The 144,179-nt window shown below is 40.4% G+C and overlaps 5 protein-coding genes across 5 annotated transcripts in view; 1 reads left to right on the top strand and 4 right to left on the bottom strand.

Annotated features, from left to right (window-relative positions):
* The window catches only part of LOC109092450 (monocarboxylate transporter 10-like), a 40,911-nt gene extending 39,901 nt beyond the window's left edge, over window positions 1–1,010 (bottom strand). Inside the window, exon 1 of the mRNA XM_019106250.2 lies at window positions 462–1,010. Within this exon, the coding sequence (XP_018961795.1) occupies window positions 462–759 (298 nt within the window). The 5' untranslated portion in view covers window positions 760–1,010. The remainder of the gene's footprint in view (window positions 1–461) is intronic.
* A 30,435-nt stretch (window positions 1,011–31,445) lies between these two features.
* On the bottom strand, window positions 31,446–33,607 carry smim8 (small integral membrane protein 8). The gene is made up of 2 exons (XM_042777313.1): window positions 33,353–33,607; window positions 31,446–32,028 (listed from the first exon to the last, which is right to left on the bottom strand). The coding sequence occupies exons 1-2, from the start codon at window positions 33,575–33,577 to the stop codon at window positions 31,870–31,872; spliced, it is 384 nt and encodes a 127-aa protein (XP_042633247.1). The 5' UTR covers window positions 33,578–33,607; the 3' UTR covers window positions 31,446–31,869.
* Window positions 33,608–38,487: 4,880 nt separating this feature from the next.
* On the top strand, window positions 38,488–41,216 carry LOC109073018 (gap junction beta-7 protein-like). The gene is made up of 2 exons (XM_042777312.1): window positions 38,488–38,927; window positions 39,425–41,216. Exon 2 carries the CDS (start codon window positions 39,439–39,441, stop codon window positions 40,210–40,212), a length of 774 nt encoding a protein of 257 aa, XP_042633246.1. The 5' UTR covers window positions 38,488–38,927; window positions 39,425–39,438; the 3' UTR covers window positions 40,213–41,216.
* Window positions 41,217–41,381: 165 nt separating this feature from the next.
* LOC109073023 (zinc finger protein 292b) lies at window positions 41,382–55,354 on the bottom strand. The gene is made up of 8 exons (XM_042777310.1): window positions 55,144–55,354; window positions 51,139–51,293; window positions 50,952–51,030; window positions 49,908–50,043; window positions 49,564–49,766; window positions 49,219–49,355; window positions 48,916–49,057; window positions 41,382–48,832 (listed from the first exon to the last, which is right to left on the bottom strand). The coding sequence occupies exons 1-8, from the start codon at window positions 55,303–55,305 to the stop codon at window positions 41,960–41,962; spliced, it is 7,887 nt and encodes a 2,628-aa protein (XP_042633244.1). The 5' UTR covers window positions 55,306–55,354; the 3' UTR covers window positions 41,382–41,959.
* Window positions 55,355–61,973: 6,619 nt separating this feature from the next.
* LOC109073019 (5-hydroxytryptamine receptor 1E) lies at window positions 61,974–96,290 on the bottom strand. The gene is made up of 2 exons (XM_019089205.2): window positions 95,893–96,290; window positions 61,974–64,404 (listed from the first exon to the last, which is right to left on the bottom strand). Exon 2 carries the CDS (start codon window positions 64,310–64,312, stop codon window positions 63,182–63,184), a length of 1,131 nt encoding a protein of 376 aa, XP_018944750.1. The 5' UTR covers window positions 64,313–64,404; window positions 95,893–96,290; the 3' UTR covers window positions 61,974–63,181.
* Between the last annotated feature and the right edge of the window lie 47,889 nt (window positions 96,291–144,179).

Raw genomic sequence — 144,179 nt, 5'->3', positions numbered from 1 at the left:
GAAAGGTTGAAGTGTTTTCTCACAGAGCAGGTGTTGTTCTGCGGGTTTTATTTCTGCTGGACAAAACAATGATTTAACATCTGGCTGAAAAGCCAGACGCGCGTCACAACACGCGTTTAATAAACGCTGTGTAATCCTGGCCTATGTTTTTTTTTTTTTTTTTTTTTTTTAAGGGTTGTGTCTATAAAAAAAAACTGAACTGAACTGAGTTTGGACAATAAGTCCACGCTGAGAAACATTCACTGGAGTGAAACGGCGCCGGCGAGCCCCGGGTCCCCGATCCGATTTCCCGACACTAAACCGCAGAACTTTCTCTATGACTTTGTTTCGAAAGCAGGCGAAGCGGTGTAGTGTTTCGCTTCGCTGTTGATCATACAGTCAGCCTGGGAACATACAGTGGACGCGAGCCCCTCACACACACCACACACACACACACACACACACACACACACACGAGTTACCTGTTTTGAAGCGCAGGTCTTCGTCCGACTCGGAGCCGAACTCTTTCAGCAGAGACACGAACAAGATGCCGAACGCGTTCTGGATACCGAACACCGAGCCGTTGCACCACATCGAGGCCAGCATCACCACCCACCCCCAGCCGCCCTCCGGGGGCTCGAACTCCCGCGGCGCCTTCTCCTCGCTCGCGGAGCCTTTACAGTCGCCGTTCTCCTGCTTCATCTCCGACTCGTTCGCGTCGTGCGGCGGCGCTGTCGCCTCCGCGGCGTCTGGAGTGGGTTCGGACTGCGCCTCGGTCATGCTGGTCCAGTCTGCGGTGTGGGAGCGCGTGCGTCAGTGAGCTGAGGATCTTACACTACCGACTGACTGCTGCTGCAATAACCATAAATACAGATCGGGCAGCAGGGGCGGGGCTACAGACCCACCGCCAGAGCCGGATCAGATGGAGAAGTTCTGCTGAACGCGACGCGTCTGCCCGCACTGACGCGCGCGCGGGAACGCTGCAGCTGGACGCACTCACTCATGCTGTCGATCACACTGCTGGATAAAATCGAGATCATCTGCAGACTCTCAGACTGAGTGTTGAGGACATCATTCAGCACGCGCCACTGTCCTCTGCTGTCCGCGCGCCGCACACGCACACTGACACGTGCTCTGACCGGTGAACACAACAAAACCACGGGGCTGCTGGCCCTCAGAGTGTGAGGAAATGAAACCACAGGTCACTGCTGCCTGACAGATCTCACTGGGTCTGCTGTGAAATGCTGTAGGCCTCCTCCCTCAGACAGATTAAAGCTCTTTCTATAGAAAACACATTTCTATCACTTTACTGGTCTGATCCCATACAGACTGTCAGTTTGTTTATTTACTAAAAAAAATAGTTCACCCATAAATGAAACACTCGGCCCATATGAGATCAGGATGAGTTTGTTTCTTCATCAGATTTGTAGAAATGTAGCACTGCATCAGTGTCTCAGCAATGGATGCTCTGCAGTGAATGGGTGCCGTCAGAATGAGAGTCCAAACAGCTGATAAAAACATCACAATAATCCACAAGTAATCATCACTTAACATCTGGAGAAGACAAAATATGAAACACATCCAGCATTAAGACGGTTTTAACTCAAATACATAGAGTCTATAATCTATAATAACACTTCCTCCAGTGAAAAAAGTGTTCTAGTGTGAATCAGCACAGAGAAATCTGCACAGATCAAGCAGTGTTTAAACAGCTCTAAACAAACATGTGTCTGGATTCTGATGTGAGAGACAACAGGAGACGCACTTTTTCACTGGAGGAAGTGTTATTAAATTATTTAAATTTAAAACATCTTGGTTTCACGTTACAAGACAGTAATTTAGTAGTGGGGGACTTAAAGAGACTCTTTCTGCACATGACATTGTTATGCCAGTGGCACAAATAAGTCTTTAAGAATCATTAAACAAATTATTTCAAAGCACTGATTCATTCAGGAACCAAAAAAGTACTTACTGTCTATATGAATTATTTTTATTTATTTATTTTGTTTTAATGACTGAAAAAAATAAAATAAAATCCTGTTCACCTGGGATACTAAGGTGCAGAAGGGCTGGCTTCTGGAAAAGCCTGATTCCTGCTGTTATAGTGGCCCTGAACAAAAGGCCTCTCTGAATAGGCCCGGATGCAGACAGTGATATAAAGCAGACTTTGTTCATGTAGTCTTGACATCTAGATGTGTAATACTTATGACATGATGTTGTGTCTTGGTGACACTGTCTGTGGAACAGAGGTGGACAGTAACGGAGTAGCTTTACTTACATTCTTCAACTATCTGTACTTTACTGGAGTATTTTTATTTTGAGTAACTTTTACTTCACTTCACTCCAAAGCATAAGATCATACTTTTTACTTCACTACATTTCATAAAACATATCGTTACTCATTATATATCATCACATGCTCCGACACGCAGAAGCGGTGTCTGATTCAAGAACGAACTGATTCTTTTCAATGAACCTTTTAAATCGGTTCACAAATCGCACCAAACGATTCATTCACGAATTAAAAGTATCCGACTGCAGCTAAACCACTTATTTAACATTCAATCTTCATGAAAATATGATCAAACTGATCTTGATTTTTACTCTTTTCAATCAGAGAACATGCAGGATTGCAATTAATATGGTTTTGCATCAAAATGTCACTCAAAGTAAACAACATCCTTCAGTTTACATGCAAATATTTATTTTTGCCCCCACATGATTTAAACAAACTATTTGAACTGGAAAATAGCATCACATTTGAGTAAAACAAGTGATTATTTTATTTAAAACAAAACAAAAACAAACAAACAAAAAAATTGTGGTGCCCTCAATAGATATAGGCCCTGATTCACAGACAGGGATGAACTATTAATAAAGGATTAGACCTAGTAAAATTAGGATATTTAAAGTTTTTTATAAAAAATGCCTGAGGAAAAACACAATACTGGTGTGCATCTTGAGACAAAACAATGACAGACACATTTTAAGATCTGTCAGAGCAAGTTATTTTCAGTTAAGACAGCTCAAACATGCATTTTAGTCTGGGACTAGGCTTAAGCCCTGTCTGTGAAACCACAAAACATAATAAAATGGATGACAAAATTACTTAATTCAAAGGACCCATGTGGACTCTGACTTACCTACATGGAATAATTCATTCCGAATTTAAGCAAATGCCAGAAGATCTGGTTAAACTGACAACAAACACAAACTGGATCTGTAAAGTGGAAGTAAATGCAAATAGACTCACCAACAAAGGCAGAAACACCAAAGTACAACAGACTGACACATTATCACAGTTTGCTGTTCAGCACTTGAAGCTACTTTCCTGATTCAAAAAGGACGTCCTTACTGCTTATTAAACAGATAGTCTGATGATCTCAGGGCTTTCCAGCACAAGGCAATGCCTCAAGCTGTTCAGGGGCACAACCATGCCGTTTTTGCACCGTCACAGCAAAGATGATCTCTGAGGACTCCTCTTTCTCAGCTTTCATGTTGTTATTGTTGTAAGGCATCTAAAATATAAAAACAAACAGGAAGTTGTTCAAGGAGTGATTCAATGTGAAGTGCAGACTTCGCTCACACAATCAGCTCATGAGTCGGTGTCTTCACATCTCAGCTCACAGTGAATGCAGAGAATTGCATCTCAGCATGTGCTGTTAGTTAACAATGCATCTGGGAACACAACAGTGCATTTTACAGTCTGTATTTTTCAATACTTACAGATTATTTTGAAACACTTAATATAAAGCATGTTTCAAGTTTGGGACAAATTGGATTATGCACTTACCACACAGCAGCTCACTCTGTCTCCTCTATTTTTCAGACGTGCTTGTAATATCAAACTACTGTATAATGATTTAAATGGCTCATTCTATATTATCTATAAGTTATGTATCAATATATCATACAAACTCAATATGGAGTATATACTCAATATACAAATGTTCCAAATCTGTATGAGTTTTTTCTTCTAAGAAGATATGTTAAAGAATGCTGGTAACCAGACAGCTAACGTAGCATTGACTTCCATAGTATTTTATTATTATTATCATTATTTTTTTTTTAGTCCTACTATGGATGTCAATGGTTACCGTCAGCTGCTGGGTCACTAACATTCTTTAACATATCTTCTTTTGTATTCAACAGAAGAAAGAAACTCATACAGATTTGAAACAAAATGCAGGTGAGTAAATTACCATTTTAATTTCTGGGTGAACTATCCCTTTAATAATCAAATTAAGCCATTCTGTATTTTATTTTTCCACCCCCAAAGTTAATTAAGGCTTTTCAGGCTTTTCTTTCTCATTCCATTTAAGATACAGGACCCATGTGGACTCTGACTTACCAAACATGCACACCTGGTGCCCAAAGGACCCATGTGGACTCTGACTTACCAAACATGCACACCTGGTGCCTCTAAATGGAGATTTTTGTTCAGGCTCATCTTTCAGTCTCCTGCTGCCCAACTCATCTGAGAGGCGGCTCATTGGTTAGACTACAGTCCATGCCTCAACTGATGCTCCTCCCACAACAGCAAAATGGCCAACCTAAAAGAGTTTCAGGGACATATTTGCACAAAACAAGGATAGGTTACAAATAAAGGGCATGGGAATGTAGTTTTCCTGCTAAAAACATTAAAAACAACAGTCACCTGGTAGATGTGTGTTAAATGGAAAACTTTATTTTCTCAAAATAAATAAATAAAAAACAACCCACCATCCTCTGACCTAGATTTAAACAAAGAAGTAAAAATAAAGAGTATGCAACACCTGTCGCAGGTAACAATTTACATTAATTCATTCTTACCTTATGCAAGCAAACCTGGGAAATATCCCTCTGATGGGCCTACGAAAAGGCAAAAATGAAGGGTGAAAAACAGCCATGGGTCAACCAAACATTGGTTGTAATTAGTTTTGTGACGTACTGACTTAAGGTGTGTCAAATGTGCAAAGTCAAACAAAAGTAATCTATAAAATATAGAACATAAAAATTACATAAAATCAAACAATACTAGGTTTTACTTTATTATCAAACTCAAAGTAGGAACACAAATAATAATTTTTCTACAAATATATATTACATATTAATATTTTCAATGTTTTTTCAGGAAAAAAGTCAAAATCGTGATCAGCATGCTCATGCTGTCACACGCAGTGTTCAAATACAAACATTACACTCTCACGATCATATCTGTTAGGGTTTGGTGGAAAAACACACCGAAATTAAATATATTTAAGGAAAGTCCTTACCTTGGCCGTTGGTCTGTACGGCACACGTTCACGTGACTCTTAGCATGGCCAATCACTTGGATTTGTCCAGAAAAACACAAAAGTTGTAAGGAAGATGAATAATGAAATACATGTGAAATGAAAAACAGTCAATGTGCTTCTTTTCTCTGAATCTGTGAAGAAAGTACACAGATTTTTATATTATTATTATTATTATTATTATTATTTCTAGGGGTTATATTTTATGGCGTTTTTTTTATAGTAATCTTTTATTACTTACCTCTAAAAACTACTTTGTCGCTGCCCTTATGTCTCGTCGCTGTCTGTTGCGCATTTGAAATCTTTTACGGCACGCTTTGATTTGATTGGCGGTTGACGGCCAGCTTGAAGTCACCTAATGGACTGGATTGAGGTGCATGAAGAAACATCTCCAGTTACTATCGTAACCTCGATTCCCTGAGAGCGGGAACGAGACATCACAGAGGTATTTTTCATTATGAAAACTCCTTTCCTTCCAACCTTTCCTGAAATCCTATTGGCTCACGCCAGTCAAATGACTGGCCAATTGACGTGAAGTATGCACTCGCATGCAAATACAGATGAGCTCGAGAGGCAGTGTAAAATGCAGTGCACGCAACAATTACATCAGAATCTGATACTGAACGCTGCTTAGCTGATAGAGCAGTGAAAACGGCAACCTCCGTGATGTCTCGTTCCCACTCTCAGGGAACGAACTCCCTCTCGAGCTTTCACGACACATCACAGAGATATTTCTCAGTTATGGGATTGATATTCAATCCCGCCGTGAGAGAGGCTATGAACAGCCAGTACAAGTTACACACTCTGTGAAGACAGAACACGCACAATTCCCAACCAATAGCAATACTTATTAGGCAGGTTTGCAGCTGATAGGTAGAGATAAGTCAATGACTGTCTAAAACCCAGGTATACGAAATTTGCATATCTGGCCAGTACTAACGTAGGCTGCACAGAGATAATGGTGTTGAGCAGCATAACACATAACATGATAAGGTAGCACGGAGTGAATCAGACTTGAATAACAGGAAGCTCCATGGAGTACAGAGAAGACAACAACAACAACAGGAATATAGGGCTGCACAGAGTAATTACTGTGCGAGGCAGCAAACACACATGAATAGAGGTAGCATAACGTGAATCAGTCACTCACCGACAGCACTCGGGAGGCTAAGGGCTGAACGTCCAGCTTGTAAAACCTGGCAAAGGTATTCTGAGAAAACCATCTGGCTGCAAAGCATATCTCGTGAATAGACATACCTCTCAACCACCTCCAGGAGGGGGCGATAGCTCTTGTTGAGTGGGCCCTAATGTCAAAGGGGCATTCCAAAACTTGGCTCGTATAAGCAGCCTTGATAGCGTCCACAATCCAGTGGGAAAGTCTCTGTTTTGACATGGCCTTCCCTTCGCACAACCACTGTAACACACAAAAAGCTGGTCAGATTGCCGAAAGCTGGCCGAACGGTCAATGTAAATCTTCAAAGAGTCAAACTCTCTAACCACTAGGCCACAACTTCCTCAAAACACACAAGAAGTGTACTTTTGAGAGATAACTCCTTCATATTAACGGATGCTGTGAAAGAGCCCTTAACACCACCTCTAAGTCCCAGGGTGGGACTGAAGACGGACGTGGGGGATGTAATCTCCTCGCCCCCTTAAGAAAACTCACCACCAGCGTGTGCCTACTGATCGATTGCCCGCCCAGTGGGGAAGGAAACGAGGCAATAGCGGCCACATAGACTTTCAGTGTTGATGGCAGAGATCCACTATCCAGTCTGTACTGTAGAAAATGCAGAACATCTGACACAGAGCAAGCAGCCAGGTCGATATGAACATCATTGCACCATTTCACAAACACTCCCCATTTTAGAGCATACAAACGCCTCGTGGAGGGCGCTTGAGACAGTAGATCCTTCCTGATGGGGATCGGCCAGGGCGGCACCACCAGCAGCTCTGTCAGTTTGGGGAACCAAGGCTGGTTCGGCCAATTCAGGGCGATGAGTATCACAGAAGCCCCCTCTTCCCTGATCTTGCATAAGATCATTGGCAAAATCTTGATTGGAGGAATAGCATGGCTGCTGGCCAGTGTGAGTTCAGAGTGTCCCTTCCGGCGGGGAGTGAGACAGGGAGAAGAACAGCGGGCGAACAAATCCACCTCCGCTCTCCCATTGCAGGTCCAAATCATCCGAACCGACTCGGGGTGCAATCTCCACTCTCCTTACAAATCAGTACATGTCGCAGTTCCAGCTGCGGCCGAAAATCCTTTAGAGCTAAGAACACTGCTTCCATCTCCAAACAGTTTATGTGCCACTGGCTCTAGGGTTCTGACCACAGCCCTGAAGCTGGCATGCTCTCGCATACTGCTCCCCGGCCACGAGTCGATGCATTCGTCATAACTACAACGCGCGATGTCAGCAAAGCCCAGGGGAACCCCCCGGCTGAAGAGATCTGGGTTGCCCCATGGCCTCAGATCTTTGATGCAGCCACAGGAGAGCGCGATGCGCAAAAGGCCTGGAGACCACGCCATCCAAGGGACTTGAGATTTCAACCATAACTGCAGCGGGCGCATGTGTAGTAAGCCCAGGTGATATACCGCTGAAGCAGATGCCATGGCAGTCCCAGCAGCCTCTGAAATTCCTTCAAGTGAACAGAGCTGCCCTGTCTGAAATGGTGTAGGGAAGACAAAATGGCTGCCGAGCGCTCGTGAGAGAGGCAGGCTCACATCTCCACTGAGTCGAAGCACACCCCCAGATATGTTATAGACTGACTCATGCCGAAAATGCCCTTCTGCATGTTGACACATAGCCCTAGGAACTCCAAGTGATGAAGCAGCATGTCTACATTGCTGACTAAAGTGTCCCGGGAACTGAGCTAAAATCAGCCAATCGTCCAGATAGTTGAGAACACGCATCCCGCTCGCTCTGAGGGGGGAAAGTGCTGCATCCATGGACTTTGAAAAAGTGTGTGGGGCCATAGCCAGCCCGAACGGGAGAACATAATATTGGTACGCTGAATGTGAAAGTACGCGTCCTTTTAGTCCATGGACGCAAACCAGTACCCAGGGCGAATTTGCGCCAGGATCTGTTTCAGTGTTATTATCCTGAATGGAGACTTAAAAAGTGCTCTGTTGATGAGCCTGGGATCTAGAATCGGGCAGAGTCCCCCGTCTCTTTTGGGTACCACGAAATAGCGGCTGTAAAACCCGCTCTCCAGCTCGCTGGGAGGGACTCGTTCTATCGCTCCTTTTTCGAGCAGATTGCATACCTCTTGTCTCAGAACCAGGGCATTTCGAGGCAGTGTTAGAGACTGCACCACACCATTGAAGCGGGGTGGTCTGCGTCTGAATTGAAGGGTATACCCACGCTCTATCACACCGAGTAGCCAGCGCGTGATTCCCGGAATAACTTTCCATGTGTTCGGGAACTGACATAGCAGCTTTAGTGGCTTGGTTGTTGGATGCGCCGGCTAGTGCTGCGCGACTATAACCTGTGTAGGCAGCTTGCACTGCTCTGAGGCGGGGCGAGTGGCACCACATTGACTGAGTGAGGAGGAATGAGCTCTTTTTGTGAGAATGTATGCATTTTTACTGAATGAACATCCAACACACAAACATTTGAAAACAAAACTTGTGGCACTTGGAAGCCGGGCTGCTCATGCACTGTCCTCCTCTCTTCAGACCATCCGGATGAAGGCTTAGCACCAGGTGGCAGGCGAGAGTCACGTCGCAGGCTCCTCTGCTGGATCTGGCATTTCCTTCGGGGACCCCATGCCCTCCTCCGAACATCCGGCTCCTGACGAGGAGCAGTAGCAGTCACAGCCGCGGTCGCTGGCCTGGGGTTATCCCTCTGCTGGGAAGAGCTAGGTGCCAACGAGGATCTGGATCTCACCGTCTGCTGCTGGAAAGCGCTCCTCGGCATTACGTGACTTATGGCTTTGGCGCGCTTTTGAGCCCCCGCGAAAGCAAGGCAAGGCAAGGCAAGTTTATTTATATAGCACATTTCATACACAATGGTTATTCAAAGTGCTTTACATAAAAGAAAGTAAAATAATCATGAAGAAAAATAATAACAAAAATAAAACAAGCAATTTTAAAACTTTGGAAATGATTTAAAAATTGACTTATTTAAAATGAATTTAAAACAGTTAAAAATAGAAAATGGTTTTACATAAAATACAGTGAATACGTAAATCAGTTAGGACATCGCACAGTGCTCATTCAATAAATGCACAGCTAAACAGATGAGTTTTGAGTCTAGATTTAAATGTGACTAATGTTTTAGCACATCTGATCTCTTCTGGAAGCTGATTCCAGCTGCCGGTGGCATAGTAACTAAAGGCGGACTCTCCTTGTTTTGTGTGAACCCTTGGTATTTCTAACTGACTCGATCCTAATGATGTGAGTGCTCTGTTAGGTTTATATTCAGTGAACATATCTGCAATATATTTTGGTCCTAGGTCATTGAGTGATTTAAAAACGAGTAAAAGTACTTTAAAATCAGTCTGAAATGTAACTGTCAGTTGTTTGTGAGCTAAATCTGCTGTAAAGAGTGATCTATTTAAGCCCACTGAAATGCTTGAATCACATCAATCACATAAATCTTTTTTAGTTCAAAAAAAGGAAACATTAAAATAACACAGATTAAATAAAATAACTCATGCACATTCAAATTCCCTGCTGCCGTAACGTTAACAGTTGTATTAAAATGCTACGCATTTAGCCCTGTGTGACATCTGTTTTTATATCAACAGTATACATTTTTATATTGTTTGGATTAACTAGCCGAGTAGACAGATATGAATGTTTATTCGTAACCATACTGAAAATAAGTAAATATTGTTAGCTGATGCTAACTGTCTAGCTAACAAGCTTGCTGGTGCTAAGTTGAGGTCATTTTTAGACATAAAGTCCAAATATATTTATGCAACCATCTAGATAGATTACATCTGAGGGGAAAAGAAAGGATGTAATGTTCAGAACATGTTAACTGCAGTAATTATCAAAGTGGGAAGTGATGCCCTCTGGGGGCATTTGGCCAGGAGTGTTTACACCACAGACAAGGTTTGAGAAGAACAAAATCATTATAAAAATATAATTATATTGTCCTTGAAATGTTCTTCCTAACTTCAGGCCTTATTCTCATGTCATTTATAACTGTGATGTTCTGCAAAACAACAAACTTTAAAACTCTTTTTTTTTACTGATGAAGATCAGATGTTCAGCTCTGTTTTCTCTCAGGTACATCACAGTGTAAGCTTCACAGTGAACATTACTACACCACTCTCTTCAGCGTAGTCCAAAAATATATCTTGACTCCATATAGTGGGTATTCTGGGAAAATCCATGGTATTTTGAGCAGTAAGATTATAAAAAATATGTGCTAATATAAAATTAAATTAAGTAGCATATATAAAATTGCAAAATAAATCTATCTATCAGTACTTTTTTACTGAAGTACATTTAAAAAAAACGAGCATTTTTGTACTTTCACTTGAGTAAAATTGAAAAATAGGTACTTTTTTAATTTTACTGGAGTAATATTTCATTATACATATCTGTACTTTTACTCAAGTACTGTACTTGATTATGTACTTCGTCCACCACTGCTGTGGAATGGAATGATGCTGTGAAGAATTTCCCTAAGGGGGACAATAAAGTCTAAAGTCTACACACACACACACACACACACGTAAATATTTCATAAATATATATATGTGTGTGTGTGTGTGTGTACAACTGTTCAAAAGTTTGGGATCAGAATGATTTTTTATGTTTTTACAGGAGTTTCTTCTGCTCATCAAGGCTGCATTTATTTGATCAAAAATACAGGAAAAAAATGTAATATAATTAAAATGTGATCCTGTGATGCGCAGCTGTATTTTCAGCATCATTACACCAGGCTTCAGTGTCATATGATCTTCAGAAATCATTCTAATATACTGATTTATTATCAGTGCTGAAACTGTTGTGCTGCTTCATATTTTTTTGGGGAACCTGTGATACCTTTTTTCAGGACTCTTTGATGAATATAAAGTTAAAAAGAGCATTTATTTAAAGTTCAAAAGTTAGGGGGCAGTACATTTTTATTCTTTATTCTAAAATCAGCACATTAAATATGTATGGAAGGCCAAAATGCCCATACAACGTGAATTTTAACACGTCAATACATTAAATACGTGTATTTCACACATTAAAGGGCAGCTATGGCCTAATGGTTAGAGATTTGGACTTGTAACCCGAAGGTCGCATGTTCGAGTCTCGGTGCTGGCAGGAGTTGTAGGTGGGAGGGAGTGAATGAACAGCGCTCTCTTCCACCCTCAATAGTGCCCTTGAGCAAGGCACTGAACCCCCAGTTGCTCCCCGGGTGCTGGATATAGCTGCCCACTGCTCCGGGTGTGTGTTCACTTCTCACTTATTTGTGTGTGTGCACTTGGATGGGTTAAATGCAGAGCACCAATTCCGAGTATGGGTTACCATACTTGGCAAATGTCATGACTTTCACTTTCACTTAAATGCATGAAAAAATCAGAGCATTAAATATGAAAAATAAATATATTATTTCTATAGGCTATACAAAAAAAAAGAGGATATTACATTTTTTCAAAATTTACTATATTTATTTTGTTAGCACACACTGGTATTTTTGTGGTGAACAATTAACCAGTGCAAGTGAATCCTCAAAAAACTAAATTGTTTGCCTTCGTAATCTTTAATCCAAATCTGAAAATACACCTCCTCTCTGAAATGACGGACCTTCTCTGATGATGTCAGTTTGATGGCTTGGGCTTGAGCATAACATCCTTAAACACACCCCTCCAACTGTCAGTGTGCCGTTAAGGCTGATTCATACTTCTGCGTCGAACCTACGCCGTAGCCTACGTATAGACGGCACAACCACCCCGTAGCCTACGCCGTAGCCTGACATGTACCTCTCCAAAAACTCTAATATCGCGTTAATTCTACACAGACAGCAAGCGCTGTGATTGGTCTGCTAGGACCACTCCCTCCGTATGTACTCGAGTTTTGTATGTGTTTATGTGCACTTTAATATATATTAATGTTATACCTTCTTATATAAAATAAAACAAAGCAAAGAACAAGTGTCTTATAGTTTATTATACTACATAGCATTATACATCAGTAGTTGTCCGCGACAAACAATGTTGATCTGCCGTGGTACAAGTCCTTGTGGAGATGGAAAGAATGCCATATCTTCTCCTGTTCCATATTTGTCTCCTTTTTGTAGTTTTAAATAATCATTTAATGATTTGATATCTATTTGCCACCGTGACGGCTATAATGCTTCTCTGACAAGCCACTTCTTCTTTGGCTTTTGCCGTGGTCTGCAGGTTACACTGGTTTACACAAGCAACATACCCGTGGAAATCAGCCTTTAACACGGACAACAACACACAAGCATAAAACAAATCCAACTCACACACAGAATAATAAATAAGCCTTAAGAAGAACAATAAAACACAACTCAAGTTCCCCCGGAGTAGGATGCATACGGTACACAAAATTGAAAAAACTTCTGGAGATTCGAGGTCGTCCATGGATTGGTTGAATTATACAATAAACACATAACACGATAAACTAAATTCTTGATTTTCAAAAAAAGATGCTGTGATGCCAAATCCCTTCACAAAAAAACAAAACCATTAAAAATAAAAATAAATAACACTAAACATAACAAAATAAAACCAAAATCTTCAAAATCAAAAGAAATATTTAAAGTTCGTAACAAATTAAAAATCCAAAAGTTTTACACACTGGTCTGTTATTGTGGGGACGTTCCACGCCCCTCAGCGCCAGGTGCGAGTCAAACGAGTGCAGTCATGAGGAGCTTCAGGCAGAACAACAGGCAGAGCTGGGAGATTACTTACAAATCATAATCTGTTACTGGTTCCAAATTGCATGATAATTGTAGTTAGTATCGTAAAGAAAACAAGAAAATCTATCTATTTAAACACACACAGTCAAAAAACAAACAAAAAGTCACAAATCAAAAAAAAGTAAAAAAAAACTAACAATTAATATCAAATTACATATAAAAAGACAACAAATGCGTGTGTTGAAAAAGTTATTAGTTCATAAAAACATTCATTTATACAGTTAACTTATAAAAATGTAACAAACAAATAGAAACACAATCCCATCTGAATAAATCTGCTCATCATGAGCTTTGCTGTAGGGAGAGTTTGTGCAGCTGTTTCAAACACAGTGATGCAAACATGAAATAATAACGAGAGTATGGAGATCAAAGTTTATAGTCTGGAATGAGCCACCATCAGAAAGAGGAACTGACTGTCTGTGTTTATATACAATAATGACTGTATTGTGGCGTGGGGAAGAATCACTCGACAAGTTTTGGCTTAGTGCACAACAAAAGGCCCCGGAGGGTGGATTTTATTTTACACAAGGTGCAGGTGCAGGATGGCAAGGAGTGCGTGGAGCTGGTGCTCACGGTGCTCTTCAGTGCTCCGTCCAAGTGAAAGTGGGTGTCCAAACGTGCTCCAAAGGGGGTGGGGAACGGTCACTCGCTGCTTTCTGGAGGAAAACGAGAGAAAGGGTTAGTCCTGCGGGCATTCGGGCTCGAGATCCGTCTCTCCCCTTCTGCTCCAGCATCTGCTGCTTAAGAGCAGTGATCTAATGAGCTGCAGCGGTGGCCGATCAGGGCGGTGAGGACGTGCAGGTGTATGTTGTTGGTTGCCAGGGCGACGCTGATTCCTCCTATGACGCTCGTCACATTCCCCCCCCCTAAGCGTCGTTCTGGTCCTGTGAACAAACGGAGAAAGTCCAAGTTAGGGGATGGGGAATGACCCCCGACAGACCTGCATAAGCTGTCCAGATTCGTGAGGAGGCCATCTGCATTTGCGTTGGCCGGCCCCGGCCCGATGGCGCACTTCAAAGTGGAAGTCCTGGAGCGCTAAGAACGACGAGTCACCCTGGCATTGGTTGTCCTTGGCGCGGGCCATCCACTGTAGGGGCGCATATGGTCGGTAACCAGGGTGAACTTGCGTCCCAGGAGGTAGTACCGCAGCTCCAGGACTGCCCACTTGATGGCCAGGGCCTCCTTCTCTACCACAGCGTAGTTCCTCTCAGCCGGGGACAGCTTCCTGCTGATGTAGATGACCGGATGCTCCTCGCCTTCCTGGATTTGGGAAAGGACTGCTCCCAGTCCTGTGTCGGAGGCATCCGTCTGCAACAGGAAGGGGCAGCTGAAGTCCGGGAGCGCGAAGGACAGGAGCGGACGTGAGCGCTGTCTTGACCTGGCCGAAGGCCTCTTCCGCGCCGATGGTGTCCAGGATACTTTCTCCGGCTGCCCCTTCCTGGTCAGGTCTGTCAGGGGGGCGGCTAGAGAAAGTGAGAAGTTGGGGATAAAAACATCGGTAATACCCCGCCAACCCCAAGAAGGCTCGTACCTGGGTCTTTGTTCGGGGCCTCGGGGCGGAGTGGATGGCTCTACCTTTTTCTCCTGTGGCCGGATGAGACCTCGACCGACTTGGAAGCCCAGGTACTTGGCCTCAGAGAGGGCTAGGTGGCATTTTCGGGGGTTGGCGGTGAGTCCAGCCCGCCGGAGTTCCGAGAGCACCCTCTGCAGACGATCCAGATGTTCTCCCCATGCCTCGGAGTGGACCACGACGTCATCCAGGTAGGCAGCCGCGTATGCCTGGTGGGGCCGCAGGAGGATGTCCATCATTCGCTGGAACGTCGCGGGGGCCCCGTGTAGGCCGAAGGGAAGGGTCCGGAACTGCCAATGGCCACTGGGGGTTGAGAAGGCAGTCTTCGGCTTGGCGGGCCTCGGAGAGCGGTACCTGCCAATAGCCCTTGGTCAGGTCCAGGGTACTGATGTACCAGGCCCTTCCTAGGCGGTCCAACAGTTCGTCGACCCGAGGCATGGGGTACCCGTCGAATTCGGAGACTTCGTTCAGGCGGCGGAAGTCGTTACAAAAGCGGAGGGTGCCATCCGGCTTTGGGACCATCACACAATGGGGCTGGACCACGGACTCCGGGATGGTTCTATTACCCCCAACTTCAGCATTTGTTGGACCTCTTCCTCAATAGCCTACCGATGAGCTTCCGGGACACGGTAGGGCTGTTGCCTGACGACGACTCCTGGGGGTGTCCTGATGTCGTGCTGTAGCACGTTGGTCTGCCCGGGCTGGGAGGAGAACACATCCTGGAACTTACTGACCAGGTGCTGCAGCTCCGTCTTCTGGGGCGCCGAGAGATGGGGATTGACATCCACAACCACGGGGTTCGGTGAGGCTCAGGGCAGCTACTTGGTCCCGGGTCCCCACCCACTTCTTCAGGAGGTTGATGTGATAGAGTTGCTCCGTCTGCCGCCGTCCCGGCTGTCTCAGCCGGTACGTGACTGGTCCCAGCCTCTCCACCACCGAGTAGCGCCCTTTCCAGGAGGCCAGGAACTTGCAGGCGGAGCTGGGGACCAGGACCATGACGCGATCTCCGGGTTGGAACTCCCGTGGTTGGGCTGCCCGGTTGTAGTGACGTTGCTGCGCTTGCTGGGCCCTGGTGAGGTGTTCCCGGACTAACGGCATCACTCGGTCGATCCGCTCCCTCATTTGTCGGACGTGCTCGATGATGGTGCGATGAGGGGCAGGCTGCTGCTCCCACGCTTCCCGGGCCACGTCCAAGAGCCCCCTGTGGTTGACGGCCGAACAGGAGCTCAAGGGGGTGAAGCCAGTTGAGGCCTGAGGAACTTCGCGGATCCCAAAGAGCACGTAGGGGATCATGAGGTCCCAATCCCGCTTGTCCTCCGCTGCCATGCATCTGAGCATTTGCTTAAGGGTTTGGTTAAATCTCTCCACGAGCCCATCCATCTGAGGGTGATAGACTGTGGTCCTCAACTGCTTCACCCACAGCAGCCTGCAGAGGTCCGCCATTAACCGGGACATGAACAGGGTCCCCCGGTCAGTCAGGATGTCCGAGGGGAGGCCGACTCGGCTGGCCAGCAGAAACAGCTCCTGGGCGATGGACTTCGCGGTGGCCTTCCGCAGGGGGACTGCTTCTGGGTACCGGGTGGCGTAGTCGACGATGACCAGGATGTGCTCATGCCCACGGGCAGACTTCGGCAATGGCCCTACTATGTCCATTCCAATCCGCTCGAAGGGCACCTCGATGATAGGCAGCGGGATGAGCGGGCTGGGGGGAGGGGTCCTGGGCGCCGTGGCCTGGCAGGTCGGGCAGGCTTGGCAGAACCACTTTACTTCGGCCTCCAGGCCCGGCCAGTGGAAGCGGTCGCGGATGCGTTGGGTGGTGTTGGCTGCCGCGAGGTGACCTGCCATGGGGTGGGAATGGCCCAGCTCCAGGATGGTCTCGGTCTTGGCTCGCGGCACAACTAGCAACTTTTTCTCCTCCCCCCTTCGCTGGGCGACACAGTACAGCAGGCCTTTTTTCCACGACAAAATGTGGGAGAGGGTGGGGCCGGGGAAGGACGTCCTTTCCATCCTCGACTCGCACCTGTGCCCAACAGTGCTTGAGTCGGTCATCCTCCCGCTGTTCCCTGGCGAACGAGCCCCCTCCAGCCGCCTGTTGGTACACATCATAAAATAAGTTAGTAGGCTGGGAGGGGGACTCACCTTCTCTCCCACTGTCGGAGGCGAGCAGCGCCGGATGGTGGCGGGGTGCCCGAGGCCGTCTCTGTCTTCGACGGTTCCCCTCGCGGTTGGCAGGCTGAGTAGCGGCAGTGAGCAATCTGTCGAAGCCGGGCCAATCCCTCCCCAGCAGTACGGCCACCGGCAGATCCTCCACCAGGCCAACCTCCTCCGGCCAGGCACCTTGGGGTGATGAAATGGTGATTCTTTGGGCCGGTACTTGGTGAGTGTCTCCATGTACACAGGTAATCGGGAGGAAGCTTTTCTGGCCGCTTCGGGGGGGGAGGCACAACCGCGACTGGATGAGGGTGAGCGCACTGCCTGAGCCCACCAAGGCCCGGAAACGTTTCCCTTCCACCATCACATCTGCTTCGGGGGCTCCCGACGGTACGTGCTGGTGGACAATGCAGCCTGCCAGCCACGCTCGCGGGGGTGATGGTGGTTCAGCGCTGGGCATGAGTTCATCCCGCGGTGGGGGAACCGTCGGCCTGCTGACCGGTCGGGGTGCACCTTCGAGCGGGCGTCGCGCCTGGACCACCCTCCGGGGAAACGGCGGCGCTCGGTCCCCGGCCTCGCGGTGATGGACGGCATCCGCCAGCTCGATCGCCTCCACGAGTTCCTGGATGTTGGCAGGGTTCCTCATTCCAACCGCTTGCCGATGGTTGTGGGGGTAAAGCGCGGAGGAGGCGATCGAACACCACTCGCTCCGCTACCTGTGCTGCAGTGAGGCTTCCTTCCAGCAGCCAGTGTTGAGCGATGCGACTGAGCTCGGCTGCCTGGGCACGGACTGGCACCTGGGCCTTGAATTCCCATTCCTGGAACTGTTGGGCCACGCAGACGGGTGACAGGCCGAGCCTCGCTAGGATCTCTCGCTTGACCTCGTTATAGTCTTCGGCGGCCGCAAAGGGAAGGGAGAAGTATGCCCGCTGGGCTTCTCCGGAGAGGAGGGGTGCCAGCGCACGTGCCCACTCGTCCTCGGGCCACGCCTCGCGCTGAGATATTTTCAAAGACCTGTAGGAAGGCTTCCACATCGTCATCCGCGGTCATCTTCGGTAATAGGCGGGTGGCTTGGGCGTGGGGATCAGGTAGCGGAACGCGCTGGGCGGCGGCGGTACGGACGGCGGCAAGTTCCTCCTCCGTCCGGCCCTGGCGAGTGGCGAGGTGTTCTACAATCTGCTGCTGGCGGATGCTCACTACGTGAGGCGCTGTAGAACCTCTTCCATCGTGGGGCCGAGCATGCCTCCTTCCACGGGGCAGGGGCGTGCAAACATGGAAGAGAAAAAAAAAAGAGGGAGGAAGAATCACTCGACAAGTTTTGGCTTAGTGCACAACAAAAGGCCCCGGAGGGTGGATTTTATTTACACAAGGTGACAGGTGCAGGATGGCAAGCCGGTGCGTGGAGGCTGGTGCTCACGGTGCTCTTCAGTGCTCCGTCCAAGTGAAAGTGGGTGTCCAAACGTGCTCCAAAGGGGGTGGGCTGTCGGTCACTCGCTGCTTTCTGGAGGAAAACGAGAGAAAGGGTTAGTCCTGCGTGCATTCGGCTCAAGATCCATCTCTCCCCTGCTGCTCAGCATCTGCTGCTTAAGAGCAGTGATCTAATGAGCTGCAGCGGTGGCCGATCAGCCGGCGGTGAGGACGTGCAGGTGTATGTCGTTGGTTGCCAGGGCGACGCTGATTCCTCCTATGACGCTCGTCACAGTATATACAGTACAGTACACACCTATAGCTGCTGATATCTGTTTGATGACTGAATCATTCCTTCAAAAACTCTGGAACAAGTCTCCATTCATTTATTTCAAACAATCTGATAATTAATTCATTGAAATTACTATCTGTAAACAGAATTATCAATAACATCAATACATTTGATCAGAATTTCAAGTAAATTAGTCTACAGTCATGGCCAAAAGTTTTGGCAGTGACATACATTTTGTGTTTTGCAAAGTTTGCTGCTTCAGCTGTTGTGGTGTTCATTCACATTGTTTCTAGATTATTATGTAGAGTGATCAGATGCATTTTAAATAATTGCTAAAAGCTTGATTGATAACATTATTGAAACACTTTAACTTTATAAATAAATAAATCAAAACCTTTTCACTTAATCACTATCATCCTGACACCAAACGACCAGCTAACATTAATTGACTAACCATAGCAGCAGCACATGTGAAAGTGTGAATAAGTACTAGTCAGGTTAATCACTATCATACTAATTAGATTGTAAGAGCAGACTGATTGTTATAAAAGGAGGGAAGAAGTGTTTCCAGTCATTGTTTTCTTGTTAGCAATGGTTACCTCCAAAGAAACACGTCCAGCCATCATCGCTTTGCAACAAAATGGTCTCACATGCAAGGAAATTGCTTTCAAGAATATTGCACCTAAAAGAACCATTTACCGGCTCATCAAGAACTTCAAGGAGAGAGGTTCAACTGCAGTGAAGAAGTCATCAGGAGTGTCCAACAAGCGCCAGGACCATCTCCTCCTGAGGAGTCCACTACGGAACAGGACCGTCTCCTCCCGAGGAGTCAGCTACGAAACAGGACCATCTCCTCCCGAGGAGTCTGGGACCATCTCCTCCCAAGGAGTCAGCTACGGAACAGGACCGTCTCCTCCCGAGGAGTCAGCTATGAAACAGGACCATCTCCTCCCGAGGAGTCGGCTACGGAACAGGACCGTCTCCTCCTGAGGAGTCGACTAAACAACACCACCTTCTCCTCCCGAGGAGTTGGCTACGGAACAGGACCGTTTCCTCCCGAGGAGTCTTCAAGGAACAGGACCGTCTCCTCCCGAGGAGTCGTCAAGGAACAGGACCGTCTCCCCCCGAGGAGTTGGCTACAGAACAGGACAATCTCCTCCTCAGGAATCAACTACAGAATCATGTCTCCAGCAGTGCAGAGCTTGCTCAGGAATGGCAGCAGTTTGGTGTGAGAGCATCTGCACACACAGTGAGGATAAGACTTTTGGATAACGGCCTGGTGTCAAGAAGGGCAGCAAAGAAGCCACTTCTCTCCAAGAAAAACATCAAGAACAGACTGAAATTCTGCAGGAAGTACAAGGATTGGACAGACTGGTGCAAACTTATTTTCTCTGAAGCTCCCTTCCAACTGTTTTGGACATCTGGAAAATCAATTGTTCAGAGAAGAAAAGGTGAACGCTACCATGAGTCCTGTGTTGTGCCAACAGTGAAGCATCCTGAGACCATTCATGTGTGCGCTTGCTTTTCAATTAAGGGAGTGGGCACTCTCATAATTGTGCCCAAAATCACTGCCATGAATAAAGAATGGTATCAAAACATCCTGCAAGAGCGACTTCCTCCAACGATCCATGAGCAATTTGGTGATGATCCATGCATTTTCCAGCATGATGAAGCACCATGTCACAAAGCAAAAGTGGTAAAGAAGTTGGTCGAAGATCATTACATTGAAATTTTGGATCCGTGGACAGGGAACTCCCCGGATCTCAATCCTATAGAGAACAGGTGGTCAGTCCTCAAAAGCCGAGTGGACAAGCAGAACAAAAAAAATAGTTATCAACTCTGAGAACAAATAATTCAAAAATTAAAATACATCAGTCAGGATTTGACCCAAAAGCTAATATCCAGCATACCAGAGTGAACTGCAGAGGTTAAGAACAACAAGGGTCAACACTGTAAATACTGTCTCATTATATATATTTTTTTTGCCAATAAAAGCCTTTAAAACGTATATGCTTATCATTGTTTTTCAGTATACCATCAAAATATGTGGAAATATTATCTACAAATACTGAAACAGCAAATTTTGCAAAACACAAAATTTGTCACTGCCAAAACTTTTGGCCATGACTGTATGATGTACGTGTATGACACTTACTGTACATCACACGTACACTTCACTTTGTTGTTTATGATGAGAGATGATGTTTCGAAGACAAAGCTCTGCACTCGTTGTTCAGGCTGGCATTATAGAACGCGCAGAGCGCATCGTCCGGGTAGCTGGTGAAGTTAACTACCAGTAGGAACTGTCTCGTATGGTCCTCGAGAGAACGTCCTTCCTGCTCCAGCAGGAGGAGGAGGAATTCGGGGCAAAGGAGGGAATCCATGGACACAACACTACGGAAAAAAAAGGACTGAGGAAAACCGGAAAACAAACAAAAGGGGAGACACGCAATTTAAACTTTTTTGGTCGGGTCTTCTGTCATGCTACGCTGCCGGAAGGAACACGGAGTCGAGAGTAATCTAGAGAATCTTTAATAATCCAACACAGGGGTAAATCCAACATGGAACACAGGAGGAAGACACACATACTGACTTGTTCACCCGACAAAACTGAACTGAAAGGACAATGCTTATAAAAGACAGGATAACGAGGAGCAGACAGGTGCACAGAATTACTAAATTAATGGGGACATGGAACACATTGGAAAGAATCTGGACACACCTGGAATTAAATTAACAAACCATGGGAGACAGAAACTGGGTCACGGGCAAAAACACACATAATAAGTCCAGGGGTGTGAAAGTTAGAGTTCATGTTGTTTTCAAAACTTAAAAGCACAACTCAGGAACCAGTAAAGACTTCAAAGTCTTTCAGATTCTTGCAGTGCAGTGTTTAAGACTTCATGCACTAGTGGGCAGCACTGGAGCTAATGAGAACCTGCCACAAGCCAATCTACTGCTTTAACCATCACAAGAACAGAGTACACAAACAAGAGTGTTTTGTTTAGAAGTAATTTTTATTGTAAAAAGGTCCAGACATTAGCCAGTTAACAGACACTGATGCTAAATGTGTGCTAGGATCACAGTGCATTCAAGGCAAATACATCAAGCATATTAAACCACTGAACACCAGTGGTGTAGTAGAGGTACCCACATACGCAGGTACCCACTTCTTTATCAGTCGGCTTTTGTATACCCACTTCTAAATCTGATGCGCATCATTCATTAGTGTCCTGCATTAGGCAAAATCATTCATGACAGTCCACCACATGAATAGCTAATCCAATCGCATGTAAATAAATAAATATTCCCTAAAAACACCCAGTAAAGACAGTGATGCGGTCAGGAACATGGCTCCGGCTTCCCTTGCAATAAGTTTGATGATTGCGTCTGTGCCCGCTCCCGCTCCGTCCCCGACCCCAGTCAGAAAGGATGCCAATTGCCGACAGTGACAGAGATGCTGCTTCTTCATGCGCGAGACCATGTCAGGGGATGCCCGCAGAGTGGTAAAATAATAGTTAATTATTGATTACTACTTTGAATCAGTACATTACAATGAAAAAAAAGCTTAAAAACTGGTAAAGTCCTGTAAACGTTTCAGTCCAAGGATCTCGTAAACGAATATGTTCAAACTAGGGTTGTCATCCGTCCCTTTAAATATAAAATCATCCCGTATTTAAAGGTAAAATGATGCGTCATGTATCAAATCAATACGGGACATGATTTCTGAATCAACAAATAAGTATTTTGCACCGTTTATAATGATAATAGAAATTATAATGAAATTAATTTCATAAGAAGTTAGAGAAGCTCATCTTGGCGTCTTTGTTTCCATGGCGATGATGGAGTCTCCAGAACGTGCATAGTTAAAGGCCTAAAACACTATTTTTTCTCCTGCTAAGACTTCTGGTCTGAACAGTACTCCAGAGACCTGTGCAGCATTCCTACATTATTTTATGGGAAAGGTGGACGCCAAACAGTCCACTGTTACTATGTGCACTACCACTCACTTGTCATGCTTTTTTTTGAACAGTTTGATCCAATATCCCTTTCTGAGCTTGGCAATATAGTTCACAAGATTAAGCCTACCACTTCTCCTGTGGATGTTATCCCCACCCGGCTCTTTAGAGAGGTCCTGGATACTATCAGCCCTAGTGTATTGGCTATTATAAACAGATCCTTAGATAGTGGCCATGTTCCTATATGCCTCAAACAAGCAGTGATCACACCTCTTCTTTTAAGAAGCCAAATTTAGACACAACCAATCTTAAAAATTTCTGCCCTATTTCTAAGTTGCCATTCTTGTCTAAAATTTTAGAGAAAATAGTTTTTAATCAGTTATCTTCATTTATCTCACAAAACAATATTTTAGATAAATTTCAGTCTGGCTTTAGAGCCCATCATAGCACCGAGTCAGAGGTGTCAAATGATCTACACCTTGCTTTGGACTCTGGTAAAGCTGCTATTTTATTGCTACTTGATCTTAGTTCTGCATTTGATTCAGTTGATCATGCTACCCTTCTTAATCGTCTAAGGGATGAAGTTGGCATTAGGGGCACGGCACTTGGTTCTCATCATACCTCTTCGATAGATTAGTAAGGTGATGATTGGACACTCGTCCTCCCCTTCTGCACCGCTCACTTATGGGGTACCTCAGGGGTCCCTTTTGGGGCCTATCTTATATTGTTTGTATATGCTCCTCTTGAGTTCAATCATGAGGAAATATAATATTTCATGTCTTTGTTATGCTGACGATACTCAGATCTACATTCCTATTAGCTCTGATCACACTAATTCTGATCTTTTTAATTGCATTGAAGATATTAAAGGCTGGACTGGCAGACACTTTCTACAACTAAATGAGAGCAAAACTGAGATTGTTGTCTTTGGACCCCCAGGTGCTGTCTCTGATATCACTATTAATCTAGATTCTATGTCATCAAACATTCATCCTTTTGCTAAAAACTTAGGTGTGATTTGTGACACTGATAAGAATTTTGAAAAACGGATAAGTGCTGTGGTGAAGAGCAGCTTTTTTCAACTAAGGCAAATAGCCAAATTAAAATCTATGCTCTTGTTTAAGGATTTGGAAATAGTTACTCATGCCTTCATCACTTCCAGACTTGATTACTGCTTTGCGCTTTATATGGGTCTCAAGCATTCAGCGCTGAATCGCTTGCAGTTGGTCCGGAGCGCAGCCGCGAGGTTGCTGACTGGTACTAAGAGGAGAGAAAGCGTTTCTCCTGTCCTAGCATCTCTGCATTGGTTACCAATGAACATAGGATCCATTTTAAGATTTCATCATTTATGTAAAAAGCATTAAATGATCTAGCCCCATCATACTTGTCCGAACTTCTCAGCTATCAGCAATCCTCTCGCTCTCTCAGAGCCTCTGATAAACTCTTCTCACTTGAAATTTAAGGGGGATCGGGCTTTTTCTGTAGCCAGTCCTAGACTTTGGAACAGCATACCTCTAGACATTAGATCTGCGCCTTCCCTTTCTGTTTTTAAATCCCGCCTGAAGACTTATCTGTATTTCTTGGCATTTGTTTGAAATGTATGTTTGTGTTTATTAATGTGTTTTTGTATTGATTGTGTTTTGAGTTACTTCTTTTTATTCTCTTACTCTCTATATTTACTTAATTTGTATATGTACAGCACTTTGCCATACACTAGCTGTTTTTAAATGTGCTATATAAATAAACTGGCCTTGACCTTGACCTTTCACGTGTTCACAGTCCCACAAGTTGTTCCAAACCTGTGATAATTTCTTTCTTCTGTTGAAGAACGTGGCTAACAGACAGTTTCTGGTCCCCATTGACTCTGATAGCATTTTTTCTCTACTATAGAACAGCAGCTGTTTAGTTACCCACATTCTACAAAGTATCTTCTTTTGTGTTCAACAAAAGAAACAGCTTGCAGGTTTAGAACAACCTGGGTAAATTATGACAGAATTTTTAGGTGAACCATACCTTTAAAGTGACAGACACATCTGTGCTTCTAAATATATAACCCTATTGTTTTATTTAAATTTGGATAGTCTGTTAGAGCTTGATAGACCTAATTATTATATATTTTTAGACATTATTAGACAGATGAATTAATAGATTATAATTAATGTTAGACCGTATTTATTAATTTATAATTTACATTAATCATAAATATATACATAATAAATACGCATATATGTCATATACAATTTTACATTGTACAAGGTTTAAAAAATGCTAAATTATTTAGGTTTAATTTAGTCCTAATTTAAGCAAATGAATAAAAAATAAAATTAAAATTAATCTCATCCAGGTAACAGCTGCAGAACGGTCAAAAAAAGACTAATAATAATTAGTAATTTACAAACATGAGCATGGGGGGAGGGGGATTGATAGTCACTTTTTTTTTTAATACAGATCAAGATTCTCCTATGAACAGACAACTAAAAATAGCATGTAGTGTACTAGAGGTTCTGACAAAATGTTAAAAATGTTTTTAAAATTTGAATTATTGCAAAATCTGCACCTCTTCTGTGGCTAAATTTAATTTCATAATGATTCTTACTCCCTGAAGTCAAGCAGCAGAAGTTAATCGACAATATGCAAATAGGCTACTACTGGCCCATTTTGAGGTGAATTAAATATACAAGACTAGTTTTACACGTCACTGTTTATAACACATGGTGTTCATCCTTTGCTGGGTCGCTTAAAAAAAAGGGGGCATAAATTAAGAGTATACCCACTTCTCCAGGCACCACTACACCACTGCTGAACACATAGCAGGATTTGGATCAGCTAATGAACATGTAAACAAGAGCAAACCTCACAGAGATCAACAGACGAGCTGCATGAGGCCAAAGACGGACAGATCCATATGCAGCTCACAACCGCCTCAGATAACACACCCATGCAAATCAACTCAATCAGTCCTGCTCAGCAAATCAAAACAGAGCAGAAACAGACACACACACACACACACCGGTGTCTGAGGAAGAGCTGAGAAATGCATAGCTGCAGGAAAGATCCGTCAGTGAAGCCTCATGTCAACAGATGGATGCAGTGATTACCAGTGGTGGACAGTGGAGTAACTTTACTTCGTTACTGTACTCAAGTACATTTTTCAAGTATCTGTAATTTACTGGAGTAGTTTTATTTTGAGTAACTTACCTCAGTACATTCAAAAGCATAAGATCGTACTTTTTACTTCACTACATTTCAGAAAACATATTGTTACTCATAATATATCACGTGCGCGCGACTGATGCTGCTAAAAGTAACTAATGTCGATTTTAGGATTAATTATTGTAACTGAAAACCATATTTAGGTCAAAACTGTCAGTTGTTTGTGAGCTAAATCTGCTGTAAAGGGTGATCTATTTAAGCCCACTGAAATGCTTGAATCAGTAAAAAAAAAAAAAAAAAAAACTATGAAAAAAAAGGGAAACATTAAAATGACACAGATTAAATAAAATAACTCATGCACGTTCAAATTTCCCGCTGCCTAACGTTAACAGTTGTATTAAAATGCTATGCATTTAGCCCTATGTGACATATGTTTTTATATTGTTTATCAACAGTATACATTTTTATATTGTTTGGATTAACTAGCCAAGTAGACAGATATGAATGTTTATTCGTAACCATACTGAAAATAAGTAAATATTGTTAGCTGATGCTAACTGTCTAACAAGCTTGCTGGTGCTAAGATGAGGTCATTTTTAGATATAAAGTCCAAATATATTTATGCAACCATCTAGATAGATTACATCTGAGGGGAAAAGAAAGGATGTAATGTTCAGAACATGTTAACTGCAGTAATTATCAAAGTGGGAAGTGATGCCCTCTAGGGGCATTTGGCCAGGAGTGTTTACACCACAGACAAGGTTTGAGAAGAACAAAATCATTATAAAAATATAATTATATTGTCCTTGAAATGTTCTTCCTAACTTCAGGCCTTATTCTCATGTCATTTATAACTGTGATGTTCTGCAAAACAACAAACTTTAAAACTCTTTTTTCTTACTGATGAAGATCCGATGGTCAGCTCTGTTTTCTCTCAGGTACATCACAGTGTAAGCTTCACAGTGAACATTACTACATCACTCTCTTCAGCGTACTTTTACTTGAGTACTTTTACTTCCACTGAGGTAATATTTTATTATACCTATCTGTACTTTTACTCAAGTACTTGATTTGTGTACTTCGTCCACCACTGGTGATTACAGACACCAGCAATAGCTGCAATGTGAGCCTCATGAAGAGCATCAGAACACTGAACAGGTCACATACATAAAGGGTCATTTTTCTCTTGGAAACTAAAAACACAGACAGGATCTAGAGGAGCCCTAAAAGACTCACTTCAACACTTGGCACCATCTTCTGCACTCTATAGCACCAACAAAATGAAAGAAAAAGAAAAACTGTCTAAAAGTGTTAAAAGTATGTTAAGATCAGTCATGGGTCAGAAGCGCTTCCTGCAGACGATCTGTGGGTCGAACTCCTGGGACTTGGCGGAGACATCCTGATGACCCGGTCTGCTGACACAGCAGTGTGTTCCCGTCTGCAGGACACACACACACACACACACACACACACACACAGTGGAGAGAGCAGCCTCTCAAACTCACCAGCAGGACTTTCCCCACAAAACTGAACCGCAGGTCGATGTCTGACTGCAGGAAGCATCTGAACACGCTCTCGTGCATCCCATAATTATCTCGTCCAATCAGTTCCGGCCTGAAGAGGATTTCAGGCGCCCTGTGTGTGACATTAAAAGTCTCATGCCACACAGGTCCTGATATAGTCAAGTTCATCTGCATTCTGCATTTATGGGTAAAAATAAGTTCACAAGCAGTGAACATCCTGACTCTGCTGAGATCTGCCTTTAGATGAATGAGTAAAAACTGCTGCACGCTTTTCCTCTCGATAACTAAATAAGTGCAAAAAACGAGTGGTTGGGAAGATTAAACCACTCAGCAGAAAATGAAACCCTCTGATCGGGGAATTTAAGCTCTTGACATCTGGCAACCACAAACCCTTGCATGTTACCAAAGCAAGACAGCGCAATCAAATTAAAATGAAGTATTTTCAGGATAAATAACCAACAGGCAAATAGTCACCGATGATTAGGAGTAATCGTGTCCATTATTGAAATATGATTCATCCATAACAGATTCTATTTTCCTGTGTGACACTGTAAAGACGTTAAGAAGAGAACCGAATCTCAGTCAAAAAGCATTTAAAATAAAGAGCTACAGTAATAAAGATGACTGCACCTCAGTGAGAAAGCATCTGATCACAGTGACATGGAGATGTGTGCACAAGCTCAGTTTACATTGCTTTAGAGCAAGCAGCATTACAGTATGTAATGTGAAGAACAGTGTCAGGGAGTACGCTTACATGGACATCAGTAAACTAGTTATTTACCTTAACCTTATAATAGTGTGAAATAGTTCCTAAAATAGGAATCCTCCACGTCTTAATTTGACTTGTTTAGCTGGATTAAAGTAATCAAAAATCTCAGATTATTGTTGTCCATGTTAGAAGCTGAGCTTCAGACACTGGTCTGCAGTGAACTCTTCACCAGAGCACAACTCTGATCTCAGACAGTCACCGGAAGCGTTCGGAGGCCAGCGAGACGAGCCGTCCATTAGGAGGTGTGTAGTGCACCTCTGAGGCGCTCTTCAGCTCGGCGTCACAATCCAGCGCCACACAGCAGCACCTCTGCTTCATCTCACACACGATCTCCAGCTCAGCAGACGTCTGTATGAACACGGCCCACTCCCACAGCAGCTGCAGCACAACAGACACTGACATCAGACATCAGGAAACTTCTTCACCTTTGTGGGGAAGTATAATTCAAATAATTAAAGTTAACCTCCCAGCCTTCCAACCCCCAGTTAATTGTGGTGATTGGCCTATTAGCAACATCACAGCCCTACTCTGACAAACTCAAAGCAGCTGCTGACCTGCTGGACCCACTTGGAACAGTAGTCAACAAGTACTAAGAGATGTTCATTTTGTTTGGCACGCTTTGGGAATGGACCCATCAGATCAACTCCAAGCATATAACCGGGTTCAACTACTAGCATGGACTGTAGATACCCAGGCAACTTGGTTAACACAGGCTTATACTTTTGACAAGCTTGACAATTTTTACAATACCTCCAAACATCAGCTCTCACATTTGGCCAATAAGCTATATCCATTACAAGAAGAACGCTTAATGGGTTGTTCCTGTGTTAGCAGCACAAAAGGTTGTTGGTTCAATTCCCAGGGAACAGATGTTAGGTAAAAAAATGTTAGTCTGAATCCACTGTAAGTTGCTTTGGATACAAACAGGTGCTTCACAACCACATGATGTTGTAGGAACAGGAAACCAGCTCTTCAGAAGCACATCATATCCTGTTACAGAGAACAAACGTGTCTGAGGTTCACACATCACCTGCTGCCTTTGTTTCAGTCATCTGAGATCCCGATGCATTGTCTGTCATTGACTCAGAGCTAGACTTGCTCTGTTTTATGATCTCTGTTTTTCTCCAAGCTTTTATTCCAAGGTTTGTCCACTTTAGATGCATATATGTGCACTTTAAAGGCACTTTCAAATCATACATTGTAAATTTTTCCCTAGTCTTAATGACTCCATCCTTCAAGAACAGTCTCTTTGTAAAGCTGAATGCATCTATTTCTGAAAACTGATAAATCAACCAGTGCTGAAGCGTGCCGCTCAAACTGTTCAGGACTTGAGTTTCTAATGCTGGGATTCTTCAGGAGGAGCATGTGCTCATCTGACGTCGACTCAGCTTACACAAATGCTCTTTTTGCACTGGAAAGGAAGTTCTTACATGTTTGAGTGTTGCGTGAGAAGCACGACGGCTGACGTTTACAGGCCACTGTTGAGGTGAAGAAGACACAGATGAGACGAGGCATTAATGAATGTGTTTTGGCTGATCATCAGACCCACACAAAACCTGTTCAGTTATTAACACTGTCATGTTAGATGAAATAATTTATTTATTTTTTTCAGCATGGAACAGTTTAATAAACCTTTATAAAAAATGCATATGTGTTTCATATATGTGATACATCAGGCTCATATAGTATATGAGATTATGGAGGAAAAACAAAAACACAAAAAGATGCAATTTGCTGCAGATGCTAATATTCAGTGTTGGGAAGGTTACTTTGGAAATGTAATAGGTTACAGATTACAAGCTACCCTATTTAAAATGTAATAGGACTAATAGGAATAAACTTTTTCAATTACTTTATTAAAGTAATGTAACTAATTATTTTTGACTACTTTCCTAAATTTCTAATGAATGTTTATTTTCAACTGTTAATCATATTCAAACATTTACACCACGCAGGGTTAACCTTACAGTAACACTGTCAGACTTTCACATTCCTTCATCACTTGAATTAAGATGTTCAAAACTGAACACATTCACCACAAAATCAGACTTTAGTACCGCCTTTTACTTTGAGATCGATCTGAAGCTCAATGCAGGTTTAAAATCATAAGAAATAGTTTACTGATACTGCTTTTGAAACCAAATCTTTGCATAACTACAGGATACTGCATCTAACAATGGTTTGGAAAAAAAATAATTAATTAAAAAATAATAATAAATATAAGCATATACATCAGCTCAAATACGGTTATCTAATAAGCATGTGTCCTATTCTGTGTACTGAACTCCTGAAACATTGGTAACATTGCTGTCTCAAACTATATGAACTGCGTGTCTGCGCCATTAATTTCCACGAATGTTCATGTACTCATATATTGAGGCGGCAGAGGCTGAAAACACTGCTAGCTTCAGTAGGCCTATGAAAGTGCGTGTCTGCGCCATTAATTTCCACGAGGGGCGGACTGGGGGAAAAGAAGGCCGGGAAATCTCACCCACAACACATTCTGAAACTCAGACAACCTATTTTTTGTATGGACCTGACATAAAAACGGTTTAAATCTTTAGGTTGGGGACATGCAAAATAATTAAAAGTTCTCTCCTGAACTGCACCTCCACTCTCACTTTTCTTTTCAGTCTATTTATTTTTCCCTGATATCTATCTCTCTCATGACTTTAATACTCAAGATTTAACAAAACTATACTTTCTAAATCGCCTACATATCAAAATTAGTACATCATTACAATATCTTTACAGAAAAATCCTAATACTGAACATGAGTTTTCCCTTACAAAAATTAACCATGCTTTTACCATGTTTTGTAACCAAGCACAGTAACCATGTTTGTTTGTTTTTTTGGCAAATGAATTACCATTTCTATACAAATAGAAATTTACCATTTTACCAAATTACCATTTCTTTACAAATTCCATGGTTAAACTATGGTTAGTGTAGCAAAAAACATGGCTAATTAGTGGTTATTACAGTGTCTAATCAATCTATTGCACTCCATTGCTTGCATTTTTGATCAGTTTACTACTTTTACTTCAACAGAGACTGTTGACTAAACACTTTTTTATGTAACTGAGTATTATGTATTTTTTAATGCAACTGAAATGTAACCAAAAAAAAAAAAAAAAAAACAGAATTCAGCATATTTCCTGTCATTATTAATGTTGTCAGGTGGCATGACTGATATTTATCAGGTGGTGCAACCATGTGAATTCTTCATTTAAACAAACAAATAACAGGCCTGAATATTTACTGTATTAAAGACATTTATTTGTTGTGTGATTATTTTTCTGTCTTTAAAAGTAAAATCAAATGCTGAAGATACTAAACACCCAGCCATTAAAAAGCAAAAAATCAAATTCAAACAAGTTTTGGGTCGTAAAGCTGAATCAAAAACATTAAAATGTCGTTTAACAAATGAAACTCAAAAACATGCATTACATTCATTTGAAAAGACTTTCAAAAAATACCTTTTAGAGATTTAGTTGTCATTGACCCTAATACATAAATATGGTTATTCTAGACTTTTACTCTAACAAGTGCATATTCACTGGATTACAAATACAGCCCATTTATCAGGTGAATGTAATTAACTTGGCCATAATAAGCCATACTGCTGCATATTAACCCAGCCGCATCATTCAGACCGGTATGTATCGGTAGCAACTAAGTGTTGGTTGGTAATCATGGATAATTGTGCAGTATAACGAGGATTATGAGATTAAATAAACGACCTGACGTGTGTAAAGCCATGCTGCATGAACCAGAGGACATGACCAGATCATGTTCATCAGTGAAAACAGACAGAAATGATTCCTGAGTCACTAAAACACAATCCGGTGAAGTGCAGCGCTGATGATGATGATGATGATGATCTCTGGTGTGGTGAGGTCAGTCAGTCCCATCTGGAGCTCTTCCTCCTCATGTGTCTCTCTCCCTGGCTGTCCACGGCCTCGTACAGCTGCTGCTGGTTGTCTCTGACCGCGTGCAGGTAGCCCAGGTACCCCACACACAGCGTGAGGCTCAGCAGACCCAGCGCCATCACCGGCTTGTTCTGAGAGGAGGACAGTGACGAGCGTCAGCTCCAGCGAGCACACATCATCATGAGCAGGCATGCACTATATATCCAAAACATTGCAAATTAACAAATCAAGATATGCATATCATGACGGCATGCCATATCTGAATTATTTTAATAATAGGCTACTTCAAAGCATTGTGAAAAGTCAAAGTTTTAGGGTCAGTGCATACAGTGCTGGGCAGTAATATTACTTTTTGCAGGAACTAGTAGTGTAACTACTGACTAAAGATTTCAGTAATACTACAGTTACCATCCATAAAACAGCTCGTTACTTTAGATTCCTCGGCCCCCATTGATCTGAAATCCAACAATCCAGTTATTCCTAGATTTTTATTTTCATAATTTTCATGAAGTCAGCAGTGCACAGGAAAGCTTGGCATATGGAGAAGCTTACATTCAGGGGATGGAAATACTGGCACCGCACTGATCTTATCTGGAGAACATCTGATCTGAACACAGATGTGGAAGTCCTGGCCTTACTTTACTCTGTATTACTCTGATCCCCATATCAATTATACTACTATAATTAAACATCGTATGAACTTTCTTTTGATAAAATACTTCATGAAATATAATTATATTTGGGTAACAGAGAAATTAAATCTACAATTACCTTCATGCTACACATGACAATTAATACAATACTTTTACTTAAAAGTCACAATCAATCATTGAGTGTTTGTTAAAACTTCTGACTGAAAAAAACAATTACAACTTCTGTGGGCATGAAGGAAAAGTAATGTAACTAATTACTGTTATATATAACTGTTGCCAGAAAGTAATAAGTAATACCATTACTTTTGAAAGGAATGGGGAAAAAAACAATTACAACTTCTGTGGGCATGAAGGAAAAGTATTGTAACTAATTACTGTTGCCAGAAAGTCTTAAATAATACCATTACTTTTGAAAGGAGTAACTAGTAACAAGTAATAAAAGACATTTTTGGAAAACGAGGCCACACTGGATGCATGTAACAGAATAGACTGCGCACGCGACTGTTACTTGACTTGCTCGCATGCATTTAGGATCAAAAGTTATCGATGCACTCTGAACTAACATGAAGAGTTTTTATTAACGACTGTTTTAACTTTACACGGCCTCTTTAAAAACGCAACGCTCATGTCGCTGGTAAACATTGTGACGCGACGCGATGCGCTTACGCATGCGTACAAAGACCAACATAAAAACACGCTTCCGAGATTAACGCTCGCGTGTAGCTGATCAGATCATTTGTGTCTTATATGAGTGTAAAGCAGTGACTTCCGTCATGAACAGCAGACTGTGAAGAGCACTTGCAGGTTTGATGAAGAGCTCCGGGTTAACAGCGCGGAACAGCGACGTGCTCCTGACGCCCCGGAGCCCGGGACTCCTGTAACCCGAGTCCGGCTGCCGCGCGCCTCCTCTGCCGCTGTCCTGCGCGGAACACATGCTGCTGCTGCTGCTGCTGGTGCGGTCACAGTAACACACGAGCTGCTGCTCACAGATATTATACAGCACAGAGTTCACGATCACACCACGCATGCGTTATTCTGACCTCCGCGAGCACGAAAGAACAACAGACAGAAATCACAGAGCCCCCTAGTGTCGAGAAAGAGAGAGAGAGAGAGAACCATCGCGTCCTCTGCTAGAGGAAACAGATCAGAAAACTCTGCCAGTTAAATGTGATCCAAATTCTGATTTTTTTCTCATATGTGACACAGATCGGATCTGTTCTATGACAGTGTAAACGGGAAAAAAACGCATGCATGTAAACAGGTAGATCGGATTTTCTGAGGCATTTGACGTATTCCCAGTGGTAAACGCAAAGAACAGAGATTGCTAATGTGTCGTCATCATGACGTATTCCCAGTGGTAAACGCAAAGCATTTTGGGAAACCGCGGCACAAACATAACGCGCCAGACTTCTATGCATGGAGGGAAGAACGCTATAAACTGGAATAGAAGTGCCGTAAAGCTTAAGAACGGAATATTCTTTTATCGTTTTCCAGCGTGGAAAAATAATAGTACAAGCCATGTTTCAGAGGTGACAAATAGTTGACGAATGGCATGGATAGCAGCAGTAAGGAGCCCAAGATTACCTTCGATAACACTCCACCACACACAATGGTGTGTTCAAAGCATTTTCACAAAGCTAAGTTACAATTACTCTCTGTAAATGTTATGTTGTGGGCAAAAACCAGCGTGTTTTGTTTGACTTAACCAGACCATTAGCTTAAGTTACGTTACCGTACTAAAGCGTAACGTTAATCAGTTTTAAATGTTGTACATCTAGGCTACATAGCAATTTATTTGGTGACTGTGTTTGCAGGCAAACCTGCCTATGAAATGTTGGAGTGTGATCCTGACTGGACCCCTTCTCTGTACCTCGGCCATACTGAGGTCAAAGCTACGAACACAGACCGGTTCAAGCCCTTTTGGAGAATTATATACCATGCTCACATCTAATATGTTAATGTTTATTGTTTTCCAAAATATTTTGTAATGTCTCTTCTCACATGTAATAATTTTTAGCCATGTCTGTAAATAAAATACACAAAGACCGAATGAAATTCTGCCTTCTTTATCTGTATTAAGTTAGAATTGTGCAAAATCAGTGTTCTTTGGTTGCAAACACAATTACATAACTTAAATAGTAGTAACAATCCAACGTAATTTCAGTTTCTTTACAAATTTAACATGTAAACACATTTAAATGAATACATTTACATAATAAAAAGTCCATAGAAAACTTCGTGTGTGTATGCACTAACACTTAGTATCATGTAGTTGTAAATATATGGGTGCTGGAAGTTGGGCAACAGTTTGACGTCCCCTGACCAGTCGCTCAGCTCGTAAGGATCCAGTCCTTTGATTCCCTTTTTTTCCTCGTCATATCTCGTCTTTGCATTAGGATTTAGTTTTAGGCGGTATGGTCCGACAATGTTTTCTTTAGTCCGCTCCATTTTGCTCGATTATATTCTGTTTTTCACGCTAATTTTTCATTGTTTTCATGCCAGAACACTAGCCTGTTGTGCCAACCCATGTAAACTGGCCAAACATACCCATAATTCTTTGCGTTCTGATGACGTTTACAAACTCTAAATGTATTGTTTTTTTTTTAGTACTTAGGTACTTCTCCACGGTTTAATGACGTCATATGTGACCTGTGCAGGCAAAATGAGTGTAAATGCGCACGGGCTCTTTTGAGCTACAGGCAAAAAAAAAAAAAAAATACCCCACTGACCTGTTGGGGACACCATCTGATGTGTAACATTATATTAGATCCATGCATTACAGTATAGGACGTCTGTATCATTATCATAATGTTAATCTAACAATAAAAGAAAAGAGGGAATCAGGAAAATTTAGCTGCTTTTGTAGTTTTAATAATCCATTTATTTGTAATGAACACACTAAAGTTATTTTTACATTGGATTGTTTTTCGTACATGAATGCTTTAGTTTAGATATAAAATGATAAAGGTAATGCATTATTTGTTTCTTTCTAGGCTATTTGTTCTACCGTTTTTTTTTTTTTTTTTTGTTGGATCTGTTCTTATTTATAATATCAAAGATAAAATAAAAAACAGCTTTACTGTGATTATTAATATAGTAATTAATAATAAGACAATACTTCACATATCGACTTCAAACAGGTGTAGTCATTTTTTGTCCGATTCCAACAAATCATAAATCATTTTGAAGGTCTTTTAATGGGGAATGACTTTTTTTTTATTTGCTCATTGTGACTCGTTTTGTCAGCACAGATCACATTATTCTCATGAGGAAGCACAAGTGGAGGCAGTAAATGACTACAACTCATGCGCAATGTTTCAGGTGGTATAGCGAGTGTAAACACATGAATCAGATATTAGTACAGGGCAGCTGTGGCCTAATGGTTAGAGAGTTGGACTTGTCACCCGAAGATTGGAGGTTCGAGTCTCGGTGCTGGCAGGAGTTGTAGGTGGGGGGGGGAGTGAATGAACAGTGCTCTCTTCCACCCTCAATACTCATGACTGAAGTGCCCTTGAGCAAGGCACTGAACCCCAGTTGCTCCCCGGGCGCTGGATATAGCTGCCCACCGCTCTGGGTGTGTGTTCACTTCTCACTGCTGTGTGTGTGCACTTGGATGGGTTAAATGCAGAGCACCAATTCTGAGTATGGGTTACCATACTTGACAAATGTAACAACTTTCATGGGTCACAATTGAAAGAACGTGTAAACGGACAGCCAAAAAAATCTGATATAGGCAACAAATCAGAATTGGGCATCAAGACCTGCAGTGTAAACAAGGCCAAAGAGCACAGAGCCGGACTGATGCGGCCTTCCTCTAATCAATGCCATGGCTTTATATAGCCTATATATCTAAATGAAGAACAACTAGTGCAACCCCAAAATTAAAATGTGCTCACCCTCAGAGCATCTGAGATTAGGATGAGTTTGTTTCTTCATCAGGTTTGTAGAAATGTAGCACTGCATCAGTGTCTCAGCAATGGATGCTCTGCAGTGAATGGGTGCCGTCAGAATGAGAGTCCAAACAGCTGATAAAAACATCACAATAATCCACAAGTAATCCACAGCACTCCAGTCTATCAGTTAATATCTGGAGAAGACAAAAGCTGAAACACATCCAGCATTAAGATGTTTTTAACTAAAATACATTGAGTCTATAATCCATAATAACACTTCCTCCAGAGAAAAAGTGTTCTGGTGTGAATCAGGAGAGAAATCTGCACCGAATCAAGCAGCGTCTAAACAGCTCTAAACTAATATGTGTCTGGATTTTGATGTGAGAGACAACAGGAGATGCACTTTTTCACTGGAGGAAGTGTTATTATGGATTATGGACTCATATACATATAGAGGAAGTCGTGGCCTAGTGGTTAGAGAGTTTGACTCCTAATCCTAAGGTTGTGGGTTTGAGCCTCGGGCCGGCAATACCACGACTGAGGCCTCCTTGAGCAAGGCACTGAACCCCCAACTGCTCCCCGGGTGCCGCAGCATAAATGATACCCACTGTTTTGGTGTGTGTGTGTGTGCACTTTGGATGGGTTAAATGCAGAGCACCAATTCTGAGTATGGGTCACCATACTAGGCTGTATGTCACGTCACTTTCACTTTTAAAAACATCTTAATGCTGGATTTGTTTCATCTTTTGTCTTCTCCAGATGTTCACTGATGGACTGGAGTGCTGTGGATTACTTGTGGATTATTGTGATGTTTTTATCAGCTGTTTGGACTCTCATTCTGACGGCACCCATTCACTGCAGAGCATCCATTGCTGAGACACTTATGCAGTGCTACATTTCTACAAACCTTAAAAATAAACAAACTCATCCTGATCTCAGATGAACTAAATTAAAACACATTTTCAAACTATTCCTAAAAATTCATCAAACAGCATATAGCAGATCTGTAGATGAGAGGTGATTTTCTCACTCATTACTGTATAATGCATGGTGCACTTAAGATGTCCATCTCTGCTTGTAATAAGACATATTCATTGGTTCAGTTTATATTTACATGCATTCATTTTATTGATCCTTCTTTTTTTTCACCAGTACTTTGTTCCTCACACATCAGATGATTGAGTTAAGCATCTTGCTCATCTCTAATTTAAAGAAAACGGACAAAAGAGCATCTTTGTTTAAAGCCCCAGTAAACTGGATTATTTTCCTGATAATATTAGATCTATTTCATCACCTGGTGTGTTTAGGCGTGTGCAGTCAGTGAAGCAGGCACTGTTTATTCCTCAGATATATACCTTGAGTCTATTGTTTATTTATCACCAGAAACTGGTCATTTTGTGCTGCAGTTTTCATTAATATCTATGGGTTGTTCTTTTTCTTATCGTTTGTTTGTCTGCCTGTAGATTGATGAATTGATCATTGCATTTCCTTTGTAATGAACCAGTACATCTCAAGAGGTTTGTCATAAATAAATCTGAACATAAATGAGCAATGTACATCAAAACAGTCTCTAAACAGGAACTGATTACATCTCTGAGGTGGAGCATGATGAAAGATTATAAAAACAACCATGATTCTCTCTAGAATAATGCACACTGATGAATCATTCACAATAAAAACAGGAACATGAATTAAGAGAGTAATCTGATTTTATTTTTTTACTTCTAACACCTGTAGCAATCCCAAATGAAGGCGTTTCACAGCAGACTGTGGTTTTCTCTGCTGGTAACACTATCAGTGCCGCTGAGCTCATCAGTAATTCATGCACAAACAGCCTGCGGTTTGTCATTAAAACTGCATACATAACCTGTTGGGTTACACACATCTAGAGGTTTACTTGCATTTGTCTGCAATAACCCTCATCAATCTGCATCAGTGCTACTGTCAAAGACAAACCCACAGCACAGGAAGTTCTAATGTACAGAAAGTTTTCATAAGTATATCAAAATTAGATTCTCCTGTCTTGAGGTTTTCCATGAAAACTGAACATGCAGACTGACAGCATCGTGTGAGGGTTTGTGTATGGAGTGTTTGCTGTTCATCCGAGCGCGGAGAGACAGCCGTGACCATGGAGACTGTACGCGTCTGTCAAGGGCACGAGTGGGTGCGTCAGAGCCGTTTCCACTGAACTCAACCCACATGACTGTTTATACTGCTAACACTAACAGGTTATGAGGCTCACAACATCTCACACATTCTGCAAACACTACAAAAACACCGTCCAGCAGTACAGCCATCAGCCGGTTCAGAGCAGAGCGTTTCCATTGACATAAGAGTCCTCCATAGTAACCAAACAGGTGTGGCACTTACACCAGGTGTGTTTGACTATCAAATAGCAGAGAGAAGCTGCTCTCGGTGCATTTCCAGTCTGTCAGCAGCAGCCGAAGACCACGCCGAGCAGAAGGGAATCAGACTGCATGAAAGGTACATAACATTTATTTGCCTTTGTTAAGAGAAGTATCTCACAAGAACAGATCTTCATGTGTTTGTGCACACTGGACGAATAAAGCTGATTCTGAAATATAGATTTGAGAATGCTATGAAAAAGTATCTTGATAGATTATTATGGATTATAAGTCACTGCTCTCACTCTCTTAAGTGTATGCGACATTAAACTTCCAGCATGTCAATGTTACACTCCTAAAAATAAACGCTCCAAACGGGGTTTTCACAGCGATGCCACAGAAGAACCATTTTGGAGAACCTTTCAGTCTTTAAAAGAACCATTTTTTTCTTACTGTGAACAACATTTGAATCATCTAAAGCCCAGAGCCTCAACACTGCATATTTGGCATGTAATAACCACTGATCGAAATAACCTCTCTGCACTAAAAAGAGCCTTTATAAAGGAAAAGTCCTTTATTTTTACGAGTGTACATGCTACAAGGCATTTAACTCTTAGTTTCCCTCTGACTCCGCAGCAGCCTGATGAAACATGAACTGGGGATTCCTGGAGAATGTGTTAAGCGGGGTGAACAAGTACTCGACTGTCGTCGGACGGGTCTGGCTCTCCATCCTCTTCGTGTTCCGCATCCTGGTGTACGTCGCCGCCGCCGAGCAGGTGTGGAAGGACGAGTTCAAAGACTTCGTCTGCAACACACAGCAGCCGGGCTGCGAGCAGGTTTGCTTCGACCGCTTCTTCCCCATCTCTCAAGTGCGGTTATGGGCCATTCAGCTGATCATGGTGTCCACCCCGTCGCTGCTGGTGGCTCTGCACGTGGCTTACAGGGAGCACAGAGAGAGCAAGTACAAGAGGAAGCTGTACCAGGACAAAGGCAGCATCGACGGAGGGCTGTTCTTCACCTACATCATGAGTCTCATCCTCAAGACGTCCTTCGAGGTGGCCACTCTGCTGGCTTTCTACTTCCTGTACAGCGGCTTCCACGTTCCCCGCTTGCTCCGGTGTGACGAGAGCCCCTGTCCCAACACGGTGGACTGCTACATCGCAAAAGCCACCGAGAAGAAAATCTTCCTTTATATCATGGGCTGTACGTCTATACTGTGCATTGTACTGAATGTGGTGGAGATGATGTACATCATATCGAAGCAGTGCTGGAAGTGCTTCAGTAAGAGGTACACTCCTGTGCACGAAAGACGGCCTCCATCCACACTCACTCTCAGCTCACCGCCGCCGCTAGCCGTGTCTAAAGAGGAAGGGCTTCATTCTGTTCTGGCTGGAAAGGAAAGCCCAAAGCTTGCTGCTGCGTGAACGCTGGGGCTTTTTCAATGCATGCTACACCAGTTCTTCTCTGCTGATGGCCTGCAGACAGCAAGGCATCACAAGAACAAGTGCAAATAACAAACTACAGTCACATAGAGCTATGTTAGCAGAGCACACAGATGTAGGAACTTTCTAAGAGGAAGAGCAAACGCTTTCCATATCTTTTGTCATACTGTAGTCAAGTTAGACGTCAACATGCCCTCATCCTCACAAACCATCAACAAAACTACACTATATAGCAAAATAATACCCAGATGACATTAAATACAGGTTCATTTGAAATGAGGGTAAGTTCGTCAACCACAGTATGTTTATGAAACTATTGACTATTACTATTAAAACCAAACCTGTCCATTTTATTATTCAGACAGTCATGTTGATCATTAAGCATATTTTTTGGCCTGTGAAGCTCATGATAATATTAATATATTTATTTTTGTTTGATAAATAATTGTGGCACTGTCCAATTACAAAACCAGATGAGAACCATTCGGTTAAATTGCACAGAGCCACTTCATATTATTAACTTTCTTTAATTACCATGTACTTTTAAATTAATCATTTGGTACAATGCACTTATTGTGCACATACAAGTTTTTACATTGTCCTTGAATTTAAAACACCTTTCTGTAGTTACACCTATAATTACACCGCTGACCCTAATCCTAACCATGCCCCTAACTTAAACCTTATTCCACCTCAATAGCAGCTAAAGTGTTTTGAAATTCAACAGGAACATAAGTACATTGTACCAAACCATTCATTATTTGTGATGCAAGTACACAATAGTTAGTCAAAAACACCTAATATAAAGTGGAACCACCTGTACTTATGAGGATTGTATCTTTTACATGTCTAAAATAAATAATAAATAACCTTGTCAGATAACCAAGGTGGATCAGTGTGTTATTAAAAAGTAAGTGGTTTGAGAACAGAAAGAAAAACGAAATGACTCCACAACTTTAAAAGCATTTGCCAGTATGGCCTGACATATACAGTCAATGTCAACAGATAATCAACTATTTGCTGTTTTTATACTGAGCTAATCATATGTTCGATCCCTCATAGCAGTTTTAGAATTTCAATAAAACATTTACCACGCTGAACCTTTATGTAAGCATGTAAACATTGCATGTAAGGATCAGACCAACACAGAGTAACAAAATGCAAGCTGTATTAAATTGGTTGCTATTGATTAACATACAGTCTGCTGGTGGCAGTAGTTGATCAAAGAGCCACACACATTATTGACAAATTTCAGATTTACAAGGTAAACAGGACCAAAACAGTTACGAATTATACACAGCACTACATAACATCAGAATTTCAGCTGGATAGAAAAAAGTCCAATGGAATATTAAAAATTACGAGTCTATCCAACACTCAAGAAGAAAACGAAAATTAACTCCAAAAGGCAACAGAAATGTGCTGAACGGCTTCATAAGGACATACATGCTTTAGAGGTATTTCATCATCTACTGCAACTATAAAGTGAGCTTAACATACACAGTTCTGTTAAGTAATAAACATCGCACTAGGGACCTTTAAGATAGTGGGTGTGTAGTGTTTTCCAGACCAAACATCCCACAGCTTCTTGACCAGGAACGATCGTTCAGCATTCACCTCCAGCTAGAGATCAACTACCAGGTACAACTCATGATTGGGCACTGGTTTGCAGCAAGTTAGCCATCGACCTCATCCTGAGCTCAGATAACATGACACAAGAGTCTGTACATTAATCCTCTTTTTGAAGGATCACCGTGGGTCGCATTTCATGAAGCTGCTTGAGAAGAATTTCAAAGACACCCGAAAAAATCTTTTGCACCTCAAAGGTGACGTTGCTGAGTGAGGTCAACTTTTGGGGATTTTTAAATTCAACAAGTTGCAGGACTTCTCTTGAATACAATTGGGCATCGGATCTTTTGCACACAACGGTCGCAGTCTTGAGGTGGAAAGCAGTGGCTTTTTTGCGTGCATTTCCGTTCAAGGGTACCGTAGCTTTTCTCTTCTGGGACGTCTTTGATTCTTGCAGAAACTGAAGAAAGGACACCTCAAATCCCATGGGCTTGAATGAACTCAGTGGTGTATTTTGACCAGAGGCATCTTCCTGTGCCATGGTAGTGCTGGAGGACGTGGAGTCAGAGTTTAAGTCCACGTAACTGACTGCAGAACTACTTGCGGTTCTTAGTCTTGTCATCCTTTTAGGTCCTAAGGACTTGTTCGATTCCCTCTCCCCCTTGCGTGGACGTCCTCTCCGTCTCTTAACTACCACAGATATTTCCGAGCAAGTGTCTGTAGAAGGCTTTCCATCGGACAGATCGGCGTCCTCTGTGCTTTCTTTCTCAGAAGTAGGCTTGGAGAACTCGGACTCACTCTGGCCAGGCTCAGCGACTTCCTCATTCTCAGTCGTCTCGATGGAGCTCTCCTCTGAATTATCCGTGTCGTCGCTTCTGGAAGCGATGCGCTTGTATCTGGATCGGGGTATCCTTTTACAGTATATAAAGTTGCTCCTCTGTTCTTCCAGATACTGTTTTGGGAGTCCATGCTGAAGATAATGTTTCATTATATTTCGCTCAGAACTGGTCACCGTTTCGCAACCCTTTATCATACAAGCGTACTGCAGTTGCAAGCGTTTGGTGCACATTGCAGAAGCTTCTTCTTGCGTTTTCAAAATGGGTTTCCCATATTTGGTCCAGTTATTTTTATTGACTTTTCTCTTTTTAACAGCTCCCTTCTTAATGGGTTTCTTGTTAGTTTCTCTGTTCTCTTTCTCAACAACGTCAATTTCATACTTCCTGGGACGACCGAGTTTAACCCCACTCTTGCCTTCCCGTGGGTTCATGAGCAGCCGTTTGTACACGTCTTGATGTTTCTTCATGGTGTGACGCAGTAGATTTGACCGTGTGCTGTATGCGCATTCACACCCTTCCATCGGGCATCTGAACATCCCCTCCACGGGGTCGACTTTTGAGAGCTCGGTTTCTTTATGCTCTTGATCCACATGGCTGATATATTTCCAGAAAGCAGTGAAGGTCTCTGAGCAGTTCGGTTGATCGCACTGAAACCTGCCCAGGTTGATACTGCACATCATGGCACCTGCTTTCTCAAGGGTTAATTTGTGGAGCTGAAGGTAGTGCTGGAGCAAGTCTGGAACTGACTGAAAAATGCAAGAACAGTCTTTGACTTGACACCTGAACTCATCCACCTCCTTGATGTCCATGTCCAGCTTTTCATCGCTCTCTTCACTTCTATCCTTGTCCTCTGCCTCATCTTCATTCTGTTCATCTTGACTGTTGACCTCAAATTTAGGCAAAGCAGACTGGTGCACAGCTTTATAATGTAGGATCAAATTGTGTTGAATTGTAAAAGCTGCCACACAGCCCTGGTGAACACAACGGTAAGGTCTGTACGGGCTAAAAATGTCATCAGACTCAGATTTTTTCTCTTTCGTTTTTTTGGGAGATTCTTTCGGTTTTGCCACTCGAGGCTTGCTAGGAGGTTTGGGCTTTTTGTCCAAGGACTGATTTTGTGTTTGTACTGGTGCTGAAGGATTCTGGGTAAAAGGGGCTATGGGCAGAATCTCTTTTAATGGAGACACATGGGTCGGAGCAGAATCTGGGGACTTTGTGGAAAACCATCCTTTTGCATTCTGATCAATTTTTGGAGTCACTGAAGAACAGCCAGACACAATCACTGATGGCTGAAATGGCATCTGATTTTGCGGAGTAACTGTCAGAGTTCCCATTGCAAGACTTTTGCCTTGAGACACAAATGACGATTGCTGGACAAGCGATGGAGTGATGCACCGCGATATTTTGACATTCTCTTTTTTAATGGAGCCCGAAGCACATTTAACATGTTTCTGCTGTTGACGTGCATCCACAAGTTTAGTGTTTTTAACTGAACTGGGGATCTCTGGCACTGGACAAGGGCTTCCTCTGTCACGCTCTGGGAGCCTGTGATTGGACTGAGACTTAATTTTCATCTTCTTTATGTCTTCCTGTGAAAAGTTGTGCACTGTCAAATAATGTGCTTTAAGGTTGGAGTTGCGTGTGAAGGACTTGGAACATTTTTGACAGCTGAAAGGGGCAACATTAAACTGGTCTTTCATTTGAGTAAGCATGTCATCTGTGTAATTGTGCAGCTTGACGAGGTGTTTAAAAAGAGCATCTTTTGTCATGGCACTGTAATTACAACCATTTGTGTCACATGCAAATGGTTTCACATAACTTGGTAACTCAACGGGTAAATCTTTGGACTCTGGCTTATTAAGCTGCTCATCATTCACCACAGGACTATCCACAGTTCTAGTGACTTCACTGATTTCTCTGTCTAGGTCAAGCTTCTCAAGAGCTTTTTGGATTTCCAACACTTCATCCTCTCTGGTTATGGGTGTATGGTTGGGCTGATCATTGCCAGCACTTCCTGAAAACACTGGGCTATCATCTGGGCTCACGTCATCCAATTGTGAAACCGTCTCGACAGGGACTTCGGCTTTGTTTCCCGCAGGTTGCTGCTCACTTTGAGATGCATTCTGAATAAAGTTTGAGATACGCTGTGGATCCCCACTGATGGGACTTGCAACAGATATTTGTGAGCAGGAACTGTCAACACTCGATCCACGAGGCAAGCTGCTGTTTTTGTGAAGGTCTCCAGCTAATATCTGTTCACGTAGTCTTTCTTTGACACTCTTTTCAGGCACCAGGTTTTGAGCAAGACTTGCCATGGCTGACAGAAGTCCATCATTTGACAAGTCACTTGCACTGCTGTTGAGTGTTTTTTCCTTGATCTCTTTCATTTTGTTTGAAGTTTCAGCTTGAAGAATTTGACTGACATGATCTGAAAAACCACTGTTCAGGCTGGACGTAGATTGGTCATCACCCAACAACTGAGAGAGAAGAGGATCACTGACACTCTCATTAAACAGCGGGTCAGACATCTCAGAATAACTTGCTTGTAGTTGATGTTTGACACTAGCAGTGTGCTGTATGACACTAGTTTCTGACATACGACTGCTCAGAGTATATGGATCACATGGGTTTGAAACCGTCTGCTGTTCTTGTCCAGAGCTTGCACACAGATTTGCCGGGCTTTGCTTCAACACTCCTCCCATCTGTTTGTCATTGCTAGTGTAGGAGCCATTGGCTTGGGGAAAAGTGACATTCGGGAATAATTTTGGATCAAGAGGTCCCTTAGGCTGCGGCAGGTTCACATACGAAGACGATGTTGGATGAGGTGAGTTAAGAAGATCAAGAAATGAGCTGGGGAGGTCTGCCGTCAGGTCAGCTTCATCAAATGGCTTGCAATGAACCCGCTTAGATAAATGTCCTCCCAGAGATTTGGGACTCTGGAATTCTCTATAACACCTGCGGCAAATGAACTTGCCATCTTTAATGATGGCAGGCCATTTTGTTCTTCTGCTTCGCTTAACTCTTTTTTTGTCCCCATCATTTGACACATTTCCAGTGTTACTCTGAGAACTTGGAGAACTCCCGTTTGATGGAGGAATTTCATTGTTAGGAAGCGGTAAACCTAAAGCTGTCTCTCCAGATCTCTCCAACGTCACCACTGCAGAGAACGATTCGTTGTTTGTTTGCTGCAGGTAATCGGCTGGAGAATTCCTGGGAACTGAACTGTTCAAATTGTCAGCGTAAGAGGGCAACACAGACATTTGAGCAGATCCCGGATTTGTCTCTGCTATAGAATTAACGGCCACATTAGGGCTCATGACTTGTTGAGGAGGAATGAGATTGCCGAGTGAATGCAGACTGTCACCTGAGGTGCCATTGAGTGTTTGAACACTGTCTGCTTGAACTGGTGCTGGGTTAACATTAGGATTATTGTTCGGTTGTAGAGTAGTATAGTTCATTACTCTCTGCTGTGCATTGTCACTAGAAGCTGCATTCCGGTGAGTAAAATGACTGCTAGGAAGCGTGTTCATGTTTTGGGTCACTGACTGAGAATGACCTGTCTGTTGTTGGAGTACTGAATTGTTCCTGGGGTCCCACAAATGGTCTGCTGCCATTTTAGGCTGATTTGTGCCATTTCCAAGCTGAGAGAGAACAATGGGATCTAATATATTGTCCATTTCATTGGTACGGATATGCCCTGGGGAAGCGGTGACGTGAGAGGAGACAGAAGGATAGTTGGGGTTCGTACAGTTGCTTGGGTAGGGAGAAGGCTGGACGATGGGATTCTGTGTCTGAACACAGGGCCCAGGGACTCTCTGGCCCAGCTGCTGTTGTGGTTTGACAACTTTATTACGGCTTCCATTTACAGAAACAGATCGGAGTGTGGATTTGACCCCCACATTGTTCTTCTTTGCTAGTTTCCACTGCGTGTAAAAATCGGGATGAACAGCCCTCATGTGCTTAGTAACACTTCTGTAAGAGCTATAGTCTCGCGTACATGATTCATGTGGGCATTTGTGTCTCTCCTTGTCTTTTACCACTTGGAGAATATTCGTGTCAACCGGTTTCACTGATTTGTTCTCCAGTACTTGGCCATTATTAGGTATGGAAGCTACTTGTAGAGGAAGCGTCTGAGAAACAGGAGGAAGCATCTGACCCAACGAGACAAGTGGTGTTGCATTGTGGGAGGCCTGTGTTGGAGTCGTCATGTTACTGCTATACAGGCTCTGATATGATGCCTGAACTGGAGGCAAAGGATTGGGGTTATACTGCCTAAATAGTTCATTGTTATTGTTGTATAATTGAGTAGCACCAGAATCAACTGTCAGCTGACCATCAGCTGGTGGGACAGGCAGAAAATCTTCCAATACACTCTGGAATGAAGATGTAGATGGCATGGGTTCTGGATCACTCATCAAGGCCTCCAGAAGAGATTCTTCTGGTCTTTGCTGATTTAGGTGAGGCACGTGAGTGCCCACGGCTGACTGGCCCAGGTGGTCACTGATCTGGGGTATATGCTGATGGATGTGTTGTTGTTGTTCAGGTTTACTTGTCCCAGGATTGGCACACTCTTGATCAGAAACCGTAAAAGCACTTTTCAACATATTTTCAACAGAATGCTTTACTATCGCTATGCCAGATGGATCATCCACCTGAGAGCCTGTGCCATTGTCATTCAAGTGGGTTAAAGAGACAGAGCCAGCCTGAGCACAGCCCTGATCATTTAGATTGGAGTGGTCTGGATGAGGTTCTGCTGGTTGAATACTTTGACTGTCAGTGCACTGGCCTTCCACTTTTGTGACGTGGCCCTCTGCATGGAGGTCTAACTCAGACTGTGAATGAAACACTTTACCACAGTCTGGTGCTTTGCAGGTAAATGTTTTATAATGCTGTGCCTCATGGTCATACAGTTTGTAGGTTTCATGAAAAATCTTGCCGCAACCCGGAAACATACACTTAGCCTTGAAGACCGGGTGGTCTTTCTTATGTACAATAAGTTCGGTATTGGAGTCAAAGCTGGCTTTGCAATTCAGCTGTATGCAAATGTATGGTTTGGTGCCACAGTGCATCTGGAGGTGATCGTTTAGGTGATCGACACTGACAAACTGACGACGGCAATACTGGCACACCACTTTTGTGCTCTGCATTTCAAGGAATCGCTTTGCTTCTTCGTTGTCGCCATGATCCTTCACATGGGCAACGAGATTGCGGAAATATTTAAATCCCCTCCTGCAGCTATGGACCGGACAAATATTCCCTTCACAAGAGTCATTGGCATCTCCATTGCTAAGTTTGTTGTACTGCCCACCACAGTTATTTTTTGTCTTTTTCACTTTTTGATTTTCACTGCTTTTAGCTTTCAGGGCAGCTATGACAGGAGCCGCTGTTTTGGGGTTGGCTAACTGCTTGCTAGTCTTCATTGCAGCGAGACGCTCTTTGCATGAAATTTTCACATGTGATGCAACGTGTGGTTCAAGAGTCTCTCTCGTTTCGAATGTCTCTGTACATATCGGGCAGGTGTAGCGTCCATCTTTGAAGTGAGTCTGCGCATGACGCACTATTCGGTGACCAAGAAACTCCTTATCGCATAAAACACAGTACTGCATGTAAGCTTGCCAATTTCTAAACCTAGCTGAGACAAACCCTTTTTCTCTCAACTTTTTCAACTCTTTGTTCTTCTGCCTCTGATCTGCTATTTCATTTAGTTCATTTGTTGCATCCACAAAACGCTGTGAGACTTCCTTGAACTCCTCACTAAATATGCTTGTCTCTCCGCCCAAGCCCTCAGGGTCACCGTCGTTCAGTTCATCAATGGAGGACACAATCGAGGCCTCCTCGCCCATAAGACCAAAAAACATGCTTATAAATTTATTCCAGTTCCAGAACTCAGGATCAAAAGGCCACTGGGTTTTGAGGACTAAAAGGAGCTCACAGCGCAGAGAGTTCGGTACTGGCAGATCTTCCTCGTCTAGCTTCTGGTCTGGCTCATTGTAAAGAGTTTCCACCGCATAGTAGGAGTCCACGGTTGGCTCCAGGAGAAACTCTGTCAGCTGGCAGGCCCTTTTGACCTCCAGGTCTGAGGGTAAGATGCAGGAAATGGTTTTGCAGACAGTGGCCTTGGTGCTTCCTTCGCACGACTCCAATCGCAGAGCTCGTATACAGAGCTCAACACAAGTCGAAAGTCCAGCTTTGTCCATCTAGTAATTTGGAAAAGGAATAATTAGTACTTAGTGTCATGTTTAAAACAAACTGCATGAAGTGAGAAATAGGTAAGGCTTACCTCTGACTGGATGACTTTAATGAAAAAGAGCAGGTGGAACACAGTCTTAGACAGAAAGGACATCTGACGGCATCTGTCCAAAAAGCCTTGCTCTGAAGTCTCCAATCGTTTGAGCAGTTTCCCCCAGAACAGAGTCAACTCCCTGCCAGAGAACACATGACATCTGTCAAACCATTTAGAAATGAAAAAACATGTTAAATTACCACTTGTACAAAGATATTTATCATAGCTGCAGCAAACTCTTATTTGTCATTTCTTAATTCTGCATTGATTTTTCTGGCACTGGTAACGTTTGTGACTTGCCAAGCACAGTAGGAGTCCTCTTGAAGAATCTGACGTGTCAAAAAACCAGAGCACAACGTAAACGCAGCTTTCTCATCACCGTCAGCCTCAAGGTTGCAAATCATCTCTAAAGCATCACGACAGTCCACTCTTGAGAGCTGAAAAGGTAGTAAAAGAGACCGCTGATGTTGTTTGTCTACTGAAATGTGAAAATGTAGGCCTTAAGACAACAATCAAGCTTGAATTCACACCATTTAAATATGTTGCAGTTAGATTATAATACTTTCATATCTACTAAATCTGAACAGAAATGGTGAGATGCAGATATAGAAGTATATATTCTCAGTAAACCGTCCACTGTCTTACCTCTTCCATCACAACATCCTGAGGAGCAGCGGTGCACAAACAAACCAGGTACATCTGTTTAAAATATCCCTTCTCCTCAAATTCAGAGAGCTCGGCACAGGCCTTGGCCAGCGACGCAGCCTGATCCACACAGCTCTCTTTGATCAGGTGCTTCAATCGCATCCTCAGCAGTGTTTGTCCTTCCACAGCGAGGAACTCACGGACTAGAGAGAAAATAAATACTATTTCAATGCTTGTGTAATACAGATTGTCAAAATGTCAGTTCTGTTGTCAGGTCATATTTGACGAAGAGAGAAACATTAATTTATAGGTTCTCAAAAACATCTGAGGATGACAAGCAGCACCTTTCTCTGGCGGAGGCATGTCGTTCGTGAGAATGCCCTGCAGTGTAGGATTGCTCCAGACCCCTTGCTCTCGTGCGATGCTGGAGAGAATCATTAGATTGCTGATTTCCTTTTCCTGTACCAGAGGATGGGCAATCTACACGGACATGACAGCACATAAAATAAAACAACCTGCACTGCAAACAGCATGCGTCTTATTTGTTGTTTACTATCAAGTTATGGACTAAGGACATCTTTAGAACTAATGCTGTCCATTACTGTAGAATAGTGTTGTCAAAAGTATCGACGTCCGTACCAGTCAGTAATTTAATTTTAAAAAAATGTGACGATACCAGCATTTCCCGCTAGCATTTTGAGCTCTGACTGGCCATTGTGTTTGGATTTTGGTCATATAATGTTGCTGAAATGTGTTACTTGTAGCCTTTCATATGAAGCTAATTGCTTCACCTGCTTAGCATTTCTCATTTAAACACTCTATTGTTATGAAAACAGGCAGAATATCATGATAATCACATACAAATCATATACTGTTGTAATCGCGTGTTTTATTAAGTTCATGTTTATATGAGTATATCTATATGTAATATGAGTGACATATGAGCAGCGAATGAGCTTCCTCTGAGTCAAAACAGCGATCGCAGAAGAGAAAACACAGGCAGACAGAGCTGGAAACAGCTAATGCTTATCTGTTAATCAGTGGAAAATCAGTAGAAATTATGATTCTGTCTAAGCAGTGTTTTAAAACGAAACCGCACTAGTGTGAATGTAGCCTAAAAGATGTGGAAACTATTTGAACTTTATTAAAACGGATTTATTGTGTTGGTTGCATTTTGTTCCTTCGTGCAGCGGCTCAGTATATCAGTCTTTGAGTCTGTAAAAACATTAAACTGAAAAAATAAAACCACCGTTTTTTTGAGGTCATGTGTAAAGTAACCTTGTTGAAACAGATTTCATAAAGTTGGTATCGAATAAAGAAACTGGTATCAAAGTCAAGGTATCGGTATCAATATTGAAGTATGTAAGAACTTAAGCTGGTTAATTTACCTGGACAGATGACCTGAACCTGTCCCACAATGCATCTGGGATATTCTGGGGCAGAGAAAGCAGCAACTCTGCACAACTCCTACAGAAAGAAAGGCATCAAATTAAACTCAAGTAAAGTTAAAAATAACAGAAAAAGACAATCAGCTTTTTTCAAGTGAATTACTAGCACACTTCAGTGCATACTTACAGCGAGAGTCTGTCGAGCACGACTGGCACCTCTTCACACTGGGTGGAAAGGTACGGGGACGCCTGTGCAAAGCTCGTCAGTGCAATGATGTAAACCTCCAGAACTGGTAACGGCTCCTCCTCAATCCTCCACAGACTGACATACTCCACCAGCGTCTGAAACCAGCACAAACGCCCATGTCAATACACCACCAGTCTGCCCACGTTCAGCAGAGTTAGGGATGGGCGCTAGTACTCAAAAGTGACAGCGATGATCAATCATGAAAACGGTGATCATTTGACATTAAAAAAATAAAAGATTCAGTTAAGTGCAAGACTTGCAGTGCCAATCTGTCACAAACATGACATTATAATGAGAATACTAGTGTAAGACTGTGGTGCATTCTTTGTTTAGTGAGCACGGTCAATAATACATCTCTCTTCTCCAGTCTACAGAAGTGTACAGGAGTTTTTTTGTTGTTGTTGTTAATGTCTTAAATTAAGTAGCCGCACACGCTCAGTGGATCTCTCCCTCATTTGCTGTTTAGACTAAGTTCAAATCTATGGATCCTCTGTACACATCAGTATGGTACACATTTTGTTATCATTGCTAACTTATTTAATATTTAGTACATATGCACTTTACGAAAAAAAAAAAACATGCAAAAATCGCGGTTGCAGCGGTTGTTGCATTCCTCTGCAGTATGCTCATTAATAGCGACAGCCCTACTTGTTATACAACACCAGCTGAAGTTTCACAATACCAAGCAGTATCACAATGCTGCTTATTATTTTAAAGTCTAATTATTGCAGGGGCTGTTCTTTAAAATATTAGTTCACTGCAGAATAAAAATTTCCTGATAATTTACTCTCCCCCATGTCATCCAAGACGTCTTTCTGTCTTCAGTCTAAAAGAAATGAGGGTTTTTGAGGAAAACATTCCAGGATTTTCTTCATTTAATGGACTTTAACGGGGACCAATGGGCTGAAGATCAAATCTCAACGTCAGTGCAACTTCAAAGAGCTCTACACGATCCCAGCCGAGGAATAAGAGTCTAATCTAGAGAAACCATCGCTCATTTTATTTAAAAAAAAAATTAAATATAATTTAAAGTTTTTTTCTTATAGGAGCCAATTGCTCCTTACTCTATTTTTTTGTTTGGAGCCCTGACAAATCTGCAGGACGGGGCAGTTCTAACAATGTAATCTGATAAATTCAGCTGATCATCAATCTCAATTCTGAGGATTTTTGGCTATCTTTGAAGGAGTTATGGTTGATGTGCCAAGCTGGATGGTGAAACTCTGATGGGTTTGTTGAAACCACGAGATCATAGGCCTTCCTCCAGCGGAGATTGGAGCAGCTACCGTCGGATCATCAGGATGGAATGAGAGTAGAGTTGAGTGTCATCAGCACAGCAGTGATATGAAAAGCCATGTTTCTGAATGACAGAACCAGAGAAGAGAAGTGGTCCAAGCACTGAGCCCTGAGGCACCCCAGTAGTTAGATGTTATGTCTTGGACACCTCACCTCTCCAAGATACTTTGAAGGACCTATCTGATAGATAAGACTCAAACCACTGGAGTGTGGTCCCTGAGATAGGGTTGAGAGGAGGATCTGGTGGTTAGCTGAGATCCAGCAAATATCACTTGAACATGTAAACACCAAGGTTAAAGTTGAAGAAAAGAGTTCCTGTGGCTCAGTGGTAGAGCATTGTGTTAGCAGTGCAAAACCCAGAGAACTCGATACCCAAAAAACCACCCTAATAAAATAAACAACCGTAAGTCACTTTTAAGCGTCTGCTAAATGCATAAATAAATAAATAATAATAAATAAAAGATGGAAAGGCTAATTTAAATATCTGTATTCCATTTAGGCTAATGTTTTAAATATGAATGTTTTCTAAGCCTCAAAGGAAATCATCCAAGCCGATCTGACTGTGATTAGAAGTTAAATATGAATGACTCTGTCTGATCTTACATCAAGTGAAATGAATAGTGAATTATGAAGACAGTTATGCCATTAATCATAATTACAGTATGAATAATAATTTATCAAAATGTGATCCTTCTGACAACCTCATTTATAATTTAGTAGTGTGTGATTAGGGAGAAACAGATATTATACACTGATGTTGGATGGGTACTGGCCAATATGCAAAACTGATCATGTATCAGTCCTGGATCTGTGGATGAAAAACAGTATTGGCGGCAAACAGAGGTTGTTAAAGAGATAGTTCACACAAAAATGAGAATGTGATGTTTCTCTGTGTACCCCCAGGGCATCCCAGATGTAGGTGACTTTGTTTCTTCAGTAGAACACACAATAAAAGAAAATGAACAGTATTCATATAATTTTCTTTTACCTCTGTTTCACCGCAATATCTGAACTGTCCTTTACACATCAATGTATCGTCACGAGCCGGGTTTAATTTGGTTTTGTTTGTGTTTTTCTTTACTCTTGGAGCCCATTGACTGCCATTATAAGACTGACAGACTGCAACACTTTGAGTTAAAAATCTCTGTTTGTGAAACAGTCACCTTCATCTGGGATGCTCTGGGAGTACGCAGAGAAACATCACATTCTAATTTTTGTGTGAACTATCTCTTTAAACTGTAAGACTGACTGTGAGTGTCTTGAAAGCATCAGTTAAACGGGGCGGAATATGACAAAGCAATCAGTAATGCTCTGCAACATATCACTAGAGACAATCCTTCACGTTCATTATCACTGAACCAGGTAAACGACAGTTATTGTTACTCATTTGTAGTGAGGACAGTGTACACGGTCTAAAATCACTCTGTATTTCCAGACACATAAATCTGCTGAGTGACTGAGAGCGTGTCTGACTGCTGAACATCTGAAGAGTTTAAAATCTCCCCCAAATCAGGACAACGGTGAGCACTCAGATATTCTCCTGAAGAAGAACGGCTGCCCACCAGCACTACACTCTCATCCTGAGCTGAGAGAACAGAAGAAACAACGTCCCACGATACACTGACATCGACACATCTGCACAGATACAGAGGAGCATCAGAGCAGGCTGCGGTCACAGCGCTGATGATGATGATGATGATGAAGCTGGGTTACAGGTCATGCAGAAATGTGCGTCGCGTGTGAGATTATAGTGATGTGCAGCGTCACGATAACAACTTCTTGCAGTGCGATATACTGCCCCAGAAATAATTGCAATAAGTGATATTATTTTCATTTTAATGTAACAGCAACATAACACAAGAAGGCCTAAACACTTCCAAATGACAACAAACTTTTAATTTTTTAATATTTAAATCATGGAAATTAAGTATTAAATTATTAGACACCTTTAAAGGTGCAAAGTAAAAGAAAAATGCACAAATAACTTTTTCCATCTACAGACTTTTCCCTGACCTTCTTCTTTCTGTGAATATAAAGGGTGCACACTACAGCTGAAAACACGATCACTACTCAGCAGTCAGATCCCTAAACAAGGCCATGTGTGCAGATGAAGCTGGTTCTGTAGAAGCGTTTTTAAATCATGTCTCGCTCCTCCGCGAGCTGCTGCACACACAGGAGTTTAAAACACAGTGACATTCATTTTTAAATAAAAATAATGAGCGATATATTGCGTCACCAAGAATCACTGAGACCATATATTACGATAATCGATGTATTGATAATAGCGACAGGCCTAGCAGTGTCATCTTATCGTGTTAGTGTGTGATGATGCGCAGGAAGGACCGATAGCGGAGTTATTGATGCCGGAGCAGAGATGGCGGTGATCAGTTATTAGTGAGGATCGATAGCGGAGTTATTGATAAGGCGGCGCAGAGGTGATCAGTCATCGGTCTGCGGCTTGTTTACAGTCCCGCGCGACGCACGCAGCAGCCAGCTGAACCTCACAATCATCGCCGAGACACTGACTAACCATCTATAAACGCGCTCGTACAGCAAGGCACTATCTAAAGCCGTGTTCGATCGTAGAGCAGCGGTGTGGCGAGTGTTTGTGCGCGCAGCTGAGCGGTGCATCACGGGACAATCTGCACTCACCTGACAGAACTCGTAGCAGTACTGCGACGCTCGCTCGTCGGGAGAGTCCTGGCTGTTTTTCAGAGGCGCTGCTATGTCTTCCAGTCGCGTCGTGAGCGCGTTTAAGGCGCTGGAAGAGTCGCTCCGCTCGCTGCGCTCCTGCTCGGCCTCCTCGTCCGCCATCTTCACTTCCAATTCCGCCGCGTACGCACAGCGCGTCACGTGACTCCCGATCGCTGTGCGTCATGACGTACTGGCCGAGTCACGTGACACTGCGTTCGGGTCAAGCGTTTCTCATGTATGCAGCGTTTTGTAATACAATTTAATATTCTAAACAGTGCTTTCAAAAATATTTGGACACTTAGGTGTTATAAACTAATGTCCTGCATGAAGAAATGTATAGCTTTCACAGACGCAATTAACTCAGGGAGACAGACCAATAAAAATGTAGGTCTTTCCATTAGATAAACTGTACAGACAGAAGAGGTGCAACTTAGTGAACCCGAATATAAATAAATAAATAAAAACAGACTGCCAGACCCACAGAGGAATCAGAAGACAACAGCTTCTGACAGTCTGCAAGAACTCTTAAAGGGACAGTGCACACAAAAGTGATCATGATTTACCCTTGATTTGTTCCACACCAGTATGAGCTTCTTTCTTCTGTTAAACACAACAGACAGTATTTGTGTGGTCATTCAGTATCTGTGTGAGCAGAATGAATATGACTCATATGTGTAAGAAGAAAGCCGTTGTTTGTTCATATCTGTAAGGTTTGGTGTATCCGAGGAAAACCTCCTTTATGATCGGTAAGAGTGTGCTTACCAATCCCATCTCACCACATCATTTAACCTCTTCTGGACTGTTCAAACATAGCGCATTAATCATTCATTAACAACAAATAAAATACTTCTCAGTGTCTTTATTAGTATAGCCACAGGGTTATGGTGTTTTAATATTGTCAAACGGATGAACATTTGACACAAACTAACTGAAAACAATGACGTTTGTCCGGGACAGTATCAGCGTCTGATATAAAAGAACATGAACTCCAGGCAGATTAGAGAAGGGATCTCAGATTCACCTCTGTGTCCACTTCTGATACAGGAAAGCTAATATGCATATTCAGGATCAGCTAGCCTTATCCTCGTGACTTTGCTTTTCAAATATGTGCTGGGTCATGTTGTAATGACTAAATAATGTGTTAATAATTCATCTTTCAGCTAAAGTGTAAAAATGTGTGTTTGGCTGTGCAGAATGCAGCAAGTATAGAGCTTTAAAGAAATCATAAAAATCACAAATGTAATCTGTGTGTGTGTGTGTGTTAGCTTTAAGCCTGTTTGTAGCCTTCACGTTCAGCAGCGTGTACACTACTAGCCAAAAGTGTGAAATACTGAAGTTTTTATAATGTTTTTGAAAGTCTCTTCAAAAAGACTGAATTTATTTGATCGAAAAAATTGTTACAATTGATATTGTATACAAATTGATACAATTTAAAATACTTGTTTCCTATGGGTATATATGTTAAAATGTAATTTAAAGTTGTGTTTTCAGCATCATTACTCCAGTCTTCAGTGTCACATGATCTTCAGAAATCATTCTAATATGATGATTTGCTGCTCAAGAAACATTTCTGATTATTATCAATGTTGAAAACAGTTTCATATAACAATATTTTTGTGGAAACGTTATACACAACCATTCAATAGTTTTGGACCTTTCTAATGTTACAAAAGATTTCTATTTCAAACAAATGCTGTTCTTTTAACTTTCTGTTCATCAAAAGTGACAGTAAAGACCTTTCTAATGTTACAAAAGATTTCTATTTCAAACAAATGCTGTTCTTTTGAACTTTCTGTTAATCTGTGAATCCTGAAAAATAAAATACATCACAGTTTCCACAAAAATATTGTGCAGCACAACTGTTTTCAACATTGATAATAATCAGAAATGTTTCTTGAGCAGCAAATCATCATATTAGAATGATTTCTGAAGATCATGTGACACTGAAGACTGGAGTAATGATGCTGAAAATACAGCTGCACATCACAGAAATAAATTACAGTTTACTGTTACATTAAATAGTTATAGTAATTTAAAATAGTAATAATTATTTAAAATAATTTAAATGTTAATAGTAATTTCCCAATTTTTATTTCTCTCTAAAAGCCAGCAGTGTGAAATATCCCCCAGTCTCTGTTAACTGCTTGTTTTTACATTACATTTACATTTAGTCAATTTACAGAAGCTTTTATCCAAAGTACTTACAATTCAGGGATACATAAAGCGATTCTTCTTAAAGAGGCGAACAGACACAGGAAGTGCTTGTAATACCAAGTTTTAGACATAGTTCAAATAAATACAAGCTAGAAAGAGAAAGAATAAATAAAGAGAAAGACTTTTTTTAAATTAATTAATTTTTTTAATGATGAAGTCAAGTAGCTTTGAAAGAGATGAGTTTTCAGCTGGCGCTTGAAGCCTGTCAGGGATTTTTGTGGTTAACTCACAGTCAGACACTGCAGGACTGCTCAGGGCCTCGAGAGGGCGACACTGTCAGTAGATCATGATCACACTGAGACCGGAGACATGCTTGAAGATGCTGGTTTATCCCCTTATGAATTCACATCATGAAACTGATACATTGACTGTTTGTTATCATCTTCTTGCATTATTGACAAACTATTTTCCTGTTTGACACTGTAAAGCTGCTTTGACACAGTCTGTATTTTATAAAGCATTATAGAAATAAAGGTGACCTGTCTTAGTCCGTCCCAGCAGTTCGTTTGGTCAGCTGAGTGTCAGCATGCATTTGAAAGAATGAAAGTTTGATATGCTGCGCTCCCGTCCTCGCAGCCTCTAAAGGGGAACTGAAGCAGTCAGACAAGATTACATTATTTAGTAAAGTGACTACGTATAAACACTCATTCCTCATTCCACAACATACATTTACTTCTTGAGACAGTCAAGAGATCAAAGCCCATGCAAAATGCAAAACAAATATTTCTTACCGTGGCTCCACGTTTACCAATCCGGACTCCAACCGTTGGATAATCCCCATAATCATCTTTTTATCTTTTTGCATTCCATTGCAATAAAGTTTTCAACCAACTTTAGTTGACCTGACTTGTTTTTGTCTGCCTATTTTTGTGGCCCTCTATTGGTCAACTAGGTAACAGTTATGAGTTTATCTATTACTAGCAACAAGCACAGCAGCTAGTGCGAGTGTGTGTGTGTGTGTGTGTGTGTGTGTGTGTGTGTGTGTGAATGACGTAAAATAAATAAATATAATAAAATAAATAGATAAATAAACCAATACAATTAAACACATATACAAATAGTAAAGACTAACCTGAATATTAAAAATATAATGATACTAAATATATATCCACAACTATCGTTAACTATTTGCTGAGTAAACACTGCAAAGATTTTTAGTGTGCTTAACTGTACATTAGTGCAAGTCAGGTAGATATTACTAATATTTTATAAAATAGAACTGTATTATACACTGATGTAGAAAATTCCCAGAAGTTGACATCAATGAGGAGATCGGATGCATCTGAACAGAGTACAGAGGACATCCGCACAGACAGTTTGACAGATGACATACACAAAAACACAGATGATGAGTTAAAGTGACAGCTGATGTCTTTAAACATGATTTCTATACAGTTTCAAAAATAAAAATTTTACGATTGTTCTATTACTATACATAATAGAACAACATTGCAGAGTGTTCTTTCCGATATGCATTCTTCTTGTTTTTAAAGTTATAACGTTTTTATGTTTTGTTTTGAGATCCACTCACCAACCTCTGTTTATTGTTCAGATCACCCATTAAATATTATAGTTAATCGTCTGTAATGGCAATAATTTTCTGCTTAAAAATCCTCATACAGGTTTGCATATTCAAATCTATGATATTCCACGGAAGGAAAATAGAGCTGACAGCACAAGCTGGAATAGGGATCCGGTTCTTCTTCCCCAAATGCCCTCTGGCCCAAAGTGTAAACTGCCTGCATGCAGTCAACCCAAAGAGATCAATGGAAAAGCAATTTATTAGTCATTCATGTATTTATTTGATTTGGATTACAATATATTTTTGAACACAGGTGATGTGCATACTAATATATCAAATGCTATAGTAAATTCTGATGTTATATGGGTATTGCATTTTTTTTAGTTTGGCTCTTTTATTACTGCTTTTTCAATGCACTTTATTAAAAGTGAAGAAATGTTTTTGGTTTCCACCAAAATCAAACTGTCTACATCACTGCGTTTTGATCGTGGTTTCCCAAACATTGTTTTCATAATGTGATGTAAACAAACAACGCTTCATACAATATTGTTCATATGCCAGACCTTTCAGACATATTTGCATTACTCTGGCTCCTGTAACACATTTTTTCACCTGCAAATACAGTTATCTTACCTGCTGTTAACAGGACCCAGTGTTTCCTGCACGGACCACCTCCAACACGTTCACCTCCTGGCATAGTATGTTATACATGGTCCAGACAGCAGATGGACTCTGACACGGTGAGCATCAGCGTAAACAGTCGCTAATGAGCTCAAACACATCTTGACGGACCGGCGTTGACATTCCAATACGGCAAATGGCTTATGTATAGTATCCCATAGAAACAGTCGCTAATGAGGAATCTACCTATACATAACTATGACTTCAACCGTTAACCAGACCACCCCTTTTAAGCGGAGTGTGCACCTGAGCTCGGAAGACAGCGTTCATATTAGGGGTATCACGATATACCGGTCTTGGCGATAATCGTGATATCCAAATAATTAATTATTTTAAATTTAAAAATCAACAATACACATAAAAAAACATGTATCTGTGATATTTAAAAATTAATAGTACACATACGATAATATGACACTTAATAATCTAGCTCCAGCGCCATTATGGAGTGTTAAATTCTCACATGTGATTTGTTTCATTCCTACTTGACACCGGAGGGCGCCCTCGCACAGAAAGTCCACAAGCGAGACTCATAGGAGTAATGAAAATTACCTTCCAGGAAATCCCTGATACGGCATCCACAAAGACAAAGGCATCCAGCTGTCGCTGTAGCTGAATAAAGTGCAGAACAACAGTGTATGGTTTTTCTGCGTTCTTCAAGCCATCGCAAGTAATTTTATATGTACAACGAATATTTATTTTGCAATGCTAATCTAGGGTTGCCACCTTCAGAGAGGCAAAATAAGGGACACCCATTCACGACCCCCCCCCCCCCCCCCCCCCCCCCAAAAAAAATCATGCTCAAGCATTCTTATTCTTAAAACTTCCAGCAGTACATATTGATATTGTTATTTTAAATTTGATTTTTTATAATTAATAATTATTATTAGTCTTTTTTTGAAAGTTCTGCAGCTCCTACCTGGATGGGATAATTTTTTTTATTATTATTATTCATTTGCTCAAATTAGGGCTACATTTATTCGTCCCATTTTTATCTAAATACTAAATAGTATTTTGTAAAAAATTTATATGACATTTTGTATATATTTATGATTAATATAAATGATAAATTAATAATAGGTTCTAACATTAATTTGAATCTATTAATGTATCTGTCTAATAATGTCTAAAAATATAATAATTATGTCTATCATGCTATGATAATGTATGGAATATTATATTAACAGACTATCCCAATTTTAAATAAAACAATAGGCCTATACCTTGAAGCACAGATGTGTCTGTCACTTTAAATGTATGGGTCACCCAAAAAAAAAAAAATTATATAAATCATAATAACACAAAAGAAGATACTTTGAAGAATGTGGGTAATTCTTCTGTTGAACACAAAAGAAGATACTTTGAAGAATGTGGGTAACCAAACAGCTTCTGGTAACTTCAAGAAAAAATAAAAAAATAAATACAAATAAAATAAATCAACTATCAGAGTCCTTGGGGACCAGAAACTCTTTGGTTACCCACATTCTTCAAAGTATCTTCTTTTATGTTCAACAGAAGAAAGAAATTATTAAGGTTTGGAACAACTTGTGGGTGTGTAAACGATGACAAAATTTTCATTTTTGCGTGAACTATCCCTTTAAGTCAGACAGTCCAACCTGAGCAACTGAAATGCTTCTCTGCAAACTGCACGTTCATCATTAGTTACAGGATAGACACACTGATAACTTTCCTATTCATCCCTACGTCTGGAAAGTCTTGTGTTCAAAGGGCGGATGTGAGTAAGCTCTAGATGTTTTAAACCGCGGTGGTTTAGCGCATGAAAGGGCTTTAACTGCGCGCGTTCTGGAGACTCCGTCTCCTAAAACAAAGTAACCAAAATTAAAACAATAGCAAAAAAGCAAACATAACAACTCATATGAAATTGATTTCATTATAATTGCTATTAGTATTATAAACAGTGCAATATACTTTTTTATTTATTCAACTATATGTTGGCATTTGTAAAATACGGGACAAATCGCGTCCCGTATTGATTTGATACGGGACGCATCATTTTACCTTTAAAAAAAGGATATTTCCATAATAACAAGTAATTTTATATGTACAACGAATATTTATTTTGCAATGCTAATCGATAGCCTTTATCACTGTATAGAATACTATAAAATAAGAATCAGTTCATAGAAGGAAGTTATTGCCAACATTTGATGCTATAATGCAAGCTTGGAGTAAAAATATGTAGTTATTCTCATAAGTTATCTAACTTTGACACTGTCCTAAACTAAAAACAGTTAGCATTTTAGTCTCTGTTTAGTGTAATTGTTCCTTTTGTATGCAATGCATTGGTCAAAAAAAAATAAAAAATAAAAATAAATAAATAAAGATTAATCTGACTGATAGCATGATTTTTTTGACATTCTATAGCTATCACAATATATCGTTATTGTGAATTTTTGAGGCCACGGTAATCATGTAGTGAAAAATCTGATATCGTGGCAGCCCTAGTTCACACCATCCAAACATACTGAACTCTGATGTCACTCGAACCTGGGTGCACACCAAAAGTGCTAGTGTGAAAGCCCCCTAACATGCATGTACCATCTTGTTGGTGTAGCTTGTTTTATTTGTATGTTCCACATCATCCTATATGTCCGTTCACCTCGATGTAATGTGACATATTTCATTAGCTTTAAAACAATATATATTACACTGGCTTGGAAGAAGCGGACAGATAAGAATGTTGCGTGACATAAACAACAACACGTAGGATCTGCCTCTGTCTAGTACATTAGGTTAGGGGCGAGTGCCATTCCTTCTACTTTTGGTTAGGAAACGTAGTCTAGTTAGGGCATCACGGATGCTGAAGACTTTTATTTTTATTATTTGTTAGTTAGGTTAGAAGGTTTATCTGAAAGTTGGACTTCATTTGGTTTTGTTTCGTTTCTTTAGCACCTCCTGCATCCCTTCTTCCACCTTCTGTTTTTTGTAGCTTGTCTTATGTCATGATGTAAATATTGTAAATACATACTTTTGTATTTTCTCATTTAATTAATCACTGCTCTATTTTCATTTTGCCTTAGAACCTAATAAATTCACCCGTCTGTTACTTGTAGACATCTGGCTTTTTGGTCCTTTGCACAGCACGCAACTTGTATATATATTTCTCTTTTATTGTCCATTCTAAACGTAAACCCCTGTATCCCTAGACTCTATCAGGGTTGTAACACCTGATTTTGACCAATAAGATGTTCCCTAGCATGGGAATGTCTCCACCACTCTATGAAAATGACCTGAAGCCTATTGGTTACATAAAAAAGCACAAGACAAGCCCTCTGGATGTGTCCCACCTTAATCTCTTGTTTGAACAAGAAGTACACTGGTTCACTTGTCAAGCCATTTTACATCATTGCTCAATAATCAGATGATGATGTGCTTTAGAAAAACAGACGTTGGATTTTCATTGGATTTTATTAAAACAATGTGATCAGCTCTTCCCAGAGGACACTGTGTCTTTTGTTTTCCATACTGCTGCTAGACTTTGAGATGTACAAATCCAACTCAAATGGAGTTCCAGAATGTCCTGATCCCAATGAAGCAGCTTCCTATGTATAGAAGCGTCTATGTGTGCTCCTTACGCCTGATCAGTCTCTTGAAAGCCTGCTTAAAGTCCTCGTTGAAGCTGGTATACAGTAGTGGGTTAATGAGCGAGTTGATGTAGCCCAGCCAGGTGAGGGCATCTGACACATGACGCGAGGGGTTCAGCACATTCAGGCCCACCAGCAGCTCTTTCAGGAAGAACGGGAGCCAGCAAAGGATAAAGGCTCCCAGGATGAGCCCCAAAATCCGAGCTGCCTTCCTCTCCCGAGACGTACAGATCTGGTTCCTCTCGTCCAACTCCGCCGTCTCCATATCAAGCGATGGCACACGGATGGTGACGTGGTTGCGGTCGAACTCCACGGTCTGGTCAGAGTTGGACCCATCTGAGACGCAGAAGGCGTGCGTGACCCGGCAGTGGTTCTGTGAGTTGGTGCTGTCTGTGCTGCGGCTGCTGAGGTGGCGTGAAGAGCCGCGTTTCTGGTAGTGCGTCTTGGCGGCACTGTAAATCCGGGAGTAAAGGATGAGTATGAGAGTCATGGGGATGTAGAAAGCACCGAACGTGGAGTAGATGGTGTAGCCCACGTGGTTGTGCTCGATGATGCACTGCTTCAGGCCTGTCCTCTCCCCGCGCTGCCTCCAAAACAGAGGCGGTATGGAGATGAAGATGGAAATCACCCAGACAGTGGCCACCATGACACCGGCACGCTGGGCCGTCCTCTTGCGGACATACTCGATGGCTTTAGTGATGGCCCAGTAGCGGTCCAGTGCGATCACGCACAGGTGCAGGATGGAGCAGGTGCAGCAGGTCATGTCGATGCTCAGCCAAGCCTCGCACACAAATTGCCCCAGTGACCACGTCTGGGTGGTGATGTAGAGGATGCTGATGGGCATCACCAGCATGGCCACCAGGAAGTCGGTGACAGCCAGGGAGCAGATGAGGTAGTTTGCAGGGAGGTGGAGCTTCTTGGTGGTGCAGATGGCCACGATGACAGCGCCGTTCACCACGGCCGTCAGCAGCGTCACCAGCGCCAGCAGGGCCACCACGGCCAACCGTTCCGTCATCAGTTCAACGTGGAAGGCCGTTCCTGGGGTGGCGGTGGTGTTGGTGGCATTGGCTGGAGCACTGGCGCTTTCTCCCCTGTAACGCTCCATCTCTATTCTGTGGCCAGTCTCTCCCTCAGTCAGGAGGATCTCTCTGTCCAGGACTAAAGCCCCAAAGACTTCTGCACTGGATCAATGACGGCCTGTCAAACACACAATTAACAAGGCATTTATGTCAAATTAGTTACTTAAAATGATTAATAATGACTTAAAACTTCCAGAACATTTAGACACAGTGGCGTCTAATAAAGGAGTAATTCACAGGTGGCAAATTGGGCTTGCCTGTCTACGAACAAGAAACATGAAAACATTTCGAAATTGGTGCAGCATGACTAGAGAGAACAGAAAAAGGTCTTGACGTTCACTTTTTCCAAAAACGTTAATACAATTTAATGCGCTTTTCAATTTTACTATTTTGCCAAGAGCCTTAGCTGGTAAAAGCTTTTTTTTCCTGGTTAAATATATAGAAAGAAAGAAAGAAAGAAAGAAAGAAAGAAAGACAACTGTTCCAGATTAAGATTTTGCATATCAGTTTCAATGTACCCATCTGGGGTATTAAAACACATCTAAAAGTCTAAGTTAAATCAGCTAAGCAAGCCAAAAAAGACTGGTGCCAGGCTAGATCCCTCAGTTTCAATGGTAGATATATTTGAGTGTCATCTGTAAAACAATGAATGAAACACCATGTTTCCTAAAAAAGGTGGAAGCATATATAGAGAAAATAATACAGGTGCCAGGCTAGATCCCTGTGGGACACCAAAAAATGAGGGGAGCTGTGCAGGAAGAAAAATCTCCAAGACAGAATAAGAAATGTATGTTTGACAGATAAGAGCTGAACCATTTTCCAACACGTTCACCTCCCGGCATAGTATGTTAAATGTATGCACCATGGTGATGCAGGACATTTCCTTTAATCCCTCCACAATACTCAAAACAGGAGATGAGGATATTATGGTGTTAAACGCTGCACTCAAGTCTAATAACACCAGAATACTGTGCTCACCTGAGTCCACAGTTATCTTGTGCTTTAAATCACACTTGTCTGAACCTTGTTACATTAGATAATAAAATATCAACCACAGGTGTAGTTTATCAGCATGTTCCACTAACCACAAATAAACAAACAACACTACATCTATTGTTTTAGCAACAAATTCTGTCTGTCAGATGTTTTGATTGTGAAGGGCCTAACCTAACCCCAACCATGTTTGATTCAAGGCATTTATCTCTACATATGCTGTTCAATTATTAAGATGTTAATAATTATTCTGTTTTATTAATTAATGTGTGCTGTGTCTGGGTTTTACGAAGCAGCTGTTGTCATATGTCATATCAGAATTTATTTACAGAAAGCTCAATAGCCGTATGTTCATAGTAAACATATTGACTAATATTAATAAAATTATTGATATTAAGAATAAAGTAAATATTACTTCACAATAGATGTTATAGCACTTTACAAGTACATTAATGCAGGGATGTAACTACATTTTTTTATTTAACCAGAAAACAAGCAAACATTTTTTTTACATAGTCATTATTTTGTAATTGTTTTTCTTTTTACTGTTATGCACTATGTACAGCACTTTTGATCAATTTTTATTGTGTTAAATGTGCTTTATAAATAAAGGTTGTTGTTGTTGTTGTTGTTGTATTATTATTTACATATACATTATTGTCCAGGGAGAAAAAATAAGCATTTCAGCTCTGATCTAAGTGATTGTCTATGGTGATTGTGACCTGTGATGAAGTGATTTTGTGAGAGAGATATTGATTATGGCATTTTCCAGGTGTGTCTGGTTCATGTCCTCTAGTGTTCTGTATTGAAGACAAATGAATTTATTCCTCTGCTTGGATTTGCATTTCTCCAGTCATAGTGGCTCTGACCGGCAGCCCCGCAGGTACAAACAGGAATGGAATGCAACAAATTTAATGCAGGTTTTGTGTCTCAAGGGCAAAGTCAGCAGTGGAGTGGAGCAATACATTTATATTAATGCAGTTATTTAGAGGAAAAGGAAATTGCTTCACAGGCTGTAGAGCACAGAACCATTGCAAAGATACACACAAACATGATTACAACACATCTGTATAATTCAATTCATATTTAAACCAAAGAGTGGAGCCAATTAATCTTATCTCCTTCAGTTATGAGCACAGGACATGCTAAATATAACCTTCCTAACATGTGAATTTAATGAAGAAGTAAGCCATTACTGATCACGGGTATTAGCACAGCTATTACTCACTGAATGATGTGACATACAATGTAGTTTCTACTCTTCAGAGCAATGATGACCACAAAAACTTCAGCATAGCAGAAACTCTTTTAAATTTCAAACATAAAAGTTCTTCATGCAGTTCTTGTGAAGTGAAAAGCTGTGTGTTTGAAAGAAAGAAAATCCATCAAATTTTAATCTAAAATCTTTGCTTCAATCTACTTATTTGTTCAGAACTGTTTTAGAGCTGTTTTGGCTTGTAAACGGTGCTTTATCTGTGCAGATTTCTCTTCTGATTCAGACCAGACCACTTTTTCACTGGAGGAAGCGTTATTAGGAATTATGGACTCGTATTTTAGCCAGAAGCAACAGTTTAAAAGCGTCTTGATGGATTTGTTTGTTACAAACAGTTTATGGTTTCAGAAGATGTTAATTGATGGACTGGAATCATGTAGATTACTTCAGCTGTTTGGACTCTTGTTCTGATGGCACCCATTCACTGCAGAGCATCCATTGCTGAGCAAGTGAAGGAATAATACATTTTTCCAAATCTGATCCATTATTTAGCCAGGAAAATCCCCTTGAGACTTCACAATCTCTTCTTCCAGGGAGACCTGGGATCTTGGATGGCGATAAGGTGAGGACATTTTCAGCAAATTTTCATTTATAAGTGAACTGTTCCTTTAAGATCACCTCCATTTTACAGATTTATATGGGTTGAGTCAAACTGAGTGTACATGACAATGAATCTAAATAGCCAAAAATTACACCGCTTTAACTCTAAGTAAATTTAAGTTGAACAATTAACACAAAATTATTTTTTTGAGCGAACAATTGTAAGTACTACAAAAACAATACTTTTTTTTTGTCATTGTCTCCAACACAACTGCCTGTCTCAAATATTTATTACAACAGATTTAACAAACTATATGACTCAATTGCTTCCACAATAATCTCAGACATATAATCACAGAACAAGTACCACCAATTGTGCTCCACGCCTGAATAAAACTATTGTAAAAACTACAGTTAAGTCATTATAATCTCAACAACTGAATTACAATATTTACATCACTGGCTCCCTATCAAACATCGTACAGATTTTAAAATCTAGCTTATTACTTATTAAGCCCTGAATGGTTTAGCACCTCAGTATTTGAACGAGCTCTTGTTACATTATAGTCCACCACCTCTGCTGCGTTCTCAAAACTCTAGCAATTTGATAATACCTAGAATATCAAAGTCAACTGTGGGCAGCAGATCCTTCTCCTATTTAGCGCCTAAACTCTGGAATAACCTACCTAACATTCTTCTGGAGGCAGACACACTCTGTCAGTTTAACTCTAGATTAAAGGCCAATCTCTTTAACCTGGCTTACACATAACACACTAACACATTTCTAATATCCAAATCCGTTAAAGGATTTTTAGGCTGCATTAATTAGGTAAACCGGAACGGGAACACTTCCCATAAAACCCAATGTACTTGCTACATCATTAGAAGAATGGCATCTACGCTAATATTAGTCTGTTTCTCTCTTATTCCGAGGTCACCGTAGCCACCAGATCCAGCCTGTATCCAGATCAGAGGGTCACTGCAGTCACCCGGATCCAGTCTGTATCCAGCCCAGATGGTGGATCAGCACCTAGAAAGGACCTCTACAGTCCTGAAAGACAGCGGAGACCAGGACTAGAGCCCCAGAGACAGATCCCCTGTAAAGACCGTGTCTCAGACGACCACCGACAAGACCACAGGAAACAGATGATTCTTCTGCACAACCTGACTTTGCTGCAGCCTGGAATTGAACTGCTGGTTTCGTCTGGTCAGAGGAGAACTGACCCCCAACTGAGCCTGGTTTCTCCCAAGGTTTTTTCTCCATTCTGTCACTGATGGAGTTTTGGTTCCTTGCCGCTGTCGCCTCTGGCTTGCTTAGTTGGGGACACTTCATTTACAGCGATATCGTTGACTTGATTGCAAATGATTGCACAGATACTATTTAAACTGAACTGAGCTGCATGATGACATCACTGAATTCAATGATGAACTGCCTTTAACTGTCATTTACAATAATTAAAAAACTGATTTCCTAATTAATGTTGTTCAGTTGCTTTGACGCAATCTGTTTTGTATAAAACGCTATATAAATAAATGTGACTTGACTTGACATTTCTCGGTTACTTGTCAAGTTCTGCAACAAGTAGAATAGATTAGCAATTTAATTCATTATCTGCTACTGAACATTGTTTTTTTTGTCTTTACTTACATGTCACTTGCATCAGAAACAGAAAGTTAAATTCCAGTATCCATCAAGTCAGCTGAGAGCAAATAACAACAATTTTGGCCAATAGTAAATATCAGTGGCCAATAGCACATTTTGTGAGGGATCAAGTGCAGTTAGCCAACCTTTATCAATTAGGATTTATGCATTATAACCCTTTGCTGATCTGGACAGCTATCATTATTCACAAATACTGAGCTGTGTAAAATGCTGTGTCATTAACAAAAGTCAGCTGCACTAAAGCATTAAAAATTCAAATTTAAACAAACTCACTAAGTCTTAATGGTGCGTGTGCAGGTGAGCTGCTGTTACTACTCTATCCCAGAGACGTGCTCACTCTCACACACACGAGTGTTTTCAGAAGATTGAATGTCTTTCCAAAGGTTTTGTGTCTTCTCTAGGACACGGTGCAATCACACTAATGATAAAGACATGAATGAGCAATCACATAAAAGTAGCCTGTAATTGCACAGCTTTGATTGACAGCTCAGCTGGTCCCTAGAGGTCAGAGGAGGCTCTGAAATCATTCAGAAGAGGTTCAGGCCTCACAATAACACAATCACCTCTGGTGTTCTTCACGAGTATCTTTCATCAACCTTTTGCATGAGCGCTGTGTTTGCGTAGGCCGACTCATTATGTGCAGTTGTTGGGATATTTCTAAAGTGGCTGTCGTCACACATGGGCCTGAGCACTCATCTGTCCACACATCTCTAAGTGAAGGCCAGGGATGTAACTCATGAGGTGAGATAATTACAGATACGAGGAAATGCTGCAGCTGCAAATTCTTGTTAAAGAATAAGCTTTATTACAGGTTTAATGATTTTAATATGTACTCAGTAAGTTCCCTTTCGAAATGGTCTCTCTCATTGCATGAAACACTTAGGTAAACCCAGCTTTTCTCTGAATACTAAAGCCTGATTTGTTAACGTTTGTGCAGCTGCACAAACCAAAGGCATTTCATCTTGCCAAAACAGGTGGTGATGACTGCCTATATAAGTCAGTAATAAAAACGCTCTCTCCATCTGGTGATGAACAAGGTCAAATTTCCTCTTCTAACTGAGCAAATTTTAGCGAGGTTTGTTGTGAAATGTCATGCCACAAGTGTGACACATGCAGGGCAACCCTACATGCCTCGGACAAGCACAGTGAGTGCGTCACTTCCCTGGGCTGTGTTCATGCTGAGGCAGCACTCATGGAGATGGACTGCTCTCATTGCAAGAGCATGAGTCTCACCTTGCTTCATTCGCAGATCACTTTCTACATTGAAGAGCCTTGGAGGAAGAAACAGTGGAGTCAGAGAGCTGAGCAGACAGGCTTGAGTGAGCTCACATTGGTGCAAGGTCCGCGTGCCACACTCTCCCCGCAGCAAGATGATTCCCCGGTGATCTTCTCTCATGAAGATCAGCGCCACTCATCTGGAACGAGCGGCATGGTCCTTGGAGGACCCTGGATCCCTTCCACCCAGAGAATCTAGTGGTGTACGCTCTAGTGAGGATAGCGAGCTCATCTGCATCCTCACAAAGGCTGTTGAAGAGCTTTGCTTGGAGTGGTCGACCCCAGAAGAGCCACCTGAATTAATGGTTACTGCCAGTGTGCCATCAGCGAGCCCCCTGTCAGAGACCTGCACCATTCTTTCCAGAAGTTCATGATGAGCTCACAAGTCGTGGCACGACCCTTACTCTGTCCATGTTCACACTTGTGCTTCCACCATCCTCAGCTCCATTGATGGCGCAGAACAAAAGGGCTACAAGGTGCTCCCTCCTCTCGTAGAGGGCATTGCTGCACACCTCTGTCCGCCATTGGTTGTGGGATGGAAATCCAAAGCATGGGATGACTGTTGTTTCATTTTCATCTATGTTTTTTTTTATCTGTCCCTTACAAATAAAACATTAAATAAATAAACAAGCCACTGACTGGCCCTGAATACTACCAAGACGACTACCCAGGTGATCAATAGGTCAATGGCCAGCCACTAGTTAAAACTCAATGAGATTAAGGCCATGAACATGACCGCATTCCCACCGGGATGTTTGGCCCCGCTGTAGATGGTTTTGAGGAATGCTTCACTGCAACACAGAAGTTGTCACAAGCCATGTGCCCCTTACTGCCCAAGCGCTACAGCACGGCAGGAGTTTCAAGTTGCCAGAAGGCTCCATCCCCCACTCAGCCTCAGTCCAAGCACCAGGGCCCCTGCCCCAAAGTGACGTTAGACCCTGAGCTGCAATGCTGATCTGTCAGGAAAGAAGAGGAGAGGACTAAGTCCCACCGAGGCCGGGCCTCCCTCAAAAAAAGTATTGTGCTTGCATTCCAGTTCTTCATTCATCTCTGGCCATTGGAGGCTTTGTTCATATTGTCAATGCTGGGTCTCACTTTGCACACACTCAAGCAAACCCACTGGCAATAAAGACCACTTCTCCACTTCGCAAAAACATGGTTGTCAATCCCAGACTAATAAACCAGACACCCTCCATCCAAAATACTCAAACACCTTACCGCCAGACTACAAAATTAGGAAACTCATTTCAGCAGACTATAAAATGAGGCCACTCATTTCATTTTGCTCGCAGACCTCCCCCGATTCAAGGGTGTGATTCAAACTTTGGTTCAGGACAGTGACACTCACATTCTCCTCTCGAAAGTGCAGTGGAAACCATCCCACCAGAGAACAGCCAGGCTTTTACAGCTGTTAATTCCTCATCCCAAAGAAAGATGGTGGGCTCAGGCACATCCTTGAACTTAGGCTCCTGAATTGGGCAGTTACGACTCGGCCCAGATAAATCCCGGGTTCAAGCCAGAATACTCAATGAGAATTCAGCAGCTAGCAGTCACAAAAACTTTTTAACATATCACAAACCTGTTTTTATTTTGTAATTTTACTATAGAGATTTACTGAGGTATAAAATGGGTGTAATTAGTAGAAGAAATCAGCATTTGAAATGGAAGCAAGCAAGCATGGCTTATGGTTCCAAACACTGTCCTGATTGAGAAAATTTTATGCTCAATCTTAAGCATTGTTTCTTTTTCAGTATCGTTGAATGTTTTTGGTTTATGTATGGTTACATTTCTAATGTGATTTATTTTACTTATACTGTAGAAGTACTTCACATATTTTGTGGTATATTCCTACATGCCTGTTTGACCCATGTGGTGTGTTTAGATGCTATGGTTTGTGACTTCAACCGCCAGGGATCCTCAAAATGGATTATGCCACAAAAAACTTGCCAGTTTATTGGAATTTACGTCTACACTAAGGAGAACATTTTGCATGAGGAAACTTTTAGATCATGTTCTGGGATTTTGACTTTTACAGACATTAATTGCAACAGTGTTTGGAGTTATCAAATCATCACAATCATCATCATCTTCATGGACATATAAGAACAGATAAGATTTTGGTTTTGTTGCTGCTGGTTATCATTGATGTGCACTTTTGTTTGTTTAAATGTGTCTGTTTTTTTATTTTTTTATTTAGTCATATACTAGCTTGTTTTATTGAATTGTCTGTTGTGTCTTAAACATAAAACCTAGTTAGTGGTTCCCTCCCTATAAAACAGATTTATAACCAATGCTTTTGTGCGATCAAGGTAACGATTATACAGCATCTTTTAAAGTTGGGGCTTTTCTTCCCCTCAAAGATTTTCACAGGATGCTGGGCCTTGTTGGCAGCTGCCTCTTCTATGGCAAGGTTAAACAACTTTTTTTCAAAACCTTTGCCCCACTGGCTAAACCCACATCCCATCCCATGACTGGCATCAGGGACATTTTCTCCTCAAGGTGAGCCACTGTTGTGTCAGAGCTGTGGCCCCTAGGAAGGCCCCTCGCCTGTATCAGCCAGGAGTCCTATTGGAACTGACCTCCAAAAGGAAGGTAGTTATGACAGATGCCTCCAAATTGGGAGCTCTGTGCAAGGGCAGACCAGCATACTGTCTCCTGGTCCAGCCTGGAGCAAGATTTGCATATCAACTGCCTTGAGATGATGGCAGTTTTTCTGGTCCTCAGAACCTTCCTCGGAGTCTAGAACGCCATCTACAAGATGCGTCTATGTCCTCAAATGGTTGGTGTGCAGTTTTGCAAGAGCTGCTGGATAAGGGGTGCACAACTTCCACGCTCAAAATATAATGGCGGCTGTCATAGTGAATCATACCCTCATCGCCAGCCAGATTTTTCAAATAAAAGATCAAAACGTTAAGTTCCTAGATTTTAGACTTTAGAATTTTTCAAAAAAAGATTGCAGATTAATTTTCACAGTCTCCTTTGATCATATTTACCAAGGGTGCCCATATTTTTGCCCATGACTGTATGTTTCTGTTATGTTGGTTTTGTAGTGTTACCGTTGTGGTGAAGAGTAGAGCCTGTGGTTAGGTTGACGATGGACAGTAAAACTTTCAGCCTATATATACTGCATGTTGTTTGACTATTTACATGCAAGTATTGTGAGTCTTTAGTACATACCAGTGTGCTGTTGCTAACTAGCACTTAACTATGAAGATCTGAATGGATGTGCTGTTAATGGAAGCAAGTTGTATATAATTATCATTGTGATTAGTGGGGTGGGATCATATGAGCAAAGCTTGGCTTGGCTCCCATGGCTCTCAGCCCCGCCCCACTTGTCATACAAATTTTAAGCTCTATAAACTTGAAAAAAAATTGAGTTTGTTTACTCAAATATTTTGAGGCAATAAGTTTCCTCAAATGTTTTGAGTATTCTTAACTTACTGTATAAGGTTTTACAGTGCTGGTAATGGTCTGGACTATCTTGTCTGAGGACATCACTGGTTAGTCCATGATTCTATAGGGGCCTTGTTGTGGGCATGCTGTGCCAAACTATAGCGCTACAAATACAAACATTACAAACATTAACAAATGGAAAATGGAGTTTCCCTGATTGTGATTCATGCGATGCTCATTCCTGTTATCTCGGGGAACTGAGGTTAGGTTCAGTAACCAGAGCATTTCACTGGCTGTTATTCATTTTCACATGTCTCTGATTAAAGAAATATATAATTAATTACAACTATGACAATTGTATGCAATACATTTCATAAAGATATGAAGAGGTCCTCTCGCCTGAATCAGGAGTGAAATTTGCACAAAAAAAAAAACACGGTTTACAAGCCCAAACAGTCCAAAACAGCTCTAAACAAATATGTGTGTGGGTTTTGATGTGAGAGACAACAGGAGATAGACTTTTTCACTGGAGGAAGTGTTTTTATGGAATATGTACTCGTATTTTAGTTGGAAGCAATTGTTTTAAGTTAAGCATCTTGATGGATTTGTTTCTTACAAACACTAGACTTTTGTCTTCTCCATGAATTGAACCGATGGACTGGAGTGTTGTGGGTTTCTTGTGGATTATTGTGATGTTTTTATTAATTATTTGGACTCTCATCCAGCAAGTGATGTAATGTTACATTTCTCCAAATCTGATGAAGAAACAAACTCATCTACATTTTACATGGCCTGAGAGTTAGCACATTTTCAGCACTATTTCAGAACCCTTCCTTTAAGGACTTGGTTTCAACTTAGACTTGACAATAGAAGACGTAAACATCCTGAAGTCATGAAATGAACAACTTGGAATTCTACTGAAATTAAATTGTTCTTATTTTGCATCTCAATATGTCGAGCAGACTGTTCCTCCTATGCATGAGGAGAAATAACCTTTACAGTGCAGCAATGACACATTCAGACACTGCAAGTTCTCTGATATTTGGCATCTGAATCTTTAACATTTTATTTGACAGACAATGATTTGAATACAGCTGTGATATGGTTTCAGTTTTGATACAGTCTGTGTGGTGACTGAAGTCAAAAAAGTATTTTTTGAATCATGATATTTAATTAAAAACAAAACCTTGAAAAAACTATTTAAAATAATGTCTGAGATCAGGAGCAAGGTGCAAGGAAAATATTTTATTATTTTTTTACTTGATGGCTATACACACTACTTGACTGAGTCATTAAATCAACAGTGAAATTGAACATGCTACACAAAAGTAATTCAGAAACATAAGAAACCAGCATGAACACAAAGAGTCCATTTCTAAGACCTTGGCTCATGTTTTTGAAACTAGCCTTTTAAATGCATTAGACCTTTCCTTTTCATTGTCTCTGATGTCTTCATTTATCATGGACTCGTCTATCAAACGCTGCTGTGTTTGTTGTGTCTGGCTTCACAGTGGCGTGATGACAGCGGGAATGAGCTTTGGAAACTCTAATGTGCTGGTCAGAAACACTAGGACGTGACCTCTTAACGTCACGCTGATGAACCGTCTCACATCTCTCAGACTGTCAGGATCCCTGCAGCTCCAGAGAAGATGAAGAAGAAGATCCATAACTGGAGGTTCTTCACTCATCCACTTGGTGGGGACAGAGACAGAAATACAGTCACGTCTATACATTCATGAGCAATACTGATTTACACTGCAAATGAAGTAAGGGGTTTGTCCAACAGGAATGAATTGAACGAGTGTGTGATTCATTTAGTTCATCTATAAATGAAAATATTGTCATAACATAAATGTATGGCTTTGGTTCTTCAGAGAAACTCTAAAGGAGGATTCTGAAGGCTATTGTTTCCATTCAGGGCTGGACTGGGGTTCAAATTCATCCCCGGACAAATCCAGCCCACGAGTTCCCCGTGAATATTTTGCTGGGATACAGGGCCTTAAATTGGAGTAAATAAATGAACAAATAAAACAGGACAGAAACAAATAATGATATATATATTACTGAATTCACGGCAACTGCAACAAACTTGATGCATTTTTTATTTATTTGTTTTTCATATAGAAATGCACTTGACAGTAAAGCGTTGATTTTGAGCTAGAATGCAGAAAATGTATTCCTAATATATTCTGTCATCATTTCCTCATCCTCATGTCCTTCCAAACCTGTATGACTTTCTTTCTTCTGTGCATATAATCTGGAGTTTAACTAACTACTGTAGTAAGAGGTGGTCACAACAAGTACAACCATAGTCCTCATTTCCATGGTTATACGTTTTTTAAAATAAACAGTTAGTAGAATAATAAAGTATGGAATTTTCATGCCCCTGTTTCATGGTCATGAACTGCACCATGATAACAATCAAACTCATCATGATGGTTGAGGTGAGCATTTCTGGACCTGAAAGTCTATTGAGATCAGTTTTATTTTAGCATCACTGAGATACTGGTTCTATTTAATAGTTTGAATTAGTTTATATTTATATATTTTCCATTTACCTTTAGTTTTTAATAATGTTTTAATAATTTTGTTATTAAATGTAATGTCTATACAGTTTTTATAAATTTTTATTTTAGTTGTGGTTTTAGTTAATTTGTTTAAATGCTGCCTTTCTGATAACATTTATTTTATTTCAAGTAACAAAAATGTTTTTTTTTATGGTTTTAGTTTTATTTAACTGTAATAACCCTGGCTGAGTAGCCTTAATCAGATTGATTTGTGAAGGCAGCAGATCTGTATCCTTCGCTGTCTATGATATCCCACAATCCTGTGCGATCTTTTCCATGAACGGTGTCTGAAAGTTGTGGCTGGTGCTCAGTTTATCTGTAAATTTGTAAACAGCTTTTTCAACTTTTATTCATTTTTAGTGAATAATAAGCATTTTGGTAATGAAATAAATGGCTTATTTGTCACAAAAGCGGATCATTAGCATGTCAAACACAAATGCTGCTTAAGAAGTCAACTTATAGGGCAGCGAGGCAACATGTCAGCTGAGCTTTTGGGATGTAGCCTCGGACAGAACAACGTCTCATAAATCTGATCGCTCTGACATGATGTGAATATAGGATGCAACAGTGCTGAGCTCTAGTAATAGACATCAGCAGATAGATGGGTGTCATGTATAAACATGACTAAACGAGCACAAATGCAGCTCAACCAGCCTGCTATTGACACATCTGTTGTGGGCGCATTGATTATTCAAAGCTCTATTTAAGGGAGATTAGATTACTCTTCTGGAGGATCAAAGCGCTGCGTATGATCAGCACACGGCCGGTGGATCTCCAGACATCATGAATTAGGGCCAGGTGTACAGACCACCAGAGAAGCATGAATTATGCAGCAGCGGCTATATTGGATTACACATGGCAGACAATATGCTGGCCGCAGCACTTTATAATGCCACGCTTCTCAGCAGAGCGTGGTCATCTTCACGAATGGCACAGCACTAAATCTCCTCCTGTCACAAGAGAACCCGGCTTGATGAATTTAGTATCTTGGAGGGCCGGTTCAGCACCGGAGTCATGTGAAAGTGTTCAGATTGATGAGCAGGACTCTCTTCCCGTACCACAAGGATCCTGTGGGTCTGAGAGCTGCAGGGAAAAACCCCTTCAGAAAAACCCAGTGTCAGGACATTTCTTCAGTTAACAATAAATCTTAACTTAATAAGTAAAAACATACTTAATCAGTTAAAAATCAAAATGCATTTATTCAAATTGCTTAGAATCAGCATAAATCTGGTTATTGTAAAAACAATTACATTTATTCAGTTAAAAAGTATGAACATGCTTTAGCTGTGGAACATGCAATTTTCAGTTAGTTTAAACGGGTGATATTAACACAATTCAGATTCAGTGATGACAAATATGTAAATTTTTGTGTTGTTGTGTATTTAAAACACATTCAGTTTAATAGTACTATTACCGAAATCTGACTTCTTTCATTTATGCATGACTGACAAATATGCATCTGTTTATTAGTTTATGTTAAAACTGTGTAGTTGTTGGAAACTTTATAAGCAAATTAAAATCATGAATCTGACTAAATATGCAGCTTCTTCTTCTCCAGCCCACGGACTGTTTAATGGCACCGTCACGAACAGCCGTATACAGAAGAGTCTGCTTGGCTGTCAGTGCTTGAGCCTCTTTCATCTGATCTGTGTTTCATCATAATTTCATCTGAAGCACACATTAATGGCCCTCCACGGTGAAATGTACTGGGGTGATCCAGCAGCGGCATACAGCTTCCATGACTCCTTATATCACAAGAGTGACAGATGATCCGTCAGCAGCAGTGAGGCTCTACACGCACACAGCTGCCTCGTTCACAGGAGAGCCCCGCCGCGCCGCCGCAGGAGGAAGTGTGCCGAGTGCTCAAGTGTGGACACATTTCAATTTAAAATCCCATCAGATAGCATGATTACAGTCCGTTTGCTGTCCGAGGATTCTGATTGGCCAGCCATGCCAATGGAATATAAATGTATGTAAATGAGTCTCAGGACCAGCTAAACAGGGCATTGGTCTGGATCTGGATCTCAGCTTATGTTCTTACTCATGTCCACAGTCTGTTTCCAGTGTACTAGAGGAGGTGATTACAAGTAATTACAGGTATTACAAGTACTAGTCAGCACAGTATCCTCAGCGTCCTCCAGCAGTCACCGGCCCAGCACTATAACTGCTCAAATTGCCACATATATATTAAATACGTGTTTAGATACGAGTTTATGCAGAAAGTTTGCCTTGACTTGTTTTAGTTACCATGTAAACACTCTCTTTAATGAGAGGTGCAGGCACTGAAGATGCTGGAACCATACTGTGTTTGTACAGATTCTTCTTCTTCTGCCCTAGAAGTACAAGCACAAAAACACAAACCATAAAAACACCAAAACTCACCATAATAAAAAACCCCAATCATGCACCGCTATTGAAGCACACAGACACAAATCTGCCCGACACCAGGTGGTGCTATAATAAGGCAATTTGTGTTTTGGATCATAACTCTGGAACCATAAGGGCTGAATCCTCGAGTCAAACCCTACTAAATGTATATTTGCCATGAAAGAGTATATGTTCTGTTTCAGTTTCCATCTATAAATTTTTTTCCCCCACTATCTGAAAAACCTAGTTCATCCGATCTTCACCAAATTTTGCACATCGCAGCTAGGTACACTTGTAGAAAAAAAAATGAATGCATATTGATACCTTAAAGGTATATATTAGTACCTAGAAAGTATAAAAGTGTACATTTGTAAAGGTACCACCCCAGTGACAGCTTTTGCATCGTTTTTCTAAGAGTGTATAGTGCTGCCAAAAAGTTACTAAACCTTGAACAGCTGAATTTTGAAGATATGAGCAAATTTATGTCAAACGATGGCAATTCATTTTAACCAACTGACCTGTATCTGCCAAACAAATGTCGAAACCTGAAGAAGCATGATATACATAGACAACAGGCCATTTTGAGGACACACAACGGCTTTTGTCAAATTACAACAATAGTGGGTGTTACAGCTGAAAGACTCCGATAACTTCAAAACTATATGATTGGTGAATTTGAAAATTGGTACACATCTTCTTTGGTGGACATCCTAACATATCCTCAGATATGACTCAGAAAAACAAGGCCATCAGCAGCCAAGCAAGTTTGATAATACCTGCCAATCAAAATGACCTACCTAATGAAAACGAACACATTGATACATTGTTTTAAAATTAGTCTGTGTACCTATTTTTGTGAAAACCAGCCACAAGGTGGTACTATAATGAGCAAAATCAAGTTTTCCCACTAATAACTCCACAACTATGCATACTATAATCAAAATACGTGTATGTTGATAGATACAGAGAACTATCAGTGAAGATTCAAGACAACCTGTGTGGGCAGAAAATTTTCAAACTTCTCGTAAAACACAAGATACAGAGAACTATCAGTGAAGATTCAAGACAACCCGTGCTGTAAAAAAACACATGATAAGATTAATTTGGATGGGTAATCCTCGGCATGTGCCATTGGTGCTTGGACTCTGATGATAACTTCTTGTGGCTATATTTGAGTTTGCTTCTATTTGAAGTGAAACAGTTTTACAGTGTGCAAAAAATAATGCAAAATGATCAAATAGAAACACAGAACTCAAGTCTCTCTTGATTCAGTCGGCCACACCTGCACACAGCGGTTCTGCCTGGAAACAAGAGAAATATTGACTGACAGATGTCTATATCACACTAAATCATCTTCATCACACCCAAAGAGGATCTTATTTACAGTTATTCACAGTCTCTGGTGAAATTAAATCATTATTGAAGCTCAGCATTAAAATGTCACACATGAGTGAAACACCATCATTCATAGAAATGTTCATGTGACACCAGTGGAGGACTGCATGTGAGATTATCTGTGATAAATCTGCTTTATTATTAAATTTTTATTATTATGATATCGTTATATTGTTATGTCGTTATATGTTTGTATTTCTGTGGCTTTTAAGAAAATCTAAAGTCTATAGTTTTTTATAAGTGAGGTGAGCAGACTTTTAAGCCTTGCCAATTTAAACATTCAAAAGCATTTAAAACATTCAAACACAAGACACAGAAAAACTCTACTGAGTTCTCGCGCGCCGTGTTCAGTGCACTCGCAGAGAGCCGCATCTCACAGACAGCTACACCGAACCTGGCTCTCCTTCACGTTTGCCTGCACCTACTGCTGCTCAGAATTGCCAAAATAGCACTATGCTGATTTGGAGAGACACATAGGAGAGGAATTGTTAGTAATAAAGTAGTTATTTTTGTTTTCTTTGTGTACAGAAAGTATTCTCGTCGCTTCATAATGTTACAGTTGAATCACTGATGGCAGATGGACTATTCTGATGATCCTTTTCATACTTTTCTGGACCTTGACACTGTTATTTATTTGGCAGTCTATGGGACAGTCTCAAGCCTCCCTGTTTTTATCCAAAATATCTTAAATTGTGTTCCGAAGACGAACTAAGCTTTTACAGGTTTGGAACGACATGGGGTCAAGTGAAAAATGACAAAATTTTCATGTTGCGGTGGAGTAACCCTTTAATTTTTACAGTGAAGACTATGCAGTGCTATTTTACATTTCATTATTCGGTTTCTGTACCTGGACACCTACAAACATGAAAAAACGTAAACATTGTGTAAATAGCACAAATAAATAAATAGACAAACATACAAATTAAACAATTTTAAACACGGCCCACTGGTACAACCTGCACCGGGGCCCTGCAAACCCCACCTACGGCCATATTAAACTGTGGTGTCACCTTTAGTAGATCTAGCGGTGTCATGTAAGCTAAGGTCTACTGTACAGTGAACAGCTGTTACTAGATCACCACGGGATCACTGGAGTCTGAATGATTCTACCTTATGCACTGGACACTATGAATATGTCCACAGTATGCACTGGACACTATGAATATGTCCACAGTATGCACTGGACACTATGAATATGTCCACAGTATGCACTGGACACTATGAATATGTCCACAGTATGCACTGGACACTATGAATATGTCCAGGAAATGCAATGGACACTATGAATATGTCCACAGTATGCACTGGACACTATGAATATGTCTAGAGTATGCACTGGACACTATGAACATGTCCACAGTATGCACTGGACACTATGAATATTTCTAGAGTATGCACTGGACACTATGAATATGTCCAGAATATGCACTGGACACTATGAATATGTCCACAGTATGCACTGGACACTATGAATATGTCCACAGTATGCACTGGACACTATGAATATGTCCACAGTATGCACTGGACACTATGAATATGTCCAGAATATGCACTGGACACTATGAATATGTCCACAGTATGCACTGGACACTATGAGTATGTCTAGAGTATGCACTGGACACTATGAATATGTCCACAGTATGCACTGGACACTATGAATATGTCCACAGTATGCACTGGACACTATGAATATGTCCACAGTATGCACTGGACACTATGAATATGTCCAGAAAATGCACTGGACACTACGAATATGTCCACAGTATGCACTGGACACTATGAATATGTCCACAGTATGCACTGGACACTATGAATATGTCCAGAATATGCACTGGACACTATGAATATGTCCACAGTATGCACTGGACACTATGAATATGTCCAGAATATGCACTAGACACTATGAATATGTCCACAGTATGCACTGGACACTATGAATATGTCCAGAATATGCACTGGACACTATGAATATGTCCACAGTATGCACTGGACACTATGAATATGTCCAGAATATGCACTGGACACTATGAATATGTCCAGAATATGAACTGGACACTATGAATATGTCCACAGTATGCACTGGACACTATGAATATGTCCACAGTATGCACTGGGACTATGAATATGTCCAGAATATGCACTGGACACTATGAATATGTCCACAGTATGCACTGGACACTATGAATATGTCCACAGTATGCACTGGACACTATGAATATGTCCAGAGTATGCACTGGACACTACGAATACAAATATTACAATATTTATGTATCATTGAGATACTATCATAGTTTTTATTTATAGTTTGAATTATTTGTTCAATATTTTCCATTTAATTTTAGTTAAAGTTTTAGTGAATTTGTTTTTGTCTGTCATTTTTATTCTTTATTCATCATTTTTTATGTCTTTATACTTTTTATTCATTTTTATTTTAGTGTTAGAAATTTTGGTACATGAGTTTGGCAACTAATTAAAATAAAAAAATTTAATATTAATATTTTATTTCAGTTAATGTTTATTTTATTTCAAGTAATGAAAACGTTTTTATGGCTTTAGTTTAAGTGAACTAATAACCATTCTAATGACTATCCTAAACAATGACGTCACAAATATACAACAATTACATTAAATTAGATGGTGTAGTTATGAACCCTACTAGCAGAGTATAATGGGAGCATGATCATCAGCCACATCTTGGCGTATGGTTTAGAGCACATACAGAATGGTTCATGAGTTTCCAGCACCATCTGACTTTAGTCAAGACACAGCTGCTGACATCACTACAGCCGTTTGGGTGAAAGAGTTTGCTGAATGTCTGATCATTATTGTATGGATCCAGAACCCAGCATACAGTATGTCCATCACAAATCTGAAATCAATAACAGCAGGACACAGTTTCATCACCAGCACAACACTGCACCGGAGGAGGTTTCCTTCTGACATCAAATGCAGCGACGTGCTGGAAATGGTGTGTTTGAAATATAATAAAAAAACAAGATTTCCCAGCAAGTTTCCCAGTGAGACTCAACAGAAACAGACTGATGTGTGTGGGTCTCTTCAGTGTTGACTGACAGTCTCTTGAAGGACATAAGTCTCACACTGAAGGAGCGCTGGACAGCTGGAAAGACGTCATCATGTCTACTGTACATTTTTTAATGGTTTTTAAAGATGGTACAATGTTATTTCATAATGTTATTGTTGTTTTACCTCCTCCTTTTATCTCATTTTACAATTACATTCAGTTCGCAATCCGTCCCTTTGCGCCACCTGACGGTAGTTTCGCGAATGAATTTAACACGCGACTGACTTGCAGTTAACGCCGCGGCCCTGCGGCGGCGGTACGCACGGCGGTATTACCCATTTTGGTTGTCTACCATCTGTAAATGTGTTATTATTTGATGTGTCATAATAACCTTTTTCTTAAGCATTCTTTTAAAAAGAGTATGGATTATGGAAATGACGTATTTTAAAGTGCATTACTGAATGTAATGTTTTTAGACTAATTTAAGTGTGATTTAAGTTGAAATATACAATGTGCTGCTGAATATACTGACAAGCGTTTATAATTAATTAAAATATACTTGTAATTTCTACTGAAACTTGTACGTCATGTATTTAAATATATCTGTAATTAGACATTTGTAATGATGATGTTCCATTTTAATACATTTAAAGAATACTTAAAATATATTAACTTCAAATGTAAGTTCAAATATCAACACACTGAACTTAAAATTATAATCAAGTACTTGACATGTGCTTTAGTACAGTCGTAGCCAAAAGTTTTGAGAATTACATAAATATTAGTTTTCAAAAAGTTTGCTGCTAAACTGCTTTTAGATCTTTGTTTCAGTTGTTTCTGTGATGTACTGAAATATAATTACAAGCACTTCATACGTTTCAAAGGCTTTTATCGACAATTACATAACATTTATGCAAAGAGTCAGTATTTGCAGTGTTGGCCCTTCTTTTTCAGGACCTCTGCAATTCGACTGGGCATGCTCTCAATCAACTTCTGGGCCAAATCCTGACTGATAGCAACCAATTCTTTCATAATAACTTATTGGAGTTTGTCAGAATTAGTGGGTTTTTGTTTGTCCACCCGCCTCTTGAGGATTGACCACAAGTTCTCAATGGGATTAAGATCTGGGGAGTTTCCAGGCCATGGACCCAAAATTTCAACATTCTGGTCCCCGAGCCACTTAGTTATCACTTTTGCCTTATGGCACGGTGCTCCATCGCGCTGGAAAATGCATTGTTCTTCACCAAACTGTTGTTGGATTGTTGAAAGAAGTTGCTGTTGGAGGGTGTTTTGGTACCATTCTTTTATTCATGGCTGTGTTTTTGGGCAGAATTGTGAGTGAGCCCACTCCCTTGGATGAGAAGCAACCCCACACATGAATGGTGTCAGGATGCTTTACTGTTGGCATGACACAGGACTGATGGTAGCACTCACCTTTTCTTCTCCGGACAAGCCTTTTTCCAGATGCCCCAAACAATCGGAAAGGGGCTTCATCAGAGAATATGACTTTGCCCCAGTCCTCAGCAGTCCATTCACTATACTTTCTGCAGAAGATCAATCTGTCCCTGATGGTTTTTTGGAGAGAAGTGGCTTCTTTGCTGCCCTTCTTGACACCAGGCCATCTTCCAAAAGTCTTGGCCTCACTGTGCGTGCAGATGCGCTCACACCTGCCTGCTGCCATTCCTGAGCAAGCTCTGCACTGGTGGCACTCCGATCCCGCAGCTGAAACCTCTTTAGGAGACGATCCTGGCGCTTGCTGGACTTTCTTGGACGCCCTGAAGCCTTCTTTACAAGAATTGAACCTCTTTCCTTGAAGTTCTTGATGAACCTATAAATTGTTGATTTAGGTGCAATCTTAGTAGCCACAATATCCTTGCCTGTGAAGCCATTTTTATGCAACGCAATGATGGCTGCACGCGTTTCTTTGCAGTTCACCATGGTTAACAATGGAAGAACAATGATTTCAAGCATCACCCTCCTTTTAACATGTCAAATCTGCCATTCTAACCCAATCAGCCTGACATAATGATCTCCAGCCTTGTGCTCTTCAACATTCTCACCTGAGTTAACAAGATGATTACTGAAATGATCTCAGCAGGTCCTTTAATGACAGCAATGAAATGCAGTGGAAAGGTTTTTTGGGGATTAAGTTAATTTTCATGGCAAAGAAGGACTATGCAATTCATCTGATCACTCTTCATAACATTGTGGAGTATATGCAAATTGCTATTATAAAAAACTTAAGCAGCAACTTTTCCAATTTCCAATATTTATGTAACAACCAAAACTTCACTCAATTACACTAACATAGTCAACGCATCAAAATAAGTGTACTTTTTTAAAGCACAAAAAAGATTATTAAAACCATGATTTAAAAGTACAACTTTTATTTTGACATTTTTAGAAAGTTTAAAGGTGTACTTAAGTTTGTTAGATACAGTCATGAAAGCGTGTCTCTTTAAGTACACGTAAGTGACTTTTATTTCATTAATATTAAATGATCTGCAATTACAGTTTTTTTTTAAATATACTTTTAAGATTTAAAGTACACTAAAAGTGCACATTCAGTACAATTATGCACACGTAAGCAACAGTTCTTAAGCACCAGACGTTGATTTTCTTTATTGAGAAATTAATTTTAAATTATATAATATAAATCTGTATAAACACAGACCTACAAGCTGCTTGAATAATCTACTGAACGATTTACTAATGTAAATTATTAATTAAATTTGCAGAGAACTCTTTTTAAATGAATACTTGTTCATATGCCATTTTTTCCCTTTACTTAGTTTAAACTGAGAATTATTACAATTATTACAATGAAGGTGCTAAAACGGTTTCCTCCAAACGATTGTGTTGACTCAAACACTGGAGCAGAGTGAATGTGTGTGTGCTGACAGGAAACAAGGCTTCATTCACCCTGAAGGGAAGCTTATTTACACTTTCTGAACCATTCAGACACTCGTCAGGTCTTGGCCTGGACTCAGACTCCTTTGAGCTGCTGTCTTTCTGTTTTTGTGTTCCATTTTCAAATGCTGAAATCAGAGTTAGTTTACAGTGGTTCATGGCCTACACTTTATTGAAATATTACTTGAAATCTCTGTAGAGCAAATAAATGAGAAAAATACTTGCAGAGGCAAGGCAAGATGCTGAAAAAGTGGTAACACAGAGGAACATCCGTCATGAACTCTCCATTAATGAAAGCTTTTATTGTGACTTCTAACTCTCGTACTGTCTAAACGCCTTTCAAAGTAGCTTCTCAAAGAGCTCCACATAGTCAAAGCAACCATTAACCATGCACACACTGCAAACTAATGAAAATACGTATGCATGCAGAATCATTATAAATATTGATCAAAACAGAGAACCAAGCCAAGTCCTGAGCTCCATGTTAAGGTGAGCCTATCCTTGAGCTCTTCCTCTCTCTCTCTCATACACACACACACACACACACACACACACACATACCTTGGTCTTGGAAAGAGCATCAAGTCAGCATCCATGACGCTGGGGGGCCTGATGAGCGATCTGTAAAAACTGCCTCCCAAAAGCCCAGAAGTGCTGCTAGAAACATTTGTCAAGTTGTCTGCTCCTTGCCCTAATGTTCTGCTGCGACAGGTGTATAACCTCAATCGCTCAGATGACCTGATAAAAACCTGCCGCATTAAAGTCCAAGACATCACAGAACTGCACAGCGAGTTCAAGACAAATACAGTCATACTATCACATATAAAAAAACAATAAAAAAGTCCCCATGCAGTCACTAATGTTATCCCTTAAAAGCCATCAAAATTACACACTTAAATGTTTTTTTTTTTTATGAAAATTTCTTTGTGTCTTAAAGTGGCTTGAATGTAACTCTACACCCTTACCTCATTTAGTGTACATGGATACTAAATATGCTGAAATATTTATGAATATGCTAATTGGTCTCCAAACCAATCACAGCAGCTTGGACCTGTATTACTTTCACTCATTTAACTGAAGCAGTAAACACAACACAGCGACAAGCGGTGATACTGGATTCATTCACACACACACTGAACCAGAAACTGATTCTAAAGAAGAAGCATGAATTATACAGGGTTGTCTACGTGTATCAGAATGGTCATGCACTTTATGTATTCCTCTCTAACATCAGGCATTTAATAGTAATTCCTGTCATTAGCCTTTAGCTTGGCTATGTTATCAAACAGCTAATAATGTGTTGCTAATGTTTCACAAATCTGTGATATGCTAATGATATGAAAAGCCCCGCCCTGCAGGTTGACAGGATTGGTTACATATTTGTGATGGTAGGAAACATCAGTTTCAAACCATTTTTTAAAACAGGAGAAAATGCTCATCAGTGGTGTTGATTGATGAATTTGCACATAGTTTGTCTTAAAGCATGTTAAAACAACAGACAGACATGTAAACTACATTAAAGACATGATTTTATTATACCATAGTACAACCTGATTACCGTGTTGATGAACATGGTACATGTTTCCAAACCTGTTCCTCTGAAAGCACAGTTTCTAGCCTCCAAGTTTTGTGTTAGAGTTCTTCTAACCGCGCGTCTGTGATTCAGAAGTGACTAACACAGAGGCGGGAGTGTGTGTTTTCTAGATGTGGGCTTTACAGAAGTTCATGTGGCTGTGTGCATCACATATGATGACGTATACGTATTTTAATGATTTACCAATTATATAATTTTCTTTTATAATAAAAACTTGATTTAAATTAACTTCCAACATGATCTCATGAGAATTCAAATGTATTTTATGTAAAGTGTGGTTCTACCAAACGTACATTTACTTACGTTTGCATAAACACCAGAATGTACAATAGTGATGTACAGTAAACAATGACACCAGGCTGGAACTTCACACAAGTTTATAGAAATGGCGGCTCATAATAAACCCACGTAACTGAACAGAGTTAAAGTATATTGCCTGATGCTGACAGTTTAATGCCAAGTCTTCTTAATATTACATTTAAATTTGATAATTTTACATTTGTTTTACATTACCTTTTCACTGGATGCTGTCTATACTGAAAGTTGTAACATGCAAAAGATTAGTGTGTAAATGGTACACTATAAAAAGCGATGGGTCAATTCAGTGGGTTCAATCATAAACGGTTTTGTGTGCTGATGCCAGTTCACCAATCCATGTTTACAGTGCTTATGACAGGGAGATGTGCACTGAAAAAAATGGTAACCTAATATCTCTATTAATTGATTTTACTTAAATGTGTTTAACATTACTGAATCATCCCAAATATTAGGTTAAATATAAGAGTAAGATCAGGTAGAAATAGCTCTTTAATGTAACAAGTGCAGGTTACCACTTTTTTTACAGTGTGTGAAGAATATACGAAAACTAAATGAAGTGGAGAGAAGAGACATGTTTGAAAGTGCCTGCAGTGAGGAGTGTGCTCTTGGGTGACTCAAGTGCTGGATGCTGACTGGTAAGCAGAATCTCAACAAGCCTTGAGTAAAAAATGCTTTAAAGGGGTGGTTGACTGTTTTTTTCTAGGCTTGATTGTGTTTATGGGGTGCCATCTAACATGTGTTAATGCTTCGTTTTTTAAAAAACACATTATTTTTACATAATTTACCTTTATTCCACACTGATCTGTCCCTTCTCTGACAGACGCCTCGATTATTTCCTGTTTTTTTGAAGCCCCTCCCTCAGAAATACATGATGGGCTGAGATTGGTCAGCTGGCTCAATGTGTTGTGATTGGCTAAACCACCTCTAGATCCCTAAAAAACATCACAACCCTCAACCTCAGAATTTTATCAACAATGGTGTTGTCTATATTGCATATTGACTTCTTATCAATTTGAGACCAATTGAGATGCAGAGAATATTAATGAAGAGGATCGCGCAGAACCTGTGCACGCACAGCTCTTAATGGTGTTTTTGTTTATTGTTGTCTTATATTTTTAGATACGCTGTTGTTGTTTTATTCTGATTAAAGCTTTAATACAGCACAGCAACTGCACGTGCGTCCATGTATAACGCTTCTCATAGTTATGTGAAAATAAGTGTATAAATGGAACAGTTTGTTGGAGCTGATCTGACGATCTAAATGAGTGAGAGAGAGAGAGAGAGAGAGAGAGAGAGAGAGATGCAGAGCAGGGCGACATGAGGAACAGGATTGAGAACCGCTGCTTTAGAACATTGGTTTTGAAACTTGTGAATCCATTAGAATCGTTAGAAGACAGAATCACGATTCATATATAAACAGATTTTTACGTGCATCCCTAGTTTTCTCTTCCTCTTCTCTAAAGCAGCACAACATGGCCTCGCACCCAAATTTCCATGTTCGCAAATTTCTGGTTTATCTGGGTTTGTGATGTAGCGGACCTGGGAAGAAGCGTTTTGTAGTCCCTTACCAGCCATTTTTGTAGGCATTAAACTGCCAGAATTTTAAAAGACAATATCTCCGTTTGCATCGAACTTTCAGCGCTGCAACTTTGCAGATATCGTTCATGCTCAATCAGCAACATTACACACTAACTAACATTAAAAAAGTGAAATCGCAATCAACCATCCCTTTAAAGAGAGAGGGTAAAATCTTGTCGATTCGCTATATAATGTGTTAATTGGCAGGAGATAAAAAAAAGAACAAAAGACCTGCACAAATTTGTTCTTAAATGTACACTGTAAAAAAATGATGTCTGCCCTCAAAAAATATGGATCATAAAATAAACAGAATTTACTTAAAAAATTAAGTTTTGTACATTCCTTAATTTAAAGCTAAAACTGTTACAAAACATATTGAATTTATGGTTTACTTCAATTAATAAAGAAACATAACAAGTAATTTTGGGTAAAGTCAAAAATAATCTGGAGTTTAGTCAAATGAAAAAAATATTTTTTAGGATCCAAGCATATACCACGTGATAAACTGGATTGACTTTGAAACACACTATTCAGTGTGCATCCGTTCAAACATACATACTGCATGATACGACATACATTTACATCATATGTTAGCATGTAGCAGTAGTTCTGAGAGTATATATCGGTAGACAAGCGTTTCATAGCCTTTCCAGTTTTAACTTTTAGAAGATTTTACTAGCGTGCTGTCATAAGCTCTTCTGCACACGCGCACACACAGAAAGCCTGTCACACAGCGCACATCCTGAAGATCTTCTCGTCTTATTGCTATTAAACTGTCGAAAACGAAACTGTCGAAGGTTTACATAAACAGTAGTTTACGTCTTAACAGAACGTAAACAGAAAACTGGATGTGTGTTAGTATATAAAATCTATCTGTATTTTTTTCGAACACTTTTTATTAACATTTTAATTTAATTGCCTCATAACACTTTAAATAAAAAAGATGTACAAGAAAGAGTAGAATAATGAAATTGCTGGACTAAGTATTGTTTAAAATCCTGCTTACCTATTTTAGCATTTAAATCTTAGATGTTCACTGTCATTACTGTGTCATGCATTTTCTTTTCTTTTAAATATTCATATTAATTTATTTTTCTGTTTGTTCTCAGGATCACAGCTTGATTGTCTTTAATCTTATTGCACATTACCAGGTGAATGAATATGGTAAATTTTGTGTTGTTCACTTTGAAGTGACTTTTATAGTAAGTGGGAAGTGCAAATTTGAAAATACAATGACTAATCTTAAAATAAATAAAATAAAACCTTTTTTTTTTTTTTTTAGTTTGAATGATTTAGACAGATTAATGACTGTTTAGATGCCTCCGTCAGTGAGCGTAATACATCTCTTTTACTGTATTTTAAAGTAATTATACAGGTGAGTAGTTAAGTATTCAGAAACAAAAGTCTGTGTAATTTACTTTACTTTCTGGCTTAATTTGTTTTAGTACATTTGTTGTTGTGTTTAAAGTTGAGGCTGACATATTTTGTTGTTGTTTTGTGTTTTTACCCTCTTAATGAACAAACAACCAAAAAGAAAAAAAAAAGCACAATATAATGCATTTTATTGTTTTGTTTCGGGACACTATGGGGAAATAACCTAAGAAGACCCTACAAGGGGGCTCTCCAGATGGCAGGCCTTTAGAGGCAGAAATAGTCTCGGAAGGTGTTGAGGTTCTGTGCAATGCATCCGTTGCATTTCTTGGCCCGATGTATTCTGCAAACCTGAGTTACTCTAAGCCACTGAGGTATACATTTACATTTTTTCAGAAGATCCTGCTTGACATGACTTGAAAAACTTCTAACTTTGAACAAAAGATGCTGAGTTAAATTTACTTTGTATTGTTAATACTGCAAATGCTTTTTTAAAGCCACAGAACAATGCACGACTCACACATGCAAAAGTCAACAAGCATGCAACACATCACATTACCTCAACACTCCCCTGCACTCAAACACACAAATATACAACACAACACAAATCTTAAAGAATGTCGATGCTTACTGCTATTTGTTACAGAATTTTAACTGTTAATCTCTACTTTCAGTTACTTTTTTAAATCAAAATCCTATTTAAAGGTAGAACACAGCATGAACCTTAAAGGTATAGTTCACCCAAAAATGAAAATTAGCCCATGATTTACAGTGTGTTTCTGTTCAACAGTCCATAAGAAGTCCAATAAAGTGCATCCATCCATCATAAAAAGTGCCCCACATGGCTCCAGGGGGTTAATTCAATAGAACGTTTACGCACACTATGGATTACCAATATGGCGAATATCCATATTTAAAACTTTATAAACAGTAATCTCTAGCTTCTGTTAACTGTCGTACGTGCGTTCATTCCGGCGGATGATTTAGGACATAACGTGAGGTCCGGTGAGAAGTGACCAATGCAGAAATGTCAGAGGATTTCAGAGGCATGCAAGAATGATGCACTATATTTGTAACTAAGTTTAAAAATAATAAAACACTCATACTAACACACTACAAAAACACTACAACAAGACAAAATCCACACCAGATCAGCCACACAAGCTGACCTTTAGACACAAGAGGCCACAGGTTCGTCTCACAGCATCCGCTGCCTGCTCAGTGACAGAGACTGACATTACAGTAATTTTGTACTGTAAAGCACCTGAACATGCCCAAATCCATCTGGGATAATGTTCTGAGGACAGATGAGAGCAAATTATAGCTTTCTGGTAAACCACACCATCTATTTGTTTCCAGAAAGCAAAATGAAGCTTTCAGAGAAAAGAGCATGCAGGTAAACATGGAGGAGCTTCAGAGATGTTTTGGGGTTGAGATGCTTATTGGAAGTGCTTGATTGCAGTTAGGCTGAGCTACCAAATATTACACCTAAGATGACTGACAAAATGTTTATATAAAAATTTTCATATTTTTGCAAGAAGTCTCTTCTGCTCACCACTGCTGCATTTATTTGATCACAAATGCAGCAAAAACAATAATACTTGGACATATTATTACAGTTTAAAACAGCTGTTTTCTATGTGAATATCTGTTAAACTGTAATTTATTTCTGTGATCAAAGCTGAATTTTCAGTATCTTTACTCATATTCAGTGTCACATGATCTTCAGAAAAGATGTCATGACATGGGTATATATATATATATATATATATATATATATATATATATATATATATATATATATATATATATATATATATATATATAGTGAATAAAAAAATTCAATAGAACAGCATTTTTCTTTAAATATAAATCTTTTGTATCATTATACATGTCTTTACTGTCACTTTTGATTATTAATGCATTCTTGCTGAATAAAAGTATTCATTTCTCATTTAAAAACATCTTTACTTACCCCAAATTTTGAATGGTTGTGTATCACAGTTTCAACAAAAATATTGTGCAGCACAACTGTTTTCAACACTGATAATAATCAGAAATGTTTCTTGAGCATCAAATCAGTATATTAGAATGATTTCTGAAGATCATGTGACACTGAAGACTGGAGTAATGATGCTGAAAATACAGCTGCGCATCACAGAAATAAATTACACTTTAACAGAGATTCACAGAGAAAACAGCTGTTTTACATTGTAAAAATATTCCACAGTATTATTGTTTTTACTGTATTTTTGATCAAATAAATGCATCCTTGGTGAGCAAAATTGTCACCTAGTAATCAATAACCCTAATCAATCAAAAACACACAAACACAAAAAGAAGAAGAAGATTCACAGAGACCAAATACACTATTACAGAATATGTTGAGGAAAAACTGTGGATTATTTGGAGAAGAAAAAAAATGCAAGGGTGTCAATATTTTTGGCCATGGCTGTGTGCAAGAAAACATCATGCATCAGTGCACCAACACACTTCTGTTCAGTGGGGTGTTTGCTATATATAACGTGCTGATTAACTACTATTGTATGATGTATCCTTTGAGAAACTAACCAACTAGTCACAACTGTTTCATAGTAACATGACAGTAATAACAGAACTTGCAACCATAGCTGGATAACAATGCTTTGTGTGTGTAACAAACGCCTCAGATGTTAGATTTGCTTCGTGCACTTTGCAGATATCTTCCTTTATCTTTGCAATATGTAGAAATAATAAAGCCACACTGGATGAATTTTGAGCCGGTCTTCCATTAATGAATGGCTCAGAGGTTTCGCTGTGCTCCCTGTGGATGATCTGTCATTGTGATGGCTGTCTCTCTTTCTGTGTGTGTTTGTGTGTGTCTGTGTGTGTGTGTGTGTGTGTGTGTGTGATTTTCTTGATTGAAAAGCTGCTCTGCAATCAGGAGGAACTATAGCTCAGGATCTGGACACAGACTGACCGCAGGGCAAGAAACCAGCATGTGGGCAGACAAACTTCATACATTTCACTGATAAACAAACCTAAATCTCTGGACTACAGCTAAAACTAGATTTGCATTATTGAGGTGAGCTGAGGATTTAGTCTTTGATTGTGTGTGAATGAAATGCTGCTTCACACACTTCACACTGGACAGACAGGAACAGATGAAGTGACAAGCAACAGGACAGTTTGTCGATTGCTTCATTATTATTTCTGCAGCGTTGTGCCTCACACGCAGTGAAATCTCATTGGTCCAGAAGTTTCTTATAAACAAACCATGAGCAGAATGTTTGAGGAATCATAACTGTTGTTGGGCTCCTTGAACTTCTGTCAACATTTGACATTTGATAAGGACATGGTGGAGCGATATGGACATCTGATACAGTCAAAAAGATTTTACTGAATCGATATGAGAGCTTGATTTGCTCATGTAACTTTACATATTTATCCAGTTTAATCAAGCAGCGTTTACAAGCCAAAACAGCTCTAAACAAATATGTGTCTGGACTTTGATGTGAGAGACAACAGGAGAAGCACTTTTTCACTGGAGGAAGTGTTGGATTATGTATTTGAGTTAAAAACACGGTGTCTTAATGCTGGATGAGTTTCATCTTTTGTCTTCTCCAGATGTTCACTGATGGACTGGAGTGCTGTGGATTACTTGTGGATTATTGTGATGTTTTTATCAGCTGTTTGGACTCTCATTCTGACGGCACCCATTCACTGCAGAGCATCCATTGATGAGACACTGATGCAGTGCTACATTTCTACAAATCTGATGAAGAAACAACCTCATCTACATCTCAGATGACCTGAGAGTGAACACATTTTCATGGTAAACCATTATGCTAAGTGCACACCTAACTCTTCTTCTCAAGAAATGCCTGTAATGACTGTATTTCAGCCCAAACACAGTCAATTCAAGTGTTTTATAGATCATCTGTGCTCAGACATGCCTGAGCTCAATCTTTAAACATCTCCATCCTTCGCTAAAAGCTGTATCAAATTATAACAGATTCATACTGTGAGTCAGTCAGAGCTGAAGTGTGCCACTGAAACTGTTCAGATCAGAATGTAAAGATCAGGGGTCTAACTGGAAATAGACCTGAGATGGGATTCTTCAGAAGCATCTTCAGACAGCACAGACTTTTAAACAATTTACCACATTTGACTCTTATCACTAGCACTTCTGCTGTTCAGGAATAACCGTCTGAGCTCTACTCTCTCCGTTTGGTCTCTCAGTGTGGAGAAGGTGCAGCAAGCACACAAGCACACAATTTGAAATGAGCATCTTCCACTTTTTTGAGCCAGTTACCAGCGCATCATGTGACTGATGAATATCTGCAGGAGCATGACGACAGTCTGATGAAGCCACAGGATAAAATATCATACCTATTTTCAAAATGTCTATGAAAAGAGCAGTACCACAACAAATCAACTCCAGTTTCAGGATATTTACTACCGCATTGCAGTATTTACATCCTTACTATTTTGTAAAATATTGTTTAGCGGGGTAAATTCTATGAAATTGTTTAAATAATACGTCCTTGACAATATTAGCTATAAAACAGGGGTCTCCAGACTCGGTCCTGCAGAGTTCAGCTCCAGCCCTAATCAAACACACCTGAAGCAGCTCATCAATCTCTTTCTAGACAAACTAGACACTACAGACAGGTGTGCTGAGTCTGGAGACCCCTGCTGTAAAACATTTGAAACCAACACCAAACCACGAATGGTGGCATGATCAACATTTCTTTGGACAATGAGAATTAAACAAATAAAACACTGCCTACCATTTAACAATAGTCAAAACTGGCAATTTGTGGTTATTAGTCTTTGGCTGTTGCCTAAACAGCATTGAGACTTCAGCAGGCATTGCCCCTGAATATTATAGCGAGCTGTAATATGTATGAGAAAGCCACCTATTTGTCATATCAAACATCATGTTTGTATAAAATGTATTTATTCTTCCATCTCTGTTTCAGAGTCAGGCTCGTGCGGAGCGTCATGACAACAGAATAAATAAATAAATAAATAAATAATTAGGAGAAACTTACTTTGTCTTCAACGCGTTTCCGCTGCGTACAGCTTCGTTCAGATGAAAGCGGAATCTAACCAGCCGCTTGCTCTGAGTAGTAAATAACTCCATATTTTCGAACCTCTCCCGTCGCGTTATTCCATTAAACGGGCCAGATGTTTGATAAAAGTGTTAAAAATCCCGTTTTCTGTCAAGAATCATTGTGTAAAGCCAGACTGCAGCTCAATGTCTCATTAAGTTTTTTTTGTTTTGCCTTTGCGCTTGTTTTTTTCTCTTTCAGTGAAATCTTCAGCAAATCTCAAATAACAAACAAGAAGAACTTTGACTCACCTGCATCTCAAGAGTCCGTGTACTTTAAGCTGAATCAGATATCCATCAGCAGCGGGAAACGACGTTCGGTATCCGGCGGGTCAGGTCGGTGTGTTAGTGGACCTGCCGAGCTGTTTCATCAGGTGTGCATCTATAGATCTCCCGCACACACCTGGGCAGATCCCTCTGACAGCTCCATCATCATCATCATCATCATCATCATGCTCTGTCCGAGCTCTGCGTGTGATGTGAAGCCTGAGAACAGCAGAGGGCTCCTCTCATCAGCTGCTGAGGCTGGAGCCATGGTGACGGGATCACGTCATCACATCGATAACACGCCTGTTATCTGCTTGTCAACGACACGAGCATTGAACGCTAGGCTGTCTATGTCGCCCGTTTATTGAGATATACTGTGTGTGTGTGTGTGTGTGTGTGTGTGTGTGTGTGTGTGTGTGTGTGTGTGTGTATATATATATATATATATATATATATATATATATATGTGGATCTAAAAATCTAAGACCACATATATATATAATAACAACTCAATAAATGTACGATGGATCTAAAAATCTAAGACCACATTGTTTTATTTTTCATTTAAACCTGGTAATAAAAGTTTTAGGACTTTGAAAAAATCTAAAATATATGTTATACGAATAAAACTGTAAATCTTAATGTAAATCGTAATGTAAGCTATATGTGTCTAATTAAATGAAAGTAAATGAGTGACACTGATCATGTGACTCTTTGCACTTGATGTTCTGCTTTTTGGAATAACAAGCTATTTATAAACATTTCCATCAACATAACTTAAAATATTGGAGTACTGTAAGTTGTCAGGATGCAAACCTGCTGTTCATTGGCACTGACTTGACAAAAATATTGGTGTTTTTATGAAATATAAAATACTACGTATGGTAAAGTAAAACAGCATATTTCACAACATATGTTAACTTGTATTATCAGTTATTGATGGACTTGCAGCAAATTAATTGAAAGTGAAAGTCGTGACATTTGCCAAGTATGGTAACCCATACTCGGAATTGGTGCTCTGCGTTTAACCCATCCAAGTGCACACACACACAGCAGTGAGAAGTGAACACACCATCGTGAACACACACCCGGAGCAGTGGGCAGCTATATATCCAGCGCCCGGGGAGCAACTGGGGGTTCAGTGCCTTGCTCAAGGGCACTTCAGTCATGGGTATTGAGGGAGGAAGAGAGCACTGTTCATTCACTCCCCCCCCCACCTACAACTCCTGCCAGCACCGAGACTCGAACCTGTGACCTTCTGGTTACAAGTCCAAATCTCTAACCATTAGGCCACATAACAAATAATAAATAAATAAGGCAGGGTAGTACCATTGGGGCCACCATGGTACTTGGTTTGTTAACTATTTATCTGATCTATAATTAGTTGAGCTTTTGTGTGAATCCATAGACATAATTTCTATGAATTTCTTAATTTCTAAATTGTGGTCTGCTTGTGGGAGTGGTGGGAAACCGAACAATAAAATGAGAATTATCCTGCTCTGTTATGTCATTGAAAGCTATCAATGTGTCTCTGACTTATTGAAAACTAAGGTTTATGCATAATTAATATTCATTGTTGCAAAATCACACCTCTCAAAAGCATACATTATTTATATTCAGCTGTCGTCTATGCTTTAATTAAGCCTGCTGTGTGCTTTTAAGGAGAAGCTTTGATTAAGATTCAATTCAAAATTATCTCGGCTGTCAAAAAGCTCCAGGAGCAGTTTAAAAAAAGAAAAGAGGCAATGTAATTACCAGGGTGAGAGAAAAAAACATCCAAATCTGCAGCTTAAAGGCCTCACAGTGACAAGTGTAATTATAAGTACATGTTTAGATTCACAGATGCTTCATTATTGTTTAACAAACCTGCTCGATCTGTGTGTGATTTTTCAGACTCATCTAATGCCTCATTTTTATCTCTCATCTTTGTCTGATCATCACATGCTGTTAATGCATTTACTTTGATTTGCACTATACTCTATCTGATGTACAGTGTGTTTATTAGAGAAGAATGTGTGTGAGTTCTGAATCTCTGTAGACTAGATGTGTAAAGCAGGTGTTTTCTGTGGCAAGGTTTTCCTTGGGAGAACAGTCTACCTAAAAATGTAATTCTGTCATTTACTAACCCTCATGTTATTTCAAACCCAACTATCTATCTTTTGTGGCACACAAATGAAGCAGTTTAGCAAAATTTTCACGCTGTTTTGCCCACATAAAAAAGTGGGGCTGAAAGAGAATCATAAAATAAGTTGATATCACTTGTGCTCTATATTCCAAGTCTTCTGAAACTATGACCATTTCTCAGTCTTTTTGACAGCAGTAAGTATGAAATGGCACAAATCCAGCCGTAGATATTCCCTTAAAAATAGATGGAAGTGTAAATGCCCAGAACACATATTGTTCAAGTCCAGCACTTTGGCCCATATCAAAAATCAATTTAAAAGAAGGCTTGCCAGAATCTCTTTTGCTACAGTTTTCCTCTGCCGTTTGCTCTAGAGGTGCACAAATATAGAAATTACACAAATATAAATGCTGCAAGCAGTTCAAACAGATTCACACTGAAGTACTGATTTTTACCATGTCATTTTGGGTTGTAGCATCACAACCCAGTGCATCTTAATTTACAGACTATCTGTACATACAGAATACAAGATTAGAATTAATCAGTCACAGATCGTATTATATTAAAAATAGTGTGCCAAAGGTGTCCAGTAGGCTCTGAAAGAGCCCATCCATGAATTTGTTAAAGCCCTCTTTGTCAATTATTAATGACAGTTTGTATTTGTGTCACAGTATATCAAGGACGAGGACAAGGAAGATGCAGGTGACGTAAACTTCTCTTCAATAATGTAAACAAACTCATAACAACGGAGATATCTCCGAAAATGCAACTGAGAAGGGTAATGCAGAGAATACAAGAGTACAGTCTTATCTGCGGTGCAAGGTTCCAGTCCACAGTCCAATAAATCCCATGAGGAAAGAAGAGCACAGGTAAGTGTCAGTATGTCCATAGAGCTGAAGAAAGGAACACTGAAGGAGTATCCTCGAGACCAGCCGATGAACTAGAGTGGTGAGTGTGCTCTTATTGTGCTCAGGTAATTGAGTGCAGGTGCAGGTGCTCAATACTATGGTGATTGAGGGCATGGTTGAGTGGCTGGTTCTGTGGTTGGTCCCCCACGGGTGTCTCCAGACGTCCGAGAACCATGACAACGAGGTTAAACTCTGCCCCTGGGAGCGGGACGGTCTGGGTGGAGTTGGTGGTAACCATCACATGACAAAGGGTTGAGGATGTCATTTCGGTCAACCCAAGATCTTTCTTCGGGACCGTACCCCTCCTAGTCGACAAGGTATTGTAGACGGCCGCCTTGTCACCTGGAATTTATGATTTGCCAGACCCCGGTAGATGGTGTCGTCAGTGTCAACCTTGGGGGTGGGGGAGGAGGTATTTCCGGTTCTGTGGAAGGAGGGAGAACAGGATCATTGACAGGTTTGAGTAATTATACATGGAAGGTTGGTGAAATACGATATTGTCTGGGAAGGTGGAGTTCATAACTTCATTAATCTGCCTCAAAATGGTGAAAGGACCCATGTAGCGGGGACTCAGCTTTTTGCAGGGCAGTCACAGGCGGATGTTTTGAGTGGAGAGCCAAACTTGATCACCCACGATCAATCACCTGTATCTTCTGACATCGGACTGCCCGCTGAAGATGGACGTGAGCTGAGTCCCTTCACTCTCACTCTCTTGGAACCAATAATCTATGGATGGTTCTTCGGACAGTTCTCCTGTCCACGGAAATAGTGGTGGTTAGTAACATAGTATACACTGAAAGCGGGTGAGGCTGGTAGATTCCTGACAAAGAGAGTTTTGTGCATACTCGGCCCAAGAAAGGTATTGGCTGCAACTGTTCTGTTGGTGGTGACAGTAGGCCCTGAGGTAGCACCCGACCTCTTGAATCTTCTGCTTAGTCTGGCTATTCTTCTGCGGGTGGTATCCAGAAGACAAACTAACTGACACTCCCAACAGTTGGAAGAATGCACGCCATACTCTGGAAATGAATTGGGTCCCACTATCTGGCACTTTGTCCTCTGAACAGGGGTGTAAATTTCGTCTAACAGTTAGAGGGGACAACAAACATAACATTTCTCAAGAGCAATTTTTAAAGGGGACACAAATAATCCAGCTAAAATTGTACTTGTAAGGATATGTATACACAGAGCAGAGGAAAGCCTTGCTACTATTAATGTAACAGGGATACCGTGCCAAATTAGACAAGTCAAGCTGTTGTGGTCTCGCTGTGACATCGCTCGTGTCTGTTATAGACATTATATCCATCAGTGTTGCCAAGTCCATGGTTTTCCCGTGGAATTAGGCTACTTTATCACTGTTGCTGTGGGTTGTTTTTCATGTCTGCAGGTTGAAGCGACCCCAGCAATGTGTATTTTAGCCCCTGGTATGCGATTTTTATTTATTAAATAAAGTTATTATTGCTAACATAGTGGACTCATCGAAAAATACATCATGTACATCAAAATATTTCTAAACTTAAAATGCATTTTTGCCCCATTTGTGTTGTTTTATTACTTACAAAATTATTTAAAATATAAAACATTGTTATTTACAATACACAGCGTGTCTTTTAATCATAATTTTAGGCCCCCGGGATTTCAAGATTCAAGAACTTTATTGTCATATGTACTACAGTACAATGAAATTCTTACTTTGCTTACTCCTCTCGAGAATGACAGGGTATAATGGAGACAAATATAACTTACACAGGCAATACAAAGTATGTAAAAAATATAGAAAATACAGTAAAGTAAAAATACAAATAATAATAGCTTAAAAAAAGAAAGTGATGAAAGAAAAGGAAAAGAGAACCCGTATGCTAATTAGAAAAAAAAACTGTCAATAAAAAATTCTTGACAGACTAAATGTGCAGTGCAAGTAGCAATAAAGTGATAAATTGTAAAGTGTCAAGTGGTGATAAAGTGTCAGTGTAAAGACTGGTGTTTAAATTGTCAGTCAGATGTGTTATAAGTGTATGAAGGTCCAGCAGGTAAAGTGCAGAGTGCCATTAAACAGGCTGAGTTTATCCTGATGATACAGATTGAAAAGGAAGTGGGTTTTGACTATTTATCAGTAATGGCCTGGGGATATAAACCGTTCTGGATGTTCTGGCTGCAGTGCTCCGGAACCGCTTGCCAGACTTCATGAGGCTGAAGAAATTGTGGATGGGATGGGTGGTGTCCTTGATGATGTTGCAAGCCCATTTGCAGATCCTTTTTTTGTATATGTCCTGTAGTGAGGGGAGATCAGTCCCTGTGATATTCCGAGCCAGATTTATCACCCTCTGTAAAGCCTTTCTATCCTGTGTTGTGCTGTTCCCAAACCACACAGCAATGCAGCAAGTTAACACTCTCTCCACAGTGCTTCTGTAGAAGTTATGGAGAATCTGTGATGACATGCCAAATTTCCTTAGCCTCCTCAGGAAGTACATTCTTTGATTTGCCTTACTTACTAGTTTCTATGTATTTACTGTCCATTTGAGGTCCTCACAGATGTGTGCACCCAGGAACTTATAGCTGCCCACTCTTTCAACGTCAACATCTCCGATCAGCAGAGGCTGCTAGACACGCTTACTCCTCCTCATGTCCACAACCATCTCCTTGGTCTTGCTGATGTTCAGTGTGAGATTGTTAGCCTCACACCATGTGACCAGTTCAGACACTTCTTTCCTGTATGTGGTCTCATCATTGTTAGTGATAAGGCCAATGACTGTGGTGTCATCTGCAAATTTTATGATGATGTTGTTAGGATGGCTAGCAACACAGTCATGAGTGAAAAGAGTGTACAGCAACGGGCTGAGTACACAGCCCTGGGGAGTGCCTGTGTTCATTATGATGGTGCTGGAGGAGTGTTTTCCAAGTTGGACATGTTGAGATGTACTGGTGAGGAAGCTCAGTATCCAGTTACACAGTGCAGAAGGCAGGCCCAGGTTATAAAACTTGTTTATGAGTTTTGAGGGGATGATAGTGTTGAATGCTGAACTGTAATCAAAAAAAAGTGAAAGTGATGTGACATACAGCCAAGTATGGTGACCCATACTCAGAATACATGTTCTGCATTTAACTCATCCAAAGTGCACACACACACACAGCAGTGAACACACACACACCGTGAACACAGCAGTGGGCAGCCATTTACGCTGCGGCACCCAGGGAGCAGTTGGGGGTTTGGTGCCTTGCACAAGGGCGCTTCAGTCGTGGTATTGCCGGCCCGAGACTCAAACCCACAACCTTAGGGTTAGCAGTCAAACTCTCTAACCACTATGCCACCACTTCCCCACACTGAAAAGCAGTCTGGCATAGCTGTCTTTATTTTCCAGGTGATTTAGGATTTTGTGAAGGGCAAATGAAATGGCGTCCTCTGTTGATCTATTAGTCCTGTACGCAAACTGTAATGGGTCCAGGGTGGCTGGTACAATACTTTAAATGTGTTTCTTGATGAGACTCTCAAAACACTTCATGAGAACTGGTGTGAGAGCCACAGGTCTGTAGTCATTCAGACTTGAAACTGTGTTTTTTTTTGGGAGACAGGGATGATAGTGGTGGACTTGAAACAGACAGGGACTGTAGTCATTGAGAGGGTAAGACTGAAGATGTCAGTGGTTACATTGGTTAGCTCTGAAGCACAAAGCCTAAGCACACATCCTGGGATGTTATCCGGACCTGCTGCCTTGCGTGAGTTCACATTACTCAGTGACTTATAAACCTGTGTTGGCGTTAGCGTCAGTGCCTGTTCCCCCTGGGTGCGTCAGTGCCCGAGTCCCCAGATTTAAAAGCCACAGAGCGAGCACATAGACTGGAGTGTACTTGTGCAGTAACCCATGGTTTCTGATTTGGACATGTACAAATAGTCCTCTGTGGTATGATATTGTCAATACATGTGCTGATATACGCTGTAACAGTTGATGCATATTCATCAATATTGACTGTGGAATTATGTTGTATTGCTGCTGTTCTGAATACATCCCAGTCAGTACATGCCAGGCAGTCTTTCAGTGTTAGTTCAGCTGTCTGATGGTTTTCCTTTCTAGAGCACACTGTTTCAGCTTCTGTTTGTAGGTTGGAGATAGAAAAATTGTATTGTGGTCTAAGGGTCCAAAATGAGGTCAGGACTTAGCTTTGTAAGCTCCCTTTAACTTTGTATATACATGATCCAGTGTGTTCTGTTCTCTAGTAGGAATGTTGACGTGTTGATGAAATTCCGGTAGAATTGAATGCAGTTTACACTGATTAAAGTCCCCTGCAATAATAAAAACAGCATCTGGGTCTGTGGTCTCGTGTGTGCTGATAGTATCGTGAATAACACTGAGTGCTGTCTGTGTATCCACATGTGGTTGAATGTAAACAGCTGTGATAAAAGTAGCGCTAAATTCTCTCGGTAGGTAGAAAGGTCGGCATTTCAGCATCAATAGTTCTATATTGGGTGAGCAGTATTTGTGCATAATACTGACATCCGAGCACTACGATTTGTTTACATAGATGCAGACTCCACCGCCTTTGTTCTTACCGGAGGCAACTGTGCGATCACTCCAGTATACGGAGTGGGTATGTAAAGAGATTGTAGTGTCCGGAATATCCTCATTTAGCCATGTTTCAGTAAATATTAAGGCACAACAGTCTCTGTACTCCCTTTGAATTGGAACGCTGGTGCCGATCTCATCCATTTTGTTTAGAAGCGACCGAACATTTGCAAGTAACAGGCTAGGTAGGGGTGGCCTGGTTGCTCGAGCCTGTAGCCTAGCATGCAGCGCCCCTCGTTTGCCTCTCCTCCACTTCAGTTGCTCTTCCTGTTGGTTAGGCTTACCAGTTGAGATCGGTGATGATAGGATAGCTCCGCTTGAGGCCGGGTGTATAATGCAATCCAAATCCGGGAGACTAAAAGACAATTCTTGAGTTCCTCTGTCATATGTTATGTGTCCGATGGATTTCTGAAGTAAAAGTACTAAAATAATAAATAAAATTGTAATATAAGGGGAACGTTCTCGAGAGGTGTGAACAAAGACATCTACCACGGGGGGTGCCATCTTTTTATTCTGCCTATGCCTCTGGAATGCCAAAGTGTCGGAAGACGTGGTTGAAGAGGGCCTCTGCTGTTTCAAGGGCTGTAGGTAGACCTTTGAGCGGGATGAGTTTGCAGGCCTTGGAGAATCGGTCTACTGCAATGAGAATGGTGATAAAGCCATTGGAGGCAGGTAAGTTGGTGGCAAAGTCAATTCCTAGGTGGGACCATGGTCGACGCGGCATAGGAAGTGTTACTAGTTTGCCTTAAGGTTTTGGTATAATGGCACAGACTGAGCATCCTTTCACAAATCGGGCAATGTACTCGGCCATGTTGCGCCACCAATAACTTCCCTCGAGTGAGAAGGTTCACTGCCTGCCTGGATGACCGGATCCCAGAGATACATATACAGAGTCCAGAAGGGAAATTGGGAAGGAAGTTGGTACATATGTTCTACCTTCTGGACCTCCCGGCAGAGCATGTCCTTCTTTGGTGGCGGCACAGACATTGTCATCGAGAGACCAGATGATGGGACATACAAATAGGTCTGGAAGGAGCACCCGTTCCGGTTCCTCAGATGCAGGGACGGGTGAGTGGATTCTGGATAGAGCATTGGCTTTCGGATTCTTTTGGCCTGGACGGTAAGTGACTATGAAGTTGAATCGATTGAAGAATAATGCCCACCGAGCCTGTCTGGTGTGTAAGCGCTTGGCTTCTCTGAGGTGCAGTAAATTCTTATGGTAAGTAATGACTTCTAATGGATGATTTGCTCCCTAAAACCAGTGCTCCCACTCTTCAAGGGCCAGCTTAATTGCGAGCAATTCTTGGTTACCGATGTCATAATTCTGCTTCACTGGGGATAGTTTTTTAGAGAAGGAGTACTGGATGGTTTTTTGGATGGAGTACTGGGGGCTCACCTCTCCACTGGGATAACACTGCTCCCACTCCAAGGGATGAAGTGTCCACTTCCATGATGAAGGGTGTTGTTGGGTCTGGGTGCCAGAGAATTGGAGCAGTCCAGAAGGTGGCTTTTAGCTTCTGGAAGGCTTCGACTGCATCCGGCGTCCAACAGAGACGTTAAGGTTTCTTGCATAGGAGAGAGGTCAGTGGAGCTGAGAGTTCACTGTAATCACAGATAAATCGATGGTAGAAGTTTGCAAACCCCAAGTAGCGTTGAAGATTCTTGATGTTAAGATGTTGGGGCCAATTCTTCACCGCTTCTACTTTGGTACATCTGGATACCTTCCGGTGTGATGACGTAGCTGAAGAACTGGATGGTAGGTTGGTGGAACTCACATTTCTTTAGTTTCAGATAAAGATGATATTGACGGTGCCGGCTGAGTACCTGTTGTACATGGTTGATATGGTCAGAGAGATTGGAGGAGAAAATTAGGATGTTGTCTGTGTAGACAATAATAAATTTGTGGAGCATGTCCCAGAATATTTTGTTTGTGAAGTTCTGATACATTAAAGGTGAGTTGGAAAGCCCATACGGCATGACCTGATATTCATAATGCCCGGATGGAGTAATGAATGCGGTGTTCCACTCATTTCCCTGACCAATGTGGATGAGGTTATAGGCACTGCATAGGTCTAGCGTAGGGAACATGCTAGCTCCACACAGTTCCTCGAGGGCCGCTGGTACCAAAGGAAGGGGGTAAGCAAACTTTACTGTCTGGGAGTTTAGACTGCGATAGTCAATGCATGGTCGAAGCGAACGTATATGTTCCATTCAAAGTGCATTGAAGTGTGTGAGATGTGAATTTAAATTGTATTTATTTACAGAGGTATATGATGTCACACTTATGACATGAATGAATGTTCCGAAGTGAGGTAAACTTCAACAGATTTCCCCTGCTCAGGGAGTAGGGAGCAATGAACACTGTGTATGGACCATGTCTATGGGAACACAGTTCATGCACAGAGCTCACTTCTAATGAGCTGATTATCTGAATCAGGTGTGTTAACAAAGAGAGACATAAGCCCGATTTGGACGGTAATTGTTTCTCATGTGGACGTCTGTAAAAATAAAGTTACATATCACCTCAGTGATAAAACTCATGGATTCGGATGGCGATATATTCACAGATGAGGAGTGAGTTCTGTGATCCTACGAACATGGGAACGCACTGCTCACGTGACCAGTCACATAATTGTCTGCTGTAAATAAATGAATTTTATTTACAAATGTATTCTTATTGTGTAAAATGCATTTAAAAATAATTATTTAAAATGTATTCTTATTATGCCAAGCATATTTTATAATATATAATCCTATTTATTAATTATTTCAATCTCCTGTTTAAAAAGACGCACTATAGTTGGAATGGAATTGAGAACCGCTGACCTAAAGGAAGTGTTCTTAATAGCAATGCTGTTTTGTCCACGGAGGTTATGGAAAACAGCTGTATTTTAGCTTTTCCTTAAAGCGCTACCTGCTGTCAGAGAGTGGATTTATGCAGCTTCTGTCTGGCCAAAAACAGACCGAATTTGAATGGCCTGCTGTAAATTTTGACCGGTTGATGAAAAACAAGCTTATGTGGATTCTACACATTTAAACAATTTAGATAAGTTATCTAGAATTATTTATGGAGCAGATAAAATACATATAATCATTTATTAAGCAATTATCATTTTGACATATCTTTTCTTTATTTAAAGGCTGAAATGTGATGTTTACCTTTTTATTAAACTTTTTCAAAGCTTTATTTGAACATTTACATTAGATATCTCAACATGCTATTGAACTGTTGTCAGTCAAGTTGTCATTTAAAATCCGGACATCATTGGTAATGTTATTGTTTTAGTGATTATGCAAACAAAAAAGTCATTTTATTTGTTGTTTGTTGATTTTTTAAATAAAACTTAGTTAAGTGATTCATGTGTCTGTACTTTTTTAACATCTCCAGCACATTTTAACAATACCGTGATGATACTGATAACCGTGATAATTTTGGTCACTATAACCGTGATAGGAAATTTGCATACTGTTACATCCCTAGTTGTAACGCTTCCTTAATGTACTCATCCATGGCCTTGCGCCCCGGGATCGATAGGGGGTAGATTTTACCTTTTGGTAGTTTGGCACCAGGCAGGAGGTCTATCGCACAGTCCCATGGCCGGTGTGGTGGAAGTTTTGTAGCAGCGGGTTTGCTAAAGATGTCATGGAATGCCTGGTACTCCTCTGGGAGGTTGATTTTGGCAGTGGTTTCTGAGCTCTCAATTATTGTCGATCCCAGGATGGCTGTTCTTGGTAAAGGAACAGGAAATGATTGGAGGCAGTGTTGAATGCAAAAAATTACTCCACTGGTCGATTCCTCCTGAGTTCCAATTAATATTAGGCTAGTGTTTAGCCATCCAAGGGCGTCCCAGGACAATGTCAACGGCGGATTCCTCCAGCCCCAGCAATGAGAGAGTTTCTTCTTGATGACAGCCAATGTGAAGGGTTAATGCTGGAGTTCTACACTGCACCAGTCCGTTGTCCAGTGGTTTTCCCTGAATAGTAGTGATCTGATATCATGTGGGATTTCTTTGACGTGGAATCTTGAAGGTAAGTAGTAGGCGTGAAGTGATGAAATTTCCCGAAGAACCAGAAATTAAGAGGATTTTTACTAGGAAAGACCGATTGGCATAAATTAACACAGCATCATGATATCGTGGGTTATTAACCACATAAGTGATATGAATAGTACTCACCGCTGGATGTGGAGGATGGACTGGGCAGGTTTGAAGGAGATGATCATTTCCGCCACAGTACAAGCACAGCTTATGTGATATATACGACGTTGGTGTTCAGTGGTGGATTAATGATACTTATGCTTTGCATGGCTTCTGGTGCTGGAGAATTGTTGGAGGGTGAGGTGTCAGAAGCACTTTCTTCAATGGAGAACGCAAATGTTGTGAGACGTGTTGTGCCTTAAAGGAACACTCCGACTTTTTGGGACTTTAGCTTATTCACAGTATCCCCCAGAGTTAGATAAGTCCATACATACCTTTTTCATTTCTGTGCGTTCTCTAAGTGTTATTTGACGCACCCAACGCTAGCCTAGCTTAGCACAAAGACTGGATGTAAATGGATAATGGTAGCATAGTAATCCCAATAAGTGACAAAATAATGCAAACATTTTCCTATTTACATGTTGTGATCTGTATAGTCACAGCGTGTACAAATAACAAGGCTATATGAGACAGAGACCAGTTTTAAATCGTATAAATACTGGGAACTATATTCCCACTAGGCGTAGGAGCACAGCTAACGTTACTTGGGCGGAGTGGCTACTTGGGCGGAGTGATTAGCGCAGCACTCGAGACGCGCCGTGGTGAGGAGCAGAGAGTTCGCTCAGAGTTGGTGTAATAGAGTCAGCAATTACTAGATAGTAAATTTATACTGTACAATCATGGGTGTTCGCTGTATTGTAAAGAGCTGCGACAATAAACAGGGGAGACCAGGTAATACTATGATGTTTCATAGAATTCCAACCAAAAATGCTGACCTGATGAATCGATGGCTACTTGTTCTGGGTATAGTTCCAAACACACCTGTAAACACCATCACGAAGTATTTCGCTTGCTCTGAACATTTTACTGTAGATGCGACCACTATTTTTGAAAAAATGCAAGTTGCCACACGACCATGAAACGTGTGATAAAGGATACAGCCATCCCAATAAAGACACAAATTGGATACTGTAGACGAAGTGTTCCGTTATGTTTGAAAAAATGCAGTTGCACACACGGTACCCCTTTATTGTTAATTGTGTTGATAAAGGACTACAGCCATCCCAAATAAAGACAGGACAAACATTCAACTTGGATCACCTGTTTTCTTTTTTGCGGTGAAATAGTGTTCCGTTATGTTTTGAGATGACAAAAACATTAGCCATACTGTTCCACATATTCTTGTCAGCTGTAATAAAATTATTAACATTTCAAATATATCAATTCAGCTGTAATAATTCTTTCAAATACATTTTAATAATTCTGTGATAATTATTAATCAGGATGAGATGAGTGTTCTACAGCACTTTGTAACTCCTCGTCTGTGTATTCTGGCTTAAAACTATATGGTTCTGGATCTTGGTTTGATACACAGTAAAATTACTCTGAGTCTGACAATTCCTCAAAGTCAGCCATGATCACGAGTCACGTCTAGCTAGTTAGTCACGTTTGTTTTGTTTACGGAACCATCAACAGGGGCGTCTCGTGTGCTGCGCTAATCACTCCGCCCAAGTAGCCACTCCGCCCAAGTAACGTTAGCTGTGCTCCTACGCCTAGTGAGAATATAGTTCCCAGTATTTATACGATTAAAAATGGTCTCTGTCTCATATTGCCTTGTTATTTGTACACGCTGTGACTATACAGATCACAACATGTAATATAGGAAAATGTTTGCATTATTTTGTCACTTATTGGGATTACTATGCTACCATTATCCATTTACATCCAGTCTTTGTGCTAAGCTAGGCTAGCGGTGGGTGCGTCAAATAACACTTACAGAACGCACAGAAATGAAAAAGGTATATATGGACTTATCTAACTCTGGGGGATACTGTGAATAAGCTAAAGTCCCAAAAAGTCGGAGTGTTCCTTTAAGCATGAAACTTTCCAGTCCCACGGAGTCTTCATAAATCTCCATCTGCTGACGGAGTTTGGGGTTCAACCTGTGTTGGTATGCAGAGAGGAGCGCAATCTCGTTCCAGACGCTGGATGCCGCTAGCATGCGATAGTGAATGGTGTACTCTTGTATGGTCCGTTCAGCTTGCCGTAGCCTAAAAAGTTCGTCATGCACAGAGAGAGAGGAGGCACCAGTGCCAAACACGTCTTTAAAATGTGCTACAAAAAAGTGAAGGGATCAAATTACAGGACTTTTAGGTTCCATAGCAATTCTGCCCATTGACGAGGTCTTCCAGACAGCACAGAGATGAAGGATATCTTTGCACGGTCTCTGGAGAACTGATGGGCAAGCATTTCAAAGTACAAATGGCACTGCAACAGGAAACTGTTACATTCTGGCACCTCACCCGAATACACTGCTGGTTTGGCCATGGGACAGGCGGAGGCAGGTGAAGTGACTGATGATTGAAGTGCAAGAGCAGAGTGACGGGACGAGTTAGGTGAACGGATCAGGTTCAGGACGTTTTCAGGTCTCCATATTGTTCGGGGCTGGTCTTCTGTCACAATATATCAAGGATGAGGACAAGGAAGATGCAGGTAATGTAAACTTCTCTTTAATAATGTAAACACAAACTCATAACAATGGAGGTATCTCTGAAAATGCAACTGAGAAGGGTAATGCAGAGAATGCAAGAGTACAGTCTTATCTGCGGTGCAAGGTTCCAGTCCATCCCATGAGGAATCCCCTTAGCAAGAAGAGCACAGGTAAGTGTTTGCTTGTTTTCTTGTTTACTGATGTTCACCTATCTATCACCTAATATTATTTTCAGATATACACCTGTGTCTATTTTAACTTATCTTTTGTATATACTGTAGTTCTTTGTTTCCAATGTTCATTGTCAGTTCATTTGATGTTAAGCTATTATAGTTTCCCTTTCGCTTCCTAAGTTGTCTTTTTCATGTATTTGTATTCCTGTACTATGCTCATTTAAATAAATAGCCTCTCATGTCGAGAGCCATTTTTCCCTCTCCACTGGATCCCCTTAGCAAGACTCCACTCCAATCATGTCGAGAGCCATTTTTCCCTCTCCTCTGGATCTGCCATGATCTTCATTGGCTCGTCTTAGTCTTCCTCACCCTCCTGCACCACCAGTTCACAAGGGACCTTAGACCTCACCAGCTCAACCAGCTCTCCAGGGCCACCATGTCACCAAGGTTCTCAGACCACTGACTCTGCCTCGGCCCTCCGATCCCCCAGCTGTGACTTAGCCCTGTGACTATCCCCCAGGTTCACCTTGGGCCCTAAGGTCATTTGGCTTCACCTGAGATCCTCCATCCCTTTGGCTCCATCTTGGTACTCTGTCCCACCAGCTCCACCTCAGTCTTTCAATCTCCCAGCTCTAACCTTTGTCCTTTTATCCAAAACAAAGAACATTTTTAATTCATGTTGGGAGTTTGAAACAGTTTGCCAAAGCAAACTTTGCAGAAAAGTTTGCTCCAGACTTAAAAAAATAAATAAATATTGGACCATGGAGATTACATAATGAATAGGTGTAGGTGTGCACTGGGGCCCCGCTTCCTTGACATGGAAATCTTCTCCAGTTCATTTCCTCTATTCAGTCCGTCAAAGTCAGTGGCCTGTAGCATGAAGCCGGTTTTAGTTTTAACATTTCTTCTCATGAGAAGTCAATCAAACTGATGCTTTCCATGTTCTGTGTGATTGGCTGTTTGCCACATGCCTCACAGACTCTGGATCAAACCTGAGTTGACAGAGAACGTTTATACCGAGTGTTGTGCAACAGCTGATCTTGATCTAAACCGGGTTGGGTTTATCAGGTTTTGTCAACTCAAAACTTGCTCTGCAACTCGGATTTTGTTCATCTTGCTTCATGCTACAGGCCACAGACATCCATGAGTAAAAACAAAAACACTGGAGAGCTGCTTTATAGTAGAACTTAGTAGAAGTAGTATTTGTCAATGAATGATTACTGACACTTTTTTAAATTTTTAATACTGTAAAGTTGTCTGGTTTACTGCTTTCTTACCTGCTGTTTTCTTCATTGCTGTCATTATTGTTGGGCATTTATTTCGTTATTGAGAGAAAATGCATCTAAATGCCACACCATCTAAATGGCTTCACCTCTATCTGCTGATCCCTTATGTTCAGAGGACCAAGGTGGCTCGGTTCTGATCCTCCAGCTCTGCCATGGTCTTCCACTCCTTCAGCACTCCATACTCCACTGCTCTGCTGGTCCTCCTTACCACCCACAAATTTATGCAGTCACGTCCTCCATTTCTTTTTTTCTTTCTATGGCGCCTAGTTGGGGGGGTTAGATCCAACTTTCTGCATCTGCAGTTGTCTCCTGATATTTTAAGGGCAGTGAGACATGAAACCTATTTGTCCCACATCTGCTAACCTCAGTCATTGCGTGCTGTTTTAATTGCCTATAATAATAATATTTGCATGTCATGAGATTTAGGCTCTTGTTATCTGTTCTGTTTGTATCATTTTTTAATATAATAATTTTATTTCTCTGTGGAATACATGATATTGAGTGGTCAATCATAGAACTCAGCATTAAAAGATTTCAGAATAATGAGCATTATCCATAGTAAAACTGTATACGTACATGCTCTTCTGGGAAAGCTGTTTCTTGTACTTTATCTGTTTATTTAAAAAAAAATCACTTCAGGGATACAACATCATGATTACCCTTTTCTGTATAATGTTTTTTTTTTCCTTTTGTGATAATGCCATATATCAGAGATGTATCAATATGGATGATTAAAATGGCCATATAACTGAGCTACAGAAACAGTGATAATCATCCAAATATAGCAGATGCATTCCCTGTGCCACATCAGGTCTATATATATAAGCATAAACAAATGTTTAAATATTACAAACCATTAGAAAGTATTTGTGTTTGTCATAAATAGTCATATTTTTCCTATTGTAGTTTATGAAGGGATCAACATACAAAGCTTTTCAGAACAGAACAAATGTCTATGTCATTAAGTTGTCATTCAATCAACTGCATCCCATGTATGCTGTCAATCAGAAAGTCAAAACATCTCTGAAGACAACACCTCAGGAGACTCTAGAACTGCTTTTTATATCTTTGCTATCAGAAGCGAGTATGAGTGTAAACTTAAAGGCTTGACTAAAGATAAGAAGGGCTGTAAATGATCAGTATTTAATATAAAGTCATGTAATACATTCAATATATAGAGGACTTCCTCAGATTTGGAGAAATGTAGCATTGCATCAGTGTCTCAGCAATGGATGCGCTGCAGTGAATGGGTGCCGTCAGAATGAGAGTCCAAACAGCTGATAAAAACATCACAATAATCCAAAAGTAATCCACAGCACTCCAGTCATACCTGTCAACACTCCCGTTTTTCCCGGGAGTCTCCCGTATTTCACACCCATCTCCCGCCCCCTCCCGTTTTGTTATTTCTCGCGGGAAACTCCCGTAATTTGTATGGCCCTACCTCGTAATATGAATAATCACATCAATACATTATTCCAAGGTTGTCCAGTTGCCAGATCTTGTAAGAAACGTATCGCAGTAGATACTCACAATAGATAGGCCTACATCATACAATTTTGAACCCATTTGTGACCTCAACCTGGCAACCTACAGCTCTGTTGCGCAGTTGATATCTGCGCAGGTAGACGGGTGAATTTGAATCAAGCGTCACTAAAAATGGCATTAGAAAGCTCACGTGGTGCTACGGCGAAAAAACTAAATATAGCTTTTTAACAACAGCTGGTCGGAGGAATTTAATTTCTTATCACGAAGCAGCATCGACAATTCCCATGTTTTTTGCAAAGTATGTCGCACTGATTTCAGTATCAGACACGGTGGGAAAAACGACGTAACACAGCACAATAAATCCCAACGACACAATCGCGCTGTGGAGGCACAAATGTGCACACCCGCGATTTAAAACTTTATCTAAGTCTGCTACTTATAATTATAATTCTGGTTGTTAGAAATACTAGGAAACACCTTCATGTTAAATACATGAAGTACAGTACTTCGTGTATTTAACATGAAGGTGTTTCCATGTACTTCAAGTACATACAATTTTTTGTTACATGTTCCACATCCACCGAAGTGTTTCCTATTATGTAATATAAAATTTGTTATAATAAAGATAAATAAAAAAGAAACATCAATAAGTCTCATTACTAACACAATAATTCTTATTAATAATTATGTATTATGTATTATGTGTATCTAACTTGCCTCTGACCCGCCCCAAACCCAACCCCCATCTGTTGAGTCCCGCCCCCTTTGCAAACACCTACCCCATAAACCCCAATACCCCAACCCCCCCCCCCCCCAAACCGCCCCGCCCCCCGGAGTCTCCCCGGATTTCGGTATCCAAATGTTGACAGGTATGACTCCAGTCCATCAGTTAACATCTGGAGAAGACAAAAGCTACATGTTTTTTGGTGATTACTTACTGTCCCACCCTCAAATCTCTATAATGTTCCCTATGATAGTCTTTGGCTAAGGTCCCTTCTTCAATGTAAGTCTGTGCGTTTTGAATCAAAAGAATGTGAACCATCTAATTTATCAGTATTTCTGCATAATCTGGTCATGACAGTTGATCTTCAACAAAGTCACGACAAGAGACTAACAGTCAGCCAACAAAAACATGTTTCATGTCGTCAACAGGAGAGTTTAGATCTTACTAGTTCAAGAATGTTATTTCCACATTTGGCTGAGTTGGAAGACCTGGACTCAAAATCAGTGACATGAGATTGGAGGTGGTGGTCAAAGCCACTCCAGTTCTATAAAGATGTTCAAAAGTTTGCCTTAAAGTAAGTAACAGTGTTAAGGTCCATAAAAGGTATGAAAGTCAGTTGTATAAAACAATATCTGTTTGAACTTCTTCAAACGGTTGATATTTTTTCATGAATGATATCAGTACTGAATATGTTTAAAGAAACAACTGCAACACATGTAAGAAAACTGCATGAACACTGAGTGTGATGTTGACGTATCCTCGAGACGAGACAGAGCAGCAATATCTCCCTGGTCCTCTGTGGTCAAGTTTGATATCTGTAGAGAGAGATTTCCTGTAGAGGTTTCATTCAGCAGTTCGACTCGTCCTGTGTGTCTCTCGCTCTGTTTGTTTTGTTTAGTGGAGTAAATGTCAATGTTAGTTGTTCTGGTTTCTCCTGTAGTTCTCCTGAGTGTCCCGTCACCTCAACTGCTTGTTCATTCTCATCCAGATCACAACTTGTCAACACATTCACAGCTGTTATACTGAGAATTATATTTACACTGCACATTTGCATACGGTGATATGGAGAGACACAGAGGAGACCGTTGACAAAAGGAATTATTGAATAAAATCGTTATTCTTGTTTTCTTCGCTTCATATAACCCAGATTGCACATCTGATGGCAGATGGAGTATTCTGATGACGACTTTCATACCTTTTATGGATCTTGACACTGTTATTTATTTGGCAGTTTATGGGACAGTCTCAAGCCTCCAGGAGTAAATCAACAACAGAATAACTTCAGTAGAGGAAAGTCATCTGTCCTGACCTCAGCCCGACTGAAGCTCTTTGAACTCAAGAGAGAGACTCACATTAGACATCCCAAAATCCTGCTGGACTGCCAGGAGACTAGAAATGATGCAGAATTGCTCCTGACTGCTGTGCAGGTCTGATCCACTATTACTTCTAACAAACAACTGTATTCTGTCTTTGTTACTGTGGTTGAGGAGACTCATCTGAGCTCTTCTGCTGGCAGAGATGCATTTACGGTCTGTGACACTGGAAGAGAGACTCTGCTCACTCTCATAAAGGCATATATCTCAGACTGCTGTGTATTACTGAACACCACAGCACATTCTTGTCAAACACACTGCACTGTTAAAAAAAAGGAAGTCAAATGCATGGCAGTACAGCGTGCCAAATGTTTACCATTCATGGAAATAATGGTTAAAGATTGTTTTAAAAAAAAAAGTCATAGACTGGCACGAGTGGCTACCAAACAAAAACTATAAAATTAAGGTAAATTGTCCGAATTTATATACAAATTTTTTCTTATATGTTTAACAAAAAACACTGTTACTTTACAGGCATTTCCTCGATTATTATTGTGAAACATTCTCTGTAAAATGTAAATCTCTTGAGGTTAACCATTAGCTAACAACAGCACACATGCATGAGCTAATGTAACTATCACTGCATCAGCACCTACACATTTTTGTGTTATTCACGGCAGTCTTGTGATGTTATGACAATAAGACACTCTTAATAAGATTTTTTTGTTAGAGTTCATTATATACAGTAGAAAGCATTTTGAGATGTGTCATGAATCTCAACAATGGTGACAATAAACAAAAAGCTTTTTTGTGACTTTAGTGGCTTGTTTTATCGCAGATTGTTGATGTCTGTGAGTCTACATGATCTTGTCCAACAAGTTTCTGCACAAAAGGTTAAGCACCGCCTACTTCAAACATTTTAATCACAATGATTTTTTTTATTTTTTATTTTTTTAGGATTTACATTTAAAAAATAGCCTACTTCAAACATTTTAAGCAGCTTGAACAAAACCTGTTAATATTTATTATAGACCACTGTAACTGTCTATAATCTAAAAAACAAGTTTATTATGAAAATAAAAGTGTGTACACCAATTAAATTGGACGATAAAGAAATTACTAACAATAGTTTAATAGAGCATGTTTTAGGTTTATAGGTGTTTAGATGCAGAAATTGACAAATCAAATGTAAACTAACGTGTAATCGATTTAAATATAGATTAATTCTTGTTAGAGTAAAATAATAATAATAATAATAATAAATACATGAATACATACACACATACAAAAAAAAAAAAGCAGCCAAACGAATGATTTTCTGTTTTTTTTTTTTATAGATTAAAATTGAAGACAGAAAGCAGCTGGTAAATGCAGTCACTTTATTCAAATCCAGTATCATGATCCACTTCAGATTTATTTCTCAACAGTTAATGTTCACGTGGCTGTTTTCATTTATATTTGCCAAGCTATTATGTATTTTGAAATAATCTTGTACTTGATTTGTTCGTTCTTGCGACGAAAAGCCAGAATCAGCGTCCTCTGGAGCTCGAGAGATAGATGTTATTCTGCCCTTAGACTGTCTCGTGCTGTCAAATAGTATTTGTTTTCACAATTAAACAGCTCAAAAACACTTGAATTCAGCTCTTGTCATGTTCTAATGGGTGGATTGTGTGCATATGCGGTAACATTTTATTTTAAAAAGCTCTTAACTATAAAAATGCTTTTATTGTGAGCTCGTGAGACTGCACGCGCTGATGCAGAGGTGATTTCTCTCTGGTCTTTCTCACTGTTTTGGCCAGACATCAATTATTAATGAGATCTGTCCCGGTAATAATAACATATGCTGGTTCAGCTTATCAGTGAGAATGAAATGTGTATTTATTTGTCCGTTTTTTGCGTCGAAAAGCCAGGCATCACCGTGTTCTGGAGCGCAGAGCAATGTGATATTCAGCCCCTTAGACAAAGAAAATCTCACAAGCACTCATAAACACTCATTTTCATCTCTACAATATGTTCTTCTATTTGTTTTGTGTGTTGGTTCGCCGCTGTGTTTTTAATGTAAAAGGCTGTAGTGTCTGTATGTAGACTTTTTTCCCTTCAAGTGTTCAGAAGTCTCGCGCTGTCAGACAGGCTGCAGCAAATCTTTAATTTTCTCACTTTAACAGCTCACAAACATCTGAATTTAGCTCTTGGTGTGTGCTCGCGGTGAGACTGCACGCGCTGTTCGGAGCGGTGATTTATCTCTCGTCTATCTCACTGTTCTCTGGCCATACATCAATTATTAATGAGCTCTTACCCAGTAATAATAAGATATGTTGGTTAAGCTTGTCAGTGTGAATTAAATTTATTTATTTAGTTGTATTTTTAACCAATTTAAAAGTGAAACTAAGCGAGACTCCTCCCTCTCAGTCCCGGGAATTGCTCCTGTAGAGGCGCATTTTCTCTCAGACAATGGAAGTCTCAGCACACATACACTCCTCACACAGAGGGCACTGGCAGAGTGACAGAGTGAGAGCAGATGTCTGACTGTTTTTTAATTTTCTGTTATCCATACAGTGTTGTAAAGTCGTGAAACTATGAATGACTTTTTTTTCTGTACGAAAAAACTTTATGAAAAAATTGGAATTTAAAAATGCTTGGAAGCTGCAATTTAAAAATACAAGACAATTAATGATTCCCTTTTTACTGTCATTTCAAAAAATCACCACGACAAAACCGTTCAAGCTATCCAAAATCCATTCGCAATTTAAGTTCCTTAATGTTTTGGCATCATGTAGACAAAGTTTGGTGTGCATAGTGTAATGTTTCTCTGAGGAGTGTGCATTAATTCAAAGCTATATTTTTCCAAAAATCCATATTCAAATCAAAATAGCCAACTTCCTGTTGGTCGTAGCTAATGACTGTAAATTAGAAAGTTGTCCGTCTTGATAAGAACAATATATGTACCAAGTTTGGTGTCTGTAGCTAAAACTAAGCCCCCACTTTTGACAAAAGGTGGCGCTATAGAGTGCTTCCTCCACGCCCTTTTATGAGCTTTTGCCATGTTCTATCTGTCATTAATACTGATATGTGTTTTGAGTTTCATGTAATTCTGAGCATGTTATCTGCCTCAAAATCACCAGAACAGAATATTCAAGTTTGACACGTTACCATGGCAACACTATATTAGATATCAATATCCCCACAACAGATTTACATCGGCCGTGTTTTGTCATTATTCTGATGAAGTTTGAAGCAAATCGAGTAAAAATAAGATGCTGAATTCAAAGCATTTTGAAAATGACACACTTCCTGCTGCCAGTTGGTAGTGCTATAACTATGACTCCGAATAGTTACATATATGCGATCGGCATCATAAAATGAACAAATCGATGAAGTTTGATCAAAATCAGGCAATGTATGTGGATGTTATTAGAAATTTCCTGTTTCTCATTTTTTGCCCTAATTTCAATGCCTCGCCACGGGCAAACCGTTTGAGATATCAAAAATCCCCTGGCAATTTAGCATCCCCATGTCTTGACATCATGTTCACCGAGTTTCGAGGCAAACGGTTGAAAAGTCCTCAGAGGAGTATATCAAATTCCAGAGCATGCTTTTTTTAAACAGCCCTGAATAACTCACTTCCTGTTGGGCGGAGCCTATGACATAGAGCACGGAAGTTGTTCGGCTCAATGAGATCTATAAGTGTACAGAGTTTCATATAAATACATGCAAGTTTGTGTGAGCTATGGTTCAAGATTTCTGAATGTGTTCCAGGGGGCGCCGTAGAGCCCCTGTGCCACGCCCAGGTCCCAGCCTCTGCGGCGTCCTAATGGCCGCAGGTTCCAATGTGTGTGCCAATTTTCAAGAGATTTTGAGTATGTTAAGGCCCCCAAAACCCCCCAGAAGGTTTATAAAAAATAAAAAAAATTATAATAAGAATAATCCTTAGGAAAACAATAGGGCTCTTCGCCCCTTCGGGCTTGAGCCCTAATAATTACAAACGCAAATGCAAATCTAAAAAACAAAATAACAATTCAGAAAACAAAATAATAAGTCAGAAAACACAACTACAAATCAGACAAACTGGAAGAAGTAGATATAGTTTGAGACAGCGCCATTGGTTAGGGATTACTCTCTGCTGACGGGACGAGACATCTGTCAATCAAGGTATACAGGAAGAACCAGCCAAAGAACAGCAGAGTCGGGGTAGAAAGTTCAGAGATTTGATAAGGGAGAAAAAAAGTTCTTTTAAAGTGTTGACTATCCCAATCACACGTTGGATAGTGGCATTAAAGTGTTGACTATCCCAATCACACATTGGATAGTGGCATTACTGCCGCTTTTAAAGTGTTGACTATCCCAATCACACATTGGATAGTGGCATTACTGCCAACAAGGCAGGCTATTTGCACTAAGCGTAAATAGATAATCTGTATGTTCCCTTTTGAACGTTCACTTTGGGAAGGCAGAGGTCGACCTCTTCACCTTGGAAGACAACTCTCATTGCCCAACATTTTTCTAAATACGGAGAGATGCCCTGGCCCACGACTGGTGCAGGGCTCGCCTGTATGCTTTTCCTCCTATCACCCTGATTTCCCAGATCATCAGGCGAGTCAAGGAAACCAAATGCTCCCTCCTCCTAGTAGCTACGCTCTGGAAGAACCAGGCTTGGTTTCCGGAGCTGATGCAGCTGGTGACGGGGGCCCCGTGGCCCATCCCATTGAGGAGGGACCTTCATTCGCAGGCGAAAGGCATGATTTGGCATCCCCACCCAGAGTTGTGGAGCCTTCATGGTGCCTCGACGGGAGTCTGACAGGCTCCCAGCGAGAGTAAGCAACACCATTCTTGAGGCAAGGGTGCCATCCACAAGACGCCTCTATGGCCAGAAATGGTCAGTATTCCTCAATTGGTGCTCTGCATGGCAAGTGGACCCAGTTTCATGTGACGTGTCCCGCGTGCTGACTTTTCTGCAAGAGCTGCTGGATAAAGGGCACGCCCCATCCACACTAAAAGTACATGTGGCAGCCATCGCAGCGAATCACCCTCTCAAGGCCATTCAATAGGCAGAAACAACTTGGTCGTTAAATTTCTGAAGAGCACGAGGAGACTGAATCCTCCTCGCCCTCAGACTATGCCAAGTTGGGACTGTCTACCATTGTCCTAGGGGCCCTAAAAAGGCCCCCATTTGAGCTGCTCAGGGTCCAGCCCCCTAAACGCTTAAGGCCCCCAGCACTTTGAGCTCAATGCTCAGGTGAAACAGACACGGCTGTTCCTCTCTGAGCACAAGTAATATCCCTACTGACGCTCCCGGCGCTGACGGCAAGCAGGGACCGTATGCTCTCTGCCATGTGAGGGCTCTAAGAGTCTATATGGAACGTTCTAAACAGTTTAGGCAGTCTGAACAGCTGTTTGTTTGCTTTGGAGGCTGCAGAAGGGTCTGCCAGTTATTAAGCAAAGACTGTCTCGCTGGATTGTTGATGCTATAGCTCTGGCTTACGCATCAGAAGGACTGGAATGCCCTATTGGTGTGAGAGCCCACTCCACAAGGGGAATGGCCTCCTCATGGGCGTGGTCCAGCGGCATATCTATCAGTGAGATCTGTGCGGCCGGCGGCTGGTCATCAGCGTCCACTTTTGCCAGATTCCTGCAGGCGTGGATTCTATCTGTTTAAACCTCCCATGTGGGTAGTAATTTCTTATGCCCTCAGCTAAGCTCGGGGCGAGATAATGCCTAGGTCCCTTAGGGCCCTTATTAGTGCTCTAACACTGGGCTCGCAGAGCAGCATATAATTGTTGCCCATAGTGCGGCGTGATTGGATTCATTCCCATACATAACGTGAGTGAACGTTCAAAAGGGAACACTACGGTTACTTAACGTAACCTCGGTTCCCTGAGATAAGGGAACGAGCGTTATGTCACTTGCCGCACTACAAGCTGCATGAATCGATGATCGTCGCTTCAGTCGAATGATCTGATGAATGGCGCTCTGGACCGACTTATATAGTGGTCGGCCCCGCCCCCTTTGGCGGGCTGAAGTGCCATTGGTTTTTGCAGCTACACAAATGTGAACAAATCAGGCTTCAGCAGAAAGGAAAAAAGGAGTTTTCCCATACATAACTCTCGTTCCCTTATCTCAGGGAACCGAGGTTACTTTAAGTAACCGAAGCGTTTTATTCCATAGTAAGAGCAATTCATACAATACATTTAAACTGAGCTACTTTAAGACCTTCTCCGAACTTTCTACCACAACTGTGCTGTTCTTTGGCTGGTTCTTCCTGTATACAATGATTGACAGGTGTCTTGGCCACCATACAAGGGTGCTTCATGCTGCAGCAGTTCCCCACTCACACATAAAGGCGGTTCTCACAGCATATGCCATAAAAGAACCATTCTGGGTTCCTCAAAGAAACTTTAAAGTGAACAGTTCTTTAAAGAACCATTCTTTCTTAGTTCAAAGAACATTTAAATAATCTGAAGAACCTTTTCCACTATAAAGAACCTTTTGTGCAAAGAAAAGTTTCCATGGATGTTAAATGTTTTTCACAGAACCATAGATGCCCATAAACAAGCTTTATTTTTAACATTGTACATGGTGCATATAGTAAAAGTGAAAAGTTGACATTCACAAGTAACCATACTCAGAATTTGTGCCTGCATTTAACCCACAAGTGCTTTACACAGAGCAGTGAACATTGTGAACACACACCCGGGAGCAGTGGTGCCATTTATGCTGCGGCGCCGGGGAGCAGTTGGGGTTCAGTGCCTGCTCAAGGGCACCTAAGTCGTGGTATTGAGGGTGGAGTGTAACTTCCCCCCACCCACAATTCCTGCCGGCCAGACTCGAACTCACAACCCTTCGATTGGGAGAGTCCGACTGTCTACCAAGGCCACGACTTCCTCTTAATCAAAGTGGAGTAACTTCCAAGTTTCACTGCCACAACTATTTGTACTGTCACAAAGTGAAAGAAGTCTCTTTTTTATACAGAAACAATAACCCTAGAGCTTTTTTGCAGAAAGGCACAATAGGGATGCTTAAGTCTTAATCATCGAACAGTTTGATTATTAATAAATATTATATGGTATTAAGACATGTTTAAGTTCATATTGAGATATTTTGTTCACACTTTAGTTTGTGGACCAGTTCTCAATATTTAACTATTAACTCTGACTCTTGCCTAAATAAACTCCTAATTAGCTGCTTATAAATAATTAGTAAGTTAGTTGTTAAATTCAGGTATGGGGTCGGATTAAGGGATCTAAAGTATGGTCATGCAGAATAAGGCATTAATATGTGCTTTATGAGTTCTGATAAATAGCCAATTTGGTAGTAATATAAATGCTAATAAGCAACTAGTTGATAGTAAGAACTGGTCCATAAACTACTTGCTGTACAGTGTGTGATATTTTCTGAAACATTAGAGGAAACAAATGAGAGAGTTTTAAGCTAAAAAGAAAAATATGACAAGCAAGAGACTTTTTCTCAGAAGAAACATCCAAAAAGCAAGAGACTTATGGAAATGTCTCAATTTGCTCTCCATTTAATCTAATTATTGTCTTAAAAAAAAAAAAATCTATTGTGCAAAATTTAATCTGCTAAAAATGATCTGTCTGAAATGTTTCTTCAAAAGCGCACACATGACATCTCATGAGATTTCTATAGTGTAGTGGTCATCACATTCACCTAACACACAAAAGGTCATTGATTCCAAATAGTTTTGATGAAAAACATTTTATAGTGGAGAAGAGAGGATCTGAATGACTCCGCTTCTTTCCACGGAACTCAGTGAATGAAGATTCATCAACAATTCTGCTGTTGTGTTCCAACGAAGAAAGAATGTCAAACGGCTTTGGGAGAGTGAATCATGAAATGAATGATGACAGATGTGTGTTGGCTGATGACAGAGATTTTTGTACAATGCTAATACTTTTAGAATAGCAGATCAATTAAATGGCTACTAATCATTGAGATAACAATCTTGTTCCTGTTCCCTGCAGTCAGCTCTCAGTGAAATAAACACTGATCTAAAGGGAGATTCTTATTAAAAAGTGGATTTTCTTATAATGCTTTGTGTGAGGAACAGATGGATATTAAAGTCACTGACATCAGGAGACTTGAAGTGAAGCATACAGCTGACATGTTCTACTTTAATTGTGACTTTGTCTCATTTTGTGCTGTAAAACCCACTGTCAGCTTTAATTGCATGAAATGCATTCAGCAAAGCATCTCTTTTTGTGGTCTTCAGAAGACGGAGAATCATCTTAAAATAGTGTCAATATCTGACTGTGCATGACTGGCATGTTAATATTTGAGCAGCTGAGAAGAGAAAGGTTGTGAGATGCCAGCTGATGGTCCATGCTCAGTACACAATGAAGACGTATACGCTGCTGCAGAACACAGCTCTGTTGATCATAGCCGCTTGAGCTGCATGTCGTGCTCCCCACAATCACAACACAGCTGGAGCCACAGCACGTCTGGACCAGGATTTGCTTTGGCTTTGCTCTCAACCCAAACACACAAACCACTTAGTGATTACTAACAGCTCATTACACACTCTCTCTCTCTCTCTTCATCTCTCACCTCCCACCCACCCCTCACTCTCTCCATCCACATAACTTCAGAGTCTATGGAGGGATATTGTCTATGATGTTTCTGCTCAGACTGTGGCCAGATGGCCATTCTCATTTTTATTTTTCAGGTCTTTTAGGTCTAAATTGCACCCAGAACGCTGACTCACTCGCATTCCCACGGCGGCGTTCGGGTCGGAGGTGATCAATCTCAGATGATATTAGCATTCACTTAGTGTTTGAATCAGTGGATTGGTGCAAGTTTGTCTTCAGAGCTACAGTAAAGTTAAATAAAGCTGAAAAAAAATATCTGCCTTCAGCTGTGTGAAGAGGATGAAAGAAAAAAAAGAAAAAAAAACAGCAGTGTAAAATTTGAACTTGGTTTTATTGTAACTCTAGATTATTGTTACTTTCCTTTTTTATGTTTTAAGATGGTAAATGCAGTGGTCAACCTGTCCGAAGGTGTTATGTACATACACTGGTTTAATATATGCAAAGGCATAATAATACAAAAAAGCACCTAGTCAGCTGATGTCTGCAACCATGCAACCATACTGTTTACTTCATTGTTGTATGTCTGTATTTATGTAGCACCGTGGTCCTGTGAGGCATGACATTTTACTCCACTGTATGTCCACACATGTAGCGGAATGATCACAAAAGCTCAACTTGACTTGAAAAAAAAAAAAAACTTAAACTCATTGCTAAAGCTCTCCCACCTCTGAGGACCATTCACACTTCACGCTGCCGTCTCCTCGTTCATAGAGTGTCTCTCTCACATGGAGTGGAGGCGCTGAGAGAACGAGCAGCCATCCATCTTTTACTGTCTGTGTGATTGCAATGATGCTTTTTATCCATGAGAGCTCAGAGCTGGAGGAAAGTGAGGAAATGTCTCAAAATGAGAGGGTCATGCTGGAGTGGTCCACTAGTGTGATCTGCTTTAAGAGCAGCTGGGATATGAGACGTTTTATTTTGGATTATAGAAACAGCAGCACTCTTCTGTATTAAATGAGACTTTCTACATTTTACTGGAGTTCATTTTTTCACACCTGACATTCCTTAAGTCACAGGTGTCATTTTTGTTAGGGATGAGTGGTACACAGCTCATTAAGAGGGGGCGTCTAACACAGAGAAGCATGTCCAATCATCTATCAGGAGTTTTATTTCATTAGTGTGTGTTATAATAAGTGCTGATCTGGCACTGCAGCAGAGTTCACTGTATTACTTGTCTCTTTTTTGTCTTTGGTTTTCTCACTGTTCTAGTAAACCCCAAGAGTTTACTCTTACTTCACTGATCCATACATATATCTACTGCACTTATGTATGTGAATACGTACTTATGAATACGTATAATGTAATATGTTTGTATGATATCTAACTGTACAGTGAGCTGTTCAGTAAGAATGAGTTACATTACAGTTTAGACTTGGAAATGAGGAAATACTATGTATGTGAATACGTACTTATGAATACGTACTTATGTAATATGTTTGTATGATATCTAACTGTACAGTTACATTACAGTTTAGACTTGGAAATGAGGAAATACTCAACAGCAGAGCCAGGGACAGACTGGGAGTAAAAAACCGCCCCGGATTTCCTCCCAAATAGTCCCACCTCATTACAAACAGTCGCTACTATCTCACAATATTACAGCAATATTATAATATAGCATTTATGGCAAATAACATCACAAAACCCATGGTGATCCTGCTGACAAAAAACAATAGAAACAATCACAGAAATTCAAATGATTTTTCACTACAAATACCATTACAAACATTACAATTCATCGACTTTTAACCATTAAAACCATTAAATAATGTTTTCCTGTAGTGTTATGGGACATATTACATTAGGATTTAGTGGCTTTAACAAAAGCCATGAATAGAAGGTGAACAATTCCCAGTAGAGACCAACAGGCACCAAAACCAATACAGTTTTCATTACAACCAGTAAAACCATTACAAATTATGTGATGCTTTCTATTTTTTTTTTTTCCAAAAGAGGACTGAAATACATGTATTACTGTATGAACTAAAATACTTGAAATCTACATAAAAGAGCAGAATGCAAAATGTATACAACAATGATAAACATAAACCTAGAATCTAGAAACCTGAATCAACAGAATTCTTCAATTTGAGTATATTGTAGAATCGCTGCTTTCGTGTGTGTGTGTGTGTGTGTGTGTGTGTGTCATGTTAATCAGACTAATCACCTTATAGGCTACTTCATTTACTCTATTTTCTAACTCAGTATCTCTCAAATGTAACCCGTTGTAGAATCGCTGCTGTCTCTTTATGAAAGAATGGAATATTCAGACAATGCAGAGTGATAAATAGCAGTGGACGCTTGACCTGGGATTTTAATATAGTACTATTGGCTACATGCTGTGTATAGTGAGAGAGGCAGGCAAAGGTAACCTGATGTAAATGTTCACTTTTTTTCACCTTTATCTTCACATCTTTTGCTTGCCATCACAACCCCACTCTTCTTCGCGTCAGTTTTGGTTTCTTATAAGCAAAAATAGATTGCATTAGAGCCACAAAAATATATTCAATTTCAAAAATAAATTTCATTGAGCTTCTTTGTTTACAACATATATTTACCATATATTAAAATATGTTTTGAAGTATCGCAGAAGGCTTTTGTCATTTTGTAACAGCCTTGACGTCACTTTACAATGATTTCTAGGCAGGCAGCCCTCTAGATTTTGGAACAGAGCTAGTCTCTGTGTCTTTCATGATGAGCTCCAAGGAAAAGCTTACAGAATTATTACTCCTGAACTTTTTGGAGAATATTCATGTTATTTCATATATTAATGGATTCTTTTATTTCTTTCTCCCTTTCTCTCTTCTTGTCAGCACACAGTTACATCTTTAATAACATGCCGAATCCTAAGGGGAAGTGCGTCCTTGAGAAGAATTTCATTAGAGCACTCTCGAGTTCTGTGGCTGACGCTCCACAATCCACGCATTCTCTCTTGCAATCATCTTCCTCACAGAAGAGCTTACAGTTGCAAGGATCTGAGCAGGTCGTAAAATACTGTCATCAGCTCCTGTGAACTTCAGCCCTACTGATTATTTAGAAGAGACATTTCCATCAGTTCCTGGTTTAAAATAACTTTTATCTAATGAAAATGATATAAAACCATGAAAGGTTGATTTGTGTGATGTATGGAACATTGTTGTGTTGTGAATTATTTTGATTTGAATATGTCACTAAACTGAAATGATCTAGCTTGTTAATACAAAGGTTTTCTTAAGAACTAAGTCATTAAAACTATTCAGAAAAATGATCTATGTGCTATTTTTATTCTTAATAGATACTTAATCTTATTGAGACGGAAACTGTAGGCTATGTATTTTATGTTAATTTGGGTATATTGATATTAGTGAAGCTAGTATAAAACTTATTGGAGTCTCTGGTGAGCTTCTTGAAAGAAGTGCTATTTGTATGATTGCATTACATAACAAAATATCAAAACCAGTGTCACTGATAGAAAAGAAAGATGCACAAACACACTTTACAATCAAAACATGTGAGAGATAGAAGTTTGTTGGGTTTGAATTGCAAAATAACCAATGTGGTGTTGAAGATGAAGACAGTCAGTTCCAGTGTTGAGGAAAGTTACTTTAAAAAGTAATGCATTAAAATATTGCATTACCCCATAATATTAACTAATTGCATTATTTAGTTACTTTTTATGGAAAGTAATGCATTACATTACAACAACAAAAAAACCATCCTATTTCATTGTAAATATAAAAGTAATGCGTTACTTAAAAAGTCATCTGATTACGTAACTTGCATTTCTTGTAATGCAGTACCCCCGACATTGGTCAGTACTGTCTGTTAGTGGATGATGTTGAAAGTCAGACATAATGAAGAAAAATGTTAAAAGTAAAGATTGTGCAACATTCCACACACAGATACAGACAAGTTGTGCAAGTGCAACTGTATATTTATGTTCCCAAAAATGTGCACAGTTAATACTTATTTCAGTTTTAGATTGCAATAGAAAGCTGAAAAGTACACATGGTTTTTAGAAGCCTCGCTATAGGGTGCCTTAACAGGTAATAAAAACCTGTGTACTCATGATGGTCCCCCGACACAGATGTCTATATCCTCTATCAAGTGAAAAAGAGCACTGAAGGAGGAGCAGAGAGCTTGTGCCAAGGAGACGCGAGCGCTGGAGGCAACAATGGGTCGAGAAATGGAAAAGTATTAGTCTAGATGAACTCTGGAGATCCAGAGACTGCAATTACGTGCCCTCACAATGCAGCGGGCTGCAGAGGCATTATGGGTAGCCAAGAATCCCTCTGCTTTATCACACAAGTCTTTGTGGCAGCCAACAAAACAAGCACCAGCTGCTTATTATGGACACACACATTGAAATAAAGGCGTGTTCAAGTGTTTGTCCACTGACAGGAAAAAATAATATGGTCTGAAGAGTGGGAAGGACAAATACACCAAACCAAACTTAGAACTCAAATTTGTATCCAGCAGTGAGGTAAACCTAAAAAATCTCCAATCACCACACACTAAGCTGAGAACTCACCGCCGTAGGAGTGACCCGTAACAGGATCTCATTAGTCTGAGCTTAAAGCATAAGGAATACTGGGAACTTTCCCCGAGGGAAAGAGGGACAAATAGGTAAAAGCAAGGAGTGTGTGTGGACAGATTGTCTTGAACAGTGATTCCCAAATGAAGACTGCTGGAAAGAATACGATTTAGCTTTGTTAAAATTAGTGTAGAACCATCAGAATAGCTGAAATTCAGTTCTGCGTACTGGTGCTTGATTCCACATGCAGTTCCATCAGAGACAGGGATCCACGGAAAAAAAGAAAAAAAAATTATTTGCTCACACACACTACTGTGCATTTGCTGTGCTCACATCCCAACACACACTACTGTGCATTTGCTGTGCTCACATCCCAAATATCACCAAACAATAACATACACTCATATTGCAACAAAGGTAAATGAATTCACATTAACTGATTATCATATCCATAAACTCATAAAAAAATTAATACTCAAAACATTCATAATTCATAATTTCACTTTTCAAAATTAATTGAAACTAACATTATTGAAAATTAACAAAAAATCTTTTTAAGGAAAGAATAATGTGTGGATGACACTTCTAACAACATATAGTATGTGCATATATTCACAACAATATTACAATGTTTTGCTCCCATCACATTTTAAAGCACACAAACCAGCATTAAAGTGATGTAGTTATATAACGGTTTTGTCAGTCTGCTTGGAAATAAGGTTAAGAAGATAAGATACCGGCTTGATTCAATGAGCACTTTTAAGGAAAAGTTAGTAGCATCAAAGTTTTATCTGAAACACTTAAATTGCAAATACACCAGAGAGCCATGAGCAGAACTGTGTATTAGCCTTTCTGCTCCTTTTTGCAGTCTATATGAGCCGACACTAGCTGCTGAAAATCAGGGCAAGTCAGCAGATTTTGGCAAACTTCTCAGAAAACAGTATAGTGCATGATGCATGTTTACATACAACCTTTTAGATTTATGATTCTATCCCATTGATGGATATCAAACGTGTCTCATACTTTGCACCAATTTATAAATAATTTGAGCTTAGTCCAGAGCAACACAGGTAACCCCTCCATGATGTCCATCGGAGGTGGTTGCTGGCAGAGCCCAATGGCTTTCTGTACATAGGGATATTTGCAGTAACCCAGCTAATCCCCATCTCAGTCACCCATATCTTGGTACCAGTTGATCAGATTCTGCAACAATACTGAAGGATAAATGTGTGAGTGATTCCAGCAAGAAGGATGTTCGTGAGGGGGGTTCAGTTGCTGTCTGGGGTGTTGTGGGGTACTACAAACTTTTCCCACCCTCAGGGGTTTTCCTTTGGGGCATGAGTCCTTGAAGCATGTCTTTGAGCTAGTGCAGGTTATTGATGGTCTACCCCTGTTTGTCAGTAATTAATGATGTATCGAGTGACGCTGGACGAAAGAGCAATACAACCCAATTGTTGATACCAAGGAGCCACTGGAAAATTCTATTTCAAACGGATCTTAATCTGATTGCAGGACATTTGGAGGTAGAAAAACAATAAATCTTTAGATTTTTTGTGGCATCCATGAATGTCAACTATTGAATCTGCCAGACACTCCAAAAGTGCTGTTGCGCCCTCTTCCCTTAATCAAAATACTCTTCATGAAAAATTGGCAGGGACCTCATCAGACCATTATAACTTGGTCATCGCTTCCTATTAATCCTGGTTGATTCTACACAATGTGTATGCAAAAAAAAAAAAAGGCTTTGGAAGCCCTTTCCTGAGTGATCACACAGTTGGGGACTACAAAAGAAATCCTTATTGATCATGGAACTATGTATTGCAACTGCACTATGATTTTTTTTAAGTCGCTCTGCACCAATGTTTATTATCTTTAAACTGATGGCCATGCTGAACAATTTGATAACATAAAAAAAAAATTATTTGCAAGTTCACACACAAAGATTCAAACAAAATCTGAGAAATGAGTTGATCCCCTGTTGTTTTCAGTATGAGATGTCTTGCAGGATTTCCCCTGTTAAATCACCTGACACGCCATGCTCAACACCCTGCTTGAAAATTCTGAGTAGGGACCGTCCAACAATGAAAATAAGATCGAGTATGTCATGGACCGGCAGAAGAACTCCACACTCTGGGGTGGCTCAAGGCTCAGTATGGTTCTGTGTAGACTATTGAAAACTAGTCGAGGTGCTGTAAGTGGATGCATACCCAGTTACCCATGTGGACAAGTTAAGCACAGCTTGCTTCTACTGCCGTTTTCCTCCACATACCTCCTCTCCACCACCACCACCAACCAAACTCCAGCGCTTCCATTCCCTCCTCGTCCCTGGGTTCCTCACCCACCACCAGCCAAACTGCAGCCTCTGCTCTCCCACTTTCCCTGTAGTCCCCTGGGCCTGTTGTGCCACCTCTGGAGGGTTGTAGACTAACCATCTGCCTCGTCAACAAAGTTTTACATAAGGCAGGTGTTGCTGTGTCTTGCCGCTGTCTGTGGTATCTGCTCTCCAGTCTAGGGTGGTTCCCTTGACCGCAGCTGGCGACTGTTACCTGTTGGAGGGCTCCCTTTTCCCTGAGTGCCTGCTCTTCCCTGCCCAGCTGCCCCAGACTGGGCTTCCTTATGTTCATGTCTGTTTTTTTGCCTTGATTCTGTGGTTCTTGTATAAGGCCAGTGTTTACCTTGCTATTCAGACTCTCAAAACGCACTCATCATATGCAGCTGCTTACCTTGATGCATAATTATATATATGTTAATGAATGGCTCTCAGCTGCATCTTCAGCATTTGAGGGTTGTCCTGAGATCGGTGCAGAGGGCAAGACTCAGGGAAATCCCGAAGATGTATGCAATTGGATGGGTGGAAGTAAGGTATCTGGGCTTCCACTTGGGTCAAAGACATGCACGTCCCCAAACTGACAAGATGGCAGCAATTGTAGCTTGCCTGAGACCCAAGACCACCAGCCTGACTGATCTCACTAAAAAGGGAGCAGCAGACCAGAATTTAACTAGGGTATAAACTGCGCTGTGTGGAGGGCCCTTGTTACACACTTCTGACTTCTCTTTCACTTGTATTTTACAGACAGGTACAGACGTGTTGTCTCAGTGCATTGTAGGGGAGGAGTGCCTGAACATCAGCTGTAAGAGAAGTCTGGCCATCAAAAGAGTGCTCCTCACTCCTATATTACATTCTTTTTGAACCATTCATGTTTTTCTTTTTATTAAATAATATCTCAGTGCATTGAATGTCTCTCAGTCCCAGCTTCCTCCTCTCCGAGAGAACAACATTTTGTCGTAATTGTATAGTGTATTCCAGCCTCAACTTATGAATGGAACCTACAATAATAATTACTCTTATACAGTATTTTTCATACAGTACTCTATGTGACCATCCTTGTAACACACTTTAGCTTCAGTTTCGCCTTCTACAGTCCTGCTGTAGTCTATTTCTGCTGCCCTTCAGAAAACCCACTATGGACTTAAGGGACAGAAATCAGACTGTAGTGGAATTGATCACTATTGAATGGCTCACATACTAATGCTTTCATTTTCCACAGCTCCAGGTCCCATGATGGTGATTGAGAGACCATTCATCAATGTGAAGAAATGAATAACCTTAATACAATGTGACTCTCTAGCAATCAGTCGAAGTTGCACTGCATGTAAATTACTCTTACATGTGAAAGGATGGTGGCAAGAGAGTTAGAGGTGACTGCAGTAAGTCATCAGTCACACACACACACACACACACATTGCCACAAACCATGTGGGCTACAGACTTCCCTTCAGCAGACCATCACTGCCAGACACCAACAAAAGTACAGAGGAAAAACGATGTGGTAAGAAATTTGGGCTTGATCTGTGGTTAGACTGCATGCATTTCAAGTGGTGAGATGATTTTGTACGAGTCATTAAATTACACTCTTATGCTCTGCAATCTCCTGTTTTAGTTGAGGAGTGAGACGTACTGTCATTAATTGACACTTTAGGACCTTTCGCACCGCTGTAGTTCCAGAACTAACTGTACAGTACTAAACTACTGGGACGATTTTGTGCGGACTGTTTCCCAGTACCATTTAAAGGTTTGCATTTGCACCGACAATGTACTAGGACACAACGTAAGCCGGTCGACAGCGACGTCATTTGTGCACAGCTTTCAACAATGTTAACAAAGAAGAACAACGTTAACAACAGGAGGATGGAGGACGCTGTGATCAGAGCTGTGTTTTTGTTGTGTCTCGCTGATTTCACAATAATGGACATGGAATGTCGAAGTATACGTAAAGCGATTGAAAGAACGGAAAGGAGGACTAAGAATCTCCAGCAACAACTGGCAGTGCTACATTTGCTACAATGTCCGTATATTTATTGCTGTTCGTCATACTTGCGAAATAAGTTGACACAATGTTTACAGTATGCACGGCCTTTTAAATAATGACGGGTTAGGGCGTTTTCGAACGCGTCTGGTCAATCAATGTCTACTTACGTCATGGTACACAGCAAAAAATCCAGAGTGAAATTAACTCTGCTGGGAGTACATGTGAGACCACACTCAAGAGTGCGAAAGTGTTAAAATATGAGTGTTAAATTAACACTGAATCAGAGTTAAAGTTAATGAGATAATTAAGTGATTAATTGAGTGATGATTGACCATTATTGACGAGACCTGATGTTAACAAGCAGAATCAACAAAGACGAAAAGCACTATTTTAATGTCACCATTATAGTGGCCAATGTTTGCTTTAGTTGGGCTCTTGACCCTTAATATTTTAAAGTCAGATTTTGCTTGGCTGTTGTAATGGAGTTATAAAACAGACGGGCAAACAAAAAATATTGGTTTTCCTGAATCACTGAGTTAAACTTTCACTGTTGATTATTGCGGCCAAATGATTCTTCAGCATAGGATTACCAGCATTTAAAATACAATCTGTGGAATTTCTTAAAAGTTGTTTGTTCAAAAATCTTTCAAAAAGAGTCCTTCATTTAGACATGCAAACATCAAGAATCAACCTGTGAACCTCAACGATGGTGACAATCAAAAAAGCATGTTGCAGGAGACTTGTGTTGCAGTGCATTCTGGGTGCCACCTATCAAAATTTGTCCATGGCTCCCATGATGCACTGTGACATGAATAAATTATTACCTGAATTGTCTTAGTAATTTCCATTATGTTTTAGGCTTTAAATAAGCTTGGTGATTCAGGTCAAATAATTATTATGTAAAAACATATCACATAATCATGTTTTTATTTTTGCTCGTCTCTCTATCACAACATAACAACAAAATCAAAACAAAAAAAAAAAATAAAATATTAAGAACTTAAGGGTCAAGAGCCCAACTAAAGCAAACACTGACCACTATAATGGTGACATAATTTTTTTTTGATTTTTGTCTTTGTTGATTCTGCTTGTTTACATCAGGTCTCGTCAATAATGGTCAATCATCACTCAGTTAATCACTTAATTATCTCATTAACTTTAACTCTGCTTCAGTGTTAATTTAACACTCCTATTTTAACACTTTCACACTCTTGAATGTGGTCTCACATGTACTCCCAGCAGAGTTGATTTCACTCTGGATTTTTTGCTGTGTAGTACCAGTTGTGCTGGTTAGACCCTGCTCCGGAGTAGGAGCTAATTTGGTTCTCGAAAAAGGCAGTCCGGCAATGTACACTGTAAAACCCGACAAGTAACTTAACTCAAACCGTTTGAGTAAACAGATATCCTTAAAAACGTACACTGTAAAACCCGACAAGTAACTTAACTCAAACCGTTTGAGTAAACAGATATCCTTAAAAACCTGACAAGTTAGGTCTACTCAAACCATTTGAGGAAACCGATTCCCTTAAACCATTTAAGTTTTAAAACTAACACACTGTAAAACCCGACAAGTAACGTAACTCAAACCTTTTGTATAAACAAATATCATTAAAAACATGACAAGTTGGGTTTACTCAAACCGTTTGAGAAAACCGATTGCCTTAAACCATTTAAGTTTTAAAACTTAACAGTTATGAGTACTCTGAACTTAATTCAGTTGAGTTCACTGAAAGAAGATATACATTGCAATTAAGTAATTAAGTGATTAATTGAGTGATAATTGAGCATTAGTGATGAACAGCTGCTGTTAACAAACAGAATTACTGAAGAAAAGAGAGAAAGGAACTACAACTGACTTCAGACACAGCCTCACTAAAACCTGACAAGTTATGTTAACTCAAACCGTTTGAGGAAACCGATTGCCTTAAACCATTTAAGTTTTAAAACCAATAGTTGTGAGTACTCTGAACTTAATTCAGTTGAGTTCACTGAAAGAAGATATACATTGCAATTAAATAATTAAGTGATTAATTGAGTGATAATTGTGATGAACAGCTGCTGTTAACAAACAGAATCACTGAAGAAAAGAGAAAACACAAAAACTACAACTGACTTCAGACACAGCCTTAGATAAAATAAACTGAAATAAAATACATTAAATCTCTCAAGATCTGATTAAACAACCCCACAAACAGCATCACCAGCTCCACTTATTAATAACCAGACTGACTTTATTTCTGTCAGACGTCTACAGAAGATCTGATTGAGAATTAACTAAGGTTTAGATGTTGATTTATTGTTTCATTTGAAGTAACCATGTTAGAGATCAGTGTTTGCTTTAGTTGGGCTCTTAACCCTTGATTTCTATCTTAGTTTTTTCTTAAGCTGTTGTAACTGTTTGTTGTAACTCAAAAGCCCAGAAAAAATATCATCAGGTGTTATACGCACACTCACACTTTTAGAAGCTGCTTTTTTCCAAAGCAACTTACAGTGCATTCAGGTTAGCTTTTTTTTTTAAATCTAACCTGTACCTAGATGTTGGTTGTTATACTGTAATATTGGTGATGACAACCACTGATTATTGAACTGTTTGGAGTAGGTGTTGTGTAATTAGTTGGATTGATTACAGTAAAAGTGATTCTAAAAGCGAGTGGTTCTGTGATAATCAGTTAATATAAAGAACTTTCCAAACAGTTTGGTTTTCTGTGATGTCACTTAGTCACACACAGACATCAAAAATCAGCATATGAACCTCAACAATGGTGACCATAAAAAAAAAAAAAACAACAACAACAATGCAGCAGAGCATGCTGGGAGCCATGGATGAGTTGGAGAGATGGACTCCAATAGTACCCAGCATGCATTTCAGCATGTTTTCTTTTTTTTTTTTCTTAACCATTGTTGAGGTTCATATTCTGATTATTGATGTCTGTGTGTGACTAATTGCCGCCATAGAAGACCAAACTGTTTGGAAAGTCCTTTATATTAACTGATTATGAAAGAACCACTGACTTTTTTAATGGCTTTCATTGTATTCAACTGAACTAACTATAGAACACCTATTTAGTAAGATTTTGAACTCTGAACAGTTCCATAATTGATGTTTATCATCACCAATATGCTGTATAACAACCAATACCTAATCATATTTTCTCTGGGTTTTTGAGTTATAACAAACATGTTTCAAAAACACATGGTTACAACCTCCAAAAAAAAAAATAATCTAAGACAGAAATCAAGGGTCAAGAGCCCAACTAAAGCAAACACTGATCTCTAACATGGTTACTTCAAATGAAAACATAAATCAACATCTAAACCTTAGTTAATTCTCAATAAGATCTTCTGTAGACGTCTGGCAGAAATAAAGTCAGTCTGGTTACTAATAAGTGGAGATGGTGATGCTGTTTGTTAACAGCAGCTGTTCATCACTAATGCTCAATCAGCACTTAATTAATCACTTGATTACATAATTGCAAAGTTTTAAAACTTACATGGTTTAAGTAAAGACAATCTGTTTATTCAAACGGTTTGAGAGAAGCACCCGGCTGAGGTTTTACAGTGTACTATGAAAAAGTTCCTGTGGTGCGAAAGGCCCTTTTGTTGTTGTTTGGAGGCCACAGACTGCTTGAAATGAGATACTGCTGGTACTGATGGTACGCAAAATCTCTCTCCTCACCGACAGTCTTTGGCTGTCATTCATGACCGAACTAAAAATAAGGAAGAAAATAAATAATCATTTTTATAGTCATTGACCACTCATCATACAGCATAATAGTCCGAGATGTAATTCAATAATATATCACTCAACATATTTAAACATAATTATATGTAATATTAAACAAAAACACAAGAATTTCTAACCTTAATTTTATGTAATATTAATGTACACTTTCGGAATTTCTAACCAGTGAGGCACTTGGTGACTAAAAACAAATGCAAAAACAAATTAGCAACTTACAAAGTGCAGATAGGCTACATTGGAGAAAATCAGAAAGCCATGCATGTAATACATTATTCCTATTATCATATTTTCCTGTTTTCATGGAAATACAAAAACAATTTTACTTAGAACTGTGAATAAAGACACAAAATTAAGTGCAATACAAGCTATGTCTACCTGCAACAAAGTTTCTACTGGCTTCAATGCATTCAACATCTAATCTGACAAAACATCTTGAGATAAGCCATTCAGGATCTTTGAAAACCAGTGCTGCCAACTCTCATGCAACTGCCACTGTTATCACACTTTCACATAAGAACATTTTCTCATGCGGTGACATTTTCTCATGCAATGCCAGTGATGTTTGTCTGCATGAGTTCCTGTTTTGTATATATGTATAAAATAAAGTACAGTTAAGCAATATCAGACAGGAAGAAGAGTGCTGTCCTCCCAAATATCAGCATAACTGTAAAAATGAATTAAGACGTTTATACAAAGTAACTTAAATTTTGACAAATGACACTTACTGTAGTTTGTTTTATATTTAAAAACATAATTTAAGTTTTTATTATTTCATATGTCTATTTTCAAAATTACACATTTTGAAAATAATAAAACACTAATCTCATAACATTATTAGTGTAATTATAATAGTTTTAAATGCATTCATGCCACCTCTGATCTGCATTAAACACTGTGTGTGTGTGTGTGTGTGTGTGTGTGTGTGTGTGTGTGTGTGTGTGTGTGTGTATTATGGAAAGAAAGCATAAGAGATTATGAATCCATTTCACACGGTGCAAATGAAAGTGACAACAGGTGCACTGAAGAGGCAACACCAGGACAAGCCCCCAAAGCAGGAATAGTTTTGCAGATGGTGGCCACAGACAATTGGCCTGCGTCTCAATGTTCATACTATCCATCCTAAATAGCACGTGAGATTAGAATAAGTGTGTCCCAAAGCATAGTATGTTGAAAAGAGTATGCCAAAAGTCCCCGGATAGTCTTCTATTTCAGGTCAATTTTTGAAGTGTGATCTGTGCACACTCTAATGGCTAAAATTGCCCACAATCCATTGCGTTTTGGTGAAACTACAAACTAACGATTTTAAATGGATTTTTTTAAAAATGTGGAGGACATAAAAACAAACTAAATAATTCACAGAAATAAAGACACACAACTAGCATATCAACAATCAACAGATGATTTACATGTAAATATACGGCGATTCAGCTGTGACAAGATGATTGACAGGGCAGTTAACATTAACAAGTCCAAATAAAAGTCAAAAAATGCGTGTAACAGGTGCGACAGAGCGCTCCTTTAAAGACGCAATTGTATGACGTTATAGTATGTCCCAAAGCTTGCCTACTCTTCTTCTACACACTCAAAAGCGTGTACTTTTTCTTCACCAAAAGAGTACATACTTTAAGAGCGTAGTATAAGTAGGCACATTGAGAAGCAGGTTTGCTCTTTCCTTATCCTTCCTGATTGACTGATTTGTCTCAAGTTTTGTGTTTTTAGGCTCTTTCTCACTTGTAGCATGAGGCAATACCTGCAGCGCCTAAGACAGGGGTAGACAAGTTCACTTCTAGAGAACCGCTGTCCTGCAGAGTTTAATAGCACCAACCATGAAAAAAAAAAAACTCATCCCTTAGGGCAGGGATCTCCAACCATGTTCCTTGAGCGCTACCGCCCTGCAGACTTCAGTTCCAACCTTGCTCCAACACACCTGTCTGTAATTATCATGTAGCCCTGAGCACCTTGATTAGCTGGTTCAGGTGTGTTTGATTGGGGTTGGAGCTGAAATCTGTAGGACAGTACCTCTCCTGGAGCAGAGTTGGAGACCACTGCCTTAGGGGCTGTTTACACTTGGTCACTTCATGCGTTTTTCTGATCAGATAGCTATCCGATCGTGAAAAGACCAGATGTAAATGCCCACGACTTTATTAAAAGTAGTGTGACTAACCTATCTTTCCAGTGCTCATGCCACGCGCTCTCCTATTGCAGGCTTTGATCTTGAAATGAGCTGATAATAAATAAAATGCAGCTCTTATCTTTTGATTTCATTGATGTGACCTCCATTAAATTTTAATATAGCGTGGGAATTGAAGATCCAATTTATATCCGTTTTGCGATGACAAGTGTAAATGGAAATGTTTTCACAAATCAGATAGATATCTGATCAGCGAAAATGGATGAAATGACCAGGGGTCTCATTTATAAACGTTGCGTACGCACAAAATGGGCATAGAAATTGCGTACGCATTTTTTTACGCACATATCGGGATTTATAAATTATAAACTTGCCGTAAATATGTACGCACCGTACGGACATTATAAACCATGCGTACGAACTCTTTTTCATGGAGTGAGAAAATTAATGAAGTAAACAACGACATTAAACTCTGTTTTCATGTCGATATACACAATTACATTAAATATTCCACTCGCATTAAAAGATATTAACACTGAAATTACATAATTTTACAAACAACATAATTGCATAATTTCATTAACAATAAACAATTTTCCAATGACGTTATTTTTATTAAAGCGAGGAGTGCTATAGGTGCACAATAGTTAATCTTTAAACTAAACTACAGACCACATGTTATGAGAAATATTTAAGCGATAACAATGATCGATGATGCGTAATTACTGTGATATTATGGTGGACATGGCTGGATTACTGTACAACCACAGCTGCACGGAGGTGTTAATGTCGTGTAAAGTCATCTCTATTACATTATGAAAAATTCTACTATATTTTAAGGACATAACTAGGAGAAAACGGTAAGATTTGCATGTTTCCTTTTTACAACACTTTGTCAGTTTCCACTAAAATAGCTAAAATATGTTTATCTTCAGCAAAACTGCATAGCCTACATTTAATTTGAAATAATAGAAATTCTATTTGGCCAGTGTAAAAGAATGAGATCATCTAAAATATCTGAGAACTATTTGAAACCATTTTGTTTTTATGGATATTTTCATGTATCTATTCTAAAACATAGCAGGGATACTATTTCCCTACTGTCTCTGTGTTAAACATGGTGTCACGTGCATGGGAATTCGCATGTAAATGATATGCAGATGAGGTTATGCATAGTAAAATAAGGCGTTGTAAGCTCCATATTTGGTGATTTCGGGAAGGAGAAGAGGTGGAAATGCACGTACGCACAATCTTCCCCTGACTGGGATTTATAAAGAGATTTTTGCGCAGGTTCTGGCATGCGCATGGTTTTATAAATCTGAAAACTTTTGGGCGTACGCAAAATCTAGCTTTTGTGCCTACGTTAAATTTTAGGATGAAATCCACTGAGAGTTTTATAAATGAGACCCCAGGTGTAAACAGGCCCTTAGTAATCCTGAAGACATTGATTAGCTGGTTCAGGTGTGTTTGACTAGGGTTGGAGTGAAACTCTGCAGGACAGCAGCTCTCTAGGAGTGAACTTGGCTATCCCTGGCCTAAGACTTGCACAGTAGTGTATAGGGCACAGGTCTCCAACCCTGCTCCTGGAGAGCTACTGTCCTACAGATTTCAGCTCCAACCCCAATCAAACACACCTGAACCAGTTAATCACAGTGTTCAGGGCTACTTGATAATTACAGACAGGTGTGTTGGAGGAGGGTTGGAACTGAAGTCTGAAGGGCGGTAGCTCTCCAGGAGCAGGGTTGGAGATCCCTGGTATAGGGTGACCATACATGCACATTTTCCTGGGCACGTCCTGGCCAGGATTTCTGTCTTGGCTAAAATATCCAGGTTTTGGCTTTGTTTGTACTGCACAGATCGATCTGTGTTATGAAATCAAAGTACACAGCAAAATCCCCAGAATTAAATCAAGTGCATATTGTCCCAATAAACAGAGAGTTAAAATAACACTGAAGCAGTGTTGAAGTTAATGAGATATTAAGAGATGAAATAAGTGCTAATTGAGCATTACTGATGAACAGCTCCTGTTTCTTTTTGGTTTATTGACTGACACTCAGCTATTAATGATCTGCAAAAAAAAAAAAAAAACTAAACAAGTCCCACTAAACAAACATCATCTTAATGCATCAATATTGAAAAACAAAAAAAACTATATCAGCTCAGGCTTTTAGACATAAACACTTATCATATGATCCTCAACAGTGGTGACAATAATTTTTCATACTAAGGTGCATGATGGGAGTTTTTACTATGGTGTTACCCAACATGCATTGCAGCATGAAGCATTTTGTTGATTGTCACCATTGTTGAGATTCATATGCTGGTTCTTGATGTCTGTGTGTGTCTAAGAGATGCTGGACTTCAAATTTTTATATGCATTACATATATTTAAAATTCATTCACTATAACTATTAAAGCAGTACTTTGTTTGCATGCTGTAGTTTCACAGGGGTGATTATGCAAAACCTACCCATATAAATGAAAAAAGTTATTTTGATTGTAATCATACCAGCTCATGATGACTATCTGATCTCTCTGCTTTACAACATCTCATGCATTGTTACAGAGACAGATCTCACACAGGAGTTCAAGGGTCAAGAGCCCAACTAAAGCAAACTCTGATCTCCATGATGGTGGCATCATTTTGACCAATAAAACATCAACATCTGATCCTCTGTAATTCTCAATAACAGCAGGTGTTCGTTACTCATGCAAAATCATCATTTAATTAGTCACTTAATTATCTCATTAATTTTAACTCTTTGAGGACCTGGGATATGACTTGAAGACTTGCTTGAGACTTGAAAGTCCCACCTTTGGACTGAAGTCAGTTTTAGTTCTTGTGTTTCTCTTTTCTTCAGTGATTCTGCTTGTTAACAGCAGCTGTTCATCACTAATGCTCAATCAGGTCTTAATTAATCACTTAATTATCTCATTAACTTTAACACTGCTTCAGTGTTATTTTAACTCTCTGTTGATTTAACTGGAGATTTTGCTGTGTACCACGAGAGCTCTACAGAGCAGACGCTCCTTATGGTTTTGAATCACTCTTGCGGAACTTTGTGTTAATACACCGATCGGACTGCATCGCAGTAATTTTCAGCGCAGATTAAAGTTGTAATATTACTTACATTCATGTGATTGAGTGAGATAAGTTTCTTTCTATTGACTAAGGGAGTAAACTGGAATTCCACTTGACAAATGAGCACACAGGCAGAGCAGAACTACCGGAAGTGTGTTATCATTTGATTTCCTTGTCCTTTATTTATTTACATTCTCTCTATGTGTGCTGAAATCTCTCCAGGGCCGAAACCGAGAGTGACCCTTCTGTCCTTGTTAGTGTGTTTGGAGCAGAGGATGTGTGACCGGACCCTCAGCTGAACTGTCACGCTGCAAACCTTTTAAGAGGCATGGCATGCTGTGAAAATCACAGGAACTGTGACGACACAGTCCTAGGGTTGATCTTTTAATAACATCTTTCCACAAAATCTCATTACCTTACAGTTTAATGCACTGCTATCAAGCAGTCTTTAAATATCTCAGCCAAAATGCACAAAAGTAGAGAGGCAAAGCTTTGTCATTAGTGATTCTTATTACAAAGCAAAAGTGACATGCACTGAGGAGCCAGTGATAAAATCCTGCCAAATGAAAAAGTAATAACAATAAATTCATGTGAAATTTAAAGGCTGATTCATTTTCCACTTTGCTGAAGCAGAACTGATCTGAAAGTCTGGAGAGAAACACTTGCTCAGATGTTAGTGCATCACATAATGACTTTTGAAGAATTCACCCTTCGCAAAGACCTTCCTCCCTTAGTTACTGTTGCTACATCCAATAAGCCATGCCACTCTCACAACACACATCATGTTATCGCGCAGGGAAAAAAAACATTGTCGTTTTTTAAGAAATTCAAAAAATAAATACCGTTTTGTGGCTCTTTAATTCGTGACAGATCACTGTAGTGCCACAGTTCAAGCGGTATGTAAACCAATCATCTTTTTATATTTTAGAAGTCAGAAGTCTAAAAGAGCTTTATTGCCAAGTACGTTTACACACACAAGGAATTTGTCTTGGCAAAAGAAGCTTCCAGTGCAGAAGAAAGTGCAGACATACATGACAGTGCAGACATACATAGGAATTGCACAGTAGAGATGAAATATAACACTAATATAATAAAAACAGAAAGTTAAATATAATACAGAAGAAGAAATATAGAGAAAAACACATATAATTGTTTTAAATCATGTACAGATATGTTATTTACACCTGTACATTTTATGTAGTTTACAAATGAACAATTTTCAGATGCTATATATAAATGTGTCAGTTATAAAGGACAGGGTATAGTTATGAAAGTTTTAATTGTTCAGGCTGAATATAACCTGCATGAATAAACTGTTCTTGTGTCTGGCTCTTCTGGTGGTCAGTGCTCTGTAGCGCAAACAATCACAAAGTGATTTTACCAGCCCTTTTCCTCAATCTGGAGGTGCAAAGTTATTTTAAGGTTTGGGTGGGGGGCAATAATCTTCTCTCTTGATGTCTGATTTGGAAGCTGATGTACACAGGATGCACACAGAACAGACTCAATGACTGCCGAGTAGAACTGCTTGAGCAGCTCCTGTGGCAGGTTGAATTTCCTCAGTTGGCGAAGGAAGAACAACCTCTGCGTGGCCTTTATCACAATGGAGTCAATATGAGTGTCCCACTTCAGGTCCAGAGAGATGGCGGTGCCCAGGAATCTGAGTGACTCCACTCCACTGTTTTGAGCGTGTTCAGCTCCAGGTTGTTGTTATTGCACCAGACAGCTAGCTCTTTAACCTCCTGTCTGTAAGCAGACTCGTCTCCACTGTAGATGAGGCAGATGAAGGTAGTGTCATCTGTGAATTTCAGTCATTGCCAGTTTGTCAGAGAAAAGGTCAGGCAAGATGTCTCCAAACAAAATGAAAAACACAAACAAAAAAACAAGAATAATTCCCAGATCTATCAAGATGTTGCAGAATATTATGCAGTCCCATGATGACTGCATCATCCACAGACCTGTTTGCACTGTACCCAAACTGAAGAGGTTCCAGCAAGGGTTTGTAGTTGTTGGGGGGGGGGTTATGGTGGAGCATTTGAAGTAGCAGGGAACTTCACACAGCTCCGGAGATCCGTTGAAGTTCTGTGTGAAGATGGGGGCCAGTTGATCAGCACAGACTTTTAGACAGGCAGGTGAAACACCGTCTGGACCTGAAACTTTCCTAGACTTCTGTCTTCTGAAGACCCTGTTCACATCTTCTACACAGACCTAAAGTGCAAGTTGAATGGTGGGGGAGGCAGGAAGGGGGGTTGCGGGGGTGGGGTGAGAGATGGGGTGCACTGAATGTGTGTAGTGCAGATCAGAGTGGGTGTGGGGTGAGAGACTGGGCTTTTCAAACCAGCAGTAAAACAATCCAGATCATCAGCCAGTTGTTGATTCTCCACAGACTGTGGGGGTGGCGTCTTGTACTTAGTGATGCCCCTTAGACCAGTCCATACTGGCTCCGGGTTGTTGGCTGAAAAGTGTCGTTGTTTTTTTTTTTTTTTACTTTTCAGAGTAGCTTTATTTAGCCACTCTGATCTCCTTTGTCAGTCTGTTTCTGGCCTGGTTGTACAAGATTTTATCCCCACTCTTGTAAGCATCCTCTTTAGCATGATAAAGCTGTTTGAATTTCCAGGTAAACCATGGTTTATCATTATTGAA

Source organism: Cyprinus carpio, chromosome A20 (assembly GCF_018340385.1).
Source record: "Cyprinus carpio isolate SPL01 chromosome A20, ASM1834038v1, whole genome shotgun sequence".
NCBI classification, from domain to species: Eukaryota; Metazoa; Chordata; class Actinopteri; order Cypriniformes; family Cyprinidae; genus Cyprinus; species Cyprinus carpio.
The sequence above is the reverse complement of the archived record's forward strand: the minus strand, read 5'-3'. Positions and strand labels throughout refer to the sequence as shown.

Coding starts and splice junctions, on each gene's coding strand:
- smim8 (XM_042777313.1), bottom strand. CDS start 33,577: ATGCGTGGTGTGATCGTGAACTCTGTGCTGTATAATATCTGTGAGCAG. Junction 32,029..33,352: donor CGGAGCTCTTCATCAAACCT/GCAAGTGCTCTT, acceptor TCCTCCTCTCAG/AACAAGCCGGTGATGGCGCT.
- LOC109073018 (XM_042777312.1), top strand. CDS start 39,439: ATGAACTGGGGATTCCTGGAGAATGTGTTAAGCGGGGTGAACAAGTAC.
- LOC109073019 (XM_019089205.2), bottom strand. CDS start 64,312: ATGGAGCGTTACAGGGGAGAAAGCGCCAGTGCTCCAGCCAATGCCACC.
- LOC109073023 (XM_042777310.1), bottom strand. CDS start 55,305: ATGGCGGACGAGGAGGCCGAGCAGGAGCGCAGCGAGCGGAGCGACTCT. Junction 49,058..49,218: donor GAGGACTCCTACTGTGCTTG/GCAAGTCACAAA, acceptor GTTCTCTGGCAG/GGAGTTGACTCTGTTCTGGG. Junction 48,833..48,915: donor TTAAAGTCATCCAGTCAGAG/GTAAGCCTTACC, acceptor CCAAATTACTAG/ATGGACAAAGCTGGACTTTC.